General features: G+C 45.5%; 1 protein-coding gene across 1 annotated transcript; it reads right to left on the minus strand.

Moving 5' to 3' along the window:
- Nucleotides 1-21,919: 21,919 nt before the first annotated feature.
- Nucleotides 21,920-119,955, minus strand: LOC144820228 (uncharacterized). The gene is made up of 5 exons (XM_078677830.1): nt 119,824-119,955; nt 119,654-119,723; nt 119,490-119,553; nt 22,056-22,203; nt 21,920-21,981 (listed from the first exon to the last, which is right to left on the minus strand). The coding sequence occupies exons 1-5, from the start codon at nt 119,876-119,878 to the stop codon at nt 21,920-21,922; spliced, it is 399 nt and encodes a 132-aa protein (XP_078533956.1). The 5' UTR covers nt 119,879-119,955.
- Nucleotides 119,956-144,179: the final 24,224 nt, after the last annotated feature.

A 144,179-nucleotide genomic window follows, 5' to 3' on the forward strand; every position in this document is an offset into this window, starting at 1 on the left:
TTATTTTTGGTTTGAGCTCCTTCAGATGTTTAACTGCGGTGGCCCTCTCTGATACCCATGTGCCCAGATAGTTGTAAGATGGAGTCGTGGTGATTCGGTGCTCCCCCAGTGACCAAGAAGTTTTTGTTTTAAGATGGTATTTGCCAAAGATTACTATCTTGGTCTTGTTCACGTTGATACATAGCTCATTGTTCTTGTTGTAGGTGGCAAGACTATTTAAGGCTCTTTGAAGCCCTATCCTGGTGTGGTCCATGATTACTGTGTCATCTGCATACTGCAGCGTTCCCAGGACCAGCTTCCCTAATCTAGGGGGTGCTAGGTGCGCATCTTTCAGGGCTTGCCCCATGTCCGCTGTGTACAGATTAAAAAGTAGAGGGGCCAAGACGCACCCCTGCTTTAGACCAGAGTTGGTGGCAATTCTTGTGGTTGTAGTTGAGGAGCTTAGTTTCACCTGGACCCAGGTCCCCTCATAAAGTGCTTGTATGGCTTTTAGCAGGACTTTGGGGATCCCCCAGGTCACTAGTTTCGCCCATAGCCAGCTTCTGTTCACTCGGTCAAAGGCCGTTGAATAATCTATAAAGCAACAGAACAAAGGTAATTTGTTCCTCGAGTTAGCCTTCTTCGCGAGGTACTTGAGCGCTATGATGTTATCCAGCGTGGAGCTGTTAGCCCTAAAGCCAGTCTGTGTGGGCGGAAGAATGCTGTTCTTATCCACCCAGGTCTCCAGATCCTTTAGGAGAAGGCGGGCATATACCTTAGCTTCTATGTGAAGAAGGGCTATGAGTCTGTAGTTAGCCGGGTTTGAATGCTCGCCTTTTTTATGAATTGGAAATAGAATTGAGCCTTTCCAGGAGATTGGCAAGATTGCGGTTGCGAATGAGTGGTTAAATAGGGAAGTAAGTTTGGTTGCAAAGAAGGCTGGGGCAGTCTTAAATACATGAGCGGGAATCCCGTTTGGGCCAGGGGCGCCATCACTTCTGATCGCCTTGATGTGCTTTGCTATCTCCGCCTCCGAGAATTTTCCAGGTCCGGTCGATCTTGGTTCTTCGGTCGGGGCGCTTTCAGTAATGATGGTTGTGGGTGCCACCTTAGACCACGCGATGTTACAAAAAGTTGGCCGATTTGGTTCACAGGTGTACAGCCCCTTTGCATACTGTTCCCACACTTTTCCTGCAAAGCTGTTTTCCTTATATACACCTCCAGATGACAGGCTGTTAATATAACGCCAAAGCTTGCTGTTATCTTTTTCTTTGATTAGGGAAAACACTGTCAGCCAGTTTTGTTCGGTCCGCTTTCTTTTCAGTTCCCAGATTTTCTTTTTGCAATTGGCTCGCAGAATGGCAATGGGGGGCCACCCTGGCAGGTGGATGCCTTTCTTTTTTGCCCTCACTGCCTTGTTGAGTGCATGCTTAGTCTGATTCAGGCTCTGTGTTATTAGGCGGCATGGCCTGGTGGTTTTTTGACAGCTTCTTGGTTGATGGGTATTGCCCAGGCACTTCAATATATCTTTGATCAGTGTTTCCCATCTGTATATGGTGTTCTCACTGTCTTGTGGCCTTGGTACTTCCACCCTTTTGGCTACAAATGCCGAGAGTCTATGGCTGAGATTGGTCGACCATTTTATTCTTTTGAGGACTAGATGATGTTCATCACCTGTGGGCGTGCCAATTACTTCGTAGGAGTTCGTCTGTTCTCGTATCAGGTTGAATGTGGCACGGAGAGGCCTATGGTCGCTTTCGAGCTGGACATAGTTCGGAGGCAGCTTTGATGGAAGTGACTGATATTATCAGAATGTCCCTAGATAAAGGGACTCCCACTATGCTGGTATTGTTAGATCTGTCAGCTGCCTTCGACAACATCTCCCATTCCATACTGCTTTGCAGATTACAGGAGATTGGTGTCGAGGGCCAAGCTCTGGCATGGTTGGAAAGAATTCTGTCAAGGAGATCTCAGCAGGTCAAACTAGAGCCATTTCTGCCAGCAACCACCCTAGTGTATAAGGGGGTTCCTGAGGGCTCAATCCTAATCCCTACTTTGTTCAACATATACGTGGCCCCATTCTCTGCTATTATAAGGTTGTGTGGCTTTGAGACGATCTCATATGCAGACGACACACAGGTGATTATTCCATTTGAATCGGATCCTGTGGTCACTAGAACAAAGTTTAAGACCTGTATGTTGTGCATAGCGGCTTGGATGAGGGACAATTTCCTCCAGCTCAACTCCAACAAGACGGAGATTCTCCTCTTTGGGAAGGCGGAAGAACTATGGACACCAGATGTGTGGCCTTCGGAACTGGGGGACTCTCCTTCCCCCACAAAGCAGACCAGGGACCTGGAAGTCCTACTGGACAGCAAACTATCCTCCGAAGATCATGTAAAGACACTGACTTGTTCCTGCTTTGGTATCCTGAAAATGTTAAGGAAAGTTTTTCCTTGGATCCCTCTGGATGCAAGTAAGACTTTCATCCAGGCGTTGATTGTGAGTAGGCTGGACTATAGGAATGCCCTATTGGTCGGTCCAGAGAAGAAGTCTTCTCTAGGCTCCAGGTACTGCAGAACACAGCAGCAAGAATGGCTTTGAATAAGCCTAGACTTACCCCGTCTCATCCCCTGCTGCAATCCCTACATTGGCTGCCCGTTAAGAAGAGAGCAGTCTTTAAACGTTTGATCCTGGTGTTTAAGGCAAGGCAAGGCCTGGGCCCGGTATACCTAAGAAAGAAGGTAAAAGCGTATGTGCTGGGGCACTAATTAAGATCCAGCAACCAAAACCTTCTAGCCCCTTGCAAGATTAACAAAGCCAGAATGGGAGGGCCGACTTTTTCATATCTGGTCCCCTTCCATTGGAACAGGCTACCGGAGGAAATGCAGGGCTGTACATCTTTGGTGCATTTAAAAAAGAGTCCAAAGACCTGGCTGTTTTAGGATCCTAGGCCGGCCGAGGGGCCTTTTTTTTCTCTACTGCCGGGCGCCGAGAGATCCCCCTGGGGATGATTCGCTGCGCCATACAAATGTCAAATAAATAAATTGGTGGTGGATGTATTGGTGGTGGTGGTTGTGGGGGTATTGGCATTGGTGGTATTGGTGGTGGTGGTGGTACTGGTATTGGTTTTGGCAGTATTGTTGGTGGTGGTATTGGTGGTGGTATTGGTGGTGGTGGTATTAGTGTTGTTGGTGGTATTGGTGGTGGGGTATTGGTGGCAGTGGTGGTATTGGTGGTGGTGGTATTGGTATTGGTGGTGATGGTACTGGTATTGGTTTTGGCGGTATTGTTGGTGGTGGTATTGGTGGTGGTATTGGTGGTGGTGGTATTAGTGTTGTTGGTGGTATTGGTGGTGGGGTATTGGTGGCAGTGGTGGTATTGGTGGTGGTGGTATTGGTATTGGTGGTGGTGGTATTGGTGGTGGTATTGGTATTGATGGTGGTATTGGTGGTGGTGGTGGTGGTATTGGTGGTGGTAGTGGTGGTATTGGTGGTGGTATTAGTGGTGGTATTGGTGGTGGTACAGGTGGTGGTATTGGTGGTGGTGGTATTGGTGCTAGTGGCGGCATTGGTGGTGGTGGTATTGGTGGTGGTATTGGTGGTGGTATTAGTGGTGGTGGTAGTATTTCTGGTGGTGGTATTGTGGCAGTCTCAGTGGTATTGGTATTGGCAGTGGTATTGGTGGTGGTGGTGGTATTGGTGGTGGTGGTGGTTGTATAAGTGGTGGTAGTATTGGTGGTGATATTGGTGGTGGTAGTATTGTTGGTGGTGGTTGTGGTATTGGTGGTGGTGTTGGTCGTATTGGTGGTGGTGGTATTGGTGGTGGTATTAGTGGTGGTGGTATTGGTGGTGGTGGTGGTTTTGATGTGGTTGTATTGGTGGTGGTACTGGTAGTGGTATTGGTGGTGGTAGTGGTATTGGTGGTGGTATTGGTGGTGTTGATGGTGGTGATGTTGATGGTGGTAGTGGTGATGGATTTGGTATTGGTGGTGTTGGTGGTGGTGGTATTGGTGGTGGTGGTGGTATTGGTGGTGGTAAGGGTGGTGCTAGTATTTTTGGTGGTGTTGTGGTGGTGTTGGTGGTATTGGTGGTGGTGGAATTGGTTTTGGTTTTAGTGGTGGTGGTATTGGTGGTGGTGGTGGTATTGGTGGTGCTGATATTGGTGGCGGTATTGGTGTTGGTGGTGGTAGTGGTATTTGTGGTGGTCGTATTATTGGTGGTGGTATTGGTGGTATTGATTGTGGTGATGTTGTGGATGGTGGTGGTATTGGCAGTGGTGGTATTGGTGGTTGTGGTATTGGTGGTGGTATTGGTGGTGGTATTGCTGGTGGTATTGACCGTGGTGGTGGTAGTGGTGGTGGTAGTATTGGTGATAGTATTGGTGGTAGTGGGGGTATTGGTGGTGGATTTGGTATTGGTGGTGGTGGTATTGATGGTGGTATTGGTGGTGTTGGTGGTCGTGGTATTGATGTTGGTGGTGGTATTGATGGTGGTGGTGGTATTGGTAGTGGTGGTCTTGTGGTGGTATTGGTGGTGGAATTAGTGGTGGCATTGCCAGTGGGGGTATTTGTATTTGTGGTGGTATGGGTGGTGGTATTGGTGGTGGTGAAGGTGGTGGTATTGGTGGTGGTGGCATTGATGGTGGTGGCATTGGTGGTGGTGGTATTCGTGATGGTGCTATTGGTGGTGGTATTGGTGTTATTGGTGGTGGAGGTTGTATTGGTGGTGGTTGTGGTATTGGTTGTGGTTGTGGTGATGTTGGTGGTATTGGTGGCGGTGGTATTGGTAGTGGTAATAGTGGTAGTGGTATTGGTGGTGGTGTTGGTGGTATTGGTGGTTGTAGTGGTGGTGGTGGTATTGGTGGTGGTTGCATTGGTGGTGGTGGTAGTAGTATTGGTGGTGGTAGTGGTATTGGTGGTGGTATTGGTGGTGTTGATGGTGGTGGTGGCATTGGTATTGGTGGTGGTATTGGTGGTGGTATTGGTGGTGGTGGTGGTATTGGTGGTGGTGGTGGTATTGGTGGTGGAATTGGTATTGGTGGTGGTATTGGCGGTGGTGGTGGTATTGATGGAAGTGGTGGTGGATTTGGTATTGGTGGTGGTGGTATTGGTGGTGATGGTGGTAGTGGTACTAATGGTGGTAGTAGTATTGGTGGTGGTATTGGTGTTGTTGATTGTAATGATGTTGGGGGTGGTGGTGGTATTGGCGGTAGTGGTATTGGTGGTTGTGGAATTGGTATTGGTGGTGGTATTGGCGGTGGTGGTGGTATTGGTGGTGATAGTATTGGTGGTGGTATTGGTGGTGGATTTGGTGTTGGTGGTGGTGGTATTGGTGGTGTTATTGATGGTGGTATTGGTGGTGGTGGTATTGATGGTGGTGGTGGTTTTGATGGTGGTGGTGGTATTGGTGGTCTTGTGGTGGTATTGGTGGTGGTGGTGGTGGAATTGGTGGTGGCATTGGCAGTGGGGCTATTGGTATTGGTGGTGGTATGGGTGTTTGTATTGGTGGTGGTGGAGGTGGTGGCATTGGCGGTGGTTGTATTGGTGATGGTGGTGGTGCTATTGGTGGTGGTGATATTGATGGTGGTATTGGTGGTATTGGTGGTGGTGGTTGTATTGGTGGTGGTGGTGGTATTGGTGGTGGTGTTAAGAAAAGAGGCTTTTGAAAACAACCGGTCAGGTGGCTTTAGTTCAAATTACATGTTCTGTTGTCAGCTTCGGCCCATTAGCACAAGACTATGTGTTAACTGAAATTGACACGACTTAATTTTCTAATCATTTGTGAATCCATTTTACTTGGGGGGGGGGGAGGTTGAAACAGACACAAGATAATGCCGGGTTAAAGTGATTGAAAGCAGCTGCCAGTGTTACAGGGGCCGCCATGCTGCTTAAAAAACCACAAGCGATTTCAACTGAAGCAGGGAATGTCTAGCCGACAGTACGAGAAACTGAATAAAGTACCGTAAAGTGCTTAAAGACGAAATAACAGGTCCCGTGTAACAACTGAAGTAAAAGGGCCAGTCACATTGGGAGGGTACAAATGAAGACAAGGCCATACTAAGGAGGGACTAAAAGCCTCTTAACAAATCAGAAGGTGGCATTTAGGAAAGACAATGGCACAAGCCGATAAAAAATATGGGAGTAGAGGGGGCACAGCTTCTCTCCCATACTCTACTCCAGCAGTCTCGCAGAGCGAGAAGTGCATGTGTGCTGCCGCTAGGCTCGACCTAAAAATAGGGATGTGTGTGTATGCTTATAAATGCATTTTGTGCACAGAAAGAATTTTTATGTAGACATACCAAGAAAATTCATGGGGTTGTTAAGGTACTTGCCATTGCTGTTCCACGGAACGAATGCATGTATTATGTTATCTCACAATAATGGGCAGTTTGCATACCCACACATGAAAGTCCCTCACCTGAACTTAGGGTCACAACTTAAATATGACTCCTAAACAAGCCTGGGCATAGTTTGCGGAGTTTTGCTACATGGAACTCCTCAAGTGACACAAAAACTCTGCGGAGTACCGCAAGTGGCAGAGTGCAGTGCAAACTACCGTTCACACTGGTCTTCCTTACCGTTCACGAGCAGGGAAAAAACTCCGCTGCACAACGTGGTGCGGAGTTTTCTGCACTCCTCGAGCTACGTGGAGCGTAGAGTGCAGAAAACTCTGCATACTCCACAAACAGGGCGGAGTTGACAGCCCAGACCTACCTAAATAAGAATGACTTCAAATAAAAATATTTGATTTACAAATGATTTTGAGTGAGTGGATACTTTTGGCCTCCCCTTGCTGACTCCTTCACTCTAGCATAATCTAGGTCACACACTTGACGCTATTTTGTCTTTGAACAAACAAATAACATTTACTGCCCTAGTGAATTCCCTTGGACTGACCACATCGGTGTTTCATTTAAGATTCACACTACTCTCCCCACTAAAAAAGAGTTTAATTCAAGGAGGGGCTAATAATGGTGCGTGTTGATGGAAAGGATTTTTGCTGCAAAGCTTGACCATGTTTTCCAAAGCCTCCCACCACTGTGCTATCTGATCGTAATAGGGATAAGAAGGCCACACATTTCAACAGTTGGGTTACATGATCTGCGTTTCCTATTATTGTGCCGTGGATCAGACACTCATCTAGAAAGAATCGCCTTTGTCCTGATAGTCTAAGAACCTAGCCATTGCTAGGCAGAGCTGAAAAGTATTGCAAAGACGATGGAGACATAAACATGACCCAATAAAGAAAACAGCAAAATCTCAGGAGCACACATGATACATGGTTCTTCTTATGAAGGACAGATCGATATACCATACTTCTGCCAAAGTCTCTGCAGACAATTCTTCCAGAGTCGTTGATAAGATTGGGAGAGATCTTTCATCGCCTGCATCTGCCACCCTGGCCACTTCTCTTTCCCCATACTTTTGTAAATCCATCTCAGCTTAATTTGAGGATAAATACTCAAATGTAATGATCTTTACATCATGAAGACACAGTATCCGAAGTGGTGAAGAAACACATATCCATGATCCCTAATCCTCAATCTGTTCTCTCATAGTGCCTTTCTGTGGAAAATCTAGTGATCAAGACACTTGAGCTTGCAATTAATGTTGCTCTTTTACTAATCTGTGCCCTGTTCATATCTTTCATGTAGCATTTGAGGCATTACCACCATTGTTACGTTCTTTATGCAATGCCTCTCTACCCTTACCTGTGGGTCTCACCTCTGAAAAGAAGCTATGGTTGTGCCACTCCAGATAAAGCCACATGAAACACCTAAGATCTCTAACCCCTTCGCAGCGGGGGTAATTCCCCTGCTGTGCTGGGGGGCGGGGGGCGACACAGCGCCCCCGAGCTCATGAGGAGCTCAGCTCGTCATGAGGCACAGTGCTCGTGTGCTCATGACGAGCTGAGCTCGTCACGGCCACACCCGTTTCCGTGGATTGCTCAGCACAGCAGGGGAATTATCCCCGTGTGTGAGTGTTCCATGGATCATGACGAGCTCAGTTCATCATGAGCACACGGGCACCGTGCCTCATGACGAGCTCAGCTCGTCATGAGCACGGAAGGAGTTAATATCAACCTCCTATGTTCCTTCTTCCCTTGCTTTCCATGATCACTGAAAGGGAGGTTAAATCCTAACTCTTCATATCCATAGAAAATAACAATATAGTGGACTCCATTCTGATTGTCACACAATGCTAGATAAAGGTGTTAGTGCCATGCTGATGCTTCTAGATCTCAGCACTGAATTTGACACTGTCTCCCGTTCCACATTACTTCTGTATACTGTCTGCACAGCATAGCCAATCGAGGACAAAGCATTTGCTTGGCAATACATCCATCTGGAGCACTATTTTGCATTCAGTGCTACCATTCCTATTGTGTTCTTGCCTTTAGATCCTCGTTTGCAGTGTGCCACAGGGCTCCTCATGAAGCCTAACTCGTTTCAATATGTATCTCTCTCCTCTGGTTGACCTCATCCTCAGATATGATTTTCGCTCAGGTTCTACTTGTATTGTTGTTTTCTGATCAGGCGTCTGCTCATGCCTGTTAGCTTGAAACCTGACTTTTTGAATGGTAAATAACTCCTTCACCTACATGGAAATGAAACTGAAGTGCTCCTATTTAGTAGCACCTATCTCATTTGACCTCACGCTTTTTGACCGATTGAGCTCAGTGCAGCTCCTGTTCCCACTGACTCTGAAAATAATGTTAGTTGTTTCAGTGACTTTTGTGAAGCAAATAAATGTTTCCACTTCATCCTGCTTTTACTATCTTCGTAGTGACGACTGTATTTCACTATGCATTGGTCTCCCCAAGAAATCTATACAACGGATAAAATATATATAGAGTCTAGCAGCCAGGCCCCTCTTAAACCTTCCCTCATGCTTCCATATCGCTCAATATCTTAGATCACTTCACTGGCTGTTTGTAGAAAAGTGTGCGATCTTCAAGTTCCTGTGTATATGTCACAGAGCTGTACATCATCTTTGTCCAGCTTTCATTCAATTCAGAAGCTAGCACTCTACTCCCAAGAACATGCTATATTTAGCTGACGCTTCCCCAAATCTATCGCACCGGGCTTGGAGGAAGAACTTTCTCCAATTTACCTCCAAATTTTCGAATATTAAGCGTTTTAGAGTCTGACTACAAGTGGTCCTTTAAATTGTGATCCCTTCGTAACACCTGCTTGTGGTAGGATTGCAGCTAAAAGTAGTGTGATGTTTAGCGCAACTGGTAATTTAACAGGTGCGATATGGATTGCATCCTTTGTTAAATCGTGGCAGATCAAACCTATCAGAATTTAAAAAAGGGAAAAGGACCAGTATTTACTTGAACATGTGGATTTTAGTACAGTAGGCACTAAAATATGTATGTTAATTTCCAAAAGTTGAAATATGTGATAATTACCACACTGAATGAATTCCAAATACCTCTGTGTCAGATTTATATCAAATGCGATAATGATTGTCCTAGTCGTGATTAGAACGCATCTATCTGTATTTTTGCAGAGCCTCAACATCCGACTATTCTACGGTATCCCTGCTGTCTATTCCATTTCTAGGGCCAGGACACCTATTGCCAGGTAGATGATGCATTGCAAATAAGAATCATCATAGCCCTCAGTAGTCGTTTCTTACCCCTGACTAAAATGTGACCTACTCTTCAATTTCAAGGAATATGACACACACACAAAAAAATTGCTTGTTAAACGATGTCAATTGTGATTATACATTGATAGGTAATTCTTTTAGGGTGTAGCACTGGCTTTGTGATCAAGTTAGGCTGTAAGAGCAGTGTGGTTGAATAACCTGTTTCTGTTGACCACGCAAAAATATCTAGCATTCCTAGAAATACTGCTAGCTACTTGAAGTACCTTTACCATTTAAAAGAATAAATACATCATTTTTATTCAGGACTGTAAATTTCCTCATAGAGTGTCCCAAAGTACCCATCTAGACCGCAGTAGAAACCTCAAGCCACCTCAGACTCCTGCTCAATTAAATCCTGATCTGTAAACAAGTCAGGTCTCGTCATCCCACATTGAATGCCATGTGCCTATTTTTTGATAATAACCTACTATGTTGCTAACTCAAAGATACAATACTCTGTTCCACAAGTAAATGTTAAATGGCTATCCGGGGACCTAGGGCCAGATGTAGGAGCCCAAATACCGGTCGGTAACGACCGATTTCGGCCGTTACCGACCGGTATTTAGGAATTGGCATGTAGGGGCCATCATTTTACAGAATCGGTAAATTTACCGAATCGGTAAATTTACAGATTCTGTAAAATACCGAATCGGTAATTTTACCGATTCGGTAAATCCAAATGTAGGTGACACTCCTGAGAGTGTCACAGGCCCTTAAGAGTCGGTATTTTACCACACAATCCTATTGTGTGGTAAAATACCGAATCCAGGTGTGCATGCACATCTGTGCATGCACACTGTGCAATGTGACACACAGACATGCCCTAAGGGCATGTATGTGTGCCACATGTCACACGTGCCTTTACTTCGGGTGCTAGAGGGTGTCAAAGTGACACCCCCTGCACCCTTGCAACATTCGGTAATTACCGATTCGGTAAATACCGAATCGGTATTTCCAATTGATTCCTATGGGCTTCACAGCCCATGGGAATCAATAGGAAATACCGATTCGGTATTTACCGAATCGGTAAATACCGAATGTTACCGATTCGGCATTTCTATTCTGAAAAATACCTACATCTCCCAGCTTCATATTTACCGATTCATAAATACCAAATCGTTAAAATTCGGTATTTATGAGTCGGTAAATGTCCCTTACCTACATCTGGCCCAAAGAGTCAAGCAGTCACGACTCATCATGCTGTATGCATAAATTATACAATTACTAAAGCTGTGGAGGGGCAGGGAACTAAAAGGATAGCGGAAGTAGTATTTTGTCATTTTTACACTTTTTAATCACTGTCTGGGCATTGGTCGCATCTCATTCGTACCAATTTCATATTCAAATACACAAATAAGCAACAGAAAAGTGACCAGTCAACTTTTGCAACGGTCCTTTTGCTGCGCAGCAACACCTGTCACTGCACTTTTTGTCACTTTTGAACCGTTTGAGCTAGAAGCACAATTTGTTTTGTTAAAATTTGTAGATTATGAAGCAGATAATGGATTATGTGGCAAACGCGGCAAGTCAATAATAATGCAAATATTCCCGCAGCCGCACAATCACATAATACCAATGGCCATGAATCTTCTAGTGTATACCCCAAGTATAAAATATACTGATAAATAAAAGGAAGACACATAAAAAAACAATAGTGTTTTAACTCCATCTGAATTAATTCACAAAGACCATATTTTGAATGTCAGCTACGCTGTTATCTTATTCCTTACCATAGTTAATGCATTTTCATTATGATCTCTTGTAAGGGATTAGCCACCCATGCAAACCACAGGGGTCACTTTATTATTCAAACATATAATTTTACATATTTTACAATAACAAAACTGGGCAACTTGATGTTTGAACCGTATTTATGTTGTTTTATTTATTCAGTAAAGTGCACATTGCACTGCTGAATGTGGTTGTTTAACTGAATTAAAGTTTAATGACCCAAGTCACAGTGGAAGACGAAAAAATGTAATTGTGCTCATCAGGAGACTGTTTGCCTTCTGTTCCCTTCATTGGGGTCGATTCCGATCCGTTAAAATCACCGTCCGTACGACTCGCATCCGGAGCCGTTTCCGTACGACTCGTACGGATGCCGTACGATCGGACGATTACGATCCCGACCGGGCTACCCGGATGCGATTCGTACGGTCCACGTCAGGTAAGGGCGATTCGTACGGAAAAGCGCACGATCACCTACACACCGTACGGCGCGTACACCCCATGATCGCAGGGGTACGCGCTGTACCCCTGCGATCATGGGGAGTACCCGCCGTACCCCTGCGATCATGGGGGGTACGTGCCATACACCCAGCGTACATGGGGTACGGCACGTACCCCATGTACGCTGGGTGTACGGCACGTACCCCCATGATCGCAGGGGTATGCACCATACCCCTGCGATCATGGGGTGTACGCGCCGTACCCGGGGGGGGGCGTTCCGTACCTGTTTCGGGGCGAACTCTGACTGTACGACAGTTTCCAGCTCCCGTAGAAAAAGGGTCGTACGGAGCGTACACAACACGGATCGTACTTGCCGGGTCGTAAAAAGCAGCCGCGAACCGTATAAACGTCGTGTACAGCGGCTTCCGAGGGCGATTCGTACGGGAATTTCATTTGTACGGTCCCTGGTACGATTCGTACGGATAGCTGCATCGGGTGTGGATCGTACTACGTCGTTCATACGAGGACGGTTAAGGGTACAATTCGTACGGAAAAAAATGCTCCGTACGACGATTCGGAGCGCTTTTTACGGGATCAGAATCGACCCCATTGTCTTTGCCATTGCTGTGGTCAGGGGACACAAAGGCAGTGGCAGGGGTCACATGGGGCAAGCCAGTGGTCACAGTTCAAATCCTGCGATCCCTAAATGGCGTCCAAGGAGACAATCTGATTTAAATAGGGCAGTCGGTCTGATGTCCTTGATGGCCTCAGCTCCGTCAGGCAATTAATGTTGGGTTTTCTATGGCAGATCTAGTAAGAGCACCGCCATCAGAAACAAACTAACCGCCTGACTCAAAATGGAGCAGGAGGACAGCCATTTTGGAGACAGCATATATCACCACTTTTGTGGTGGACTCCACTGTCCATCAAACTCTGCATCAGGCCCTTGGTTGGTTCAAAGCGTTAGGACAATGCATCAATTGTTGCACATTAACACCATTGTATCTGGTATTTAAATGAAATAGTGGCACAGTCCTCTTCTATCCATTGCTATTTTTACAATGGAGTTGTAAGAGATGACGGTGATAACAAAAGCAAAAGACATGGGCCCACAGCACCATGGATGGCTAGGTAGAAAGAGACAGAACTGACAGGGATGCAGTGGGTCTCTCTCACTTCTGATTCCCAGTGCCACTGCACCTGCTGCACTATGAATAACTAGGCCCATGTAGTCAAATAAGTTGCTGGAGTCCAGTGGTGGCCAGCACAGGTAAGAGCGGTGAGGCGGGGCGGGATAGGGTGGGGTGAGGGAAAGTCGATAGACAGCGGGTTACTTAAAATAAATATATATATATATATATATATATATATATATATATATATATATATATATATATATATATATATATATATATATATATTTAAACCACTTACCTTGCGCTTGCCCCATTGTCGAGTCAGCGATGCAACAGGCTCAAGGTAAGTGGCTTTATTTGTTTTTTTAAAATTTCATTTTAACTAACACCACGTCGGTCGGCTTCCCCCCACCACGCCCGCCTCAACTCACCGCCTACCACTCTTACCTGTGCCGGCCGCCACTGCTGGTGTCTTTCTTTCTCCAAAGGAGCTCACACCTAGCCATTATATTTTCTCCTTGCAAACATGCATCATAACATTGCGGATCAAATGTTGCAACAGGAAGACAACAAGCAAGAGAAACACCACGGAGGAGAAGCTCTGCGCATATTTCATCTGACCTGGTCCAAATAAGATTTTCCGGAGAGCACTCATGCATGAAAAGCGCTTTCATTGATGTAAATGCATGACAAAATCTCTCACCTCATAAATATGCGCCTGCTCGCGTGGGGGACCCGAGGGGCACAACGCAGTGATAGCCAGGCACCTTTATCGACAGCGAGCTGACAAACTCAGTCTGCTGTTCACATGAAAGTAACGCAGCGTGAGCTCCGCTGGTCACAGTAAAAGACATGTCTAGCCCTTGTTCCCCGGAAGCTTCTCACACTTCAGTGGTTTGTTGTGCTTGTAAAAATCAGCACGATCACAAGTTGCATTTGACAAGTGCCAAGAAACTCCCTCTGCAGCGCTTGAGCAAGAGGAGCTTTTTGTAAAACTGTGACGTAAGTAGAACATCAGTGAGCAAAAAAGTTGGCAATTCAGAGTGACTAAACTTCTGTTATAAAAGTCACATGTACACTTGTAAATATTCAACTTATTAGCCACATTGCCCTGTTTTTTTAAAGCACACTTTTTTGTTTTTTGGCTTACTATGGAGTGACAATAGCAAAAACACAACACATAAAACAAAATTCACTCCAACCATGCAATTTATGGTTAAGTAACTGGAAAAAAACATTTAAACCGCTACACATTTCTTGTTGATTAACTTTGCTTCTGATACATTGCATAAAAACAAAATATTAACAACAAAGGGAGATCGTCCTCAGAAGTCATTTATTTACTTATTTACTATCTTTTGACATATATTTTATTTGGAATATCCTATGCAGGTTAATTCTGCTTAATGCGGGGCAGGAGGCAGCAGTTTAAAATGTACTGCAATGTAATTCAAATGTACTGAGCACCTGACAGATAGTTATGAAATGACCTTAGGATGTCCTCTGTCCACGTTGCTTGCTCTTGCACAATGCTCACTACTGCCCAGCCCAACCACCACAAAAGGAAAGCTGTGACAAAGCACGATTACATTGTCTCTCTCTAGATGTCTCTAAAATGAACTCAACAACTTCCTGGTATAGCTGAGATCTAAAAGATCACAAATAAATCAATACAAATAGAAATCCTCCAGTTACTAGAAATAGCACTTCTGTTGAAATATGCTCACCACTTCAATCACTTTAGGAAATTGTTCTTCATATCCAGCATACACATGTTCTTCCAGTTTATGTGCATAGATGTGTGACCATACCCTTAAAGGAAATGTGGATTTAAATCATTATGTAGTATATTTATGAACTGCCTCAAATCTGTTTTTATCCTTCTAGATATGTGTTCTGCAGCACCACTGTTTCTTCTGAATCTCTAACCTTTTTTAAATATAGTTTGCATATGTCTGATGGCACTCATTTCCCAGGTAATATTCATGTGGCAAAAGCATAGAGACAGGCCATTTTGTGCATAGGGCCCTTGCTCGTGAAAGGCTCTCAACCGAACCCTGAACAGGTCTGGAGTAGAAACCTAAATCGCCTCTGGCAAAAATGTTCAAACCAACCCCAGCTGCAGGAGGCCATGACCAGAACTGGGCCAGGTGACCTTACTGTCATTGTCACAGCAGCACATCCAGCCCCAACAGCAGCCCTCTAGCCTGCAGCACACTGGGAAAACTCCAGAACTGAAGCTTAAAAAGCAAGCACAACAAGATGGTGGATGGAGTGCTGAAACTTTTCAACCACTCATCCCCAGTCACAGATTGGGTTTAACCCATCATTGTTCTTAAGCTCACTTTGCCACCCTAGTTTGGACCCAGCCATCTGCAAATCAGTCTTGACCCTGTTTCTCATGGAAACAGTCCAGCCTGAACTGCCAGGCCAGGTCCTCCCTGGACTGGAAACAAGCATCCTGGGACCAGTTTCAGGGATTCACCTCTCATCAGCCAGGCTAGCTTGAATCCAGTGGCACAGCGAGCAAGTAACCCATGCCTGGGCATACCCTGCCAACTTAGGGCAAACAAAGCAAACACAAGTAGATGATGGAGAGAGCGCTGAAACCTTTCAACCACTCACCACCAGTCACAGATCTGAGTTGAATCCATCCTCCTTTTGCTCACTATGCCCAGTCACATGCAGATTATTCAGTGCAGAACTGAGTCTAAGAGATGAATGGAGTAATCCGCTCTTCAGATTCTTTTGAAAGCAAACACTAACCAGGCATGCCTTTAACTTCCCTGGTAACTCACTCTGTAAACAGTGACAAAAGAACATAAAATGATGAACCCAATTCATATCAATGCATGTTCTAACTTCCTAAGAAGTATAGCTTTCAGTTCACCTAACAAGCACTTCTACTCACTAATCAAGTTCTCCTTTCGCTCCATCACTCAGGAGTTGAACCAAGACATCTAGGTATGTACTACAAATTCGGACATAAAGAAGTAGGGGGCGATCTGTCTTAAATTGTAAAAACCCAAGTGACTTACATAAGAAACAAATATTCATGCACTGCACCTCATCCTGATATGCTCACTGACCTAACACGTCACAGTTATATTGCCAAGGTCTATGAAACGACAAGAAAGTTCCATCACTTGTGACACCTAAAGTCAAAAGAGACAAATTCTTAGAGTAAGCCCTAAATCTGAGTCTGGTGGTCTACAACTTTGCATGGATGCAAGTATACCATTTTTAGTAATTTATAAAGTATTTCGAAGTGAACATAACATTTTTCGCGGAGTACCTCTGGAAAACGTTTTTGAACCCCATTTTGAACTTGGCAGCTGAGCTTTCCTGGTGTACGGCTGGAAAATGTTTTTGAATCCAATTTTATCAGGAGAAATTATACATGTATAGTTTTGAGTGAGATATGACAATGAGTAAATTCAAAAAATTCCAAATTATTTATTGCTTTTCCTCCAGTGAAAAATACATGTTTAGCTATGGAGATATATCTAAACTCGCAACCCACAATGTTGTTGTAGTTTCCTATAATTCAACCCTAGGAAGGGGATTTACTCTTGGAAATAATAGGGGTAAAACTCTATTGTTTTTCTAGCATGGTAATGGTGAGAAAATAGTTCATGAATTCCCACACATTTGTATGTTAGTATGCAAAACTGACTTTGGTCAAATACAAATGTGTTTTTTAGTATAATAAGCTATTACATATGAAATGTATATGTGCAAATAGCTTTGTGGATCAGTCCATAATTTGTAATTGAGAAAGAAAAGGTATCTCCTGCCTGAAAAATAAATCACATGGCATACCTAACTAACCATCTACTTTCTTAATCGTACCAATTGAATGCTTGCTTGTTCTTTTGGCATGCATTCTAGGCCATAACACACAGCTTTTTGATTCTCACTGGCAGTAACTTTACACAAGAATACATGGATAGAACTTACTTGGTGCATGTAACTTTTCCAAAGCTTTCTTGAAAGTTATGCCCAGCCCTTGGACTGAGCTCCAGTCTATAGATGGAATAAAGAGGGATTGTATGATTCCTGCGAGTCCCCCTTGAATGTAAGTTGCATCATATTCAAGAAATACAAATAGCTTACAAAAGTAAAACATTTAAAATATCCCTGGTAATTAATTCATTCATGTCCTCTAAAAGATTGTGGTCACCGCTCCTTTTATCAAGATTTGCACAGTCATCAGTTTGGCCATTAGTTGCACTATAAATAATATATTTGTTAGTTTACTGTTTTGTGATTTTGGTGGACCAGGCCATCCAATCAAAGCTTTACAGTAAAGTTTTCCAAATGGCAGATTTAAATGCCTGGCAGGTGATGAACTTCATGTATGTATGTATGTATGCGTGTATATGGACTTTCTATAGCATGAAACTAGGCAAAAAGCAACAGAGTTCTGTATATGGTCAAAGGCAAGCTCAAAATTGTCCAGTATTAGAAGAGAAAGCTGAGTTTTGGATGATCACTGCATTGTGATATAGTGTTCTCTAAAGAAGGTGAGTTGTCAACGTGTTCCTATATTGAGGCAGCATTTGACGATCCTGATGGATACGGGGATGTTATTCTATATGGAAATCTTTTTTCACTTCTTAGTCTGCAGTCTGAATGTGTCCTGGCTGCGGGTGTGCCTAGAACCACTAGAGATAGTGAGCTTGCCTTCAAGATAAGCAGTGATGCTGCTTAAGATGACATCATCAGTGATGCACACCCTCTTTAAGCACCTTCTTGAAGCACCAATAATATGTGTAAGCCTGTGCAGGTATCAATTTTTTAGGGGAGATTTTACAAAAGATTAAACGATTCTCAATTATATCACACTTAGTAAATCGCCTGCAAAAAAAAACAACTATTCAATGCCCTTTTAGTGATTGCTCAGTTGTCCTGACATATCGTAAAAAATGATTACTTTTTACAGGAACTACGTTTCTTCTTCGCACAATATCTGATCAAATTGAAATTTGATCATTTTAAATAATGTTTTCAATTTGCTTGAATTCAAAATCAGTGATTTTAAAAAGCATGTAAACATCAGAGCCAGGTTCAGTGTCTTTTTAATTTATTCAATGTCGAAAATGCAATAACAACATTGTAGCACTTATTGCAGAAACAAACCCTTGACACATAGACAGGCATCAGTTTTTAGTCTGAAGGTAGCTTGACTACCTTTTAAATAGGCCACACATCACATAGACATATAAAACACAAAACCAAACCATTATGCTAAAAGGGAATTCGAAATATTCTTAACAAATTCAATATGTGCAAACATGGGTACATTTTCTCTATAATCAGCCTCTTAGGATTTGGTGCTCTATTGATTTCTAGAAGTGTAAAGCTCATACAATGCAGAAAAAAGGGCTGTATGCAGATGCAAGCCTTTGCTGCAACATTATTGGGCCTTTGTTGTATCTGATTCTCAGAGCCCTAGCCTCTCTGCCTGAGGCCACTGTTTTTTGCTACCATAGTAATTAAGTGAGTCTTATAGCAGTATTTGAAGTTTGCTCATAATTTACTTGCAAGGTGTCCAAGCGCAAAGATTATCACTTGGAATCTTTGTTAGAGCTATACATTTAACTCAGAATTGAGTCTTCCATTTTACAGGGTGCAAAAGGACCAGGATAGACAGATTAACACTCCGACTCCCTGTCAATGACTTTGGGTTGTAGCATTTGGGTTTTATGAAATTTGCAATGTACATGTTATATGTTTTGATGATTTATTCTGAGAAATGGGAAACTATGAAGATGTTAGAGACACAAAGGACAAGGGCCTTGATGTGTCCATATCTCATATATACACAAAATTAGTAAAACCATTTGACAATTTAGGCCCATGATTCTAAAAAACAAAAATATTCTCATAAAAGTAGGATTATGCTTGGAGTATATTTCAATTTAAGCATTCACAGAGGGTTCCAGGAGTACTACCTGGAAAAGAGTGACAGCTGCAGTGTCCCAAGAGTAGCTGTGGATTTTCTTGTTACTCTCATGCACATTTGTGGAAGTGTAAATGTATCAGTTGTACATTTCGTATATGCTTAAATGATGTTCTCCCATAGACAGCATTTTTTCTTCTGGTGGGTAAAGCCTTCTACACCCAGCCAATACTAGTGGTATTTATTTCACATTAACACCCCGGAGAAGCATTTTCTACCAATTAGAGGAGTTCTCTGAGCATATCTAGTGTGAGAAAGCACCTGCTAAATGTTTTTGAATTCCCATTATCTTGTAAATTTGTGGTTGTTTAACAATTTAGGCAGGGAGAACTATTCATTGAATACTCGCAATGCACCCTTGGTCCCAAATTTGTCAGCTCACAAAACTGACCCATTCTGGTCTTTTAATCCTAAGGTACAAGCTTAGCATTACAATTGAAACTTGGCATGTATGAAACATGAACCAAGGAAGCCTGCACATGAAGAGGGATTACATATATCGATTGCAAATTGACATTTTGTTAATTATTGAATTACTGGAATTGGACAATCTCATGCAGAGGATCACACAGTTTATTACTCAGGTCTTGAAAAGTAGAGCATATATTATTGACAGAACATGCCAACAGTATGGTGCATATTCTCAAGCCCCTATCGCAACGGGAATGTCACTTTTTTTTAACTTTCCCGTGCGTATTGGGCCAGCGCCCTCCTCTCAAGGCAGCGTTAACCCACTTAACTTGGCTTAAAGCCATGTTAAGTGGCTTAATGCTGCCTTGAGAATAGGGCCCCTTTCACGCTAACTAAACTTAGCGTGAAAGGGGGACGTTCAGTGGATGTTGTGCTGGGCGTACCACAGCAACACCCATTGAATTCGATGCTGCCACCTATTATCAAGGGTGGTGGTAATAGGTGGCAGCGCTGAACTTAAGACCAGAAGTCTTAAGATGGCAAACAAGGAGAAATGCTTAATTTCTCCTTGTTGTAGTTATTTCCATGTGTCCTGCCTGGTGCCGCACACATGGAAATAGCAAAATGCCATGGTTTGTTTATGTACAGGAAGGTGTCCCTTACAAACCTTTTTTTTTAAAAATGCTGTTTTGTAACTTACGTGTGCTGCATGAAGCAGCACACATGTAGGTTTGCTTATGTGCAGGAAGGGACACCTTCCTGTACATAAACAAACCTCCCTGCTCGCAGACACCCTTGCAGTCTGGTGCAAGGGTGCCTGCTTTGACGTTAAGTCATGAGACTTAGCGCTGTCGCAGGGGGAAACACCAGACTGCACCACATTCTTGTGAATAGGGTGTAGCCTGGCGTTTCCAAAGTGGCGGTGAGAGGCGTTAAGCCAGGGAGGCTAACGCCTCTCACGGCCACTTCATTGTGAATATGCCTCTATGTTCGTCTAGTGATTGGAGACTGAAATACCAAAGTAGGCAATGAAAAAAAGGAACATAGATAGAGCACCAAACCTTTCTAAAAGAAATGATGCAGCAGAACTACTTAACAGTTTCAGTCAGATCAACAACGTCAACATTGCTAATACATTTTTCACAACTTTAGTGACACCTATATTCATTGACTCACACGATGGAGTGCACAGGAATCAAAACAATTACATTCTCTGTGCCAGAACGTAGAAAAGCTTGATTCTACTGACAAAGACCTGGCCTGTAACATACTATGGAAAAACCATGACTTGCTAAATTGTGTAATTCATGTCAAGCTGAAGAAGAATAACAAGCTCATTTCGCTTGCAAGATATGAACTGAGAAATATACCTGTAACATTCAAGGAAACTGTCAAAAACATTCTGAAATTCTACATATGATAGGTATCCTGAAGAACTATGGTCAGAAATTAAAGAAAACATTGAGGATATATATTTCAGGAAGGGTTATTGATGAAAAAACACAGAAGAAATCCAAGTCGTTATCAGAAGAAATTGCACGGAAAAGGACAGAAGCCAAGATTACAAGACATCAGATGCCTATGAAAGAATTGAAGGTTCAATTTCGGACAGCAGCTTGAAAGATTAATATTGCAGCAATGTTGGCAAGGATATTGAAGTTGTAAGCAAATATGAAAAATCAAGGAGTGTTTTTGGAAAGATGAATGAATGAAATCAAAGAGAAGTTCCAACTGCACATTTATATGCTGAAAGAAAACAAAGGGTGCATAATAGCAGCTGCTACAAAGATCAAATAGAGGGTGAAAGAATACACTGAAGCACTCCACAACAGGGATGACAACATCTGAGATAGCATAAAGGAAATTAGCTTCATAAAAGAACGTTTCAGAATTAAAAAAGTCAAATCAGCTCTAAAGTCACAGCTTTTAGGGATAACTGTAGGAATTGATAGCGTTGCAATAAAAGTACTACAAACCACAGAAGACGATTCATGCATTTAGCTTACCAAAGTGTTCCAACACATTCAAAAAACAACAAAATGGCCACAACAGAGTGGAAGGGATATGTTTACATTCCAATACCAAAGACACAAGACCACATAGACTATGCATACTTCCATACAATTTACCTAATTTCACATGCAAACAAGAAAATGCTCAGGATAACTAAATGCCAATAAGAGTCTTATGTGTTCTTACTTAGAAATATAATTACTAGATATCCATGCTGGGTTTAGGAAAGACTGGAGAACATGAGCCAATATTGCTGACAACCACTGTATAATTGAAAAAGCCAAGGAATATAAAAAAGAAATCAACATGTGCTTTATTGACTACATCAAGGCATTAGATTGTGTAGACATTGTTAAATTGTGGACAATTCTCAGGAAATGGGAATCCCAGACCATCTCATTATTCTCATGCCCAACTAAAATACTTGACAAAAATTCACAGTTAAGACCGAAAAAGGGTGAAGCAGACTGGTTTCAAAATAAAAAAAGGCGTTAGACGAGTCTTAATTCTTTCAATATACTTTTTCACCTTGAATATAGAATGCATAATGAGATAAGCAGGTCTGAAAGATAAGTGTGGGTTTAAAAATTAAACATCAACACCCTTTGATATGCTGATGACACAACTTTTGAAGCCAACTTCAGGGAGACCTGAAAAACAACATAATAAAAATCAAGGAGCATTATGAAACAATGGGAATACACATTAATGTAAAAACACCAACATGGTGACAACAGATGCATCCACAAGGCCGGACTGGGCACCGAGCGTTTCCTCCGTGGGCCGCCAGGTTGAGGGCCAGTTTTGGACCTCTGGGAGGCCATTTTAGTTACTGGTGGCCGGGATTTCAGCATAGCTGCAATATTTGCCCCCTGAAACAAAAGTGGGAGCAGTGAGACAGGAGTGGTGCTTTCAACTAGTACCCTTCCCCCGGGGGCTGGCCAAGCAGTTTGCCAGGACTGATTTCGGTTCAATCTGGTGGTGCTCATCCATCTTTAAAGTTGATGGTGAAGACCCAGAAGTGACGGACTGTTATCAACCACAAATATAAATATTCCAGCAATAAAGATATATACTGCAGATTAGCAGTGGACAAAGTTCAGATGAAAGACTTGGAGAAGATTTTTCAAATGCACCACGTAGCTACAAGAACAACGGTCAGAGCTGTGCATGCAATGTTATTTCCTGTGAGACTGTAAGGAATCAAGTGCCCATAAAACAAAGACACAGGACAAGAAGAGCATATGTGTCTTTGAACTGGGTGTGTTGGAGAATACTTTTAAGAATACCATTGACAGCCAATAAACCAAGACGTAGTCTTGACCACATCAAGACAGTCACAGCACAGATGATCTGATTTATGCTATCACTATTTGGGAACATAATGCGAAGACTGACTTCCCTGGAGAAAGTGTGATGCCCGAAAAAGTCAAAGGGTAAAATTAATGAGGACGATTCGCAGCAAGGTCTAGGGACTCAGCCATGATAGCCCTGAAAATGCTATTGAAAAGTCTGAAGATCAAATGGAACAAGGACATTCTGTAGACAGTCTCTCTAAGTGGTGGCTAGGAGTCATCATTAACTGGATGACACCTTAGAAGACAGTAACCAACTAATGAAAGTATGTCCTCTGCACATATTTTGTTTTTTTTAACAGTTTTATGTGGTTCTTGTAATGTTATTTTATATTCTCTACTTTTATTATCCTGCGTTTTTACATATTGTGCATAACGGTATATGTGGTTACAATAAAGGTAAACCCAAACACATTTTGAAAAAGTTGTCCCTTCAGAAAGCAAGGTAGGATGATATGAATCAAAAGAACGCAAAGAGACGACTCAGGTGTTTTGAGCAGTATAAACTGGCCTGAGCCGAAACTAAGCCCTTATTAGTATTTGACACTGACTGTGATGGATGTTTTCAGTGATAACCAGGGCCAGACGGGCTTTTTATTCCACTGGGTGTTTACCTCGTGGGCTGGAGCCCTTAAAGGCCGGTTTTGAGAGTCAAGGACAGTTCTTAATTCCTCCCTTTTCCTTAGGTTAATTGCAGCAGGCTGGGAGAGAGAGGGAGGGGTAAGGTTAAAAGAACGCATTGAGATAGAGTGAAGAGTTATAGGAGAGAGAATGGTTGGATGAATGGATGGAAGGAAGAGCGAGATTGCATGAGAAGATGACGGACAGCGCGGATGGTTGGAGCATTTTTGTCAGGGCTACTTTTGGTTCCTAATCCATCCCTGGTGATAACTGTGTTAATATAACCTTACGTACTATATATTATTGCCCTATTTATGAATGTTGTACTGTGGAAAGATGAATTGGGTCTTTTCCAGGTGTGTGTGTATGCCTGTAGACATATTACAGTAATAAACAAGACTGTTAATAATATTAACAATACTAATAGGCCAATTACTTTTTCATTTCTGGCAGTCACCACAGTCATCACAGTCAGGGAGTGTCTGCTTAGTCTTGTTTCCCTGAACTTGAGGTGTTTTACCAGACAAGCATGCTGGGATCTAAGTGCCCAAAAGGGCTGATACCAAATGAGCTACAAAGCCTCATAGCTTTTCTGACCAAACTTGCAAAGTGTCTAATGGTAGCAGCACAGTGTTTTGACAAAGCATGTTTCTATAAATGGGAACCAGTGCAGTTTAGTGAGCTCTTTTGGAGATGGGTGACAAATTCTTTAAACCCAAGACCGACATCACTGTAAAGATTTGTAACAGCCATACTCTGTATAGACAGAATTTAGGCAGTGCTACATTTGTCAAAGAATGAGGGCCAATGCCCAGTGCTCTAATGAGAAGACTGCAGACGGTGCTGTTAAAGGTTGACATGCCGAATACAAATGCTGCGTAGTCTTTAATCTACCTGATCGGGTTTGTCGAAGTTAAGCACTAATGTGTTTGAACTCATCCAATCTGAAACCTCATGGGGACATTTCCTGAGATTTCAAGTCACATAACTTGGGTTGTCGTCTAGTCTAACAATATGTTGTGTGATATTGGCTTAAATATGGAATGTAATGTTAAAAGACTAAATCAGGCAAACCAGAGGTGCCACATACAGTGAAAAGAATGGGATTCAAAGTCAAGCCCCGTGGAACCCCCTTAGAAGTGGATTTAGGGGCTTATCTAAAGTTGGGTAGGGCAACAATTTGCGTCTGCTTTGCAATAAAGTTGAAAGCCACAAATGGACTTTGTCACTTAGCGCCTCAGACACCAGCCTCTTGTGCAGGGTGGAGTGGGGCATGGTGTCAAAGGCCACTGACAAGTCAAATACAATCAAGGCTGCCACTGTTTCTCCAGCCATGATACCTCTGATTTCCTCCGTAGCTTTGGCCAGGACAGTCTAAGCAGAGAGACTCTTGTGGAAGCCTGATTGTTGCGTGCTGAGGAGACCCTAAATGTCAGCTGATTATTAACAACAGTTTCCATTAAGTTGGCAACACATGGAGGTGAGAGATGGGCCATAAATTAGCCATGACCTTGGAATCAAGTTACGTTTTTTTTAATAAAGGTATGACTATAGCACCCTTCCTTTTTTATGTATGGTATCGAACATCAGGGAAGAGTTGCACAGGGCACTAGCCAAGGTAAGATGGTGGAGCTGATCATCTTTAGTTGATGTACAGAACAGATATTCAAAGGGGGAGAGTGGTAGTAGCACCAATATTTGAAGTCTGAACTTCTGTACCAATAAATTGCTATAAATGCAACCACGTAAATGCCAGCACTAATGGGAATCATTGATCCCAGTCATTCACATAGGTTTTTGGAATGAGGGTTCCTGATTGCGTGAGAAATCGCATGGGGAATTGTCCAAGTCAACTCAGTTTGAGACTTTGTAAATATTTTTAAGGAAAAATTTGTAATTGAATCAACTAGACTGGAAGAGCACATAAATTGAACAGTGCTGTGCTCAAAGAAGAGCGATGTGGAATGCCACGTGAAAGAGTCTGAGACATAGATCAGAAAGTGGCAAGTTAGGCATCTTGTGTTCTTGATGTAATAAAAAGGTATGAGCCAAGTCAGTGCTTTGCTTTATCTACAAACTAAATGTAATTGAAATAGAAGAGTACGATGCGACATTGTGTCAAAGGCAGTTCTAAGATCTAACACAATTACAATTACTCTGTCTCCCTTATCTAGTGTTGCTCAAAGTATTTGAGAGACCTAAAATAATGCAAATTCAGTTCTATGAAAGGGTCTGAACCCAATTGAGAAGGATCAAGTATTGTGGTAGGCAATATGTATTAAGACAGTTGTCTATTGACCCTTTCTTTTAAAACGTTAAAGAAAGGAGCATTAGTGATATGTGATGGGAATTGCTCAAAAATGTTGGGTCTGCTCCAACCTTTTCCAAAAGCGGGATTAGCAGAGCATGCTTCCAACTCTTTGGTTGACTACTGCTGAAGATAGAGACAGGTTATAAATCTGTAAGACGGCCATAGTCATTTCTTTAGAAAATAAATGTGCTATATAAGGCGTGCAAGGATCTAACAGTAACCCAAATATTTTTGGAGGTGGATTTCTGTTGATACAGGTGAGCTGTGGGTGAAAGAATCAGGTTTATTTTGGATTCCTGAATGAAGATAGACATATACAGGTGAAATGGATGATTTAGAGAAGGTAGGTGTAAGTTTTACTATCTCATCTTAAAAAAAAAACAGGGAATGTTCATGAAAAAAAGATTTGCAAGAAAGTGAAAGCAGCAGTAAAACAAAGGAGAGTGGGTAGATTTGGTGGTGAGGGTGATGATTAATTGCATCTGTCTCTTTTCTTTCTTCCATGGGTCATGGGCACTTAGTTACGTTTGTTACATGAGGTAACACTTTTGTTTAAGCCTTTGGAGCCCTATTTATCAAGGGGTTTGCATCGCTTTTGCACCACACAATGTGGTGCATTCATGACGGAACCCCAACATGCAATTGATCAAGCCATGCAAGGCCAATTGGCATTGCTATGACTGGCCTGATAAATCAGGAGTAACACAGCACAAATCACTGCATTGCCTCACTCTTCCCCAGGGAGGTGTTACATGGGAGTTGCGAAGGTGTTCCCACACAACTCCCATGGATTTTGTGGCATTCTAGATTTACAATTTCTGGTAGACCTGGGAATTCCCCAAAAAGCAACACCTTCCGAGGGAGGAGTGGCGAGAAGAAATATCTTTATTTCTCCTCTGTACTTCCTCTTTCTATGCGTGCTGCGTGCAGCATTCTGCAACACTCATTAATAGAGGAGAATGCCGCAGGGGATTGCTTTTGTGCAATCTTGCATGCAATGGAGGCACCCTTGCACCATGGCGCAAGAATGCCTGTGTTGGCGCTAGTCAGCCCATTGTGCTGGGAAAAGGACAGGAATTGCACTGCATTGTGATAAATACAGCGCATTCCTGTCCTTTCCTTGTAACACAGAGCAGTGCAGCAAGGTGATTTGCCATGCTGCATTACTTTTTCATACATACACCCCTTAGGGGTGTGAGAAAGTAAACAGTTCCTAAAAATGAATCATTACTAATGAACAATCTGCCTTGGGCTTCAAACATGATACGTAAACGTTTGGTGTTAAAAACAGGAAAATACAACACTTTGATAATCAAAGGCCTTTAACCAGACGATTTGCCCTTTAATCAATCATGTTCTTTAGAATGCAAAATTAAACCAAATGAGGAGGTTCTATGGGCTACAAAAGACCCAGCATACATGTCCCAGCCAATAACTTTATCAAAAAGAAGTATGCGGTTCCTATGAAAAGATGAAGGTTTACCAGGAGGAAATGGGGAGGAGTGCTCCTTTTAGGAGCAAGGACCCTCACACACTCCACTGGGTGTCATTCTTCCTCATCGGGCATCTCCTCATTGGGTTGGCACTGCAATACCAAACGGGCCCCACAGGGGGCTCTTTGCTGGAGTTCTTTTCTTTTTGCCGATGTGGAGCATGGAGTGTGATGGAAAAGGTGTATGAATGGCATGAGTATATTGGAGGAAATGTGTAGTAAAACAACTATAGTAGCCCAAATGACCAATTTAATCGCTGGGTTCCTATGTTATGATTAAAAACATAGATTCAAGGAAGAAATGGATATAATGATCCACTCTAGCACGTTATAAGTAAGGAAATAATAGGTCAACATGTTTTATGCCTCTTATTGTCTAAGAGATCATAGCATTTCTTCAGGACCAGTTATCCTTATCTACTCAAATAGGGGTGGTCGGTGCAAGTGTCTAGTACCATACTCTAAAACATTCATACAGATATAAAGTATACCTTTTGGGAAAAAGGCGATCCTTGACCTGTTCTCAGGCCAAGACGTTCCCCCGCCGCCTCAGCGCTCCCTGCTGGTGCTCTGCCCCTAGGCTGCTGCTGCCCGTGAGTTCGAGGCCCTCCTCCACCCGCAGGCTCCCGCCTGCGCCTCATCCCTGGGGGCCCAGTGGTGGGCAGTAAGTATTGGTCTGTTGTTGTGTGCCTTGTAACCGTTTTTTTCTTCCCCCTGTGCCTATATTTTTGCTGCCTTTCTCTCCGTGTTTTTTCCTCTCCTCTGTTCCCTCTGTTTTTCTCCAGTTTTTCACTACTGTATATGGCTGCCTGCTTTTTTCGTAACTTCGCCTCTGTTTACCCGCTTTTTTTCCCCGACTCGCCCCCCTCCCTCTTCCCGCTCGCCGCTTCTGTGCCTGTTTCCTGCCGCTGCGTCCCTGCGTCCCCGCCCCCCATTAGTTCACTGCCACCCGCCTCCCAGCTGCTCCTCCCTCCCTCCACCCCTTCTTATTGCAGGTCGCTGCGCGATGAGGGTGCGATCCTTGACCTGTTCTCAGGCCAAGACGCTCTCCCGCCGCCCCAGCGCTCCCTGCTGGTGCTCTGCCCCTAGGCTGCTGCCGCCCGTGAGTTTGAGGCCCTCCTCCACCCGCAGACTCCCGCCTGCGCCTCATCCCTGGGGGCCCAGTGGTGGGCAGTAAGTATTGGTCTGTTGTTGTGTGCCTTGTAACCGTTTTTTCTTCCCCCTGTGCCTGTATTTTTGTTGCCTTTCTCTCCGTGTTTTTTCCATTCCTCTGTTCCTTCTGTGTTTCTCCAGTTTTTCACTACTGTATATCGCTGCCTGCTTTTTTCGTGACTTTGCCACAGTTTCCTCTGATTTTGCACCTCTTTCCTTTTCGCCGCTGTTTCCCCGCTTTTTATCCCCGCCTCGCCCCCTCCCTCTCCCCGCTCGGCGCTTCGGTGCCCATTTCCTGCCGCTGTGTCCCTGCGGCCCCGCCCCCCTCCCTCCAATTAGCTCACTACCACCCGCCTCCCAGCTGCTCCTCCCTCCACCCCTTCTTAATGCAGATCGCCAGAGGCAAGCCCGTCTGCACCCGTCCGCGCCTGGACCGCACCCAGCGCCAGAACTCCTGGACCCCGCGCACCCCACCGCATCAAACCCAGCCTCAGCTACGACGCCGACTCCATCCACGCACTCAACACCGGCCGAAACCAACACTGCAATCAAGCCGCCCCGAAGCACACCCAGGGACCCTTCTCCTGCCGTAACTGCCACTTCACCTGCGACCGAACCACCAAACCTACAAAGGCCAGACCCAACAACCTCCGCTGCATACTCCTCAACGCCCGCTCTGCACGCAAACACGCCATCGAGCTCTGGGACCTGCTTGACACCATCGCCCCCAACGTAGCCTTCCTGACCGAGATATGGTGGAACGACTCCTCCACGCCAGACATCGCCATCGCCATCCCAGACGGCTACAAGATCTCCCGCAGGGACCGCACCAACGGCATCGGAGGAGGAATCCCCATCATCCACAAGTCCACCCCCAAGGTCACCGCCCACGCAGACGACCACCTCAACGCCGCCGAGCACCTGCACTTCCGGATCCACACCGACCCCAACACCAACCTCAGAGGAACGCTCGTCTACAGACCCCCGGACCACGGGCCCAGTTCAGCGACGCCATCGCCGACCTCGCCAGCACCCATGCACTCGCATCCACGGACTACATCCTCCTCGGGGACCTGAACTTTCACCTCGAGAACAACAAAGACGCTACCTCCACCACACTGATCGGCAACCTCGCGAACCTCGGCCTCAGACAACTCGTCACCACACCGACCCACACCGCCGGCCACACGCTGGACACCATCTTCTCCACAAGCAACCATGTCACCTTCAACTACAACACCGAACCCTACTGGACCGACCACCGCTGCATCCACTTCACCTACAGAAAAAACACCTTACACCACCCCCTCCCTCCAGCTCCCCCGCCGCGGATGGAGCAGTCACCGAAGACCAGCTACTCACCACCCTTTCCCAGAACCCTCCAACCGGACCCACTGATCCAGACTCCGCAGCCTGCAACCTCAGACAGTGGATCAACGACTGCGCCAACATCCTCGCCCCACTGAAGAAACCCTCCAACAACCACTCCAGCAAGAAAACCACTTGGTTCACCGACGAGCTCCTGGCCTCCAAACACGCTTGCCGGAAGCTGGAAAAGAAATGGCTCCACGAACGCACATCGCACAACCACGCAGCCCTCAAGGACGCCACCCGCAGACACCACCACCTCATGAGGTCAGCCAAGAGGTCCTCCTTCAAAGACCACCTGGACAACAACGCACACAACAGCAAAGAGCTCTTCCGCATCGTGAAAAAATTATCCAGCCCCAGTGCCAACATCAAAGACATCCCGCCCTCACAGGAACTATGCAACTCACTGGCCACCTTCTTCCACCGCAAGATCGCTGACATGCACGACAGCTTCGACACCACGACCACGCCAGTCCCCACCGCCCCAGCGAACACAAGCAACATCAACCACCTCACCTCCTGGTCCAACGTCAATGACAACGAGACGCGCAAGGTCATGAACTCCATCCACTCAGGATCTCCGACAGACCCCTGCCCCCACCACATTTTCAACAAAGCAGACACACTCATCGCCCCCCAACTACGCAAGATCATCAACATCTCCTTCAAAACAGCTACATTCCCGGAAAGCTGGAAACACGCAGAAATCAACGCCCTTCTCAAGAAACCCAAGGCCGACCCCAAGGACCTCAAAAACTTCCGACCGATCTCCCTCCTCCCGTTCCCGGCAAAGGTCGCAGAGAAAATCGTCAACATGCAACTGACACGCCACCTCGAAGACAACAACATCCTGGATCCATCCCAATCCGGATTTAGATGAAACCACAGCACCAAGACCGCCCTCATCGCCGCCACAGACGACATCAGGCGCCAACTCGACAACGGCGAAACCTCCGCCCTCATCCTCCTGGACCTGTCAGCAGCCTTTGACATGGTATGCCACCGCACCCTAATGACACGCCTCCAAGAAGCCGGAATTCAAGATAAAGCCCCAGACGGGACCACATCCTTCCTCTCCGGCAGAACCCAGAGCGTCCGCCTCCCTCCATTCCGCTCAGAAGCCACCGACATCATCTGCGGCGTCCCCCAGGGCTCCTCCCTCAGCCCGACGCTATTCAACATCTACATGGCCCCCCTCGCACAAGTGGCCCGCCGTCATGACCTCAACATCATCTCCTACGCCGACGACACCCAGCTCATCCTCTCCCTTACCAAGGACCCCATCACCGCCAAATCCAATCTCCACGAGGGAATGAAGGCCGTCGCCGACTGGATGAGGAACAGCTGCCTGAAACTGAACTCCGACAAGACGGAAGTCCTCATCCTCGGACCTTCCCCCTCAGCCTGGGACGACACCTGGTGGCCTACCACCCTAGCAGCGGCACCAACCCCCACCGACCACGCTCGCAACCTGGGATTCATCCTCGACTCTTCTCTCTCCTTGGCCAAACAAGTCAAGGCCGTCTCCTCCTCCTGCTACAACACCGTCCGCACTCTCCGCAGGATCTACAAGTGGATCCTGACTGAAACCAGAAAACCTGTGACACAGGCCCTCGTCAGCAGTAGACTGGACTACGGCAATGCACTCTACGCAGGAATCCCAGCCAAACAACTACAATGACTACAACGCATCCAAAACGCCTCCGCCCGACTCATCGCAAACATCCCCTGCTGCAGCCACATCACCCCCCATCTGAGAGAGCTCCACTGGCTCCCCGTCAACAAGAGGATCACCTTCAAACTCCTCACCCACGCACACAAAGCACTCCACAATGCCGGACCCAGCCTACCTGAACAGCAGACTCAACTTCTACACTCCCACCCGCCAGCTCCGCTCCGCCAGCCTCGCTCTCGCCACCGTTCCCCGCATCCAACGAACCACCTCCAGCGGCAGATCCTTCTCCTACCCACCTACCTGCGACAGACCCAAGACCTACTCGCCTTCAGAAGACTCCTCAAGACCTGGCTCTTCGAGCAGTAGCAGCCCCCCCCCCACGCCTTGAAACCCTTACGGGTAAGTAGCGCACTATACAAATTTGGCTGATTGATTGATCGAACAAGAAAGAAGGGATAAACAGAATAACAGAACATTGACATATGTCAGATTGTACCTTTTTGTCCAAAAATCCGGTATTGAAAATATTCCCAAAATTTACTCTTTAGTATATTTTCTAAGGATTTAACTCCTCTTCAATGTTTTTTATCCTCTACTGTAATGGTATAATACATTCATTCAATATAAAGGTAAATAATTTTACTACAAATACTGGAAGGAAAAGGAGATTTTTTTGTTTATCAATTTCTTCATAAGTATTCTGTTATCTCATTTCAGGAATTACAAACGCGTTACCAATTACCTGATTCCTTTTTCTAAAGAATATACTATTATTATTAATGCCATACAATCCCATTTAGCTACCTTTTCTCTCCCACCTGAACCACCTTCTCTAATGCCTTCCACTCCTCTGTATCCCTATTCTCTACCCACAGACCTAAAGCTGCCTTTGTATATAAGTTATTGTTATCTAATGTTACTGACCGTTCTAAAACCATCATTGAGACTGCATGGGAAAATGACTTGTCCGTTTCTTTTCCTGTTATGACCTGGGACAAACTGTGGTCTAAATTATTTAAAGTTTCTGCTGCGGCACGAATAACTCAATCTTTGTATTTTCTTTATCATAGAGCTATTGTTACTCCCGTTAGCATTTGTACATTTTCTCCAACTTCTTCTCCACTATGTTGGTCATGTTCTAGCGAAACGGCACGTTAAAACATCAATTGTATGAATGTGCTTCTGTTCTATCTTTTTGGAATTCAGTTTTGGAATGTTTGCATGTCGATTTTTAAATTTAATGCTACTTTATCACTTGTGCATGTTTTTTTAGGATCTCTAGCACCGGATGTAGTTATTGCATCCTCGGTATCTAGATTGTTTGACCTTTTCATTGCTCTAGCTTTTAAAGTTATTTTATCATCCTGGAAAGATAATTCTAACATATCGCTACTCACATGGTGGAATTTCATTTGTGATGAACACAGGATTGCTACTGTTTCCTCTTCTTCTGTCTCTCAAAAAATCAAATCTGATCTTCTTAGGCTCCCCTTTACTATTTATCTTTCGTCTATCCTCCTTACGATAATTCCTTTTCTTCTTTTACTGTATATCATTCTCCTTCTCTCTTAGTCTTTTTATTTTTTTTCTCTTTCTACATCTTTCCTCTCTTTCTTTTCTCTCTCTTTCCTCTCTGCTTCTTTTTTTTCTTTTTTTTCCGGTTTCTAATCCTCTTATTGTTACTTTATTATTTGCTCTTTGCTGATTGTTTTACCCCATTCTTGTTTATCATCTATTTTATGGCATTGTATTGTTTCTATGCCTTTTATGGTATCATATGTAGTGAACAAAATCCATAAAAATGTCTTAAACAAAAAAAAAGAACTTTAAAATACACTATCATCATGCTCTGTCGTAAGCAGATATAAGCAGGTCTTCAACCCCATCAGTGCATATTGTGTAAAGTTCCCTGCTAGAGTTAAAACCACAAAAGGAGCAGCCAAACACACACATGCAATCTATGTCACCATTGTAACATAATCGGTGTGGGAAGTTCTCCCCAGTCATTCACACACACAAATGTGTTGTCCAGTCACACATCACCTGTAGTGTATGCCCTGCTGATAGAGGGCAAGACTTACCCAATTACAAGTATAATGAGGACCCAATCAAGTGTGCCTGAACGGATCCTCACTGTCATACCAATAATCCTATAGAAAAGGGTTGAAAATGGAAAGGAGCTTAGGAAGACATGACATCAATAGTCCAAGTTTGTACAGGGCAGAGGGGGAGTGGCCGTACTAGAAGGAGGAGTAATGATTTACTCATAGTCGTCGGTGATCGCATCTAGCAGTCAACCTACTCTGATTTCTGTCGATGCGAAGTGTTGTCCCTGAGGCGTGCAAGTATTACAACGGACCGTGGCTTATGAGTATTTTCCGGTTCATAGGTAGGCGTGCTGTGTAAAGATTATAGCGGGTAAATGATAAAACATGCACAAAAATAATTTATAGTTTGACCTTAATGTGACTAGTTTAGGTTCTCTATTTACTATAGAATGTATTTTTTAACTTACAATAATTATTAAACATGTGTGCAGCATTAACATACAATTTGTATTAAATTAACATAACATTTAAAAGTGTAGAAAACAGTGACAGCTAACTATAAATAATGGTTTGTAAAAATGCAGCTTTCTCAAAAAGCTGACTTAATCTTGATCTTCAAGATAACAATAGATTGGGTCTTTCGTTTGTGAAATAAAGACCCCTTGCATAAATTACAGCATATAACCTTGGATTTCACTGATATCGTATTTGTTACTGGTAAAATGTTATCATTTAAACAGAGCCCCATTCATAACTGACTTAAAGTTTATCTTGCCATAGTGAAAATAAAACACATGTTTTGCAAAACACATTCAGCCTGATTCATGTACGGGCCGTTTTGCGTGTCCCTAATAGCGATCAATAGCGACTCGCTATTGAGAAAACGCAAAACGGCATTCATGTACTTTTCGGAGAAAAAATAGCGACTCGCATGCGGGCGCTAAAGCCGTTAGCGACCCACAAAAAACGCAGAATAATCGCTATTTCCGGCTACCTGCGATCGGGATTGCGACTCGCAATCCCGATCGCACGAGATTGCGCTCGCAATCCCGATTTCACGGGATTGCGAGTCGCATTCTCGCGGGATCTGGAAAACGGGAAGACGCATTCCGAGCACCGTGATGACATCACAACCAGGAAGCAGCCAAATCCCACCCCCAAACACCACAGTGACGCTATCAGTCGACTGTCCACGACGGAAAGCTGCCACCAACCCGCCGTTTGCGCATCCCGACCCCGCCGAAATAGCGACCGCTATGTCAGACGACCCGCAGCCCGGACCCAGCAACAGCGCTGGCCGAAAGCGCAAATTGAAATTTTCAGAACAGGAGCTGGAGAACCTCATAGAGGGTGTGGTGGCCAACCACGACCAGCTGTTTGGTGCAAACTCCCGGAGGGTCCCAGAGCAGGAGAAGAGGAGGATCTGGGTGGGGATTGCCGCAAGCGTGAACTCTGTGGGAGTTGCGGACAGGTCCCTGGAGGAATTAAAAAAGCGGTGGTACGACCTCCGAGGGCGTGCCAAGGAGAGGGTTGCGGAGCGCCTTGGTGAGGCATCAGGCACCGGAGGTGGTGGCCCGACTGTCCCACCCAACACCCCCCTGGAGGACCGGGTAGAGGACACGTTGGAGAGGGAGGCGTGTGTTGGCGTCACCCCTCTGGACTCCTCCCGCCCCACCCAAGACACCCAAGGTAAGTGGCATGCGACTGCGACCCTGTCCCCTATGACCGCCCATGACCAAATAGGCTCACTCATTGGCCCTTAGTCATGCCGTGCATCAGGAAATGCCCTGAAGCATTGTGGGAGACGTAGTATGTCCACAATGTAGTACTACCACAATGCGGCCCGAAAGGTTCCAAAGTGCGCAAATACACAGCCACCCAGGGAATGACACCCAGCATGCATGTAACATCTGCACGTCTGACAGTCACATGCACCTAATGAGTATCCACTTACCCTCACAGGTGCAGGAGATAGCAGCGACAGTGAGAGGCTGCTGATCGACGAGGAGGCCCAGGAGGAGGAATCCCTACCTGCTACCCAGCCACCAGCCCCTGCGCCAGCGCCAACACCAGCAGCCAGGCCACCCACCTTGCCTGCTGCATCCGCCTCAGGTCCACCGATTGCCAAGGCCAGGCCACCCACCTTGCCTGCTGCATCCGCCTCAGGCCCACCGGCTGCCAAGGCCAGGCCACCCACCTTGCCTGCTGCATCCGCCTCAGGCCCACCGGCTGCCAAGGCCAGGCCACCCACCTTGCCTGCTGCATCCGCCTCAGGCCCACCGGCTGCCAAGGCCAGGCCACCCACCACACCTGCCGCACCTGCAACACCAGCTGCTGCAAGACCTGCAGCTCGTCCACCACCATCTGGGCCAGCCACATCCGCTACACAGCGGCCAACCACCAGGAGGGGCAATGGCCACTTCCACGCATGCATGAGTGTGGAGCGGCGCATGCTGCGTTTACACCAGCGCCAGTCGCAGCAGCAAGGAGCCATCCAGCTCCAGCTGCAGAAGATCGGCCGCAATGTGGCGGGAGTGGGCGAGAGGGTGGACCGCATGACGGCGGCCATTGACCGCATGACGACGGCTATGGAACACAACACTGCAGCGCTGGTGAAGCACCGAAGTGTTGCTAGCAGGCGCCACCACCAGTTGCTGAGCCGGCTGTCCACCTACAGCCGCTCCAATTATGCCTCGGCAAATGCCACCACCCTGCTTGCGCGCCGCTCCTTAACCCAGCAGCACCAACTCGTCCAGTGCTGCGAGGATATTACCCGGGTGCTGGAGCATTTGACAACCGCGGTCACCGCACTGCACGCACCTGTGATTCCGGCAATTGTGGGGGGTGATGATGCTAGTGAGGGTGCCTCTAGTGTCAGCAGCCACTCTGCCACGCAGGCCCCCCCACCTAGGCGCAGCGCAAGGGCTGCCCCACCTCCAGCTGCCCAGGAAGAGGAAGAGGCTCCCAGGCGCCTGGGAATTGTGCGCCGGAGGCGCCAATGACATTGTGTCAGGGACACAGGCGCAGGCTGAACTTAAGCCTGCCATGGAGCGTCTCATGCAGTATGCATGAATACTGCTTTTTGTATATAGTTGTTACGAAGACCCATTTATTTTTTTGTGATTCAAACAAATACATTTATTTTGGTGCACACATACGCCTTGTGTAATCATTACAGTTTGCATGCAATTGTGATATGTGGGGTGGGGGAAGGGGGTGGGCTAGAAATTGTTAGCTGTGATGTGGTTGCGACGTCTGTGGCCTTCAGCTGGGTTCTCCCCGCGTGCATGGTGCGCATGTGCTGGTGGCCGGTCGTCCCCCTCAGATTCACTGCCTGAGATGTCAACTGGTATCCGGCGCTTGGTTGCAATGTTATGAAGCATTGCACAGACAGCCACAATGCGGCAGCACGCTGCAGGACTGTAATACATGGCCCCACCTGTCTTGTGCAGTATACGGAACCTGCTCTTGAGCAGGCCAAATGTCCTTTCAATACAGTTCCTTGTCCGGATGTGCGCAACATTGTAGCGGCGTTGCTGAGGTGTGGCAGGGTTGAGGTAAGGGGTCAGGAGGTATTCCCGTAGGGCGTAGCCACTGTCACCTGAATGAGAGGAGCAGATGTTGATTGCCTGTGCAGCGCAGTTACTTCATAGCAATGTGACATTGTCGACAAAGTGTACTTACCAAGTAGGTGTCCTTCCCCAAACTCTCCCCTGATCAGTCGTGTGTGGAGTCCGCTGTGCCTGAAGATAAAGGAGTCATGGGTACTCCCTGGGTACTGGGCCACAATGTCAGTGATGATGGTCTTGGCATTGCAGACCATCTGTATGTTGAGGGAGTGGTACGACTTCCTGTTGCGGTACATATACTCCGTGGCAGCTGGTGGGCAGATGGCGACGTGGGTACAGTCTATGCAGCCAAGGACATGGGGAAAATGGGCAACATTATAAAATTGTAGTTTTGTGAGGTCCAAATCCTGTTGGCTCGTGGGAAATGTGATGTGCCGGTGGAGCTGGGTGAGCATGGCGTCAACAAAAGTGTGGAGGCAGCGTGACATGGTGGGCTGGGAAATCCCCCCAGCAGCGGCTACTATGCCCTGGAAACTGCCGGATGCCAGGAGGTGCAGGCTGCACAATACCTGCACATGTGTGGGCACAGAATTGTTTCACCTTGTTGGGTGCTGCATGATGGGGTCGAGTTCTTGTATCAGCCAGGTGATCATTTCCCCATTCAGCCTGTATTTAGCATAAATCTGTTCTCTGGTTTGCCCCAGCAAGGTGACCCGCTGCCGGTAAATCCGTGCCTGCCTCATGCGTCTCCTCCGTGCTGCTCGCTGTAGCCTTCGCCGCCTCACCACCATGTACATCCCAGGCATTGTGGAACGCCTATTGCTGCTGCTGAATGTCCTTATGTGTGATTGGTCAGGCCTGGACCTGTTGGTGATTGGCTAACAGTTTTTCAAATTTTGGTTAATCATGGCTTTTATGGTTACCACCTGCTTTGAGTTGTCCTTAAATTGCGCCGCGCTAATCTGCGATTTAGCGATTTTTCGCTAATGTATTTCTTTCATGAATGCCGATTGAGACAATATTGCGTTTCGCTATTCAATTCGCAGATTCCGTGGTTGGTCGCTATTTCATTATCGCTAATGCTCGACTTCCCGGAGTCTGCGACTTTTACAGCGTAATCGCTATTCCGCTCGCTATTATTTTTTAGCGATTTCGCTATTTCGTACTTGAATGCCGATTCCGTGTTTTGCACCCGCAATTGCGTTTTCGCAGCCATTGCGGGCGCTATTTCGCTTCATGAATCAGGCTGATTATGTTTCTAATTATTTCCTTCTTAAATAAGGTTTTCCTTGCAGCTTACAGACCATGTCTTTGGTTAAAATAAACAGTTGCTTTCTTAGAAGGTTAGGAAATTAAGTCATTTTAAATAAGAACCAAACTGTGCCGTGGTGTAGATTTATTTGTTGCCCCAAAGAAGATAGTCAGCTTGCATATTGGATGACATGGGAGAATTGCTGGATTTCCATTTGATGGGGACAAGACAAGGCCATTTGAATCTTTGAATTATTGCCTTTTTAAATGGGTTCCTTGTTTAGGAGCTTGAGATCCATTTTAGTGAGCTCAGATTCATCTGGAGAGATGAGCTGCAGATGACAGGAGAGCAGAGTAAAGTGAGAGGTGAGGCAGATCAGCTGGGACGAGGGCAGATCAGACAGAGCTGATGAGTTTTAGTGCAAGAGGTGATGGGAGGCAGATCAGCTGAGATTCAGAGCAGAAATGACAGGCTCTGTTCTTTTGACATATATTAAAACCCAAGATATATGGTTTGACTAATTGGCTTTACCAAGGATTATTTTTTCCATGCTTCATTTCTCTTTATGGAAAATTCTGCAATTAATAATTATTGATTTTTAGGTTCTCGCTAATCTCACTCTTGCCTTTATTTTTTAGCTCTTCATGGGTTCTAACTGACATAATTTGCGCCCCATTTCTTAGAATAGGGATTCTTTCCCTTATGGAATGCACTGTATGCACATTATAATATGATCTGCACTAACTATATTCTTCTATTATCAATTTTGTAACCTAATTGATATTTGACTAATGAATATGTTTTAAGTTTTTTTAAATCTGCTTTCAAGCTTAGGGCGAGTTGTGACTAGATGGCTCGTCCCTTATTACTAATTTTGCTTTCATGTACTTGTTTAGCTAACAGGTGGTGGATCTAGCTATCAACTTTTATGTACTGTTTTTAGTATTTTTATTTTAATATGATTGGTGTCTGGCATTTTAGAAGCAATTTGTACTTATAAGATGAATTATGAATTTACACAGGCTTGCTCTTGTGATTGTACATATTGTATTACACCATGTCTATCCTGGTTTTCACATTGTGCTTTTATAGTTTTATGTAACTTGAAACCGAATAAAGACATTTGATTGATTGATTGACTAATGAATAAAGAATCAGAGACCCCTAAATTTAATTAGAAAATAAAACCTTTTAAAACTACTCAGACCTCTCATCATTGACTTAACATTAAATATTTGACAGTTGATGACATGCATGGCCTGTACATTCTGTTTTAGCTCCATTGAGAAAATGGTTGCCAAGGTCCATTTGATCTGTCAAGCCCCCAGGATTTCGAGGGTCCAGCTGTCACGTTAGGGTAATTGGTTTAAGACCCTATTTTTACTATTTTTTGGCCACTAGCACTTTCTTTGTCATTCTCCTCACTGTCCACTACCTCGCTCAGCTTCTTTGTGTTCTACCCTAGAAGAAAAGCCATTTTATGCACTTCCAAGCACATATTCCACATTATCTTTTTCCAAATTTTGTGATGGTTGTGAAGTTATTGATCATCACAAAAGGGTGCACATGACTGAGAAACTATTGAGATCTATATGCTATGACACACATCTTCAGCTAGTCCAAGAAGACCTACTGCTGCTGTTAATACATAATGATTGTGAGCTAGGGTTATCTTTTTCTCCCCCACTTTTCTCGTCACTGTCATTGCGCAGTGACTCTTGTAAATCCTGAACTCACTCTTGTCATCATCTCAGCTTCCTTGAATTTCTCTACTGATTTATCATAGCTCACGGACCAAAAATTCAAATATTCTGTTTGATATCGCACCCAGCACTTGTTGGGTACAGTGTCAGTGGCCTCTTTCTTAATTCTTTGACAGCAGTCGTAAATAGCTCATAATGTAGCTCCTCTCACTCCCTTCCTTACGTTAAGTGAGTGAGGTGAAATTGCTACCTCTAGGTTTATTTTATTATTATCATCATCACTATATTATTTAGCAACAGGCTTAAGCTTTAATAGAGAAGCTGTATGCTCCCCCCCCACGTTCGTCACATTTTAGCAGAAGTACACAGTGGTCCCCCCCTCAATCTCAGAAAGCCTTTCAGACTTAAGACATCCTGTCAAAGTGGTGTCCCCTTACATCACAGGGGAGGCAGAGACCTCTGTCATGCCACTAACTCCAAGGACTGTACCATGAAGGGCTTTTCCTTTTCTGGTTGAGGGCAAAGCTGTGGTCCTGTTTTACGTGCTTGCAGGGCATAAAGTGAAATCATGTAACCTGATATTTCTCTAAGTTAGTGCTTTTCAGAGAGTACAGCTTAAAAACAGTGAACACGGTTTGCCTCCTTCTGATTTAAAACCGGCGTTTGGTTCTGCACTGTGCTATAAAAACAATCATGATAAAGCCCCAAGGGTTTATTCTGGCTTAACAAACAGAATCGTCAAATATATGCCAAAAATGTTGTAGTCATTTTCTTCAAAGTCAACTTATCCTTTTACAGGTCTGAAAGACAGCAATCACTGTAGGGTCCTATGCTTCCTGTGAATATCCCCCAAATAACTACTTATAATGACAAAATGCATTTGTAAATAACTCGGAATCTTGGCTCATTGGGGAAGTGGATGAGAAAAATAGAATGTACCTCATTATTGAATTCCAGAAAAGTGTGTTAGCTATATGATTAGTTTCCTGATTTGCCACGTTCCCTCAGTTATAATACTCAGTGGCGGCTCCTCCACTAAGGCAGAGGAGCTTCACCCCACTGCTGCAAAGCAGTGAAATAAAGAGAAAACACAATGATAATAACTCAAGGTTATTATTATTGTATTTGTTCCTGCTACACAAATTTGCAGGGAGGGCGGGTGGAGCTGCTCTGCTCTCAGAGCAAGGGAGGAGTGGTTTCAGGCAGGGCAGGAGTGGTTTGCCCACTCCTAAGTACACATTAGTGTTTGGATGGCACTCTCAGCCCGATCAAACAGTTATGCACACTTCACATGTTCTCCATGCAGGCTGCATTACAACCTGTTTAGATAACATGCCCAGGCCCCCATTCACTAGCTGAGCGTCGATCCATTGCGCTCAGACCAATCACAACACTGCATTGCAGCATTGTGATTGGCTTCGGGGAAGGAGCCTGGCTGCTTCCTCATCCGGCCCCGGAGAGGAGAGACTGAGGTGATGCAGGAGACAGCGGGAAATCCGCAAGCAGGTACGTTTATTTTTTTTCTACTTCTTTTTTACCATCACCACCGACAACCCCCTGCCACTCTTGATCCGTGTCGGCCGCTACTGATAATACTTGTATGAAAGCATTGGAAAGCAGCCCCTAAATGCAAATTATCACAATTATTGCACATTTTTCCCTTTCTTGGAAATAAGACAAAATAGACCAGCCCTGTCAATTGCACAAAAAACAATGGGGCATATTCTCAAGGATGTATCGCCGAGTTAACAGCACTTCATTGCAGCCAAAGTCAATATAAATGTATCGCCCCTTTCACCAGCTGGTGCTAACAGCCCATGTCGCCAGTTTACCTGCGATAGCAGCTGCAAAAAACATTGCCACAGAGGACCCCAGCAACTATCGCTAATGAGATGCAGAGTAGGCGTCCTGTGCAAAAAGCTGCAACAACACCACTCTGCAACATTCTCAACGCCCAGCCAGATCGGCGTTGAGAACCCAAAACAGATGATAAGGCGCGTTAGCAGCAGGAAATTAACACCTGCTCTGACCTGGTGTAAAGTCGGACGACAGCCTGCACCAGAAAAGGGAGCCCAGGCCAGAGCCACCCCTGAAGGGCAACAGATGCCATGGAGCCACTGACCATGCAACTGGGAGCCCCTACAGGGCCACAACACCCACCGCCACCGCCCGAGGACCCCCGGCAAAGATATGTCACATCAACTTCATGAAATCATGTACAAAATAATTTGCCTAATGTTGCACAATCACAACAGGTAACATGCATGAGTCAACATAAAAAGGAGCATCACACATTCACCTTTGAATTACCAAACAAAACATTTTATTAAAAAAAACTCAAAACAACAATTTTGAAGACTTATGGAGGGTCTCCTCAGGATAATCTGTAGGTCACAGCCTACAAAACAAAATTCCAGATAAGAAGGTGTGTCATGCACACATCAAAGTTTTGAGAAAACACACCCAGGCAGACTTAGGCTAACACAGAACTGGCTAAATCGCAGAATATTTGGAAACAAAATATTCGTATGAACACATTAGGATGAATATATAAAAAGAATAATAGATACAACAGACTGTTATGATATCAAAAATATATTTTTAATTTCTAATTCATTTAAAACATGATAAAAAGATGAGTTGATAAGTATGACTTGAATCTACATGGAGTATGGTGTTATAAATTTGATGCATCGATATTGAATAACAATTCCATAGTAAAAATGATAAAATCAGAATCAAAATCAAAAAAGACAAAAACAGTTAAGATTCAGTTTTTAGAGATGTTTTTCTAAAGTTGTGTTGAACTTGGGCTGTGTCAACGCGTTTCGACAATCACTTATCTTCATCAGGACTTTATACAATATGCAGCCACTTTTTTTCTTCTAGATAAAATAAAACAGTATTTAGATAGATATTTGGCCACACTTTCTAGGTTACAGTAAACAATTCTTCTTATTAATAACCAAGAATGACCACTACATTACAACAATACATAACAGTCCATTTATAATTATGAAATCAAAATTCATTTCCTTAGCCAGACTTGTGTTTACATATATATGATACTGCAGAATCGTAGAAACCAACTGAGCGTATTTATTTTGTAACCGGTGACTGTATTCCTTTATATCCCCCTATGTCAAAGTACTGGAATGACTAGATGGGATAGCCTATTGCTTCAAGATTCTAGAAGAGAAAGGGGGAGTTTCGGGTATATGGCGAGGTAGGAGTATCGTTATTTACATATGTTTATCTAAACATTTGGGGTTTGTACTTCATAGTCAGGATCAAAGAACATTGTGGAACTTGTCTTCCTAGTCTGTTCAAAATGCATTAATTAAATAATCAAGCAATTCACAGTATATATTCACCATCAATTTAGTTGCAGCTATTCAGGAAAACTGGAGTAGGGAGTGAGGCACCTTCTCTTCGTTAGATGAAGACGGTATGTGATATCTGTTTAGTAAAGATGTACATCATTTTAGGATTTGGATGGTTTTTGATACATATTTAAGTTTTCTTAAGCTAAACCGTTTCTCAAACTTAACCCTTATTTTCTTTGACAGATATATCTTTGTTGTTAGTTTTACCTGGTATAGCAGTATTCACTGCAGACTTCTTACTCCCTCCTCTGTACAGTTTTGAAATTTAATGAGTCTTCAGCGTAAAATGATGCCGCGACTCAGGTTCTGTAGCCGTAGGCAGATCCGTTACTTATACATTCGTTCACAAAAGGAAAGGTTCCTGTATAGATACGATAAGCATAGACTTAATCTATTTATTTTGTTATTCATGTTATTTATTAGTCTCAAACCATGTTTACTCCTAACATTTCCTATTCTTTCATAAATTACCTTAAACGACCGCCTTGGGTGATGTAAATAACACAGAACGAATAAACGCCTCTGTGTCCGTCGGGAGCTGCGGTGCGTAAGGACGTGGTTCAACTCCGTCCTACCCCGCGTCTCACTCGAAGATTCGGTCGGAGTTTAGAAATATTAATTATTTCACTTATCTAGAGTAGGGAAAAGGGAAGAGTAGAAGTTATTTATTATTTATCCCGTTGTGGTTGGTCAACGATCAATCCAGGTACTTCTAAAACTTTCACCCTATTCCCTTGGCGTTTTTGTTTACCTTGCTGATTTAGTCCGGACTGATAAGCGGAAACGGAGACGTCCGTGTGTTTACTCCCGGTTCAGAGTCCTATCGTCGCACGTTGTACCCGTGCAGGTGTCAATTACGTAGGCTCGGTACCGGTTACAATGTAGAAATGGTCCAAAACTCTGGGGATGATATAACAAAGGAGAGAATATTGTCTTGCGTAAATATTATCTCGTTAACAAAACGCTAGAACAACCCAGAGGTGTTGCCTTGATACAACGGCTTCTAGTTAAGAATAGATCCCGCTGACTTGCAAGGAAGCATGTCTAACACAGAGTCGGGTCGGCTCTTACCGTGTACGAGGTAGCGGGATTCGGCACGTCTCCTTCCGTCAGGGCTTCAAGCGATTAAGTGAACGAGAATAAGAAGTCCTTCTTCTATTCCCTTAAATATGATCCCAAGATAGGGGGCGGTCTTAAAAATTTAAAAGAACATTGCCTAATCCGCAGTTCAGTTTCAAGATTGGAGAGGGCGGGTCTCAGACTTTAAGGCGTAAATATCCCGAACCCTTGACCAACAGTTAAATGTTCAGTTATAATCATTTGAAATGAGGTTATGGGCAAACTATTTGAAAACAATTTAAATTATAGCGTTCTCCCAGGGTAAATCTTGGTTCAAACCCCGGTTAAACGTCCCAAGGGTAAAGATCCAGAAGACCTCACGTTTCTTTCGAATCTGAATGCCACCTTGGTTATCTGGTAAATTTATTTTCTCTAAGACGCGCCATTTAATATCCTCCGGTTTATGTTTGTACTCAACAAAGTGACTGACAAGCGGGGCTGCCAGTCGTTTTGTCTTTACTGCAGACCTATGTTCTGTAAGTCTTGTTTTGATCATTCGTGATGTTTCACCGACATAGCCCAAATTACAGGGGCATACGATCAGGTATATCACGTTTTTCGTATTACATGTCCATAGTTCCTTAGCCTGAATGGTTATTCCATTGAACTGCATGCTGTCACCAGTTATAATGCTGTCACATGAGTGACAAGATACGCACCGTGAGGTACCTCTCACTGCATTAGTTCCATTTATTGATTTCTGGACAAAGGTGGTGCTCTGTGTCTCAAATTTATGACGGGAATGAACTATCTGATCCTTCAGATTCCGATTGCGTCTATGTGCATACATAGGTTTCTGGATTGTCACTTGGTCGTCTGAGGAATTTAATAGATGCCAATTGGAATTAAATATATGTCTAATTGTAGAGTCCATCGTAGAGTGTTTCGTTACGCACACTAATTTGGGATAACTTTTTTGTTTCTGGGAGTTCAACAGAGTGTCTCGGTCATAAAAGCGAGCTCTTTTATAGGCTGTCCTTACTAAGCGATGCGGATAGCCTCTTTGTATGAATTTCTCTTTCATTTTTACTGCTTGGATGTCAAAATCTTTAATATTTGTGCAGTTCCGTCTGACTCTCAAAAATTGAGAGAACGGTATACTGTCTTTCTGACACCGCGGGTGGTAACTGCTAAAGTGCAAAAGTGTGTTTCGAGCAGTGGGTTTAGAATATAGATTGACCTCGAGGGAGCCACCGTTGTTCTGTATATAGATGTCCAGAAATTCAACTTTTGACTCATCTATATGTGCAGTAAAGTGTAAGTTATTATCAGTGAGGTTCAGCCAGAGGAGGAATTCCTTCAGAGTCTGTTCCCCATCGGTCCATACAAAAAAGATGTCATCTATGTACCGGGACCAATGGGAAACAGACTCGAAGAAAGGTGCTATTTCATTTTGAATGAATTTGCTCTCGAAATAAATCATGTAGATATTGGCTATCGAGGGCGCCATTGAAGCGCCCATGCTTACACCTTTGGTTTGCAAGAAAAGGTCACTTCCAAATTCAAAGAAGTTTTCCTTTAAAACCATCGTTAGGCATTCTTCAATGAATGTCTTGCAGCAAGGGATTTGATGTAAGTCAATAAACCATAAGGTAGCTTCAATGGCTTCTTTCTGAGGTATGTTGCTATACAAGGACTCTATGTCTAGGGTCACAAGTAGATCTCTACCTTCATTGAATGGCAAATTCTCCACTTTTTTAATGATGTCGCCTGTATCTCTCACGTATGATGGTGCCAAAGAGATATATGGTCGTAGAACTTGGTCTAAGTACTTAGAGATTGCTTCCAGTGGAGTTCCAATTGTAGAAACAATTGGCCTGTAGGGTGGATTTGTTTGATCCTTATGGATCTTGGGTAGTCCATATATGCAAGAAGTTTTTCTTTCTGAATTATTTAAATACTCGAATTCCTTTTTATTTATAATACCTTCTTTAAAAGCTTTTGTCGTTAGTTTATTAATAGTCCTGACTATTCTTTCCGTCGGATTCGAGTGAATCCTTTTGTAGAAATTAGTGTCATTAAGCATCTTCCGCATATTTTCTTCATATATGGTACAGTCCAAAAGGACTATCCCTCCACCCTTGTCGCTGCTCTTTACTACGATCGTGTTGTCATTTTTTAATCTTTCCAGGGAGTTATGCTCATCTTTAGACATATTGTATTTTGGTTTAGGTATAAATTTGAGAGCTTGTTCTAATCTTTTTAGGATAACCTTTTCGAAAACAGCTACTTCAGGGCCTAGTTGTTGTAAAGTCGGGGTGAAGGTGGAGGGTAAAGATACAATATTGGAGCTTATATTATCCAATTCTATTGAGTCATTCATCATAAAAAACTTTTTAAGTCTGATTTTCCGTAAGAATGAATGAATATCGCGATAAAGTTCAAAAATATTAACTTGAGCATGAGGGACAAAAGTTAGGCCTTTAGTAAGAAGAGATACATCCGAGGGACCAAGGACATGGGAGGATAAATTGAAGATCGGGATCACATCCCGTTCCGCCAGTATTGTTTGTTCCTTGTTTCCAGGTATCTCTGAGGTTCCGGGGTGTATTGAGCTGGCTGATAGTTGCCTCTCGAGTGGTTTTGGAACCTGACTCTTTGGCGGTTCCCCCTCCCCCCTCGGTGACCTAAAAAAGGTCGACGATTATTTCTCTGTCCATTCCTGGGATCAAATGGTCTGTCATCTTGATAACCCATAGACCCTTCTTCCTCTGAGTCTATATCCGACCCTGATGAATTTGAGAAATTTTGGACCTTATGTTGGTAGGTATGTGTCTGGGCACCTGAGGTAGGATCACAGTTGAAAAAACCTTCCACAATATAGGGATAAGTTTTCTCCACCGAATAAAATCTTTTATCTTTTATAAACTTGTCTTCCTTTCTCTTCTTTAGGTAGTCAGAGAATGATACTATATCCTTTTTGATAGAGTCCAAATGTTTATCTGCTTCATCCAGAGTAGTAGACTTTTTTAGTTTATCCTCAAGTATCTCTATTTCCTTTCTAATATCTGCTGCTAGTTCTTTTGAGGTGGAGATGATTAGAATCATCAGATCCCTTGAGCAGCGGCTCGCTATCATACTCCACTTTATTAGAAAGGATTTGATGTCTACAAAGAGTCCTGGGATAATTCGAATCCTTAAGCCCATGGGGATTACGCCGTTCTTAAGGTAGTTCAGCATAAATTCCCCATGGGCTTCTATTCTGACTAGTTTTTTCCGAAGGTCCAGAAGTTTATTATATTCGCTATGGTTATGTTGATTACCTGTTTGGTTCTCACCAAAATTGACAATCGTGCCTACTAAGGTGGCAAAATCCTCGTCCGAGAACCCGAAGGTCTGGAGATTTGCCATTCTATAATTATTATTACTTGCGATGTAATTTAACCTATTTTCGAGATGGAATCACTAAATCGGTATTAATCCTAGTAGGGATGGAATGATTTTATATACATTTAGCGAAACGATCTATCAGTGGTCTCTTCGATTCTCTGTGTGAGGAAACAAGGATAAACAAAAAAAGCAACAGCCCCACACGGATCAACCGTGGGTAATTTTGGGTAAATATCAGGGACCCCCTGTTAAGGATCAACTCCTGGGTCAGGGAAACAACAATTTTGAGAAAACACACCCAGGCAGACTTAGGCTAACACAGAACTGGCTAAATCGCAGAATATTTGGAAACAAAATATTCGTATGAACACATTAGGATGAATATATAAAAAGAACAATAGATACAACAGACTGTTATGATATCAAAAATATATTTTTAATTTCTAATTCATTTAAAACATGATAAAAAGATGAGTTGATAAGTATGACTTGAATCTACATGGAGTATGGTGTTATAAATTTGATGCATCGATATTGAATAAAAATTCCATAGTAAAAATGATAAAATCAGAATCAAAATCAAAAAAGACAAAAACAGTTAAGATTCAGTTTTTAGAGATGTTTTTCTAAAGTTGTGTTGAACTTGGGCTGTGTCAACGCGTTTCGACAATCACTTGTCTTCATCAGGACTTTATACAATATGCAGCCACTTTTTTTCTTCTAGATAAAATAAAACAGTATTTAGATAGATATTTGGCCACACTTTCTAGGTTACAGTAAACAATTCTTCTTATTAATAACCAAGAATGACCACTACATTACAACAATACATAACAGTCCATTTATAATTATGAAATCAAAATTCATTTCCTTAGCCAGACTTGTGTTTACATATATATGATACTGCAGAATCGTAGAAACCAACTGAGCGTATTTATTTTGTAACCAGTGACTGTATTCCTTTATATCCCCCTATGTCAAAGTACTGGAATGACTAGATGGGATAGCCTATTGCTTCAAGATTCTAGAAGAGAAAGGGGGAGTTTCGGGTATATGGCGAGGTAGGAGTATCGTTATTTACATATGTTTATCTAAACATTTGGGGTTTGTACTTCATAGTCAGGATCAAAGAACATTGTGGAACTTGTCTTCCTAGTCTGTTCAAAATGCATTAATTAAATAATCAAGCAATTCACAGTATATATTCACCATCAATTTAGTTGCAGCTATTCAGGAAAACTGGAGTAGGGAGTGAGGCACCTTCTCTTCGTTAGATGAAGACGGTATGTGATATCTGTTTAGTAAAGATGTACATCATTTTAGGATTTGGATGGTTTTTGATACATATTTAAGTTTTCTTAAGCTAAACCGTTTCTCAAACTTAACCCTTATTTTCTTTGACAGATATATCTTTGTTGTTAGTTTTACCTGGTATAGCAGTATTCACTGCAGACTTCTTACTCCCTCCTCTGTACAGTTTTGAAATTTAATGAGTCTTCAGCGTAAAATGATGCCGCGACTCAGGTTCTGTAGCCGTAGGCAAATCCGTTACTTATACATTCCTTCACAAAAGGAAAGGTTCCTGTATAGATACGATAAGCATAGACTTAATCTATTTATTTTGTTATTCATGTTATTTATTAGTCTCAAACCATGTTTACTCCTAACATTTCCTATTCTTTCATAAATTACCTTAAACGACCGCCTTGGGTGATGTAAATAACACAGAACGAATAAACGCCTCTGTGTCCGTCGGGAGCTGCGGTGCGTAGGGACGTGGTTCAACTCCGTCCTACCCCGCGTCTCACTCGAAGATTCGGTCGGAGTTTAGAAATATTAATTAATTCACTTATCTAGAGTAGGGAAAAGGGAAGAGTAGAAGTTATTTATTATTTATCCCGTTGTGGTTGGTCAACGATCAATCCAGGTACTTCTAAAACTTTCACCCTATTCCCTTGGCGTTTTTGTTTACCTTGCTGATTTAGTCCGGACTGATAAGCGGAAACGGAGACGTCCGTGTGTTTACTCCCGGTTCAGAGTCCTATCGTCGCACGTTGTACCCGTGCAGGTGTCAATTACGTAGGCTCGGTACCGGTTACAATGTAGAAATGGTCCAAAACTCTGGGGATGATATAACAAAGGAGAGAATATTGTCTAGCGTAAATATTATCTCGTTAACAAAACGCTAGAACAACCCAGAGGTGTTGCCTTGATACAACGGCTTCTAGTTAAGAATAGATCCCGCTGACTTGCAAGAAAGCATGTCTAACACAGAGTCGGGTCGGCTCTTACCGTGTACGAGGTAGCGGGATTCGGCACGTCTCCTTCCGTCAGGGCTTCAAGCGATTAAGTGAACGAGAATAAGAAGTCCTTCTTCTATTCCCTTAAATATGATCCCAAGATAGGGGGCGGTCTTAAAAATTTAAAAGAACATTGCCTAATCCGCAGTTCAGTTTCAAGATTGGAGAGGGCGGGTCTCAGACTTTAAGGCGTAAATATCCCGAACCCTTGACCAACAGTTAAATGTTCAGTTATAATCATTTGAAATGAGGTTATGGGCAAACTATTTGAAAACAATTTAAATTATAGCGTTCTCCCAGGGTAAATCTTGGTTCAAACCCCGGTTAAACGTCCCAAGGGTAAAGATCCAGAAGACCTCACGTTTCTTTCGAATCTGAATGCCACCTTGGTTATCTGGTAAATTTATTTTCTCTAAGACGCGCCATTTAATATCCTCCGGTTTATGTTTGTACTCAACAAAGTGACTGACAAGCGGGGCTGCCAGTCGTTTTGTCTTTACTGCAGACCTATGTTCTGTAAGTCTTGTTTTGATCATTCGTGATGTTTCACCGACATAGCCCAAATTACAGGGGCATACGATCAGGTATATCACGTTTTTCGTATTACATGTCCATAGTTCCTTAGCCTGAATGGTTATTCCATTGAACTGCATGCTGTCACCAGTTATAATGCTGTCACATGAGTGACAAGATCCGCACCGTGAGGTACCTCTCACTGCATTAGTTCCATTTATTGATTTCTGGACAAAGGTGGTGCTCTGTGTCTCAAATTTATGACGGGAATGAACTATCTGATCCTTCAGATTCCGATTGCGTCTATGTGCATACATAGGTTTCTGGATTGTCACTTGGTCGTCTGAGGAATTTAATAGATGCCAATTGGAATTAAATATATGTCTAATTGTAGAGTCCATCGTAGAGTGTTTCGTTACGCACACTAATTTGGGATCACTTTTTTGTTTCTGGGAGTTCAACAGAGTGTCTCGGTCATAAAAGCGAGCTCTTTTATAGGCTGTCCTTACTAAGCGATGCGGATAGCCTCTTTGTATGAATTTCTCTTTCATTTTTACTGCTTGGATGTCAAAATCTTTAATATTTGTGCAGTTCCGTCTGACTCTCAAAAATTGAGAGAACGGTATACTGTCTTTCTGACACCGCGGGTGGTAACTGCTAAAGTGCAAAAGTGTGTTTCGAGCAGTGGGTTTAGAATATAGATTGACCTCGAGGGAGCCACCGTTGTTCTGTATATAGATGTCCAGAAATTCAACTTTTGACTCATCTATATGTGCAGTAAAGTGTAAGTTATTATCAGTGAGGTTCAGCCAGAGGAGGAATTCCTTCAGAGTCTGTTCCCCATCGGTCCATACAAAAAAGATGTCATCTATGTACCGGGACCAATGGGAAACAGACTCAAAGAAAGGTGCTATTTCATTTTGAATGAATTTGCTCTCGAAATAAATCATGTAGATATTGGCTATCGAGGGCGCCATTGAAGCGCCCATGCTTACACCTTTGGTTTGCAAGAAAAGGTCACTTCCAAATTCAAAGAAGTTTTCCTTTAAAACCATCGTTAGGCATTCTTCAATGAATGTCTTGCAGCAAGGGATTTGATGTAAGTCAATAAACCATAAGGTAGCTTCAATGGCTTCTTTCTGAGGTATGTTGCTATACAAGGACTCTATGTCTAGGGTCACAAGTAGATCTCTACCTTCATTGAATGGCAAATTCTCCACTTTTTTAATGATGTCGCCTGTATCTCTCACGTATGATGGTGCCAAAGAGATATATGGTCGTAGAACTTGGTCTAAGTACTTAGAGATTGCTTCCAGTGGAGTTCCAATTGTAGAAACAATTGGCCTGTAGGGTGGATTTGTTTGATCCTTATGGATCTTGGGTAGTCCATATATGCAAGAAGTTTTTCTTTCTGAATTATTTAAATACTCGAATTCCTTTTTATTTATAATACCTTCTTTAAAAGCTTTTGTCGTTAGTTTATTAATAGTCCTGACTATTCTTTCCGTCGGATTCGAGTGAATCCTTTTGTAGAAATTAGTGTCATTAAGCATCTTCAAAGGACAGAGAGAGAGCAAAAGAGAAAAAGAGGGAGGAAAAGAAAGAGAAAGAGAAGGAGAGAGAAAGACAGAAAGAGAGGGAGAGAGAGAAAGACGGAAAGAGGGGGAGAGGGAGAAAGACAGAAAGAGCGGGAGAGAGAGGGAGAAAGATGGAAAGAGAGGGAGGGAGAGAAATACAGAAAGAGAGGGAGAGAGAGAAAGACGGAAAGAGAGGGAGGGAGAGAAAAATGGAAAGAGAGGAAGAGAGAGACACAGTGAAAAGAAGAGAGGGATAGGAAGAGAGAGTGCCGACACTGAGCACCCAGGCCTCACTGCTCACCTGCTGGCACCGGTGTGTCTCCAACCACGTGCCTGTATGCACTGCAGTTCACCGGGTCCCTCATCTGAAACATATCCCTCATCTGAAACAGAGTTCAGATACATGAATGGCAGAGTACATACAATTGCACACGCCATCATCACCTGTCCGTTCCTGCGCACCCAGGCAGCTGCACCCCAGCCCCTCCCGCCGCCCAGTGGTGCCTGCCCGCCCCTGCATACCCAGGCCTCACTGCTCACCTTCCACTACCGGTGTGTCTCTAAGAGGGCCCACCACGTGCCGGTGCAAGCACCAAGCCCGGGGCCTACGAACATGGCACCCTCCACATCATGCAGACCCGCTCCGCTGGCCACCAGGTCTCCCACTTGATTCTGGGTCTTGATTTTGCTACGGCAGAGGACATATCAGTGCACACGGCATCATCGCAGGCTGCACACCCGCTCAGCCCTTGAGGTGCCACTAACTCTGTGACCCGCGAGGCAATGCCACGTGGTGGTAGGCCCGCACTGCCCGCTGGCTCAGGCCTACACTGCGGTCGAGCAGGGCTCACAACAAGCGACACCAGTCTGAAATGACAGGATGAGGCATCATCGCAGTCTGCACACCCACTAAGCACTTAAGGTGCCCCTACCTCAGTGCACAGAAAGTCACCGTCCAGTGGCGGTGTCAGCCACAGTGTATCCGGTGCCACCAAGTTTGTGCCCAGAAAGTCATGGACCCTCTATGACTTTATAAATAAAATAAATAAATACATTGAGTATCATATTGTGGACGCCATCATGTCCCCTCCGGGCCTGGGGAATGTGATATTGCAGGGCCCTAGGCCCTCATGCAGAAATAATAATCACATGGATACACCCAGATAGACAGTGGAAACGGCATTGAGCACGTGCACCCGACCATTTTCATTGGCAGGGTCACATGTCCTGTGACGCGTGTGCTGGATGGGTGTGGTGTGGGTGTACACCAGCCGTGAGGGAGCGGCTGTGGTATGCTGACCTGTGATCAGCAGATCAATACAGGGAAGACCTAGGATATGTAGTGTTGTTGTCTCCGCCTGTGAGCGTAAGTGGAGTGGGCTGGCCTGGCATATGCCAGCCCAGCGTAAGGGTTTGAACAATGACCCTGGGGCTGTCAGTATGGTTCCGCCCTGGGCTGAACAAGGAAGTAACTAATGCATGTGTCCCTGTTGTTGTGTCGACTCCAACCGGACCGCAGTCGGCAATGTGTCACCCTGTGATCCAAGTCCAAGGACATGAGCAATATGGACGTAATGGGGATTCAATGACCCTACATTCATCCATAATTCTACACTTGAAAGACCATAGACATGACACATCTGTGTGATTATGAATGTTTAATGCACATTCAGTGGTGTGTTGCAGCTAGAGCAGTATATGGCCATGCAAACCCCACTTTCCAATGTTGGCCTGTGGAGGGCCAGCCAGAGTCCTTTAAGGAATGACTAGCCCAAAGGAAAATGAATAGTTCAGTCCCCAGTCTGATTGCTGTGTCACTGGCGATCAAATAGGATATGGCAGTCCATTTCGAGATCCAATGTGAGTGTTGCAGCGTGTAACGGGGGACAGTGGAAGGTGATGATGCAGAGGGCAGAACCAAGCAGAAACCGGCCATACGGCAGAAAAGAATGCTACTGTGTCCTTCGTACCACGAAGGCAGATTCATCTTGATCTTCTTCCTCTGCTGTTACATGTGCCTCACGTGTGGGTGGTGGTGTTCTGTCTCCAGCACTGTGTGGCAGTGATACATCAGAGGCTGGAGGTGGAATGTCTGCCGTACTGTGTGGCACTGACACTTCAGGGGGTAGAGATGTGGTGGCAGCAGCATGCATCAGCGCCAGGCCTTGTGGCAGCAATGCCATGAGGATGATCTTGAGGTCATTGAGGAACCCATCTACCTCTCGTTGGTGTGCAGCCATGGCAGCCGCTCTTTCCGCCTCCGCCCGCTCCATAGTCTCCATTAACCTACACATGTGTCCCAACTCCTGTGTGACATCGCTAGAGCCACTCTGACTGGACAACTGTTCTAGTCTCTGAGTCAGGGCTCCAGTGATGTCAGCCATGGATCGTTAGAGAGCATGGAGCGGACTGGGGGTGTCTATTAGGGACTGTGAGTGGTCCCTGATGGGACTTAGACACCCACGTATGACATCTAGTTTGGCTGCCATGCGGTCAAACCCCACCCGCACCAGTTCAGCCAGATTCTCCTGGCACCCCCAACACACGGCGTTGGAAGGCCATGTGTTCTTCATGGGAGTCCGGGGTGGCAGCCGTGGTGGTGGGTGCTGCCTGCTGTGTGGTCTGTGCAGGGGGTGGGGTCTCCTCATAGCAGCTGGGCTGCCCTGCTCCTGGAGTTGGGCTGTGGAGGCTCTCCACAAGCTTTTCGGAGGGCGTCGGAGGTGTGGTGGTCCTCTCCATAATCACTGAAGAGAGGTTCGGGCTGCTCTGCAGGAGGTGTTGGACTTCCCTCTGCAATGTGAAGGGGAGATGCAGTTCGACTCTGGGTTCACATGTATGTTGTCACATTGTACATGTTTACATACAGACAGCATGACAGTGTACATTGTTTGGGAAGAGCTGCTTATTTGATGCGCAACAGTGGACATTTCGACATCACGGATGTTTGTTTGTACTTGTACATTATCAACTCACATTACCCTGCAATGCCAAATATGATTGGCCAGTTTCTACACACATGCGGCACCAGTTGTGACCTGTGTTCTGTTGTGTACGTGTTGCGGTTTGTACCACATCGTTTTCAATGTTGATGTGCACCCCACTGCCTCTGTTCATCAGATACTGCCCCAGGACTGTATATAATACTTAGGCTCTGCACACTATGGCATGTGGATGCTGCACTATACACTCTGCCCCCATGCTGTCGCTATGCATTTTATCGCCCCTTCTTCCACACACTTGTCATCCCTAATGCACTTTTGACCCATCGGGCCCAAGTACAACCCCACCATCACCTTGTTCCCATCTCACTTCACTTGCCCCTTTATTCCTTCTGTACACATACTCATTCATCCACCCATGCATTCGGCACCCATTCATCCTTCCAGTTGTGCATTCGATCATTGATCTACCCATGCAATCAGTTACTTGCTTATTCATTCCAACATTCACTCACTTATCCATTCACAAAACCACACATAGAAACACGTTAATCAACGATGAAACACGTTTGCTTATAAAGAAAACTCAGCCCTATTGCTTTGCCAATGCTTATTTAGTATTGGACTTTTCCGAAGAGTGTTGTATTGTGTCCAGCATTGATTTGATGATCACCGAATAAACGTCCTTAGTGTATTTTCTATGGTACAGCAGTGCCTTGTGTTTTGGTATGTTTTCATCGGTAAAGTTTGTCCGGAGTGGTAATTTGATGGAAATAGAAAGTTATCAAACAATAATACTATTTTCCAACTGTAATATAGTGGTGATTAAAGCCATGAGTGTGCTTGCTCGTCGAAGCCAAATTCAAGTGTCCACCGCAGCCATACACAAAATGAAGAGTCTCGCTTACAGTAAAAACGAGCGCGAAATATAAAACGATTTACGGGCAATTTTACGAATGTGCGAATTGACATCCGAAATTACAATCTTTGCTCACTTCTATTTCTTTCTTTCTCCTCCATTTTGGAACAGTGCAAAATGGCATCCGATGTGAGTACAAAAGGGCAGGAGAGATGCCTTTGAGCAGCTGTGAATGAGATGATACCTCCTCTGTTGGGAGCAATAAGAAATACAGATTTCATTTTCCATATACTGTGATATTATGTTGTAATAATATTTTGCCATGCTGCCCTGCTATGCTAGACGAGTCAATTTCATGTTAGATTTTCATACCATCCTGGTCGTTTCATGTTCTGTTACACCAAGCTGCTCATTAAGGTATGGAAGGAAATGTGTAATGTTATGCTATTTATTGCTAAGTTATGTGATTTAATGTTATGTTATGTGCTTTTCTCAACTGCTTGGTCTCTTGGTTTTCAAACATTTTAATATAGTATGTTATCTTAAATAGTATTGTCAAAAATCCCTGCTACATTTTTGCAGAACAGGGCTGTTCCATGACTGGAATATATTTTGAGGCACTAAACACAAAAACAAGTTGACCCATAAACGTTAGTTAAGTGAAAATGAATATTTTCCTCTGAGTTAACCTCCTGCCTTCTACCATACATAGCTGCCCATTTTCAGATTCAAGGACTCTGTATGCTAGGTTAGAATAAATGCCACAATAAGAATAAAAACAAACGGTACTTTGTCTTCACCCACCTCAAATATTCTCGTATTTTGAGGCGCACCTGCTCACATCAATAAAAATGTTCCAGTCACTTCCCTGGGGTGCATTAATGCCTTTACACAATTGATAGACCTTCCTGCTATCTGAAAGAAAATTAGGTCATTTTGAGTGGTCCCCGAGGATCATACAGTAGATTGAGAATCAAGGCATATGCACCGAGAAAAACAAATGTTACAGTCCTGGGATTTAAACATTGATTTTTCAACCCGGGTTGGTAGCACTGAACGATTCCCTGATGAGAGCAGTCACATTTCTTCTCAAATATTACTCCACGAATCTGGCACCTCGGGAATCGCAAGAATCGGGGTTATTATTAACTGGCACTTGTATAGCGTCTCGTTTGCCAATAGCATGGTATTTTAGCGCTTTTTGGAATACTTCATCCCCTAGAATAGATCTATTCCTAGTAAGACGACAAACAGGAAAAGAACAGACACAAATATGTCAAGGGCCTTATTTATGAAGGACTTGCGCCGCCGGTGCGTCACTTTTAACATGGGAAAAAGTGACGCACCGGTGGCGCAAGTCCTTCATAAATAAGGCCCCAAGTATTTAGGACAACGTTTTGCCAAGAAAATCATCCAAGGGAGTTATTTGCACAACTTTTTTAACTTAATAAATTGACAACTTTTCTAGCACTCAAGATGAACTCCTTTGAACACGGAGTATCCCTTTTTGTAGCCTTATTATAGTAAAACATTTAATCCGATGACCATTTGAATGTGTGCGTTGTTTCACATTGTTGTTAAGGAATTAACATTTTATTATAATTATATTATTTTGTAAAACGATGTAAGACCACTGTTTACTCGCAGATCAATGTTCAGGCTTAGCCATAAAACCTCATATTATCATCACCTAAGCACGGCATCATGGCCACCTAAGGTGGCAGGCGGCATCTTGACAAGGCATGTCCCAGAGGGACAGGCTGTGCCTCGTTGGGCATATGCTTTATACTGCTTTACCAGAGCTGATGGGAAAATAGACAATACCGTACAATGTATCCTGCTTCCCCAGATTCTTTCTGAAAAGCATTCCAGTAAATGTGGAATCCATTCACCAAGGACGGGAGGTGCATCAACCTGACGTGTTGTGGCATCAACACAATGCTCACTCCTTGGATCATGTCAGTATTTTGTTTTCATTCAGGACTGGACAAGTCTTTTTTGGTCTCTTTGAAACAAAAGATAGTGAACATTGCTTTATAGATTTGGAGAAAGTGCCCTGGCATTTCCCTTCCGCTTTAACACCGTAGCCACACCTAAATGTGCCAAACATGGGCTGGTTTCAACAAAGAATACCAAAAAATGTGCTGGCATATCCACCAACAACACAATTATGTTCTGAAGCTATTCAAAAAGAGCTTTGACATTTGACATACAGCTTAAGCCCAACAAAGTATTTGGAAGATTACGCTTTCCTACATTGGTAATCCTCTAACTTTGTTTTGTTAGCGCCTAATCCAATGTCATGTCTAGACTTTTTCTTCTGTACCTCCAACAAAGCAATGGGAAAAGTAAAACCGCATCTTCACATGTATTTCTTCTACCTTTTTGCTGATATCCAAAGCCAGCACATATAAACAATGCATTGTTTTTTTCTCTGAGAGGTTGGGTTTTCTCTATTTCTACGATAGGAAGCGCTACATCTTCAAAAGCAGAAATCCTCGAGTCAAGACTGGCACACCTGCATTCATATTTATACTAAACATAGGAAGAGTGCTTAGGTGTATCTTTTTTCGTGTTTCAACTTCAGTCTGTAAAAAAAATAGGTCTATTTACCTACAAAAATGTAAAAGTACTGATGGAGATTTAGAAAGCTTCACTATGGCACTTTTATCTTTTTTTGTTTTGGGAATTTGATAAACTTCTCAGTGGAAAGATTGGAAGGCGGTGCCATACTAAGGTTTTCAGGTGTACTACTGGGGGGGAACATCCTTTACAACAAAACTTTTTCCACGTAGTACCTTTACAACGCAGGAATTACAACGTAAGTCATTACAAATACTTGCTCTGGAGGGCGCTGTAGGATAAGGAATAGTTTAATTTACTATCCAAAACCTTCTCTACTATCCACGGGGACTGGAGTTGGAATAGTAAATTGAACTATTCACTATCCTGCGCCCCCCAACGCAAGTCATTGTAACGACTTGCGTTGTAAAACATGCTTTGTAAAGGCATGCGTGGAAAAAGCATGCGTTGTTACGACATACATCCACTACTGGGAGCGTCATGTGATTATACCTTTGGGCACCTATTACCAATGTGTGAATGTGTACATAGCACAGAATTCAGCAGATGCGGAAATAGGTCCCCTGCAAATGCATTTTTTTCCTCTACTGGGAAAACATTTTTTTCAATGGACAAAGTGCTTCATACACACCCCTAGCAAATTGAGGGGTGATCTTTTTCCCTTCCGTTCTCCTCCTGGAGGGGGATTTACTTCAGCCCTTGGCTACAGTAAAATGTAACCATCTTCAGAGCAGAAAGAGGTCAGATTGGAGATTGTAAATGCAGATGTGCATATGTGTGTATTCTTAAACTCGCTAAGAAAACTACACCTATTTATGCCCTCGTCCCACCCCTTAATGTTATTATGACTGCAGATTGCTACACATTTGAAAATGTATTTACAACCAAGAATCCCTTTGTGAATTCCTGACAGTGCTACATTAAGAAATACAGGAACCCTATGTCAAGGGTCCAGAGACCTGGTAGGTGTTTGTATGGTCACTGCTTACTAAGTCAGTGTGTACCAAAAATGTGTAAGAAAGAAAAATTTCTTTCTAGAGTCCCCTCACTCACCGGGGTTGCCCCACGGTGACATGCTTCATCATTGGGGCCATCCCAGTTCTCTACGAAAAGGGGCGTGCTGCGACAAGGCGACTACGCTGGAGCACTGGTTTTGTGAGATGACTATGTGTGGTGCAAGTGTGGTGATGGTGGAGTGGGTGTGGAATTAAAAATACCGTGCTAGTGGGCCTCAACAATTTATTTCGCTCCTAGTGTGGTATAAAAAATTTAAAAAGGGGTAACACTGTATTCCAACTTTTACTGAGCTAGATCAGTGTCAAGGTCAACATGTTTGAAGCTCCCCCAAGCTTTTCTTCAGGACCATACAGGGTCCAGCCCTGTATTGCCACTCCTGTTTTCAAATGAAAAAGTGTTGCTAAAAACTACTTATTTATAATGAACGCTGTTGTTAATAAAACATGCGTGTTGTTGTACATACGTTTTGTATTTCACTTCGATTTCTGTAAAATAGAATAACAGTTGTTAAATGATGGACAACCCCTTCCAAGAAGGGGAACAACTCACATGCATCTCACTCCAACTAGGGTGTGAGTGTGCCCTTGGCATCATAATGATGCGTGCTGGTTTTCAAAACGGTGTAGGAAAATAAATCACTGTGAATAAAGTGGTTTAGTGGTTTCACACACAAAACATATAGACTTAATGTGACTATTGACAAGACACACAACACATACACACGAAATAATATGGCAGATGGTTATATTTACATAAAAGGGTGTATGATTACACACCATGGTCTTAGGCAAGGGCAGGAACGCCTCGTGGAAACATTGCTGAAAAAGGATTATCAAGGTTCAGAGTTAGAAGGCTCCTTTCCTGTTTGCCCGTTTAAAATTGCCGATTTCCTTGCAATCTAGCATAGTTCATACACTTACTTCCTATCGGCAGACCCGCTCGGTACTACCTGGTGCTTCCTCACCCGACCGCATACTGATCTGAACCCGGGCTCGCGGTGTATTTAGAACGCGCGAGCTTCCGGGTTGCCGGGACAACCTCTGTTAAGCTAGAGCGCTCACTTGGGGCGGCCATCTTGGTGGGATGTGATCGCGCTCGGTGCGAGTGTTAGCTAAAAATAGGGATTACTACCGAATGTTGCTGGGTTCAGGGATAAGAAGTATTTTAGAGTGATACTGTGAACTAGGGCATTTTTATACACTAATTTAGAACACAAGTTTTTTTCTCGGGTGGGCGAAGTTCTTTAGATTGATTAGGCTTATTCTTGAAAGAACGGGTATTTTAGCATTTGATAGATAGGAGGGCTAGTACCTATCTTTGCTGGGAAGGCTGTGCTGGGTCTTTTGATATTGTGGAAAAAGGTATTCATGGTGATAGGGTTTGTTTTTGGGGGGGAGTATTACCATGATATTTATTCAGTTGTGGTTCATACCATCCCAAGTCAATTCATTAGAAAAATTGTCTATGGGCGAAAGGCTCCCCACGGGATTTCATCATTAAGTCCTTGGGTATCTGTATGAAGACGAAACACCCATCTTTGTTCTTTTTCATGGAGGATTCGTTCCTGATTGTCTTTGTTTTTCACTGTTTCTATGACCACCCAGGTTAAATCATTAGGTGTATGGTTCTGTTCAATGAAGTGGGTGGTCATTCTTGTTGTGGCTCGCTTGCACCTGATGTTACTTCTGTGCTCTACTATGCGAGTACTGACCTTCCTAGTGGTCATTCCTACATAGTGAAGGTTGCACGTGCAGGTTATCAAGTACACAACCCCACTGGTATTGCAATTGGAAAAACCCTTTAGTTCCCATCTCGTAGTGTTGTTGAAAATTACGTTTTTGGTTGGGGAAGTCAAATGACAAACACTACAATTGTTGCATGGAAAATGACCATCAGGTAGTGGTTGGGATCTTACTGTCTGGTTATTGGGGTTATTGGTGTGGGACGGGTATGTACCAAATAATCCTTCAAATTTTTACCCCGCCTATGACTAAACATGGGAGTAGGTATGTGAAGGCCGCCGCTGTTAAGTATTGGCCAATGTTTTTTGATTATTTTGGACACACTGTCAGAGACTTGATTGTACGTGGTGATACAGATTGGTTTTTTGTCCTCAGGTTGTGTTCTCTCTTTGGGTTCTAAAAGTGCTTCCCTGTTGTTGTTAGCCGCCCGTTTTTTAGCCTCTTTGATCAGTTTATTTGGGTATTTTCTGTATCTCAGCTTGTTGCTTAAGTCTTCCGCTTGGGTTAGGTAGTCGGATTTTTTGCTACAGTTCCTGCGCAAACGGAGGAATTGTCCAAATGGCAGGTTTTGTTTGAGATGGCGAGGGTGAAAACTATCAAAGGTCAAGAGGCAGTTTCTTGCTGTCTCTTTAAAATGGGTTGTTGTCACCAGTCTGCCTGACTCAGCATGGATGTTTAGATCAAGGAAAACTAGATCGGTCTTGCTCATTGAGCAGGTGAACTTGAGGAAGGGATCCTGTGTGTTGAGCCAGGTGAGAAAGGTCTGTGCTTCTTCTTCTGTGCCTTGCCATATCAACAAAATATCGTCGATATAGCGTTTCCAATGTAGGATTTGATGTCTGTGTGGATTCCTCTCATTCAGTATTTTGTTTTTCTCCAGTTGATGGACGTACAACCCGGCTATGCTCGGCGCAAATGTACTGCCCATACTGGTCCCATGTTGTTGTTTATATAGGGTAGATTCAAAGCGGAAGAAGTTCTCACACAGTGCTAGTTGGCAGCATTCGAGTACTACATGGCGAGGAGTCTGGAATTCCCACTCGTTTTCGTACAGTACTTCCTCTAGAATCTGTAAAGTCTCTCTGTGTGGCAAGCTGGTATACAGACTTTCGACGTCCAGACTTATCAAAAGGCTGGATGTCGCGTCAAAGGTTAGGTCTTGTAACAGGCACAGTACGTCCTTGGTATCCTTCAGATAGGTGTCTGTTTTTTGCACAAGGGGTCTGAGAAAGGCATCTGCGAATTGTGAAAGGGGCTCTAGAATTGAGCCTATCCCCGAGACTATGGGCCTCCCTGGTGGGTTCTCCAGTCTCTTGTGTATTTTGGGGATAGTATAGAAGTATGGTATTGTTGGTTTTTTGTTTGTTAAGAACTCAATTTCTTTTTTACTAAGCCAATCGTTGGCTTGACATTCCTCTGTTAGGTATGCAATTGAGATTCTTAGACGTTCTGTCGGGTCTTCATCCAGTTTGGCGTAGTTTCTTGTGTCCCCTAGTAGACGGAGACATTCATTCCTGTAATCCGTGGTGTTTTGTAATACAATTGCCCCGCCTTTGTCGGCTGGTTTTATGGTAATTTGATTGTTTTTTGACAGTTCCTGTAACGCGGATTGTTCAGCTTTGCTGGTGTTATGAAATACTTTGATAGTTCGTGGGTCTAACTCCTGAACCTCTCGCATGACCGCTTTTTCAAAGGTTAATACTTCCACTGGTAGGCTGTGTGATGGAGGGACAAAGTTTGATTTTTTATGTAGTCCTGTGTCACTCCTTGTTCGTTCTGTGGGATCTTTGTCTTGAAAGAATACCTGCAGTTTGATTTTTCTCAGGAATTCTTTTAATTCACAGCATAGTTTGAACTTGTCTGTGGTTGGGGTGGGTACAAAACCTAAGCCTTTGTTAAGCACTTGGATCTGTATAGCTGTGAGGCATAATGATGATAGATTTACTACTAAATCGAGCTGGTGCTCGCGGTCGATTCCGGCGGGCCTTTGCTCCGTGTGTGACGTGTAGTTGTCACCACTGGTTCTGCCCATTGTACTCCCTGGCTGGGTTTGTTTTTTGCTCTTTGTGCCTGGCGGCCTCTCCCTAAAAAAGGTTTCCTTTGGTTTCCTTGGTTTCCTTGATCATTTCCCCAGTTCTGATAGTTGGGTTGGTTGTACATGGGTGGGCCATAGAAGAAAGGCGGGGGCGGAGGGCAATAATTATATGGGTCTTGGTACATGGGCCACATTGGTGCTTGGTTGCCTCTAAAACCCCTTGTATTGCCTCTTCCTCTTCTGGGTCTTCTGTTGGGGGTAGTGCTGTAATTGCTTGATCCCCCAGAGCTATTAGATCCTGTGTCAGAACCATCACTATCAGTGTTGTATCCAGGGTTCTTATTGCTGGTTCTGTAATCGTCCCTAATATAAGGATACACTTTTTCGTGAGCAAATGCTTTTTTATCCTTAGATAGTTTGATGTATTTTGAATCCCTCAGGCTGATTTCGAATTCAGACATCGTTTTATTTAGCTCATTCAGTCTTTTTGTTAGTTCTGCTGGAGTTTGAAAAGACTTGAGGCGTATCTCCATGGAATTTATCTCTTCCTTCAGGGAATCTACTAATCTGGTCGCGGTTTTAATGATCAAGACCAGCCAGTCTCTGGTACAATGCCAGGATATTTTGGACCAGTCCAGCTTGAATTGTTTGTCGTGCTGGAATATAAATGGTTCATTCCTGACTATGAGGCCCCTTGGTGCTGCATTAGCTTGTAAGTATTTCGCCATCATGACGCCATGAATCAATGTTTTTATCTGTGTTCTCTTTAATTCAGTCAATTCGTCCCAACACTGGCTCGCATCACTGTTTTCTCCTGTGGGTGCTCCTGCGTGTGGTAACATGGAGGCAATGGCTCTATCAACTTCATCCTCCGAGAAGGATAGTCCTGTGTTCTGTGCCATAATTTTTTCTGTGAGTGTTTCTTTGTGTGTGTTGTCTTAGTCCCTAGATCAACCTGGTATGTACCAGTCAGGTGACCTATGTCTGAGCGAAAGAAAAACTCCCGCAGCCCGTGGCTGCTTAATGCATAAACAAAAAAGGGGGGAGAAGGAGGTTAAACCAGACCAGGTCGGCCTCCAGTCTGTGTACGAAATACAGGAACCCTATGTCAAGGGTCCAGAGACCTGGTAGGTGTTTGTATGGTCACTGCTTACTAAGTCAGTGTGTACCAAAAATGTGTAAGAAAGAAAAATTTCTTTCTAGAGTCCCCTCACTCACCGGGGTTGCCCCACGGTGACATGCTTCATCATTGGGGCCATCCCAGTTCTCTACGAAAAGGGGCGTGCTGCGACAAGGCGACTACGCTGGAGCACTGGTTTTGTGAGATGACTATGTGTGGTGCAAGTGTGGTGATGGTGGAGTGGGTGTGGAATTAAAAATACCGTGCTAGTGGGCCTCAACAATTTATTTCGCTCCTAGTGTGGTATAAAAAATTTAAAAAGGGGTAACACTGTATTCCAACTTTTACTGAGCTAGATCAGTGTCAAGGTCAACATGTTTCAAGCTCCCCCAAGCTTTTCTTCAGGACCATACAGGGTCCAGCCCTGTATTGCCACTCCTGTTTTCAAATGAAAAAGTGTTGCTAAAAACTACTTATTTATAATGAACGCTGTTGTTAATAAAACATGCGTGTTGTTGTACATACGTTTTGTATTTCACTTCGATTTCTGTAAAATAGAATAACAGTTGTTAAATGATGGACAACCCCTTCCAAGAAGGGGAACAACTCACATGCATCTCACTCCAACTAGGGCGTGAGTGTGCCCTTGGCATCATAATGATGCGTGCTGGTTTTCAAAACGGTGTAGGAAAATAAATCACTGTGAATAAAGTGGTTTAGTGGTTTCACACACAAAACATATAGACTTAATGTGACTATTGACAAGACACACAACACATACACACGAAATAATATGGCAGATGGTTATATTTACATAAAAGAGTGTATGATTACACCCCATGGTCTTAGGCAAGGGCAGGAACGCCTCGTGGAAACATTGCTGAAAAAGGATTATCAAGGTTCAGAGTTAGAAGGCTCCTTTCCTGTTTGCCCGTTTAAAATTGCCGATTTCCTTGCAATCTAGCATAGTTCATACACTTACTTCCTACATTGCTACATTAAGAGCATGATTTAGATCTTGGCGGATTTGGTACTGCCGTCGCTTTTCCGTCGGATTCACCACCCGCCTAGTTGGCGGTCCACCTGCTCTATTTAGATTAGATGCTGGTGGGTCAATGGATGAAAGACGATTGGAGTGCCGCCATTTCAGCCAGAGTTTTTCACCTGTGTCGACGGTGTCATAGGCAAAAGCGGCTGTTGGAGGGAATACAGCCAGTTTGTCTGCCAGGCCAACGTGCCTTCCCACCAACATAACTGTGGTGGGGAAACCTCTACATCTGTGTTGGCAGATTGGAATGGATATAAGGACTTCTTTCTGTTTCACACTTCCTTTTCCGTCATGAGCCGATCATCCAAGTCCTGCCTTTGCTGTTGCTACTTGACCACGAAGCAAATCAACCCAGTCATTGCCAGAATCAAAGTTAAGCTTCTATTTTTACTTGTTACCTCTTAACTTGTCTGTTTACATTTGATCTGGATTTATGCATCTTGAAATCCCTCTTACAAGCAATAACATACCAATGTGCAATGCATATGTGTGTAATGTTGTTGTTTAAGAAATTTAAAGTAACACACCTGTACAATTTAATGGTAATTTTAAATTTGGTGCAAGTTGCCCTCATGATAATGGACTCTTACACAAAAATGGACATCATTCAAAACCTCAAAAACTGCCCATACAGATTTATTACCTTAATTTTCCTAAACTGTAAAATCATAAACATATGCATTACACATCGTTGGGATAATTGATATGAAATATTATGTAGAAATTGCATGACAAGGTGAAACGTTTGTTTTAAAATAACTGTAAAATCAATGTTAGTTCCACACTTTAATCAATTAAAATATTTATCAATTTAACATTTCCCCTTGTCTAGTACATTTCCTATATTTTATTAAATATTATTTGAGTCATTATTATTTTAACCGGTTTACCGCGGTGATAATTTTGCCGCAGTGCGGGGGGGTTGTATTATGTGGGCGGGGCCGTGTCGGGCAACGGACGTGCGCAGCACTACCAAGGTAGTGCTCGCGACGGCCGTTGCCCGGCAGCAGCAAGGAAAGGGTTAAGGTGCAATACAGAAGTGTTTATTTTCATCACTTCTCAAGTACAAGTAAACACATCTGTATTAACACCAGAAAAATGACAAATCCATTTGTTGGTGTAAGTGTCCATCATCATGATGAAAGCTTGCACCAAAATGTAAATGTCCATCCCATACTTTTTTACTAGTGTATGGGCTTTACAAATTAGGCTTTAGATCATTCAAACCCTCTAAGTATGTTTAGAATCTTAGGGATTTAGAGACTCATTTAAGAACCATAGTTCTGTAGTTCAAGGAAGAAATAATACACTATCTGCCACGTTCCCTTCCTTACAGAACTCTCTTAAAGGACTGTCCATCCAGCCACTCCTGCAAGTAATAGCCACTAGACATGCCCCTTCTCTGTTGTGTGGATTGATGTACTGAGAGGTAAGGTGGATACAATTATAGAAAATGCAATTGTAGGGACCTACCATTGCCTGTTTAATCAACATCAGCAGGCCTTGCCTGCCCAAATCCGTTTAGAATTTGGCCTTAGGAGACAGGTGAAAAGTAGCTTTGGAGTGAATTTGAAATTCTCTACACGCTAAAAAATTATCCAAGATGTACGTTAAACACTATAGTGTGGGAAGCGATAAGTGACCCAAGAAATACCTTTTAAGGCAGGGAATCACTGGGGCTTACCCCTTTCTCAATCTGCATTCAATAGAGTTCTAAAGGGGTCACAAAAAAAGATTTCACCCCTAATGGAAAAAGCAGTTCTGTCTAAAAGAGCCCATACATGGATGGTTATAGATTCACATGGCTTCCTAAAATGTTACCAAAAAATCAGGAGAGGTAGAGGTTTAGGCTAGGTTTACCTTCCTTACTGTATATAGTTTCACACAATTCGAGTATATTGAAAAAAAACTAAACTATGGGGGAACTAGGATTCAATGAAAGTTCGTTGAAATCACCTTACTAGAAAAAAGATTATTTTAGGTGGCATGCTTCATCATTGGGTTTCCTCTCAATCCTCTACGGATTCAGGCATACTGCAACTTGCGAACTACATAGGAGCACTTACTTATGGACTATGTGAGGTTCCAATACGTCTGGAGCACTGGGCACTCCCATATGATATGGAAGTAAGTCCCTACCTCCCCGCACCCCCTCCTACAGAGCCCATCCTCACTAAGGCCCATACGCTGCAGTCTAGTCCGAGAGACGTATACTCGTGGAGAATTTTGAGCTGGATCAGCGTAAGTCTGGCCGATATAGCTACCTCCTTAAGGGAGACGAGCGCACTCCTCCACTCCTCCTCATCTATCTCTAATCCATCAGTCTCCCATTTCCCTTTGATATTTAGTAAAAGATCTGGAGAGTTGTTAATGATTTTTTTGTATGTGAGTGAAATGGCATGCTCAGGGACCCACCAGCATCTAATCCTGGCATTGGCGTAGATTTGAAGAGTGGTACCTTGCCTGTTCGATTGTGGCCATCCAGCAGTCTGTCCTCCAGGGGGAGGACTCTGGGGGCTGGGTCTCTGAGGGGATGTGTGCCTGAAGGGAGTGCCTGACCTACAGGTATCGGAAGTGTCGGGCAGCAGTCGTTTTTAATGTATCTCTTTGCTTCATCTTTTTACAGATACGGAGGATCATTAAGTAACCATATGTATTTTGTGTATGCACAGTAGGTGTGCACTTCACTGTATCCTAATTATAGAATTTATTAGGAGTGGTACGCACGGGGCTGGATCCTGTGAAATGCTGATGAAGAGCTCGGAGGGGACAGCTCGAAACATGTTCACACATACGCAATACTAGGGGAACCAAAGTCATTAAGGTCAGGTTTCTCCCTGGTATTAACCCCTGATTTTAACCATACCAGCTAGAGGCAAGAATAAAATAGTAGCGTACTAGTCAGGTATTTTTAAGACTTATCTTTCTTCCACTCCACATCACTGCACCTCACATAGTCCTTAACTAAGTGCTCCTACGTAGTTTGCAAGTTGCAGCACGCCTCAATCCGTAGAGGATTGAGAGAAACCCCATTGATGAAGCATGCCACCTAGGGGAAACCCTGGTGGATGAGGGTCTCTAGAAAAGAGTCTTTTTTCTAGTAAGGTGATTACAGCAAACTTTCGTAGAATCCTACTTCCCGCATAGGTTAGTTTTTTTCGATATACTCGAATTTTGTGAAACTATATACAGTAAGGAGGGTAAACCTAGCCTTAGCATCTACCTCCCCCGATTTTTGGGTAGAATTTTAGGGAGCCATGCGAATTAATAACCATCCATGCATGGGCTCTTTTAGACAGCACAGCTTTATCGATTAGGGATTAAATCCTTTTTTCGGGATTGAATGCAGATTGAGAAAGGGGTAATCCCCAAAGATTCTCTGCCTTAATAGGTATTTCATGGTTCACTTATAGCTTTCTACACTATTGTGCTTAACATAGATCTTGGATCATTTTTTAGCATGTAGAGAATTTCAAATTCACTCTAAAACTATTTATAAACGTCTCCTTATGTCAAATTCTAAGCGGATTTGGGCAGTCAAGGCCTGCTGAGGTAGATTAAACAAGCCACGCTAGGTCCCTACAATTGCATTATCTAATATTTTATCCACTTTACCTTTCCGTACATCAAATTCATACATCAGAGAAGGGACATGTCAAGCGGCTAGTACTTGCAGGAGTGGCTGGAGGGACAGTCCTTTAAGATAGTTCTGTAATGAAGAGAAAGCGGCAGATAGTGTATTTTTTGTTCCTTGAATTGCAGAACTATTATTCTTGAATGAGTCTCTAGAGTAAAAAATCAACCCCAAATATTTATATTCGGACACATTTTCCAATGTCAACCCCTCTATATAGAATGTTGATGGTGTAGATCTTCCCAATGATAAAAGCATGGTTTTTGTTTCATTAAGATTAACTCTTAACCCATGATCTGCAGTGTACTGAGCGGGTATGTTAATTGAATGCTGAAGACCAACCTTTGTATAACTAATCAAAACAACTTAATCAGCATACAACAGTGTGTATTGAAATCAGCCACCATAGGCGAATGGGACTTGACCCTATTTAAGGTGGGAGACATTTCGGCAGGATACAAATTAAAGAAAAGCGGAGACAGTACACATCCTTGTTTTAGGCCATTTCTCAGAATTTTTGGGGAAATCGTTTTACCATTACCCAGCCTGACTCTGTCCAGGTATCTGTGTACAGCAATTGGATAGTTCTGAGGAGACGAGGAGCAATTCCCAAAACAGCTTAGACTATAAGATATTTCTCTGTACTGCATCAAAAGCTGGATGAAATTCCACGTAGCATTGGCGTAGATTTGAAGAGTGGTACCTTGCCTGTTCGATTGTTAAGGCCAGAATCTGGATGTTGGTAGTGTTGCCAAATCCCTAAGAAACCCTGTCTGGTTTTTTGGCACAAATGTTTGTTCACAGAGCAGACATTTTGCTAAATAATTTGCCTCACCATCCATTAAAGCAATCAACCTGTAGACAGAAGGTAAAGTGGTTTGACCAGTTTTATCATTTGGGGCCAATATAGACCCACACCAGCAATCAGGAATTTCTTGATAGGTGAGGACATACTCAAATAAGGTGACCAGTTTATCTGCCCAAAATTGTGGATTATGCTAAAAAATCACCCGTGGTAGTTCGTTTGGCCAGTGGCACATCAGACAGCTTCTGGACATTATTTTCTCCACTCCTCCTAATGAGATCACTTTGAATAAGGGTGCCCTCTCCTAGTTAAAAAAACTGCTTTTCGAGCACCCTTTGTTGATTCTACACCCCCATACATTTTCTCTAAATAAGCTGACCAGGAGAGTTCCAAAATGATCATGGTAGACGGAGATGTCCTTGGACCTACTGGTGGATTCACCAAACAACAACAGTCTCTGGCATCATTTCATCTAGAATCAGAGAGGATTTTAAACAAAAATAGGTTTACCTCAGATTTGTCTCAAACAATTTCTTTGTATAATGATCTTAGTTTACGAAGGATCTCGCTCTGTGTGCTTAAGTTTGGATTATTTATCAGCACCCGTAAGGCATGGTTGAGCTTTTTTCTTGCTGTTATGAGTTGGGCAGACACTCTTCTGGGCCCAGAACACGTCAGAGCTGAAGCATTTCCTGCCTTATGGGTACCAACTTGATTCTCCAGTCGTAGCTTGGGAAGTTGAACGCATTGTACCAGAGGGTTTGAGATTGTTTCACATATTTTTTCCCATTGAAGTCTAGCTTGATGCTCTACTTTATCAATGGAATCTATAGACAACTGCAGCTTCTTATAATTGGTCGAAGAGAGATAAGCAATATCTGGTTGGACTTTTACATGCAGGGAGACTTGCAGATTTAGTTGGATCATCTGCGGTTGATGGTCACTTTAAAGACCAACATAGTCCCTTCAAATATTCTACTTTTGTTCAGCATTGATTTATCATCTAGATATAACAAAGGACTTTAACAAAAAAAGTGGATATGTGTTACTCCGTCACCAATGTGCACACCTTCCTGTCAGTTTTATCAAAAAATATATGCCTATCATAAAATCTTTTCAAAGAACAGACAGGTTTACATTCACATTTGTGAAGGAGTAAAATATCATGCAAATCTGTCACTTTTAACAAAAATTAAGTAGTCTTTTTGATTCAAAACATATTTGAGGATTATTTTAATATGAAATGTAGGAATTTAATCGAATTTTTCCAGTTATTCTGGCTCACATATTCACTTTTATTTGTTTATCATGCCAATTCACGAATGTGACATTTGGAATATCCACTGTACCATAAGTGCATTTAATGCTATGTCACCTGTAATGAGTAAACTGTCCATAGAGCCAGATATTATGGTTTGACCAACATACTATGAATAAGGGCATTGTGAAAGAACAGTAATGTGTGTCAGTGAGAGCGCAGGCTTTGGGGGAAATATGACCAGGTGTGCTTATGAATGGGACATATTTGTACGGGTGACTGAGAACCTGTGTTGTATGTACTTGCAGCACAAAATGTTCATAATATGGAACATTTTTCTTCAATTTAATTTTCTCTCTTTTAAAAAAATGGCTCAATTTTCTTGTTTATGACACAGTATCTACTGGCCACTGGGAGTAAGGGGCCTGCCGTTTGTAAATGCGACACATTGAAATGGGAGATAATTGAAATGCAGAGTTAACTCACTCATTAAGATAACTTTCCATTTCAATTTTCTCCCATTTAAAAGCATTCAGAAACAAACATCATTTTGTTTGCAGCTCCAATATTGAGGTGACCAGGGCTTTAATTTGAGAGTTACATACCTCAGTGCCTCAGTTGTTCACCTCTGTGACCCAGCCTCAGACCGGGTCATGCATCTGACTGCACACTGCTCATTATCAGGCCCTGCCATCTACAGCCTGATGATAATAATGTAAAACAAACACAGCATTCCCTTAATTTTGGAAGGAAAATATGACCTTGTGCTATTTTAACAATTAACTCAAGGCTGTGAGCTACTCTGAAGGTGTCTGGGAGCTACTGGTAGCTCAAAATCGACTGGTGGGGGACACCTGATCTAAGCAGGGTGATTTGTGGGATAATACAAATATTTTATTTGTGATTAAAAAAATATATATGTTTATTTGTATAGAAAACATAACATATTTTCTAAAATAACATGATTTTAATTTTGTTGAATTCACATGAAATTATCAAATCTACATATATATACATAGCAATACACACCAAATAAAAAATAGTGCATCTAACACACAACACATACTAATGTTGTGGTGTTCTGTAATTATAAAGTGTTTAAAAAAACACACCATCATAGTTGTTCTAGGTAATTTAAAAGTAACTGAAACTTCACTTCAATCACTACACTTCACTCTGGAACTAAAAGAGGCATTCTAGACTGTGTGTAAAAAAAATAAAGGTTAATAGCTTTACATATTAATTTTCAACATGTACCTGCCCCTCTGGTGAGCAATACAGCTGGCTGTACAGGGGCAGGACCTCCATAGCCAGTAACTCCATCGTCTCTGGTGAAAAGGCTGGGGTCCTGTCACATGCTTTCCCAGGCATTGTTGCTTTCAGAGGTCGAAAAAGCAGCAAATACTGAGGAGGTGTTGTTGGCAGCAGTGTTAGGAGGCAAGTGAAATGTTGCATACATGTACATGATGTACGCAATCGTCAATGAAGAGGGACACATCCATTGGCTTTCTTACATTGCTATCACACTTGTTAGCCTATGACTGTGTCCGTCTTGGAGTATCATACCCATTACCCGATTAACTTACACCCCGGCTGCCTGATAGCAAATGTCCTGACTGGGAGGTCAGGCGCACACCATTTTAAATTGTGAAATAGTGTGTTTGTGAGTGTTAAGTACATCTCTGCCACTCAAAATGGTGATTACTTTGTTACATATACTAAAAGCTAATGTTCATTTTTTTCTCAAAAAAGTGTTATGTAGTGCGTTAATGTTTTTAGATGCAATGTTTGCGCTGTGTTGTTTATACCGTCATTGACAGACTTCTCTGAGACAAAAAAAGAAAGTGTAAATAATGTATTTAAAATGTATTAATTAGGGGGGCGCTAGAGGGTGCACAGCAAGATGGCCGAACCCTTGTGAGGCTCTGCCCGGCCGAGCGTCCATCCGCTAATTATCCGCCTTATATCTGCTGCATCGCTGTCTCTTTTGGGTCTGATGGGTGTCGTGGGTATCTTAGGCACGATTTAAGGGCGGATGGAGCCTCCTCGCCTCGCTGCTTGAGTAATCTTGCACCTTGGTTCGTCTAGGCGACTCGCAGGGGAAAATGGCGGCTGCAGCGTGGCTCCGATCCTGAGCTTCGCCTACTGAGAGGGTACCTGAAATGAGGGAATCCCGAGCTCGTCGTGTCACTGTAACAGGGAATCCTGGCTTCACCTTTTCCTGGAAAGCGGACCACGACCCGGTAGAAGACTTTTGGTGATTCCAGAGGCTGTGAACTGCCTGCATCGCTGGGTCCTGATAGAGCGCGTGACTGCCACCTGTGAACGGCGGACTCGGCTAGCCGTGATCTCCCTGCGGCTCTTGAACTGGTACTGCCTTCGATCGCTGATGCCCGCCGGCTGCGGTGAGTGAGGCGTGGCTCAGCTCAGGCTGCAGTTGCAGAAGGGAGTGTATGCCTGGGGAGGGCTTCGGCCTGTGAGCTGTAGTGGGCTGCTGGTTGATGCGAGGCGCGTACACTGCTCGAGCGGCTAAACAGGAGCAGCTGGAGGGGACGATACATGCCACCGTGGAGCTCTTGCATTTACCTGTTGAAGCCACAGACTTCCTGGTAGCCTGGTGCTCCCAATAGTTGTGATTGAATTCAGTAATTACCTCGGCGATTGGCTGGTCCACCAAAGAGCTGTCTGTGCATTATGCTCTTGACTGCAATGTGACACGCTTAAGTAAAACTCTTGCTGTCCACTGTGGTGTCTACAGCCCATATGCTGACTTTCCTGATGAACGAAGTTTTGGTGGCATGACTAGTTTCTGAGGTGTTGTGGCTGGGGATAACCGGACATTTCTGCTGAGGGGCCCTCCAGGGGCTTTCTATTCCTATTGTACAGAACTGTGCTCAGGTGCCAGGAGCTCTGTGTTTACCGCAAGCTCTTCGAGACCGTACTCTCTCCCCACTACTCAAATCACACACCACTGTCATTTCCTGAAACATATACAGGTGGAGGGCTCTGAGGGATAGACATTGGGCGCACAGATAAGTCGCAGCCTCGGCTAACATTTGAGGCACGCAAATCATCACAAAATGCACGGAAGGCAGCATCTGACTCTGAGGCTGATGCCCAACACGATCACCCTCCCACTTTGGAATCCACGCTGCTAGCAATGCAACGTAGCCTACAGTCAATAGGAGGTACGATAGCGGCAGTAAATCAATGCCTTGACCACATGTCGACGCAGCTGGAAAAAACAAAATGCTCGGATGGCGGAGGTGGAGTGAAGGGTGTCCAAAGCGGAGGATGGCCTTAATGATATCGCTGAAAAGACACCTAATATGGAAAAGGTGCTCTCCCTCATCCAAGCTAAAAATGAAGATTTAGAAGCGCGGTCCAGGCGCAATAATATTAGACTTACTGGACTGCTGGAATCCACCAATGTGGGCAAGATGGAGACCTTCATAGAAACTGTCATCAAGGACATATTCAGATTGGAACAACTCTCCGATATGTTTATTGTTGAACGTGCCCACCATTCTCTTGCTCCTAAACCTGTTCCCGGAGCCCCTCCTCGCCCTATTATAGCTTGCCTTTTGTACTATAGGGATCGAGACGCCATTTTGAGGATGGCAAAAGACAAGGGCAGTATTGTTCACCAGGGTAATTCACTGGCCTTCTTCCCTGATTTTACAGTGACTGTAAAGGCAGCTAGAAGAGAATTTGGGAATGTGAATTTTTTTTTACAAGCAGAAGGTGTTCCATACACAATGCATTACCCTGTCAGACTTCGTATCGGCCCAGATGGAGACTGTAAAATCTTTTCTAACCCAAAGGCCGCTCTTGAACATGCGAAACAACTAAAACGTAGGAGACGAGAGGGTAGTGCTGTACCAGATGATGAGGAACAGTACAGTGATGTGTGTACTTATGGGAATATGCACTCTCAAGTAATATTTTATTATGCTCCTGGTTGAATCTTAGGTGGGCGTTCGCGGGCATGGTCACCTCATGTGTTGGTGTTGTACTGGACACACTGACTTTCACACTAAGCCATCGCCCTGTGATATTAGACGTATTGCATTATTTGTGACATCTGTACTATATATGCTAAGCTTAGCCTCAATAGTTTAATTTTCCGATCTAGATTGCTTCATATACAGGCTTTGTCTGGCCTTTGCTGGGAAGGGTTGTAGCGGAAGCGCTTGCAGCCCCAGGAGATATTGAAGGGTGTTATCATTTATGGTGTGTGACTACCTACGAATATCCTGGCAAAGTTTTCATATTGCTTGGCCACCTCCTACTAAGTGGGAGGTTAGTAGCAATCTGCGCCCCCAACTTGGGTGTGCCCCAAATGAGTATGGCTTGTTTATGGGCATGTTGTGGAGTGGGGTATGTTTTTTGGGGATGGCTTTGGCGAGTTATGGTTGCTGAAGTGGGTGAGGGGAAATTGGATTTCTTTTGAGGATGGCAGAATTGTATTGTGGTTATCTTTAGTATTCATTGGTTTGGGAAATTTGGATTCCTCAGACTCACACTGTGTATACCAGGATACTGGCATTTAGTTGATGACGGCTTGCCGACATGAATAGTCACATTAAGTTCCTCACCTGGAATGTGCGGGGGCTCAACACTCCCAAAAAGATAAGATCAGTTTTTGCGTATTTGGATCGTATGGGAGTGCATGTGGCCTTATTGCAGGAGACTCATCTCACCACTGACTCAGCGAAAAAGGTGGGAGCGTGCTGGGCGAGTGCTAAAGCTGCGTCCTCTTAATCTTCCTATTCTAGAGGAGTGCTAATTCTTGTAAAGAAACGTGTCCCGTTTACTGTGATTAGATTGGATACGGGTGAACATGGACGAGTGGTTCTTATGCATGGACGTTTGGGCGGCATGAGTGTATTGTTGGTGAATGTGTATGGTCCAAACACGAACAATCCCTCCTTCTACTCCGATGTGTGGTGCAGAATCTCTACATTTCCCCCAGCCGCACTCATTTGGGGTGGTGATTTTATTGTTTGTCTGGACTTGACCCTAGATAAAACTGGCAGTAATGAGGCGAGACCTAAACAAGCTTCGGCTGTGCTGCAAGGGATACTTGAGGCAGGAAACTTGCAGGATATATGGCGCCATCGGCATCTTGCTGGTCGAGAGAGTACATGTATTTCCTCGGTCCATGGATCGTGGTCCCGGATAGACTTCTGGCTGGTTTCAGAGGAGGTTTGTACATGGGTAATAGAGGTGAAACATGAGGCGCGAACGCTATCAGACCACTCTCCTGTAGCCCTTGATTTGCAGTTCCCCACTTGCGAGAGGCCACCTTTTACATCACGATTACAACCAACTGAATTGACGGATACAGTATTTAAACAGACAATGGCTGAGCATTTAAAGTCACCATCAGGGGGGCTTGTATTGGACACAGTTGGGAGTGTTACGTGATATCCGGCGGTGAATTAAAAAGCTGCTCTCGCCTGAAGACGGTGCGCTACTATGGTGAGGGTGGCCGTCCTGGTCGTTCCCTAGCGCAAAATCTGGCAGCGCCACGCTCTCAGGAGCATATAACAGAATTACTAGACATGGATGGGGTTGCCCACTACTTCACTCCGGCCATTGTGCAGTTTTACACCCGACTGTACACTGCTAAGTATGCCATGTCGCCCGAGGAGATCGATGCATATCTAGATGATGTTGCATTGGAGTGGCTCTTTAATACACATCGAGAATATCTAGTACAGCCGTTTGACAAAGAGGATGTTAAATTGGCTATAATGCCATTGCCCACCTGCAAAGCAGCGGGGACGGACGGACGGCCCTGCAAATTTATAAGGCGTATGCGTCGGACTTTGCCCCTCGATTATGCTAATGACTCTGCTGAAGCCGGACAAGCCTCCGAATCAGTGCGACTCCTATAGGCCCCTCTCGATTATTAATATTGACGCAAAGATTCTTGCAAAAATGATCGCCACTAGGATACAACCGTTGGTTCCTCTTCTGGTTCTACCCCATCAGTCCGGGTTTGTTACTGCGCGTTCCACCACACATAATCTCCGCACTATTTTCTCTAGTTTGCATTATTTTGACCCCGATTTCCAAGCAGTTGCAGTTGCAGTCCTGCTTGAAGCAACAAAAGCCTTTGACTCATTACAATGGCCGTAAATGTTCACGGTTTTGACTGGGATGGGCTTTCCTCCGTATTTTTTACAATGGAACAGGGTGCTTTATGAAAATCCAGTTGCTCGGGTGCGAGTTAATGGATGGGTGTCGTCTCGGATCCCTATTGAAAGTGGCACACGGTAAAGGTGGCCGCTGTCACCAATGCTCTTCTTGCCCGCACTTGAACCTCCAGCTTGCAAACTCCGGCAACAGCATGGAGCAGCTGCCTTGAGATTTCGGCAGAGACCTCTAGTTGTCTCTCTCTATGCGGACGACATGTTATTATATGTTCGGGAGCCGGAGGTTTATTTTCCAGAGCTGCTCCGGGAACATGTTAAATTTGAACGTTTTTCCGGTCTCTAGATCAATTGTTCAAAGTCGGTGGTGTTTCCACTGATGGCGCGCACTAAGGAGGTTGAGCTGGACTATCCACTAACTTTGACATCGGACCCCGCGAAATATCTAGGGGTTTGACTGCACAGAGATCCAGAGGTGGTGATCTCAGAGAACTATGGCCGTGCAGTCACTGACCAGGCTGAGAGATGGGCACATCGGCCTCTCTCCTTGGCAGATAGAATAGCGTTTGTACAGATGGCCTTTCTACCCAAACTGCTTTATTTCTTTGTCAATATCCCTATCAAATTGAATGTGGCTCTATTCAAAACACTTCAGTCCTCTTTGTTAACATTTGTGTGGGGCAATAGGAAACCCAGATGTAGGTGGGATATTTTGGTGCAGCCATTTGAACGGGGAGGGTTCGAGGCTCCAGATCTCAGACTGTACCACCTTTGTGGCAAGGCACAGTTTGCGCATTATTGGCACTTCCCACAGCGGTTTCAGCCTCATGTGGCAGTAGAATCAGATGCTGTCCTTCCTATGCCTGTACAGGTGGCAACCCTGACGGGTGGAACAGGTGGCCCGCAAATGGAGATAAACCCTGTACGATGCACGGCGTGGGCCTGGCGTATGCTGGTGGAACGCGCTCAGCTATCCTACCTTTATGCTCCTCTGTTGCCTCTGGCATCGCACCCTGATATATCTGCGGCACGTGAGAAGCCGGCTCTCTGTGAGTTGGCCCAAGTAGGTATCTCGCGACTGGGGGATCTATATACGAATGGTCAATGTAAGACCCTGCAAGATGCGCTGAAAGGTACGGACCGTGGCTTTCTGTTTGACGTCACATACATCAGAGTGTAGCAAGCCGTCAAGGCTGTCTATCCGGAATATCCGGCTGAACCCATTACTCTACGGGCATTGCAGGCGATGCTGGCGGGAGAAGAGCATTAAGGCTTAACGACTAAACTTTACAAAGCACCTTGCAAGAGTGGGAGCAGAATGATCACCCCTCCTGTGCTAAATGGCAAGCAGCCCTGGGGACTACCCTCACTCCGGATGTTTGGACGGTATGTTGTGCCCTCACCGGTCGACTCAAGGCTAATTGCAACCTCAGAATAATTCACTTCAAATTCTTACACAAATTATAGTATACCCCTGTACAACTGTGTAGATATGGCCTGCTAATTGTGTGCGGTGTGGAATGGCAGATGTGGACTTCCTACATGTGGCATGGTTGTGTGCGGATTTCTTTGCCTTTTGGTCTGAGGTGGCGAAAATGCTTACTGATATAATATTGGAGTCTGTACATTGCACTCCCGAACTTTGCCTACTAGGATATGTAAAACGCCTCAAGCCCTGTAGCAGACGCATAGTTGCAGTGCCCACCTTGTTCGCTAAGAGGGCTGTGGCGCAATGTTGGGGTGCAAAAATCACTCTGACGGTGCAAAAATGGCTTTGTGATTTGCTTACTGTAAGACTCAGCTATTGACCTACGAGGAGGAGTTACCTGAGCCTTCTCCCTCAAGGATTTCTGGGCCCCGCTAACTGCATATCTGTTGTCCAGACCGGACTTGCTGTAAACCTGTATAAATCATGCACTCTTCCAATATGTATACTGGCCGTTTTTAGGTTCAGACTCGCACACTATCCTAATTGCTGTTACACTGTTGGTGTCCCCTTGCGCTCCGCGAGCTGTCATTGTCCACTCATATTAGTAGCTTTATTGAAGGACCTCATACATTGCCGTAATTGATATCATTTTGCATATGTGTGACTGTTGAACCACATGTATTTCTTCAATACACTAGCCCTCTGTTGGTCTGCCTAAGGAAAGGGTGGGGGAGGGATGGGGTGGGGCCTCTTTCCTATTGCTCTATTATACAGAATTCTGGTTATTTGATGTAATCGTTTTAACTGAAATTAATAGGCAAATTAAAAATAATAATAATAATTAATTACAACAAAAATTATTTAACCGTAAAAAAACTTAATTAAAAAAAGTATTATACCAAACATATTAATGTTCTGTACACTTATGTAAAAAAAATATGTTTATGGAAAACTAGATGAATGTGTGTTTTAAGTAAGAAAATGTTGGAAAACATTAACAACATTTTTATTATTTTAAATACAGACATATCAACCCAGTCAGAGTGAGGAGATTACAGCCTCAAATGTTCAGACCATTTCCAGCCCTTGCCACCATGAAAGAATTGGATATTTATCAAAAAATTCTGATTGAATAGGCTAACAAATCTTGATTTAATTCATCAGCGTGAGGCAAATCTTCTGCCTCATAATAGGAATACCACAGCAATAACATCAAAAGTCAAAATCATAGCAGTACTACATTTTGTGGCCACAGGATCATTCCAATACACTGTGGCAGTATCTGGTGGAATATCACAAACAACTTTCAGTGCTGTGCTACGAGACCTTTTTTCTTCAATGATGAGACACATCAACAGCTTCATCAAGTTTCCATGAAATGAGGATTTTGCCAATGTGAAGGGAAATTTGTATGCATTCAGTCATCTACCACATGTGGTTGGAGCAATTGATGGCACACACATTGCTTTAGTGCCACCAAACGCCAGAGAAAAAGTCTACCTCAATTGAAAGAACTTGCATGTAATCCACGTGCAAGTTGTCTGCTTACCAGAGTTGTACATCACTAGCATGTGTGCCAATTTCCCAGGATCAACCCTTTATTCCTTTGTACTATGAAACAGCAGCATACCCCTGCCAATGCCACAACTTGGGACTGAGAGGGCCTGGTTTGTTGGTAAGTGAAATCTGTCAATATATTATTTGGTAAATTTCAGGTTCATGGTCTAAAATATTGTTACATGTTCCAAATATTTATAACTTCTTCATCTGTCTGAGGCCCTCCCCACAACCATTTAAGAGAGTAGTCCTATTTACAGTTTGGTTATGCATGAGACAGGGCTGTTTTTGTTTTTTCATGCTACCGGGTCCCGAGGTTGGGGGGATGGAAGTTACGGGGATGTCACACATTCTAATGCTACCTGACATGATGCCTTTCAGACCCTGAATCACTAATGTGTTATGTTTAGAAACTAATAATGAAATTTAAACCATAAAATATTATTCAGTTTTTTGGCAAATGTTCTTTTTCCTACAGGAGACGCATCTTATCCTACCCAACCATGGTTGTTTCCACCGCTGAGGAATCCAACAACACCAGGGAAAGTCTGATTCAATGAAGCCATGGAATAACTCAAAGGCTATTGAAACAGGCTTCTGGGGTCCTAAAGGCCAAATTTTGTATGTCTGGATAAGACTCCTCTACTCATCCGATAAGGTGTGCCACATCACCAAGGCCTGCTGCATGTTGTACAACATAGTCCTTCGACGGAACATCCCATACATTGCAGAGGACGGAGACCATGAAGAGCCACCAGTTAAGGATATTAAAAAGGCAAATGAAGATGATAGTGGTGAAGAGGAAGGAAATGACTTATGTCAAGATCTCATTGACAACTTCTTCACATGAGTGTGAATATATATTTATAGTTAATTACATTACATGTCAAACCAACTTTTAATCTAATGAGGATGACAGTCTGTGCTGGAAATGTTTAGAAAAGGCAAGTTGAGGAAAATACAGTGCAAAGATATCTGCCAGTGAAGGTTGTAAAAAAAGGCCATGAATCAGCAACTGCCACTGTTCTTACAAGACAGTTAACTGCTAGACACCACCCAATTCAGGTTTAGGAGCAGTCATAGTACCAACATAGCTCTCCTTAAGACAACCTAAGAGGTGAGAATGCTTTTCGATTGAGGCGGCAGTGCTGCGCCTGTACTCCTCGATTTATCCTCAGCCTTTGATATAGTTGATCATAAGATCTTGATAGACCATCTCCAGGCTTTAGGTATAGAAGGGTCAGGTTTTGCTCTTTTAAAATCCTTTATCTCAGAGAGACACCAATCAGTAGCATGGGATGAATTTTTATCTGATCCTTTTTTCCTGCCTCAAGGGGTTCTGCAGGAATACTCACTCAGTCCCACTTTGTTAATGTGTATGTGAAGTCAGGTCATTTGGATTTGATCTCACTTCCTACGCAGACGACCCTCAAATTGTTATAGCTATGCCATCTTCTGACAACAGCACAGGTTTGATCTTTCACGACTGTATGACGACTATTGGAAACTGAATTAATACAAATTGTTTGAAGTTGAACTCTGGTAAAACAGAGGTTATCATCTTTGCGAATAATCCCTCTTTACGGTCTCCTTCATGGTGGCCGGAGAAACTGAGAACTCTGCCCTCCCCAATCAATCAAGCCATTTGTATAGCGCACTACTCACCCGGGAGGGTCTCAAGGCGCTTGGGGGGAGGGGTATGCTACTGCTCGAACAGCCAGGTCTTGAGTTGTTTCCTGAAGGCGAGATGGTCCTGGGTCAGCCGAAGGTGGATGGGGAGGGAGTTCCAAGTCTTGGCAGCCAGGTAAGAGAAGGATCTTCCTCCGGCGGTGGCTCTTCGGATGCGTGGTACGGCTGCGAGGGCGAGGCTGGTGGACCGTAGCTGGCAGGTGGGCGTGTAGAAGGTCAGGCGGTCGTTGAGGTACTTGGGGCCCAGGTCGTGGAGAGACTTGTGTGCGTGGGTGAGGAGCCGGAACGTGATCCTCTTGTCGACGGGGAGCCAGTGCAGGTTCCTCAGGTGGCTGGAGATGTGGCTGCATCGGGGGACATCCAGGATGAGTCGGGCGGAGGCGTTCTGGATGCGCTGGAGTCTTTTCTGTAGCTTGGCTGTGGTTCCGGCGTAGAGGGCGTTTCCGTAGTCCAGTCGGCTGGTGACGAGTGCCTGGGTGACAGTCTTCCTGGTCTCGGTCGGGATCCAGCGGAAGATCTTGCGAAGCATATGCAGGGTGTTGAAGCACGATGAGGAGACGGCGTTGACTTGTCTGGTCATCGAGAGGGAGGGGTCCAGGATGAAGCCCAGGTTGCGTACATGGTCGGTTGGCTTGGGTGCGGTGCCCAGGGCTGGGGGCCAACAGGAGTCCTCCCAGGCGGAGGGCGAAGATCCCAGGATGAGGACTTCCGTCTTGTCCGAGTTCAGTTTCAGGCGGCTGTCCTTCATCCACTCGGCGACGTCTTTCATCCCTTCGTGTAGGCAGGTTCTGGTGGTGTCGGGGTCTCTGGTGAGGGAGAGGATCAGCTGGGTGTCGTCGGCGTAAGAGATGATGTTGAGGTTGTGCTGGCGGGCGATGGCTGCGAGAGGTTTCATGTAGATGTTGAAGAGGGTGGGGCTGAGTGAAGATCCTTGCGGGACGCCGCAGATGACTTCCGTGGCCTCGGAGCGAAACGGGGGGAGGCGGACTCTTTGTGTTCTTCCGGCGAGGAACGAGATGATCCACTCCAGTGCCTTCTCTTGGATACCGATGTTGCTGAGGCGCTGGACTAGGGTGCGGTGGCAGACCGTGTCGAACGCAGCGGAGAGGTCCAGGAGGATGAGGGCCACTGTTTCCCCCTTGCCGAGCAGGGTCCGGATGTCGTCGGTGGCTGCGATGACGGCGTTCTCGGTGCTGTGGTTGGCTCTGAAGCCGGACTGCGAGGGGTCGAGGGATCCGTTCATCTCGAGGAAGGCGGTCAGCTGTCTGTTGACGATCTTCTCGATGACTTCTTCTCGATGACTTTAGCAGGAAAAGGGAGGAGCGAGATGGGGCGGAAGTTTTTGAGATCGGTGGGGTCCGCTGTAGGTTTCTTCAGGAGGGCGCTGATCTCGGCGTGCTTCCAGCTCTCCGGGAAGGTGGCGGTGTTGAAGGAGGCGTTGATGATGTTCCGGATTTGGGGTGCGATGGTGGAGTCGACCTTGTTGAAGACGTGGTGTGGGCAGGGGTCGGTCGGTGATCCGGAGTGGATGGTGTTTATCGTGCGGGCTGTGTCTTCGGTGGTCACCGTGGTCCAGGTGCGAAGGGTGGCGGTGGGGGGCGTTGGTTCGACGGTTGGGTGCGTGGGTGGGGCGCCGAAGCTGTTGTGGATGTCGGCGATCTTGCGGTGGAAGAACGAGGCGAGGGAGTCGCAGAGGTCTTGTGACGGAGTGATGTCGTTGGTGCCGGTGCTGGGGTTGGAGAACTCCTTGACGATAGTGAAGAGCTTTTTGCTGTCGTGGGCGTTGTTGTCCAGTCGTTCCTTTAGGGATTTCTTCTTGGTGGTGCGGATGAGCTGGTGGTGCTTGCGGGTAGCGTGTTTGAGGGCGGTTATGTTGTCGGTGGTCCGGTCGAGGAGCCAGGCTTTCTCGAGGGTGCGGCAGGTCTTCTTGGAGTCCTTGAGGTCGTCGGTGAACCAGGATGCCTTCTTGCTTCTGGGTCTGCTGGGAGGGTTCTTTAGTGGCGCAAGGTCGTCGGCGCAGGCGGTCAGCCACTGTGTGAAGTTGCGGGCTGCTTCGTTGGGGTCCGTTGTGTTGGCGGGTGGGCTCTGGCTGAGGGAGGTGGTGAGCTGGTCTGCGGTGATCTTGCTCCAATTCCTGTGAGGTACCTGTTGCGGGTGGTGGTGGGTCGTGGATCTTTTGAAGCTGAAGTGGACGCAGCTGTGGTCGGTCCAGTGGAGTCCGGTGGCGTGGCTGAAGGTGATGTACTTGCTGGAAGAGAAGACGGGATCAAGCGTGTGGCCGGCGTAGTTGGTGGGGGTGTTGACCAGTTGCTTGAGTCCGAGGTTGGCGAGGTTTTCCAGCAGGGCAGTGGTGTTGCGGTCCTTGTTGTTCTCCAGGTGGAAGTTGAGGTCCCCGAGGAGGATGTAGTCGGTGGAGGGGAGGGCGTGCGGGCTGATGAAGTCTGTGATGTCTTCGCTGAATTGTGTGCGTGGTCCCGGGGGTCTGTAGACGAGGGTGCCTCTGAGGGTCGTCTTAGGGTCGGTGTGAATCTGGAAGTGGAGATGTTCGGCTGCGGCGAAGGAGTCGGCGTCGGTCGTGATGCGGATGGTGTTCCTGTGGACGATGGCGATTCCACCTCCGGTCTGGTTGATGCGGTCCCTCCTGATGATCTTGTACCCGTCCGGGATGGCGATGGCGATGTCGGGTGCAGAGAAGGCGTTTATCCAGGTTTCCGTGAGGAAGGCGACGTCCGGTGATGTAGCGTCGAGGAGGTTCCAGAGTTCCACGGCGTGTCTGTGGACGGAGCGGGTGTTGATCAGGATGCACTTGAGGTGGTTGCTGCTGGTGTTTGTCTTGGCGGGTGCGGGGCAGGTTCGGAGGCAGGTGAACTTGCAGGTGCAGCAGGTGAAGGGTCCGTGGGTGCGTCTCGGGGTGGCTCAGCAGCAGGCGTAGGTCCGGCCGGCATTGAGTGCGTTGAGAGTGGCGGCGTCGTAGGTCAGTCGGGTCGTCTTGCCTCGACGGGGAGGGCCAGGGGTCCTGGCACTGGGCGCGGGCCAGGCGCGGACGGGCGCAGACGGGCTTACCTTTGGCGCACCTTCGGCGCTCAATCGGCGCTCCCGCTGCGCGCGTCCGCTGCGCGGTCGCTCTGGGGGCGTCATAAGTAAGGAGCCGGGAGGGAGGAGCAGCTGGGTGGCGGGAGCGGGGCGGCGAATGGAATCACAGGGGGGCGGGGCCGCAGGGAGGCAGCGGCGGGAAATTCCAAGAAGCAGCGGGCAGCGGGAAATTCCCAGGAGCAGCGGGAAATTCCCAGGAGCAGCGGGCAGCGAGCGAAGGAATCTGCAGGCAGGAATGCCGCAAAGGTAGGCAGGACTGATGGAGGGATCCCAAGACTTGATTGATGGTGCTGATGGTGGCCTGGGTGGCAGTGAACCCAGTAGCCTCACTTTGCTGGCCCACAGATTCCCTCTCATGACACCCACCCCACTACCCTGTGCCCTTGACCTAGTGTGCTTCATCCCACTGGTTCCAAGCTGAACTGGAGGTAGTGGTGGTGATGTATCAACAGTAGCCAGGACTTGCACAAGATTGGTGTGATGTAGATTAAGTTGCAGGAAGTGGAGGTATCCATAGGCTGAGATGTTCTAATAGCTGGGGTGGCAGGTGAAAGTGTGGGCCAAGTGAGACTCACTTTTGCTGTCTGCCCAGACGCACCGGATGGACCAGGCTGCTCCTTTTCAACAGGACTTGCAGGAGTTTAGTCCTTACTGAATTATCCTGATCTGATGCTTGATCCTGATCTGGATTATATATCTAATTTTTTTGAAGCAAAAATCTAAAGTAACCTAAAAGTAAAAAGTTAAAGATTATAATGATCATACCTTTCAGTGGTATTATAATAGATTACAGAAACACAAAACTACTTTAAAAAAGCAGGTGGAAAGATGCCCTGAAGTGCAATGAGATGATTAGAAAGTATACATAAAATATACCAAACATTTCACACAACACAGTAGAGAGGTGAAATGTGAATTCAACCATTCAAAAGCCTAGAGGCTAATTCTCTGATCCATGTCTAAGAGCAACTCTTATAGAGCTCTTAATATATCACGTAAAGTCATCAAGTGAGTAGCCTATAGAAACGCAAAACAAACATAACTTGTATAGAGTATTTTTATGATTATTTCCTCTATTATATGTTGCCTGGGAATTTCCTTGTGATTCTAATCATCTTATACTAGTTTATTAACAACGTAATAGGTCATACTTCCCCCTGTACTATGTTTAACCAATATCATGACTGCTGTATGAACCTCTATGCCTAGTCTTTCCCTACTGTTAACTTAAATTTGCATTTTTGAATTTCTAAGGAATAAATTAAAAATCATAGCAACTATAAGTAGGAAAAACATGAGCAAGTTCTTCCTACTCTCAACCTCATCATCATAATTTCTGATGTAGTGCTAAAACCCTAGGGCCTCCAAGACCTCATAAGTAACTATGCCTTGGCGGAGCTCACAGAGTTTTCCTCCACGGAATTAGTGGAGTCACTAAAAAACTCTGCGAAATTATGCAACGTTCAGAGGGCGGGCAGCGTATTGCTCAGCCACCCTTACAATTGACAAACCAACTCTTTTTCCCAGCAGCATTCTGATCAAAGGCCTGTTAAAAACAAACTGTAATAAAAACAACCCCTCTGAATATGATCCCAGCAACATGGTACTGGATAGTTACGACACCATTAGCCATAAAAATACAGAAAAAATATGATGTCTTTGCCGATTACCGCTGCCAGCCTGCATTACAGTTATGGTGCACATCTCTATGTACCGTAATGAGTGTGCCTCTATTTATGATACATAATGTTCATGTGTCATTAACGGAAGTAGCAGACTGTTGGAGCAGTAAAGTGGCAGACGTGTTTTCACTGATAATGCATCCGACTTGCCAACCGTGATCACTGCATTCTCCCGCTGAAATGCCATGAGCGTACTTGCTTGATGTAGGGTTGGATGCACTAACTGTGCGGGCAAGCACCTCAGCGTCCACATAGTAAGTTCTATATGAATAATACAATACAACAAAAAAGGGCCTTATGTACAAGAACAGTCAATGGCATTCGTAATATCGAATATCCATCCACTGCATGGGATTAGAGGACGACTTACCTGTAGTGTAGATGTTTGTCGTCTTTATATTGAGGGCTCTCTCTGTCTATACCCCCACCCAGACACTGCTGCTGGAGATCTGGTATCAGGGCAGGCAGGGCCAGAAACTTCTATTGTGTCCAGTCTGGAGAGGGTAACTGGGCTGCGGTTCCTTGTATCGGGCAGCATGGATTACACTAGAGTTGGCTGGGCGATAGCTGCAGTAGGTGTTGCTCCACCCAGGACTGGTGGACTGCTGCTGCACAATATATTTGCTGGATATGAGGGAAAGAGCATTTATTTTTCTTAAGAGAATGGAATGTGCCTTCCAGACCGATTATGGTAGTGGTTACAAAGCGTCCTGGTTTGTACAGGGCTAGGGGTGCTGTGCTGTGCTGGGGTTCTCCTTCTGGATCTTATTCTATACTGTGCTGAGAGTCCTGTACAGTCTTGTGTCTTCTGCACAGTGTAGCTTGCAGAGGGATACTCTGTCCTCCTGTGGAGGTGGGCTGCGCACCCCCCTCCCTTTTTATTTTATTTAAAAAAAAAATGTATCAGGCCCTAGGGGAGGGGCCCCGTGGACCCTAAATGGTCTAGGGAAGGGGGGCCATGCAGCCCTCCTTCCTAAAAAAAAATAAGGAAGCTGGCGACTCACCAGAGGCCCGCCCCCTTCGTCAACTACACTGCAAATGCATCTTGTTGCACGCTCTTGGTTGGGGGATGAACTCCCCTACTATGCTGAGAGTTCTTATGGGCCAACTAGCCCACCTGTGACCTCCAGTAAGCCCCAGATGGTGAGACTGCTGAGAGGTGGTCGGAGGCCATGCCCCTTTGTATACCACTCTTCAAACGTGCCTCTTGGTACACTGCTGGTAAGGTGATGAGGTCCCCTTGTGTCCTGAGGACCTCAGGACCAAAGTGAACTTCATCCCCTAAGCAGTAGTGCGCCAGGAGGCACGTTTGCAGAGTGGTGGAGAAAGGGGGCATATCCTTCGACCATCTCTCAGCAATCCAGCAGTGTGGGACTTACTGGAGGTACCAGGAGGGCTAGGTGGCCCCCAGGGACCCTCAAGAGGCAAGGGGACCACATCCCCCAGCCAAGAGTGCAGCAGGAGGTGCGTATGCAGAGTGGTGGAGAAAGGGGGCATGGCCTGCGACCACCTCTCAGTAATCCCACTGTATGGGGCTTGCTGGAGGTAACAGGTAGGATGGTTGGCCTCCAAGGACATCCTAGGGGGTCAACTACCCCTCCTGTTACCTCCAGTAAGTCCCACACACTGGGATTGTTAAGAGGTCTTCGGAGGCCACTCGCCCCTTTTTCCACCACTCTGCAAATATGCCCCCTGGTGCACTATTGGTGGGTAATGAAGTCCACTTTACTCCTGAGGGACAAGAAGCCCTCCTAGTACCTCCTTTAAATCTCAACCAATGGAATTCCTGAGTGTTCGTTGGAGGTCCAGCACCCAGGGTTCAGGGATGTTATAGTTAGAAAATATCATTTAAAAAAACTTAAAAATTCACTGAAAAAAACACTGATTTCAGGGTCATTATAGTTAGAAATTAGCATTTAAAAACCCTTAGAAATTCACGAAAAAAAACAAAGTTTACAGAGACGTTACAGTCAGGCTGACATTTCACTTGTACAAAACCAGAGAGATTCAACAGTTATAGTTAGCTGAGCTAACTATAACTTGCGCCCCCGTAATGCACTTCTTATGACGTCACATATTACATCACCTATTACATGGTCAGTGACATCACTTATGACATTTCAAATTATATCACTAACAACATCTGAAATGACAGCACTGATGGCCTCTATACTGGGTGCCCTGGTCCCACCCAGGGCACCCAGTTAAATCTGTTGGGGACTATGGGGGCTACTGAATGCCTCCACGGTCCCTGCCAGCTCCCCACATCCTGTGGGAGTCACCATTGCTTTTAGACAAAGGGAACATACACTCAATCTGCAGCTGCAGCTCACTCTATCTAAACGCAATTCTGCTCTGCTTCCAACAAGCTAGAGCATTTTTAATGCTCTGGCTTGCTAGAGGCAGAATGTTTGCTGTGGCTTGGTGGGAGTGGTAAAGCTCCTGCCAAACCACAGCAAACAGCTATGTCGTGGGGTTGGGCAACGGGGGACATAGTAGGAGCCAGATCTGGGTGGTGGTGGTCCCCAGGGCCATCTGTGGCTCAAGGAGGGGCCTGTGCAGCCCCCCTCATTTCTTATATTTGGCCCCAGAAAGGTGGTGGTCCCAGGGCACAGGCAGGCCAAGGGGGTCCATCCACATATATATCTTAAAATGCCACAGGGAGGTGGCAGTCCAGGGGCTGCAAGGGCGACCACACAGCTACCATGCATTCAATTTAAGTAAAGCCCTGGGAAGGTGGTGGTTCACAGGACTGCAGGGGTCCACACAGCCCACAGCATTTAATTTCAACAAAGTCCCGGGGAGGAGGTGGTCCCCGGTGCTGCAGAAGGGGGGCTGCATGGTCTTCCCGCATTCAATTTAAATAAAGCCCCTTGGGAGGTGGCAGTACCGGGGCTGCGGGGGGATCCCCTGTGGCCCTGCATTCAATTTTAATAAAGCCCCAGGAAGGTGGTGATCCCCAGGGCTTCAATATCATCTCAATTCAGCGATGACATCACTGACTTCGTCAGCCCGCACGCCCTCGCCTCCGAGAACTACATTCTTCTAGGAGACCTCAACTACCACCTTGACAACATTCTCGACAACAACACCACCACCCTTCTGGACAACCTGTCCAATCTCGGACTCAAACAACTTGTTAACACCCCCACTCACATAGCCGGACACACGCTCGACCCTATCTTCACCTCCAGCAAGCACATCTCCTTCGATCATACTACAGCCCTCCACTGGACGGATCATAGCTGTGTTCACTTCAGCTACAAAACAACCCTGACCCACAACCGTCTACAACCCATTCCCCGAAGAAAATGGAACAAAATCACCACCGAACAACTCCTCACATCACTCAGCCAAAACACTCCCACCCTGACAACGGACCCAGACCTAGCGGCCACCAACCTCAGGCAATGGATTACCCACAGTGCGGACGAACTAGCACCCCTGAAAAAACACCAGCCGAAATCATCCAGCAAAAAAGCTCCCTGGTTCAATGATGACCTTAAAAAATCCAAGAAGACATGCCGCACCCTGGAGAAGAATTGGAGAAAAGAACCAACTTCAGACAACATGGCCTCCCTCAAGACAGCCACCCGCAAACACCACCAACTGATCCGATCCGCCAAGAAATCAGCACTTAAGGACCGTCTCGACAACAATTCTCATAACAGCAAGGAACTCTTCAACATCGTCAAAGAATTCACCAACCCTCCCGCAGCATCCAACGACATCACTAACTCCCAAGACCTCTGCGATGCGCTATCCTCCTTCTTCTACAACAAAATTGCCGACATCCACAACAGCTTCAATAACACTCCCAATGACCAACTCACCCCACCCACTTCAGATCCCACCCCTCCAACTAACTACCTCAACTCCTGGAACCCAATCACCATCGAAGACACCATTCGCCTCATGAACTCAATCCACTCTGGCTCACCTTCTGACCCCTTCCCCCACTTCATCTTCAACAAAGCTGACTCCATCATCGCTCCCCAACTCCGCGATGTCATCAACTGCTCCTTCGACTCCGCCACCTTTCCAGAAATATGGAAACACGCCGAACTCAGCGCCCTTCTGAAAAAACCAACAGCAGACCCCTCAGATCTGAAAAACTACCGACCCATTTCCCTCCTCCCTTTCCCGGCCAAAGTCATCGAGAAAGCCGTCAATAGCCAACTAGCAGCCTTCCTTGAATCCAACAACTCCCTGGATCCCTCACAGAACGGCTTTCGAGCCAAACACAGCACCGAAACCGCCCTCATTGCGGCGACCGACGACATCCGAGCACTCCTGGACAACGGTGAAACAGTGGCCCTCATTCTACTCGACCTCTCCGCCGCCTTCGACACTGTCTGTCACAACACCCTCATACAACGCCTCAACAACATCGGCATACAAGGAAAAGCCTTGGACTGGATCATCTCATTCCTAGCCGGGAGAACACAGAGAGTCCGACTCCCCCCATTCTACTCAGAGCCCACCTAAGTCATCTGCGGCGTACCTCAAGGCTCCTCACTCAGTCCCACCCTCTTCAACATCTACATGAGTCCCCTCGCCTCCATCGCACGTCAACACAACCTCAACATCATCTCCTACGCCGACGACACCCAGCTAATCCTTTCCCCTCACCAAAGACCCCAACACCGCCAAAAACAACCTTCACGAAGGTATGAAAGAAGTAGCCGAATGGATGAAACAGAGCCGCTTAAAACTCAACTCAGACAAGACGGAGGTGCTCATCCTAGGATCCTCCCCCTCAGCTTGGGACGACTCCTGGTGGCCTTCCGCTTTGGGATCTGCGCCCACACCCACAGACCATGCACGTAACCTTGGCTTCATTCTAGACTCCTCCCTCTCAATGTCCAGACAAGTCAACGCCGTATCGTCCTCCTGCTTCAACGTCCTTCGCATTCTCAAAAAGATCTTCCGCTGGATCCCCCTCGAAACAAGAAAGACTGTCACCCATGCACTGGTCACGAGTCGACTGGACTATGGCAACACACTCTACGCCGGAATTACAACAAAATTGCAGAAAAAACTCCAGCGCATCCAAAACGCATCAGCGAGACTCATATTAGACATCCCGCGCCAAGAGCACATCACCGGTCACTTAAAAAACCTCCACTGGCTTCCCGTCAACAAAAGAATTACTTTCCGCCTTCTTACCCACGCACACAAGGCCCTTTATAATCTAGGACCCGAATGCCTCAACACCCGACTGTCTTTCTACTATCCCACCCGCCAACTAAGATCATCCAATCAAGCCCTCGCCGCAGTCCCGCGCATCCGAAAAACCACCATGGGTGGCAGATCCTTCTCCTTCCTGGCTGCCAAGACCTGGAACTCACTCCCCACCCACCTCCACCTTACTCAGAATCACATCTCCTTCAGAAAAGAACTGAAAACATGGCTATTCGATAAAAAGTAAACCCCTCCCTCCAGCGCCTTGAGACCCTCTGGGTGAGTAGTGCGCTTTATAAATACATGAACTTGAACTTGAATAAGCCCTAGGAGGAGAGTCCGTGCACCCTCTTCTATTTTTATCACATGCCCCTGGGACCTGACCCCATCCTGGGGCTTAATGTAATGTAAAACAAGCTTAGGAGCCTGCACTAGTTTTTTTACGAAAATTCACAAATGCTTTATGCCATGGCAGGGTTCCAGGGGGACCCTAATACTATGTGTTGGGGGCCAGGGTATTTCTATCCTGCCACTATTCTTTTTTTTACACTTTGTTTTATTGGCTCTCGTGTGAAGAGAGTCCCAAGGTGGCTGACAATGCTTCCTGGTTGAAGTGTTGTCAGCTGATGAGAGCCTTGCATTTACATTCAAAAGCTCATCTTTTTTTGCGAAATATCCACAAACACAGATATCTTTATCTTTTTTCTTTACATTTCTCAACAACTACTGAAAGGATTTACCCAAAATAACAAAAAGCACAGCCTGTTTAAGCAAATCTAGATTTCTTCCAAATTTGGTGTAATTTCATTCAGTGGTTCGGGTTGTATATATAATCACTAAAAAAACTAAGTTTACAGGTACATTATAGTAAGGTTCAGATTTTGCATACATAAAACCATACAAAATGCATTAGTTATAGTTATAGCTAGCTCAAGAAAATATAACTTGTGTCCTAAGGTAACTATAACTCGCGCCCTGCCATGCGCAGTTGTCTCATCAATAATTTCACAGCAAATATTGCAGTGATATTATCAATAATGTCATAGAAGATGTCATGACTTATGTAATATCTGAGGTAATTAGCAGTGAATGTGTGTAAAATCGGAACCTTACTATAACATCCCTATATTAACCTTTGTTTTTTTAGTGATTACCATACATTAATCAACCACCGCTGTACACGATGGCGGGTTGGCCACAGGGCCTTTGGCTACCCCACGCATGCAGCCAACTCCATGACGTACACGGCCTTTGGCCATGTTTCAGAAGGGGGTTGGTCACAAAGCCTGGCCTGTGGCCCTACCCTGCGGCCAACCACCTGCATGCATCAGCCCCACGCTGCGCATGACCTTTGGCTATGCACAGTGGGGGGTTTGGCCATAGGGCCTGCCCTGCGGCCAGGTCCAGTGGTAACCACCAAAGGCTGTCAACTCGCAGGCACCCTGGTGCCTGGCGCATTTTTTAGAGGGAGTGGGTATAGGGCCCCCTTTCACGGGGTGCTTTTGGCCCTAGAGACACCCTCCGCTGGAGCCTGGCAATGTATTTTAGCATGAGGGAGGCATTCAGCCCCCCTCCCCAGGCTAATTTTGGCCCCAAGGATGCCAACCCCTGGGGACCGGCACCATATTTAATGGTGAGGGGGCACACAGACCCCCTCCCTGGGTCGATCTTGGGCGGTGGAACCAAATCTCCAAGCCACAGGCAAGCGCTACTACTGTCTTAACTATGTCTCTAAAGGTACTGTTTTAACTTTCTGCTAGCTGCCCAGGGGTTCTTGCCTGCGGTGCCTCGCTTCCTGGTCCACCGCTGCTTGTGCCGCTTGTGTGGAGGAAGCCGTTTATCCTTCATTTCCTGTTTGCCCTGTCAGCATCAAGCAGCTGTCTAGCTGCTCCAGTCACGTCTCTTCCGGGCAGCTATAGCAAGTTGATGCCGGCAAAGAAGTGCAGTGTGCGCACCGATGGCATGCTGAAGGCGCACCACAGGCAAGCCCGTCTGTGTCAGTCCACGTCCAGCCATCGCCAGGAGGAACTAGGACTCCTGCTACTCTACCATCAGATCTCATGTATTTCTTCACATCTTAGTTGTAATATTATCTTTCCAGTTCAACTACAGGGTCCTGGGGCCTGCTTAAAATGTAGATTACATTGCTCCTCTATGTCCTCTATAGAAACCAACAACTCTTCAGGGCTAAGAAGTGACAATAAAAATCTGAATGTTGCCACTCCAATTGACTCACAAATGATTCCCTCCCTAAAGAACACATCTGCTCCCAATAGCTTTAAGAGTTCAATGTTAGGTCTTTGCCTAAACATACAGTAGAACTTTGTGACCTATTCTCCTCTTTATCACTGGAGGTTGGCTTCCTACTTTACCAGCCATTACACGTGCAATACATGAGAATTACAAAATGCTCAGACTGGATAGGGAAGGCAAGATTGGTGGTGGCATTGCTTTAAAGACAATAGTAAAATTTCAATAATTGATACTGTCTCGAGAGATTGGGTGGAAATATGCATATTTAAGCTTGTACATCTCTCCCAAAATAAGCTGGAAAGGCGCTTTAATATACGGTCTGGACCTAAAAAAGAGTTTTGTCAACTCTTATTCGAATATATTGGGCCCCATGTGCTAGCAGCGCAACAGTTCTTTAGACTTCAATTACCATGGGGAAGATTCCTTTAACTTAGTGTCCAGCCAATTATATTCTGATTTAGCAACACTTGGCCTATACCAACAAGTTATTGGATCAACTCATGCAGCAGGTCATACTCTGGACCTAATTTTTTCTAACATCTTAAAAATTGACTTGCGAACCGCCCGAACCTTTACTCTGGACAGACCACTTACTCATCTGCTTTCAGAATCCTACTCTCAATGGAACTGAATTAGAACTGAAAGCTCCTGAGGCGTTCAAGCCGGGAGTTAGGTCACACACGTACTCACTAGCCTGCCTGTTTTAATCTCGCCGTAATTTTAAATCTTTTTGTATTTTGTGGTGCTTTTCTAAATAATTTGGAATTTACTGACCTAGCGCATTGATTGAAGCGGGACTGCTCCAGTTCCCCTTACTGCTCCGATTACAGCGAAGGCCGATTTCGGGCTCTTACAGTTTGCAGCTTCCCCACAGAATTCGGGCGCCATCTTAGGGCAGCAACTGCAGGTCAGCGCACTAGTGTCCGGGCGATTGGCGGCCCAGACACTACAAAATGAACGTCACTTCCTGTACGCGCAGCGGGCGGGCGCGCGTCCGCGCCAGACCGGGCCATGGGCCAGATACCCTGTCATTTACCACTTCCAAAGAGTGTAGAACTTATACTAGGGGCGAACTCATACAGCTAAACCAGAAGGTAGGCCCTCAGCACGGTCAACGCGACTCTCACGACAGACAATCGAGTCAAGGTCAGTTCTGTCCTAAAATCACACAGGCCAATAGAATGGGTGACAAAACCGGTAATCAGCTCAATATGGCACTTCTCAACTTTAGGTCATTACCTAAGCACGCTATCGAGATAAACCTTTTACTTCAAGAGGGGAATTTAGATATACTATTTCTATCCGAGACTTGGCTATCTTCCAATTCAGAGTTTGACATTCTCAGCGCCCTTCCGACCGGCTTTCTCATTCAGTGCCAACACAGGGCGCATGGGAAGGGAGGTGGCCTGGCCATAGTTTATAAAAATACGTTCTCATGTAGAATTAACGACAGTTGTATTGCTGACTCAGAAAGTTGTCACTTTAGTCTTCAAATCACCCCCAACAACTCCCTATCAGGTCTCCTAATCTACCGCCCTCCCGGCAGTATAAAACAATTTAAGGAATCTCTTCTGGACACTACTATAGCCGCAGTGTCTTCCTCATCCAACTTTATGATATTAGGAGACCTCAAATTACACTTTGATGATCCTGACGATAAGGTGGCAGCGGATCTGAGGCTCGATTTTAAATCTTTTGAACTCAACCTTATAAATAGGGAGCCCACTCATATTCAAGGTCATCTATTGGACCCTATATTTTCGAATATCACTCATCTTGATTCCAGCTCCCCTATTCCTTGGTCGGACCATTTTTTGGTCCCTTTTACATGGAAAACGAGCACTCACTCACAAAATGTCACACCCTCCCGCACTCTAGAGAGAGCCTGGTCTAAATTACCCTTGGAGAATTTTATTCGGACACTGGAACAAACAACTCCCAGGCCTGATCTGGACCCACTTGTGGCCGACTCCAACTTTCATAGTTGGCTGACTAATTGTCTAGATGTGGTACTGCCCAGGAAAAAAATAACGAAGAAGAGCAGTCCCTTCAAAACACCATGGAACACTCCGGAACTCAGAACTATGAGGAAAAAGTGTAAGCTATTAGAACTTATTTGGCAAAAAGACTGGTCTGCCAACAATAAGGCAGCATATCGTGCCGCCATGAGGCTTTATAAAACTGCCCGTAAAATAGCCCTGTCAGCTTACCTGGAGGAGAGAATTAAAACTGCCTCCAACTCTTCCAGGGAAACTTTTAAAATAGTAAAAGAACTGCTGAATGTCCCCTTACCCTAATTAGTCAAGAGAACTCAGAAGTCAGATGCAACCAATTAGCCGACTTTTTTGATATGAAAATACAAAATATTTTAGACAGTCTTCCGGATAGTGGCCCTGCCCCCTCTCTATCGACCATTGCTCTCGCACATCTGGCCCATTATTGGATTCCTTTTCCCCTTGTACCTTGGATGACTTTAGTAAAACCCTGTCCCTTCTCAAAAGCGGCTCTCCTACTGACCCTGCGCCCATCCATATTCTTAAACTCATCTCTGATACCATCGCCCCGGTAGTTACTGAGCATATAAACCTCTCACTTACATGTGGTGTTGTTCCACCCAGCTGGAAGCAAGCCAGGGTGAAGGCGCTTCTTAAAAAGCCATGTCTGGATCCCGCAGACCTGGGAAACTATCGCCCAATATTACTCCTACCGGGGCTTAGCAAAATTGCGGAGAGATTGGTCAACAAGCAGCTTTCCTCTTTCTTGGAAAACAATCTGCTGCTGCGCAATTCACAAACTGGCTTTCGCCCGGGTCAGGGGACCGAATCCGCCCTGATAGCAGTGGCGGAGGAGGCAAGATGCATTTTAGATTCAGGGGGATCCGCAGTTGCGATCCTCCTGGATCTAAGTGCAGCTTTTGACACGGTGGACCATGCCACCCTCATTCAGCGGCTTGCGGGACTGGGAATCTCGGGCATGGCGCTACAATGGCTGTCATCTTTCTTGAGCTGTCCCTCTTTCCAGATCTGCGAAAACAGTGCAACCTCGAAATCGATCCCCCTCCAATGTGGAGTGCCCCAGGGCTCTTCATTGAGCCCTACCCTTTTTAACGTTTAAATGTCTCCATTGGAGGAGGTGGTCAACCCTTTCGGGATAAAAATAGTCACCTACGCTGACGGCACCCAACTAGTCGTCTCGCTATCCCAACAAGAGAGTTGCCTGGAGAATCTGACCGCCTGTCTCTCGGGAATCCATGCTTGGATGACAAGATCTCGGCTCAAATTAAACGGAGCCAAAACAGAGATCTTGTTCCTGGGTCACCAACTAACAGCGCTCCCCAAGTCCACCTGGCCCCCTTGCCTGGGTGATGTTCCCGCCCCTAAAGATGAAATCAAAAGTTTAGGGGTCTGGTTTGAGCGGGACCTCACCTTTAAGACCCAGGCAAAGAAAACAGCAGGTATATGCTATGGGCTGCTTGGGCTGTTCGAAAGGTTCTTCCCCTTCTGCCTTTTCAGTCCAGGAAGCTGTTAGTCCAAGGTCTAATACTATCCAGACTTGACTACAGCAATGCCCTGTTCTTGGCGGCACCTGAAGCAACCATCAACACCCTCCAGCGTGTCCAGAATTCTGCAGCTAGATTGCTTACGGGCTCCTCAGTAAGAACTTCGGCCAAGCCAGCCTTAAGATCTCTTCACTGGCTCCCGATTCGGGAAAGAATAAAATTTAAATCTCTGTGTATAACACACAAGTCCCTCCAGGATAAGGGACCTCCTATCTTGAGGTCCCTGATCCGTCCTTACAAGCCCTCGCGGTCTTTACGATCTGACCAGGGAAACCTCGCCATTGTCCCCAGAGTGAGGAGGGCACGTTCGGGGGGGCGTCACTTTTCAGTCAACGCGGCATTACTGTGGAATTCTCTTCCAGTGACGATCCGAACGGAACCCAATCATGGGAAGTTTCGGAAACTTCTCAAAACTTTTCTTTTTCCACTGACCCCTAACTAACGTTGTTCTCTTTAGGCTGCTTTTTGTTCTGCTGCGCTGGGACGCTTTCGGGCAGCCATGCGCATTACAAATCTAATTTCATTCATTCATTCATTTCATTCAATGGGACAGGGAAAACTAACACACATTATAAAAATATGTCTCGACAGTGGCGGACAATTACTCTGAACTTGGTAGCTAAGGAGCTGAAGTTCACTGTCCCTGCAGATGATCTAGACCATGGGTACTCATAGTACGGCCTGCGGGCCGCCAGCGGCCCGGCAAGCCTTCCCTGGCGGCCCGCGGACATTGCAGACAATTTACCCGTGTTTAAAAAAAATAAATGAAAGAGTGTCTGCAAACACTGCGCACCCAGACTCTGCTGCTCTGTGGGGGCGAGGGCAAGGGAGAGATGAAGAGGGTGACAGAGTGAGGTAGAGGGAGGGAGACAGAGGGAGGGAGGGAGACAGAAGGAGAGCGAGGGAGGGAGTCAAAGGGAGGACGAGGGAGGGAGAGCGAGGGAGGGAGTAAAAGGGAGTGGGAGCAAGGGAGAGCGAGGGAGGGAGGGAAAGGGAGAAATACAGAGGGAGAGCAAGGGAGGGAGGGAAAGGGACGCAGACACGGACAGAGGGAGAGCGAGGGAGGGAGGGAAAGGGAGGGAGAGCGAGGGAGGGAGGGAGGGAGGGAAAGGGAGGCAGAGAGAGGGAGAGCTAGGAAGGGAAAGGGAGGGAGAGGAAGGGAGAGCGAGGGAGGGAGGGAAAAGGGAGGCAGACACAGGGAAAGCGAGGGAGGGAGGGAAAGGGAGGCAGGGAGTGGGGGAGGGAAAGGGAGGAAGAGGGAGGGAGAGCGAGGGAGGGAGGGAAAGGGAGGCAGAGAGAGGGAGAGCGAGGGAGGGAGGGAAAGGGAGGGAGAAGGAGGGAGAACGAGGGAGGGAGGGAAAGGGAGGCAGAGAGAGGGAGAGCGAGGGAGGGAGGGAAAGGGAGGGAGAGGAAGGGAGAGCGAGGGAGGGAGGGAAAGGGAGGCAGACAGAGGGAGAGCGAGGGAGGGAGGGAAAGGGAAGCAGAGTGAGGGGGGAGGGAAAGGGAGGGAGGGAGAGGGGGCGAGCGAGGGAGGGAGGGAAAGGTAGGCAGAGAGAGGGAGTGGGAGGGAGGGAAAGGGAGGGAGAGGGAGGGAGAGCGAGGGCGGGAGGGAAAGGGAGGCAGAGAGAGGGAGAGCGAGGGAGGGAGGGAGGGAAAGGGAGGCAGACAGAGGGACAGAGAGGGAGGGAGGGAGAGGAAGGGAGAGCGAGGGAGGGAGGGAAAGGGAGGCAGACAGAGGGAGAGTGAGGGAGGGATGGAAAGGGAGGTAGAGGGAGGGAGAGCGAGGGAGGGAGGGAAAGGGAGAGAGAGAGAGGGAGAGCGAGGGAGGGAGGGAAAGGGAGGGGGAGGGAAAGGGAGGGAGAGCGAGGGAGGGAGGGAAAGGGAAGCAGACAGAGGGAGAGCGAGGGAGGGAGGGAAAGGGAGGGAGAGCGAGGGAGGGAGGGAAAGGGAGGCAGAGAGAGGGAGAGCGAGGGAAGGAGGGGAAGGGAGGGAGGGCGAGGGAGGGAGGGAGGGAAAGGGAGGGAGAGCGAGGGAGGGAGGGAAAGGGAGGCAGACAGAGGGAGAGCGAGGGAGGGAAAGGGAGGCAGAGAGAGGGAGAGCGAGGGAGGGAGGGAAAGGGAGGCAGAGAGAGGGAGAGCGAGGGAGGGACGGAAAGGGAGAGAGAGAGGGAGAGCGAGGGAGGGAGGGTAAGGGAGGGAGACCGAGGGGGGAGGGAAAGGGAGGGAGAGCGAGGGAAAGGGAAGCAGACAGAGGGAGATTGAGGGAGGGAGGGAAAGGGAGGCAGACAGAGGGAGAGCGAGGGAGGGAGGGAAAGGGAGGCAGACAGAGGGAGAGCGAGGGAGGGAGGGAAAGGGAGGGAGAGGAAGGGAGAGCGAGGGAGGGAAAGGGAGGCAGACAGAGGGAGAGCGAAGGAGGGAGGGAAAGGGAAGCAGAGTGAGGGGGAGGGAAAGGCAGGGAGGGAGAGGGGGAGAGCGAGGGAGGGAGGGAGGGAAAGGTAGGCAGAGAGAGGGAGAGGGAGGGAGGGAAAGGGAGGGAGAGGGAGGGAGAGCGAGGGAGGGAGGGAAAAGGGAGGCAGACACAGGGAAAGCGAGGGAGGGAGGGAAAGGGAGGCAGGGAGTGGGGGAGGGAAAGGGAGGAAGAGGGAGGGAGAGCGAGGGAGGGAGGGAAAGGGAGGCAGAGAGAGGGAGAGCGAGGGAGGGAGGGAAAGGGAGGGAGAGCGAGGGAGGGTGGGAAAGGGAGGCAGAGAGAGGGAGAGCGAGAGAGAGGGAAAGGGAGGCAGACGGAGGGAGAGCGAGGGAGGGAGGGAAGGGGAGGGAGAGGAAGGGAGAGCGAGGGAGGGAGGGAAAGGGAGGCAGACAGAGGGAGAGCGAGGGAGGGAGGGAAAGGGAAGCAGAGTGATGGGGGAGGGAAAGGGAGGGAGGGAGAGGGGGGCGAGCGAGGGAGGGAGGGAAAGGTAGGCAGAGAGAGGGAGTGGGAGGGAGGGAAAGGGAGGGAGAGGGAGGGAGAGCGAGGGCGGGAGGGAAAGGGAGGCAGAGAGAGGGAGAGCGAGGGTGGGAGGGAGGGAAAGGGAGGCAGACAGAGGGACAGAGAGGGAGGGAGGGAGAGGAAGGGAGAGCGAGGGAGGGAGGGAAAGGGAGGCAGACAGAGGGAGAGTGAGGGAGGGATGGAAAGGGAGGTAGAGGGAGGGAGAGCGAGGGAGGGAGGGAAAGGGAGAGAGAGAGAGGGAGAGCGAGGGAGGGAGGGAAAGGCAGGGGGAGGGAAAGGGAGGGAGAGCGAGGGAGGGAGGGAAAGGGAAGCAGACAGAGGGAGAGCGAGGGAGGGAGGGAAAGGGAGGGAGAGCGAGGGAGGGAGGGAAAGGGAGGCAGAGAGAGGGAGAGCGAGGGAAGGAGGGGAAGGGAGGGAGGGCGAGGGAGGGAAAGGGAGGGAGAGCGAGGGAGGGACGGAAAGGGAGGCAGACAGAGGGAGAGCGAGGGAGGGAAAGGGAGGCAGACAGAGGGAGAGCGAGGGAGGGAGGGAAAGGGAGGCAGAGAGAGGGAGAGCGAGGGAGGGACGGAAAAGGAGAGAGAGAGGGAGAGCGAGGGAGGGAGGGTAAGGGAGGGAGAGCGAGGGGGGAGGGAAAGGGAGGGAGAGCGAGGGAAAGGGAAGCAGACAGAGGGAGATTGAGGGAGGGAGGGAAAGGGAGGCAGACAGAGGGAGAGCGAGGGAGGGAGGGAAAGGGAGGCAGACAGAGGGAGAGCGAGGGAGGGAGGAAAAGGGAGGGAGAGGAAGGGAGAGCGAGGGAGGGAAAGGGAGGCAGACAGAGGGAGAGCGAAGGAGGGAGGGAAAGGGAGGGAGAGGGAGGGAGAGCGAGGGAGGGAGGGAAAGGTAGGCAGAGAGAGGGAGCGCGAGGGAGGGAGGGAGGGAACGGGAGGCAGACAGAGGGACAGCGAGGGAGGGAGGGAGAGCGAGGGAGGGTGGGAAAGGGAGGCAGACAGAGGGAGAGCGAGGGAGGGAGGGAAAGGGAGGTAGAGGGAGGGAGAGCGAGGGAGGGAGGGAAAGGGAAGCAGACAGAGGGAGAGCGAGGGAGGGAGGGAAAGGGAGGGAGAGCGAGGGAGGGAGGGATAGGGAGGCAGAGAGAGGAAGAGCGAGGGATGGGGGAAGGGAGGGAGGGCGAGGGAGGGAGGGAAAGGGAGGGAGAGCGAGAGAGGGAGGGAAAGGGAGGCAGACAGAGGGAGAGCAAGGGAGGGAAAGGGAGGCAGACAGATGGAGAGCGAGGGAGGGAGGGAAAGGGAGGCAGAGAGAGGGACAGCGAGGGAGGGACGGAAAGGGAGAGAGAGGGAGAGGGAGAGCGAGGGAGGGAGGGTAAGGGAGGGAGAGCGACGGGGAGGGAAAGGGAGGGAGAGCGAGGGAGGGAGGGAAAGGGACGCAGACAGAGGGAGATCGAGGGAGGGAGGGAAAGGGAGGCAGAGAGAGGGAGAGCGAGGGAGGGAGGGAAAGGGAGGCTTACAGAGGGAGAGCGAGGGAGGGAGGGAAAGGAAGGGAGAGCGAGGGAGGGAGGGAAAGGGAGGCAGACAGAGGGAGAGCAAGGGAGGGAAAGGGAGGCAGACAGAGGGAGAGCGAGGGAGGGAGGGAGAGCGAGGGAGAGACGGGAAGGGAGGGAGAGTGAGGGAAGGAGGGAGGGAAAGGGAGGGAGAGCAAGGAGAGGGAGGGAGGGAGGGAAAGGGAGGCAGAGAAAGGGAGAGCGAGGGAGGGAGGGAAAGGGAGGGAGAGGGAGGGAGAGCGAGGGAGGGAGGGAAAGAGAGGCAGGGAGAGGGAGAGCGAGGGAGGGATAGAACGGGAGGCAGAACGAGGGGGTGAGGGAAACGGAGGGAGGGAAAGGGAGGGAGAACAATGGAGGGAGGGAGGGAAAGGGAGGCAGAGAGAGGGAGAGCGAGGGAGGGAGGGAAAGGGAGGGAGACAGAGGGAGAGCGAGGGAGGGAGGGAAAGGGAAGGGGAGGGAGAGCAAGGGAGAGAAAAGGAGGGAGACGGAGGGAGAGCGAGGGAGGGAGGGAGGGAAAGGGAGGCAGACAGAGGGAGAACGAGGGAGGGAGGGAAAGGGAGGCAGACAGAGGGAGAGCGATGGAGGGAGGGAGGGAAAGGGGGAGAGAGTGAAGGAAAGGGAGGGAGAGCAAGCGAGAGCGAGGGAGGGAGGGAAAGGGAGGCAGAGAGAGGGGAGAGCGAGGGAGGGAGGGAGGGAGGGAGAGGGAGGCAGACGGAGGGAGAGCGAGGGAGGGTGGGAAAGGAAGGGAGAAAGAGTGAGGCAAAGAGAGGGAGAGGGAGGGAGACAGAAAAAGGGAGAGGGAGGGAGACAAAGAGAGGGAGAGGGAGGGAAACAGAGAAAGGGAGAGGGAGGGAGACAGATGGTGACAGACAGAGGGAGAGAGGAGGGAGGGGGAGGGTGACAGACAGAGGGAGGGAGGAGGCAGGGGGAGGGCAACAGAGTGAGGAGGGCGACAGAGTGAGGAGGGTGACAGAGTGAGGAGGGAGACAGAGTGAGGGAGACAGAGTGAGGGAGACAGAGAGGGAGAGGGAAGGAGAGAGAGGGAGACAGAGAGACAGAGAGAGAGAGGGAGTGGGACAGTCAGAGTGAGTCAGACAGAGGGAGTCAGGGAGAGAGGGAGAGGGAGGGAGAGAGAGGGAGTGAGACAGTCTGAGTGAGACAGAGGGAGACATCGGGAGAGATGGAGGGAGAGAGGGAGAGAGAGGGAGATAGAGGGAGAGAGAGAGGGATGTGTGTATGCCGGGTCTGGTGGCTCAGTGGACGAAGGAGACCGCTGCAGGGACCTCTGTTCAACCTCATGGTCACAGTTTGTTTTGTTGCTCTAGCCCCACCCCCTGCCCCACTGACCCCACCCCCACTGGTGCGGCCCTCGGACACAAACCACACTGTAAATTTGGGCCCCGAGAGAAAGTTTGTGAGTACCCATGATCTAGACATAGAACAAGCACTTTCTGACTACAATAGAGCTCTGAATTCTGCTTTTGATCAAATAGCCCCACTCAAACCTTATGACAATCTGCTACATAGATCCACGTGCCTCTGCACTCGACAGAGCTAAAAATAGAGAAAGCCATCTTGTAAGAAATTAGAAATATGGTGGAATCAGATTCTCTTCTAACAGACAAGGACACTTATAGACTATCCTTAAACATGTACCATCCAAACAACTAGAAAGCCTGTAAACTGCTTATAACAAACCAAATCGCGGAGGCTAAAAAATCCCCCAAAGCCCTCTTTACAGTGCTTAATACTTTTATAAATCTGGATGCATGCTTTAAAGAAATAATTGCTTCACTTTGTAATGCCTTAGCTAACTACTTTGAAGACAGAATCAAAATGATTTCTCAGAATTTCTCCAGCCCTCTTGGTCATGCCTGTGAGGAGCTCGATTTTTGTGCACTTCCACCAAACTGTGCTACCAGCCTCGGCAAATTTGGATTATTTGCATCACAGATACTTCAGAAATGTCTTGTCTCAGTTAAGTCAAGCTCTCCCTTAGATGTCATACCCCTAGAACCATGGCAGACCTCTCATATGAGCTTGCCCCCTCAAGCTGTTCCCCAGAGAGAGGGAGAGGGAGGGAGGGAAAGGGAGGGAGAGGGAGGGAGAGCGAGGGAGGGAGGGAAAAGGGAGGCAGACACAGGGAAAGCGAGGGAGGGAGGGAAAGGGAGGCAGGGAGTGGGGGAGGGAAAGGGAGGAAGAGGGAGGGAGAGCGAGGGAGGGAGGGAAAGGGAGGCAGAGAGAGGGAGAGCGAGGGAGAGGGAAAGGGAGGCAGACGGAGGGAGAGCGAGGGAGGGAGGGAAGGGGAGGGAGAGGAAGGGAGAGCGAGGGAGGGAGGGAAAGGGAGGCAGACAGAGGGAGAGCGAGGGAGGGAGGGAAAGGGAAGCAGAGTGATGGGGGAGGGAAAGGGAGGGAGGGAGAGGGGGGTGAGCGAGGGAGGGAGGGAAAGGTAGGCAGAGAGAGGGAGTGGGAGGGAGGGAAAGGGAGGGAGAGGGAGGGAGAGCGAGGGCGGGAGGGAAAGGGAGGCAGAGAGAGGGAGAGCGAGGGTGGGAGGGAGGGAAAGGGAGGCAGACAGAGGGACAGAGAGGGAGGGAGGGAGAGGAAGGGAGAGCGAGGGAGGGAGGGAAAGGGAGGCAGACAGAGGGAGAGTGAGGGAGGGATGGAAAGGGAGGTAGAGGGAGGGAGAGCGAGGGAGGGAGGGAAAGGGAGAGAGAGAGAGGGAGAGCGAGGGAGGGAGGGAAAGGCAGGGGGAGGGAAAGGGAGGGAGAGCGAGGGAGGGAGGGAAAGGGAAGCAGACAGAGGGAGAGCGAGGGAGGGAGGGAAAGGGAGGGAGAGCGAGGGAGGGAGGGAAAGGGAGGCAGAGAGAGGGAGAGCGAGGGAAGGAGGGGAAGGGAGGGAGGGCGAGGGAGGGAAAGGGAGGGAGAGCGAGGGAGGGACGGAAAGGGAGGCAGACAGAGGGAGAGCGAGGGAGGGAAAGGGAGGCAGACAGAGGGAGAGCGAGGGAGGGAGGGAAAGGGAGGCAGAGAGAGGGAGAGCGAGGGAGGGACGGAAAAGGAGAGAGAGAGGGAGAGCGAGGGAGGGAGGGTAAGGGAGGGAGAGCGAGGGGGGAGGGAAAGGGAGGGAGAGCGAGGGAAAGGGAAGCAGACAGAGGGAGATTGAGGGAGGGAGGGAAAGGGAGGCAGACAGAGGGAGAGCGAGGGAGGGAGGGAAAGGGAGGCAGACAGAGGGAGAGCGAGGGAGGGAGGGAAAGGGAGGGAGAGGAAGGGAGAGCGAGGGAGGGAAAGGGAGGCAGACAGAGGGAGAGCGAAGGAGGGAGGGAAAGGGAAGCAGAGTGAGGGGGAGTGAAAGGCAGGGAGGGAGAGGGGGAGAGCGAGGGAGGGAGGGAGGGAAAGGTAGGCAGAGAGAGGGAGAGGGAGGGAGGGAAAGGGAGGGAGAGGGAGGGAGAGCGAGGGAGGGAGGGAAAGGTAGGCAGAGAGAGGGAGCGCGAGGGAGGGAGGGAGGGAACGGGAGGCAGACAGAGGGACAGCGAGGGAGGGAGGGAGAGCGAGGGAGGGTGGGAAAGGGAGGCAGACAGAGGGAGAGCGAGGGAGGGAGGGAAAGGGAGGTAGAGGGAGGGAGAGCGAGGGAGGGAGGGAAAGGGAAGCAGACAGAGGGAGAGCGAGGGAGGGAGGGAAAGGGAGGGAGAGCGAGGGAGGGAGGGATAGGGAGGCAGAGAGAGGAAGAGCGAGGGATGGGGGAAGGGAGGGAGGGCGAGGGAGGGAGGGAAAGGGAGGGAGAGCGAGAGAGGGAGGGAAAGGGAGGCAGACAGAGGGAGAGCAAGGGAGGGAAAGGGAGGCAGACAGAGGGAGAGCGAGGGAGGGAGGGAAAGGGAGGCAGAGAGAGGGACAGCGAGGGAGGGACGGAAAGGGAGAGAGAGAGAGAGGGAGAGCGAGGGAGGGAGGGTAAGGGAGGGAGAGCGACGGGGAGGGAAAGGGAGGGAGAGCGAGGGAGGGAGGGAAAGGGACGCAGACAGAGGGAGATCGAGGGAGGGAGGGAAAGGGAGGCAGAGAGAGGGAGAGCGAGGGAGGGAGGGAAAGGGAGGCTTACAGAGGGAGAGCGAGGGAGGGAGGGAAAGGAAGGGAGAGCGAGGGAGGGAGGGAAAGGGAGGCAGACAGAGGGAGAGCAAGGGAGGGAAAGGGAGGCAGACAGAGGGAGAGCGAGGGAGGGAGGGAGAGCGAGGGAGAGACGGGAAGGGAGGGAGAGTGAGGGAAGGAGGGAGGGAAAGGGAGGGAGAGCAAGGAGAGGGAGGGAGGGAGGGAAAGGGAGGCAGAGAAAGGGAGAGCGAGGGAGGGAGGGAAAGGGAGGGAGAGGGAGGGAGAGCGAGGGAGGGAGGGAAAGAGAGGCAGGGAGAGGGAGAGCGAGGGAGGGATAGAACGGGAGGCAGAACGAGGGGGTGAGGGAAACAGAGGGAGGGAAAGGGAGGGAGAACAATGGAGGGAGGGAGGGAAAGGGAGGCAGAGAGAGGGAGAGCGAGGGAGGGAGGGAAAGGGAGGGAGACAGAGGGAGAGCGAGGGAGGGAGGGAAAGGGAAGGGGAGGGAGAGCAAGGGAGAGAAAAGGAGGGAGACGGAGGGAGAGCGAGGGAGGGAGGGAGGGAAAGGGAGGCAGACAGAGGGAGAACGAGGGAGGGAGGGAAAGGGAGGCAGACAGAGGGAGAGCGAGGGAGGGAGGGAGGGAAAGGGGGAGAGAGTGAAGGAAAGGGAGGGAGAGCAAGCGAGAGCGAGGGAGGGAGGGAAAGGGAGGCAGAGAGAGGGGAGAGCGAGGGAGGGAGGGAGGGAGGGAGGGAGAGGGAGGCAGACAGAGGGAGAACGAGGGAGGGAGGGAAAGGGAGGCAGACAGAGGGAGAGCGAGGGAGGGAGGGAGGGAAAGGGGGAGAGAGTGAAGGAAAGGGAGGGAGAGCAAGCGAGAGCGAGGGAGGTAGGGAAAGGGAGGCAGAGAGAGGGGAGAGCGAGGGAGGGAGGGAGGGAGGGAGGGAGAGGGAGGCAGACGGAGGGAGAGCGAGGGAGGGTGGGAAAGGAAGGGAGAAAGAGTGAGGCAAAGAGAGGGAGAGGGAGGGAGACAGAAAAAGGGAGAGGGAGGGAGACAAAGAGAGGGAGAGGGAGGGAAACAGAGAAAGGGAGAGGGAGGGAGACAGATGGTGACAGACAGAGGGAGAGAGGAGGGAGGGGGAGGGTGACAGACAGAGGGAGGGAGGAGGCAGGGGGGAGGGCAACAGAGTGAGGAGGGCGACAGAGTGAGGAGGGTGACAGAGTGAGGAGGGAGACAGAGTGAGGGAGACAGAGTGAGGGAGACAGAGAGGGAGAGGGAAGGAGAGAGAGGGAGACAGAGAGACAGAGAGAGAGAGGGAGTGGGACAGTCAGAGTGAGTCAGACAGAGGGAGTCAGGGAGAGAGGGAGAGGGAGGGAGAGAGAGGGAGTGAGACAGTCTGAGTGAGACAGAGGGAGACATCGGGAGAGATGGAGGGAGAGAGGGAGAGAGAGGGAGATAGAGGGAGAGAGAGAGGGATGTGTGTATGCCGGGTCTGGTGGCTCAGTGGACGAAGGAGACCGCTGCAGGGACCTCTGTTCAACCTCATGGTCACAGTTTGTTTTGTTGCTCTAGCCCCACCCCCTGCCCCACTGACCCCACCCCCACTGGTGCGGCCCTCGGACACAAACCACACTGTAAATTTGGGCCCCGAGAGAAAGTTTGTGAGTACCCATGATCTAGACATAGAACAAGCACTTTCTGACTACAATAGAGCTCTGAATTCTGCTTTTGATCAAATAGCCCCACTCAAACCTTATGACAATCTGCTACATAGATCCACGTGCCTCTGCACTCGACAGAGCTAAAAATAGAGAAAGCCATCTTGTAAGAAATTAGAAATATGGTGGAATCAGATTCTCTTCTAACAGACAAGGACACTTATAGACTATCCTTAAACATGTACCATCCAAACAACTAGAAAGCCTGTAAACTGCTTATAACAAACCAAATCGCGGAGGCTAAAAAATCCCCCAAAGCCCTCTTTACAGTGCTTAATACTTTTATAAATCTGGATGCATGCTTTAAAGAAATAATTGCTTCACTTTGTAATGCCTTAGCTAACTACTTTGAAGACAGAATCAAAATGATTTCTCAGAATTTCTCCAGCCCTCTTGGTCATGCCTGTGAGGAGCTCGATTTTTGTGCACTTCCACCAAACTGTGCTACCAGCCTCGGCAAATTTGGATTATTTGCATCACAGATACTTCAGAAATGTCTTGTCTCAGTTAAGTCAAGCTCTCCCTTAGATGTCATACCCCTAGAACCATGGCAGACCTCTCATATGAGCTTGCCCCCTCAAGCTGTTCCCCATGTAATTTATCTATCTATACAGGTAAAATTCCAATGGCCTGGAAGGTGGCTCAGGTCAGACCCATTACAAAAAAGGTCAACTTGGCACTGAACAATCTTGCCAACTGTCGACCCATCTCACTGCTCCCTTTACTGGGGAAGATATTTGAGAAAGATATAACTAAACAACTTATAGAATATCTGGAGGCCAATATATTCTTGGATTCATCACAGTCCGGCTTCAGACCATCACACAGCACAGAGACACCCCTGGTAGCGGTCACTGAACACATCAGAAGCTCTCTCAATGCTAATATACCATAAATGCTGGAGCTGCTGGACTTGTCCGCAGCATTTGATATTGTATCCCATCCCAGAATACTTTTTTTTACGGAGTTTTATTTAGCACGAACTTGACCAGAAGGTATCGGGTATCAGAGCGCTTTACATAGCACCAGTTGCGTTACATGAGGACACATTCATTTTTGTTAGGCATGGGGAGATTAAGTGATTCGCCCAGAATCACAGGCTGTTCAGTGTTATTGCCGAAACTCAAACCAGGTTTCCCAGATTTGATGTCTACCACCCTAGCCATTAGGCCAACTCCTCTCTACTTGGTAGGCTGAAAGAGATTGGTATTCATGGAACAGCATTCCAATGGCTTTCTGATTTCCTTTCCAACAGGATCCAAATGGTTATTCTGGGTCCTTATAAGTCTCGTACCATAACTCTGGACAGAGGGGTACCACAGGGCTCATCCCTCAGCCCTACACTTTCTAACATTTGTGTTGTCCCCTTTCCAAAATTGTCATAACCTTTGATATTATATCATACAAGGACGATACACAGCTACTATTCTTCCTAGACAAAAATCTGGTTAAAACTAAATAATCTTTTTCGGCATGGATGAAGGCAATTGCTACCTGGATGACGGATTATGCTGTTTGGGAACACCAACAACTTTAGAAGCCTAATTGGTGGCCCTCAGAACTTCGTATGGCCCCTTCAGCTAAACTAGTATTTAAAAATGTGGGAGTCCGGATGGATCGATCTCTTACAACGAAAGAACAAGTTCTGCCCATCACAGCCTTGTGCTTCCACATAATGCATTTGTTGAGAAGAGCCTTTCCTTTGCTACAATCTACAGCACGGAAAAATTTAGTCCCGACGTTGGTTATCAGTCTTCTGGAATATGGTAATGCACTCTTGGCCTCAGCTAATGAGATGTTGCTATCTAAACTTCAGGTGGAACAGAACACCACTGCCCATCTCATCTGCAACCTCCCTTCTGGAGCTGCATTCTCCCCTCTATTACATGCTTTACATTGATTACAGGTGAGAGACCGAATTATCTTTAAGATTTGCTGTTTAACTCACAAAGCTCTATTTAGTAAAGGACCTACTTATTTATCTTCAAAGCTTACTTGCTACTCCCCACAAGACTTTGAAGATCTTGCGACAAAGCTCTGCTTGCTATCCCTAGGTTCAGAAAGTCACGGTCATGGGGCAGGTCATTTTCTTTCTTTGCCCCTTTTTATTGGAATAAGTTGGATCTTCAAATGCAAATCTGTGAGGATCATCTCCAGTTCAAGAAATTGTTTAAGACTAAGGTATTCTAACAGTATTACTTTGTGCCTGGCGGTAAGGGACGACGGTGGCAGAGTCTCCCCGACTCCGCTTGGCGCCAGTAAGCACTTTCAGAGCGCAAGACTCTGCACTGAATTGTTTTAATTGTTTGCAAGCTGAAATTTTTATCCGCTGAAACTTAAAATTGATTACTAATTTTAAAAGTCACTCACTTATTGTCTACCCACGCTCATTCCCGGTGCTGCTAGGGGCATTGGGGCTCACTCAAACTCCTGAAGGTCTGTGCTCGGTATTCCAGCCTGCCCGCCCCGGTCCGACTCGGTAGCCAATACCGTAGAGCGGAGGGCGGGACAGGAAGAGCCAGACACTCCCAGCAACTTGAGCGGTTAGCGCTCTAGCTCTCCAGCTCAAAGGGCTATTTAGGCAGTGAGGAGCTACCGAATGATTGCGGTAAGGGACGACGGTGGCAGAGTCTCCCCGACTCCGCTTGGCGCCAGTAAGCACTTTTAGAGCGCAAGACTCTGCACTGAATTGTTTTAATTGTTTGCAAGCTGAAATTTTTATCTGCTGAAACTTAAAATTGATTACTAATTTTAAAAGTCACTCACTTATTGTCTACCCACGCTTATTCCCGGGGCTGCTAGAGGCATTGGGGCTCACTCGAACTCCTGAAGGTCTGTGCTCGGTATTCCAGCCTGCCCGCCCCGGTCCGACTCGGTAGCCAACACCGTAAAGCGGAGGGCGGGACAGGAAGAGCCAGACACTCCCAGCAACTCGAGCGGTTAGCGCTCTAGCTCTCCAGCTCAAAGAGCTTTTTAGGCAGCGAGGAGCTACCGGCTGATTGCGTTAAGGCAAGGCGGCGGCAGAGTCTCCCCGACTCCGCTTGGCGCCAGTAAGCACTTTCAGAGCGCAAGACTCTGCGCTGAATTGTTTTAATTGTTTGCAAGCTGAAATTTTTATCTGCTGAAACTTAAAATTGATTACTAATTTGAAAAGTCACTCACTTAGTGTCTAACCACGCTCATTCCCGGTGCTGCTAGGGGCATTGGGGCTCACTCGAACTCCTGAAGGTCTGTGCTCGGTATTCCAGCCTGCCCGCCCCGGTCCGACTCAATAGCCAATACCGTAGAGCGGAGGGCGGGACAGGAAGAGCCAGACACTCCCAGCAACTCGAGCGGTTAGCGCTCTAGCTCTCCAGCTCAAAGGTATATTTAGCCCCCTCGTCGCTTTAAGCGCGCAGCGGTTGCGCGCAGGGGAGCGCCTAAGGACGCGCCTAAGACAAGCCAAAGAGAAGCCCGTTTGCGCCCGTCCGCGACCGGACGGGGCCAGGGGCCATGGCACTTACATCTGCTGACCTAGGATGTCGTCCCATCACCCGGTTGAATTATACCTCACAGGTACTTTTAGGATTACTAACTACCCCTCAGTTGGGATGCATAAGGGTGGCGGATACTAGTCTGGAGGCCCTTTCTCCTGCCGCCATTGCCAGACCCAGTTTCGGACTCAATTTGATGACATTGATCTTGCTGGCCGTCATCAAATACCAACAATAGGGGTGGGCGCTAATGTGATACTGAGGAGCAAGAACCTGCTTTGTAACATTAGATCGCTATCAAAGCACTCTACTGAGGTATGGGAACTCATTTCATCTGCAGAACCTGATCTATATTTTCTAACAGAAACATGTCTGAAACCCCATTCGGTCCCTGCCATAACTTTGGGAATTCCGATTGGGTACAAAATAGTCAGACTAGATCGCCCCACCAAGACAGGGGGAGGGATAGCAATTGTGCACAAACAGGAAATAGATATCTCTATCTTAGACGAATTCTGTACCCCAGAACTAGAACTACTGATCTTTAAAATGAACGTGGCACCCAAAGGTAGACGGAAAGGGACATTGGTATATCGCCCTCCTGGGCCTTGTGCCAACTTTTCCATCTCACTAGTGGAAGCATTGGCCCCCTATGTGAATAAAGACAGCGATTTCTACTTTTGGGGGATTTCAATGTTCATAGTGAACTAAAAGAGTGCAAAGAGGCACAGTCCTTACTGACGGATCTGTCCTTATTGGGCCTAAAACAAGCGAATAGTGGTCCGACACATCAGGCAGGACATACATTGGACCTAATCTTGTCTAATTCCCCCTTGATTAACTGCCTACCTCCAACACAAGTAAACTCGACCGATCATTTTATTGTGGAATTCTATACTCCTAACATCAGCACACCTCCCTCATGCCCAATGGCCCTGCCTAGTAAACGGAGACAATGGCATAAAATGACCCAAGAAGCTTTCAATAAGAGGTTTGTGGAACCCACCTTCACTCCCACAGAGGGTATTGAGGTGGCTCTGACCAAATTTGAAGGGGCAGTTGTAACAGCAGTGGATGCTATTGCCCCCTTGAAGTTGTTCAAACCTCGCCCAGCACACAAGCAGGAAGTCTGGTTCTCAGAACATTTAAGGTCCCTAAAACAAGTCGCCAGAAAACTTGAAAAGAAATGGAGATCCTCCCACTTGGGCGATGACAAGAACCATTACTGGGAAGCCCTCACATATACCATAAAGCCATTTGCACGGTGCGCAAGAATCATATTGCGTCCCAACTCACAGCTGCTGGAAATGCTCCAAGGGCCTTATACCAAATCCTGCAGTCTTTTGTTAAACCTGTGGCTTGCGAGAGCTCTGAGTTAGCTTCACAGCAATTGTGTGATGAAATCTCACAGTTCTTTACTAAGAAAATAGATGGGATTTATGAAGAAATCATTAGCTCCAATCTGTCCTTTAGTGGAGATAAATTACGACCGCAAGTCGAGGAAGAACCTTACCCTACCACCCATACCCTCAGCATATTTCCCCCTATCTCTTTAGAAGAGGTAGCATCTTTAACTATTCAGATCAAGAGTGGGTGTCCAGCTGATACCATCCCAGCGAGAATAATGCCTATGCTTGGCAAAGAACTAGGTCCTGGGATACAGAGACTTGTAAATCTCTCCTCGACTGAAGGTGAGGTCCCCAGGGGGTGGAAAAAGGCTCTGGTAAGACCAATTAGGAAAAACTCTACAATTCCGTGGACAGACTTGTCCAATCTCAGACCAATTTCGCTGCTACCATTCCTGGGTAAACTCACAGAAAAACATGTGAATCGACATCTATCTAATTACATCGAACAAGCAGGAGGCCTGGATTATTCTCAATCCGGCTTTAGGCCGAAGCACAGTACAGAGTCAACCCTACAGTCAGTTACGGACGATCTGCATATGTTTCAGGACAGGGGTTACTCCATTGTCCTGATATTGCTAGACCTGTTGGCAGCTTTCGATACTGTGTCACATAACATCTTGATAGGTCGGCTGGCAAACATCGGTCTTGAGAATAAGGCACTGGCCTGGCTAAGAAGCTTTTTATCCAACCGCACCCAATGTGTCACCATGGGTACATATCGCTCGGAGGAGGTAGAGATTTCTAAGGGGGTGCCACAGGGCTCCTGTCTGAGCCCGACTCTTTATAACATCTATGTGGCACCCCTGGCCAGAATTATGCGAGCTTTTGGTTTCATCCCAGTGTCATATGCGGATGAAACACAGCTCCTTTTTCCCTTCAAATCTCTCACCACTGAGGTTAAAACCTCCTTCTCCCAGGGCATGAAGGCTGTGGCTCAGTGGATGTCATCAAACTGCTTACAGTGTAATGTAGGGAAGACCGAAGTCATGCTGTTCGGGGAGGCCAAAATCCTATGGACTCCGGACTGGTGGCCACAAGATCTCGAGCCAGTCCCTGGCCCCAAACCTGTCGTGAAGAACTTAGGAGTTCGACTAGACCAGGAGCTATCACTGAAGCAGCATAGTAACTACATTGTGGGCTCATGTTTCCACGTGATAGGCCTTCTACGCAAAGTGTTTCCCTTACTCCCCGACTTCTTCAGGAAAACATTGGTACAGGCTCTTGTCCTTAGCCGCATCGATTACTGTAATGGCCTGCTGTTATCTGCAAATGAGGGAGTATTAGCCAAACTCCAAGTTGTACAGAATACTGCGGCCCGGTTGGTCTTGAACGCCCCTCCTAGATCTGCGTCCAAACCTCTTTTGGACAAACTACATTGGCTGTCGGTCCAGCAAAGGATTAAGTTTAAGACATGCTGCCTAATTCAAAAGAGCTTAAACGGATTAGGTCCCGCATATTTAAAAAACAAACTTACACCTTACTCTCCTAATCGCTCCCTTAGGTCCAGCAACCAGTTTTTACGGTGTGTGCCCCGTGCAAAGAAGGCCAGACACGGAGGCAAAGCTCTATCTGTGGTTGGGCCCTCATTATGGAACAAGCTCCCATTAGCTCTCAGACAATGTTCAGAACATCTGTTGTTTAGGAAGCAGCTTAAAACTTTTCTGTTTCAAAAATATATCCTTTCAAGTGTCCCCTCTGACTGTGCTTGTGGTGTTCTTAGGGCGCAGAGATACTCCTCCGGGAGTCGATTCAAGCGCGATATAAACTCGCAAATAAATTAAATAAATAAATAAATCCTGGTATTCGTGCCTAGATACCCCTCCCGGTGAGATTCATGCACATAATAAATTAAAATAACATAACATATCCAGAGCCAGGAACATTTCGTTGAGGAGGGGGGCATGTGACACCCTTAGTGGGCCAATTTCAACCCCGAAGACCAGAACACCCTGGGCCTGTGAAAGTACACGATGGGGAAGGGGAGCATCCAGCCCCCTTCCCCAGTCAATTTTTGACCCCAGGGACTCCATCCCCTGTGGCTCTGCGCCTATATACATGCGGAAGGGGGCTCCAAGCCCTCCTGTCTTAGCCCATATCGACCCCGGGGACCACTTCCCCCAGGGCCCAGCATTTTAAAAAAGGAGTTGGGGGGAGCATTCGGCTCCCCTCCTGGGCTGATTTTGGCCCCATGAACCCCATCTCCCTGAGCCTGCCAATGTCTAAAGGGGGAGGGGAACTATGCCGCCTCCCTCCACGGGCAGATTTTGGTCCCAGGGACCTCATCCCCCTGGGCCTGACCAACCAAGGGTAGTTGCCCTGGTTCCTAACCAGGGCTCCCACTGCACTATGGTTGGGCCTGCGGGGCAAGCACCAAGGCCACCATGGCCCCAATTGGCTGTCTGCCTCCAGCGGGAGCTGGCATTGCTTCCACCTGCAGGGAGCAGCTAAAAAAGCTGCTCCCTGTGGGAGGGACTAATTTATTCATCTGTTTTCCTTCCCGCTTCTGGGCAGACAGGGAAACAGAAGAAAAGTCCGTTCCCAGCAGGCAGGAGCATTTTCAACCTCTCTCTTCCACTATGATCGGACTTAGTGTTTGCTCCTGCTTAGCGGGAGTATTGAAATTGCTCCTACCAAGTGAGAGCAAGCACAGGTTTACCTGCCCGTGCCAGTGGGGCAGGGAAACTGCTATATCCTGTGAGTAGGCACCGCAGCATTTAGCATATGAGCTGCCCCGGGGGGATGGAGTCCCTAGGGTCATTAATGACTCAGGGAGGGGGGTTGCATGGCCTCCTACCCTTTGTAATTGGGGCCAGGCCCCAGCTGATTGGTCCAATATCAGAACAGAGAGGGGGCCTGCACAGGCCTCCTCCCCATTACTTTAATGGCAGCTGCGGTCGGTGGTGGGAGTACCTGCAGTGCGGTGACATGGGAAGGGGGTGGGGCATTGTGGGGGGTAGTAATCTATGGACTACAGAGCTTTACAGGTAAGTAAACATATAAATAAATATAACGAATTTCATTGCGCGCACTGCATTGCATTTGGGGATGCAGTGCGTGCAACGAAATTCGTTTTATTCATTTATAAGTTTACTTACCTGTAAAGCTCCGTAATCCATAGATTACTACCCTCGCCCTGCCCCTCCACCTCCCACGTCACCACCCTGTAGGTACTCCCACTACCGACCGCAGCTGTTTAATGGCCAGTCTCCAGGGGACGGGGTAACTGGGGCCAAATCTGCCCGGGGAGGGGGTATGCATGCTCCCTCTCCTTTTTGACTATGGCAGGGCCTTGAGGAATTGAGTTCCCGGGCTGAAAATCAGCCCAGGGAGGGATGCTCACATGCTCCTCTTCCCCCCAAATCTATATATTGTTCTACTGAGAACCTGGCCCTCCCAGGGGTCATAAAAAAAAATCAACAAGTGTAGGAGACATGCATGTTTTTTTTTGTATTTTGCCACAGATCCTCTGTTAAAATAAAAATTGGGCTCCAGGCCAGGTCCCTATAGGACCCCATCACCAGCCCTAGGGGTCAGGTTATTCCTACCGTGCCCCCTTGTGTTTTTTTTGTGTGCTTTTCTTGGAACTCGGCCCAGTCCCAAGTCCCAAGATGGCTGCCACCATTTCCTTGTTGAAGATGTGGTAACCAATTAGGGCATTGCTGTTTGGTCGTGGATTTGTTGATCCACCTTCCACTCTTTATATTGTCCTCAAATGTTGGTGTTCTTTTGAAAAAAGGGGTGTGCAGTTCCTCACGGCAAGCAAAGTGTAAAAGATTCAAGTTCCAGGGAATGGAGTGTGATCCAATAGGAGCATGGGCCCTCACACACCTGAATGGGTGTCATGCTTCGTCATTGGGCTGGCTCCACATCTGGCCAGCGCTGCAATGCCCGACCATACCTATTTTAAACAACCCTTTGCAACCACTCTACATTTTAAACTTGAGCCCACACCCCACTTCACCAGACGGCTAAGTAAAAGATCTCCTGCAAAGAGCCCCCCAGTGGGTGCCCGTCAGGCATTGCAGTGCTAGCCCGACAAGGAGCTAGCCCAATGATGAAGCATGACACCCATTTGGGTGTGTGAGGGACCGTGCTCCTGTTCAGAATACATTTCCTTCCCTGGAACTTGATTCTTTCGCACTTCGCTTGCCTTGAGGAACTGCATACCCCTATTTTCAAAAGATTACTGATATGTGGAGCATGTGTGCTGGACCTGAATTGCTCCAGATTCTCTTTGTTGCAGAGTCGGAATGCTGGAAGCCACATCCTGAGCAAAGGGTGAAGATTTAGAACCATGATCATGGTGCAACAATATACAACTATTAGGTATTACTGAGTTCACAGATTTTATGAGACCGGGATCTCTTTGGGGAAACTCTGCTGTTAGAAATCATATACACCTCTATGTGGCATGATTTTCTGTTATAGCTGGTTTGTCACTTTTCCTACACTTGCTATACTGCTGGTCCCATCTATTTAGCAAGTGCAGGGCCCTGCATATATATTTCTTAACTTCTTAATATTCTTGAATAAGACCTTATTTATGCATGTATAGACATTCATTTTTCTTACTATATCTTCATGACTATGGCCGTGAGTATGCCTTCATTTCTCAAATTCTTGAAAAATACTTTTTTACACTTGTTTAAATCATTTGGATCAACTCTGAAACTGGTTCATTTGGCTCATTGTATACTTGTGGCCATATGTATCATTCCAAATTGCGATCGCAAATGCCATAATTCACAGAATTTCGGCGTTTGAGATCGCAATTGGGCTTAGTGGTAAGTATTAATGAAAAATTGTCTCGCAAAATAAGGATTCGCAAAATTTGCGATTCTCTATTTTGTGATTGCATTGAAGGAATCGCAAATTGCGATTACTTAAATGCAATATAAGAAGCACAGAAAAAGTGCATTTTGGCCTTAAGGAATCGCAAATTACCACCAACTTCAAGTTGGTGGTAATTTGCGTTTTCTTTGAAAAATGCATTTATTTGCATTTTTTAAAGTGCAATGTGGTGCACATACATGCCCTTAGGGCATGTATGTGTGCCACATGTGCAACCATACTTATTTCAGGGGTGCAACAGGGTGTCCTTTTGACACCCTTGCAACCTTAAAATTGCATACTCAATTTGCGATTCTCTAATTGCTAATCCTCAAATTGAGAATGTCTTCCCATTCATTCCCCTGGGTCTGCCCATAGGAATGAATGGGAAGGGTTTTCTTAATTGCGAATCACACTTTGCGATACGCAATTAAGGAATATGTAGGATTCGCAAACTTTTTTGCAAATCCTACATACATCTCGTTTTGCGATTCTCAAATAGTGATTCTCTAAAATTCGCTATTTGAGAATCGCAAAACCAAACTTTCATACATATGCCCTTAGATTGTTTGCCCTTCACACATCTTATTTAAGCATGTATAAACGTTCCTGCTTTCTCACTATATCTTGATAATTATGGCCGTAATTATGCCTTAATTTCACAAAATCAATCTTAGAACATGTTTTTTTACACTTGTTTAAATCATTTGGATCAACTCCAAATATTGATCTACATGGCTCATTGTATACTGGGTTGCTTGCTCCACACTTTTAGTTTCATTGTAATTGTCCATTTTTGTAAATTCTCCAACTTTTAATTTTTCTCGAATAATTGTTAAATTAAACATTTGTGCTGATATTAGCCAACCTCCAATTACTGTAGCTGGAATCCAGCTTTGTTCTAATTCTCTTCTAACTGTCCTTCATTTCCTTGAGAGAAGGCCTCCTCTTTTCAGTCTTTCCTCGCTTTCATTTCCTCCTTGCGTTGACGTCACCACATCACGCACCGTCCATCTCCAGTCCACATTCAATCCCCTGAGCCAGGCATGGCACCCCCAGACTCACAAAATGAATTCTACGAAAGTTGGAGAAGCACTCCTATTTTAATTCTCCTATTAAACTGAACTAATTTACTTTGTTTTTAAACCAGGTGTGCTACGGAGGTAGCACGTTTGTCCCTACCATGCCTGCGTAGTAACCTCCTATCTTAAGTGAACAAGACACTTAACCTCCGTGCACCGTTGCCGGTGTGGTTCTAAAATTAGAACATCACATGCATTTATACAACATTAAGAAATAATAATAAATGAACACAATTTTCATATGTCTTCCACATATATTTTTCAATTTTCATGAAACTTATATTAACATATTTTTAGTTGAGGCATAAGACTGCCTTTTAAATTGTGGTTTCAAAAAACAACAACAACGTCTGAGAATTTACAGATTTACAAAATTGCTGAAACACTCAAAATCTTAAATGCTTCAAAGATGAATTCGCTCCGTGCCCGAATTCCTCCGTGCCCAATGCATTTCGAGCTGTAAAAGCTCTTCCTCAGGGGCCTGTGAAAAGAACATGCAAATGAGTTTATTTTAAACCTTTTCAGTCAGAAATTCACAATGTGCAAGATATTGTGCTGCCTTATGTCAGGTGTGTAATCTGGAATGTTCATTGTGTCAATTGTGCTTGACATGGCTTTTAGACACTCCTGCAATACTCACTCGCTGAGTGAAAGAGTCCTCCACACACCTCCTTGTTTCCAAAACAACCTTTTCCAACAGCAGTCTGTTCCAACACAAAGACAAGCACGTTGATTCACCATAACGGCTTTCCTACTTTGTTAACTTGTTGATACTATTGACTTGAACTTAATGAACAGCCTTACCTGTTCTTCCCTCGTTCAAGACCCCCAATCCCTACTCCATGCTGTCCGTCCCTCTCACTGGTCCTGTCTCCTACAAACGGTGGAATCACAAGTTTACCCAAAACGCTATCAAACTGCCATAGAGAGCACCCAGCGCTCCCATTTATTGCTCAAACAGCCCTTGGCCATACCTGCAGCTTGACTCTCTTCTGATTGATCTCTCAACCTCCTTCTTTCCACCAGCATCCACACATATCGTGTTCAGACTCCTCAGCTTCACTCGCGCTAAACAGCGGGTGTCAACACTAAAAACGGACTAACTTTCCTCATCTTGCACTCGCTTCCTGTTTGAGCGCAGCATGAATTCATGTGTCTTGCCTGACTCTTGTCATTATGACATCTCTGTCCCTTGATGGCTCATCCCCTCAATCTGTCATATCTGTTTCTATCTACTTAGAGCCCTCTCTGTCATCTATCATTGCATGTCCCGGTCTGCTTTTGACTGAGGTTATCTTTTTCAGCACAGCACCCACCTACAGGTAGCCTACACCAACTGTGTAAAAATAAGTAACCTGGTCGTGAAGATGGCCTTAAATCTGAACAGGTCGAAGGGCCGCTGACAATGCATCGCAATCTAGGGTGCCATCCTCATGGTTCCCACAAAAATGAATTATACTCATTAATGGATTCATGTGTGGGAACCAGTAAGAGTTATTTGTATATGGTATTGTTCTTTTTTGCGCCGTTTCCCGCTGTATATATACCCTTCTCTTGTCACTTTCGCCGTTCACCCTTTTCATGAGCACTTGTGCACAGTTTCGTTCAGGTGACATGACATTTAATGTAACAGAGTGCTGTTGTTTTGAACTTGTTTTGAGCTTTTTACCCAAAATATACAGAAAGGATTTTTACATGCATTCTTCTTTGGTTTCTTGTCTCCCTTCTTTCTTCCCCTTCCTTTGCAACATGTTATGTCCATGATTCTTTGTAACTGGCAACTAAATAATACCTGTTGAGACATTGTTGTATGTTACATACTATTCACTTGATACTGCAAAATTCTTTGTCATAAAAAATCTCTTGCAGTACTTTATAGTGCTGAGAGTGCACAGTGCTGTGGATCTGAGGCTTCTGCCAGGTGCTCCTTGCACGTTGGATAACAGCTTAATTTCACAGACTGACACTTCATTCTGCGACTGGTCAGTGAGAGAAACACAATTGGATATCAGCTGATATGATCTTCTTTTTCCCAGATTTTGCAGGGACACTGCAGGAAGCCCGAAGATCTTCTATTGCAACCATGAAAGCCCTTTGAGTAGTGAACATTCATTATTCTGTGCTATATTCTGCCAAGCTGTGTATGACGGCAGAGGGCTGCATGTTCTTCTTGCTAGGCTAGATGAGGAGCTTATGTTTTGTAAGAAATTTGATAGAAAAAAGAACTCTGCACAACCTCCTACCAGCATGGAGGACTCCAAGGAATCAATCAGTGATGTTGAATATGCCATTATTGCTAATGCTAACATGTATGTCTTAATATTTAAATAACTATGTGACCTGTGTTCCTCTTACTATTCGAGGTAATGATTGATGTTCCTTTCAGTCTATGATGGGAGGATTTGCTATAATATTGTTTCTCACTGAATAACTATGATGGGGTTACATGCGGATGATGGTCAGCGACTCATGCCTCTAAGTGCGTTCCACACAAAATATGGCAAGAGCTACATATGGTTTGACAGACCAGATAACGATCAAAATAGGAGTCCGTCAGGGCTGTGTGCTTGCACAAACCATATTCACCCTTTATATAAACTGGTTTATAATATGGCTGTAACATCGATTTCCCGAAAACTCCATGACAAAAACATCCCTGCACTCTTCCTTGCATATGACACACTATCAAAAATGTTAATGGGTATCCAAACTCTGCTTAGCATATTCCCCATCTCTTCTTAACAGTGCAGATTTGAAATCAATCTTAGTAAACCCAAAATTATGGTATTCAATCCACATAGGCCATTCTGGGAAAAGGGACCAGATCGCCTAGTGCACTGTCCCTAGGCCCACAGATTGCAAAGAGACACATAACTCTACAACATGGAGCATGGGTGGTATTGAAACAACAAAAGTCATTGTTTTATTGACCAGCATTCTCAGTAGTAGAAATATATCGAGTCAAATGCTTGGGCACCACCCTATACGGTGCAGAGATGTAGTGTGGCGGTAATCTAATCTGCTTTGTTAAAGCTGTATACAAGTTCGAGAGAGCACTACTTAAAATTTAAAAAGTGCACCCATGACTCATCTACGCCTGGACTTAGGGCTAAAGAATGTAGCAGGTGTTGCTAATCTGCCTCCACATTTGTACTGGGTGAGACTGTTGATAAACAATCAATTGGAGCCATATAAGTATTCATTTATTGAGCTGAAAATATGAGATTAAGTGCTCATATTACCATGGTTCAGTTAGTGAAAGCTTGGCTCTATCAATTACATTTGTAGAGGATCTAGGAAGCACCAGAATCCACCTCAAACGATTCATTGTCTCTGGTAAAATCTAGATGTTGGGTATTTGTAAATTAAAAGTGGTATGAAGAGTCAAGAAAGGATGGTTTGGTTGGAATGTTCCTTGAGGGCAAAAGCCTGATGCTGTTTGAACCTTACTCCAATAGATTTGAGCCAACAGAGACAAGAACCGTACATCTATAATTCAGTATTGGGATTCAACAAATCAAGTTTTCACAGTAAATTAGATGTTTTGCCGGCAGAATCCAATGTTTGCCCTGTCTGCCAGGCACAGCCCAGAAAGGCCCATTTATCAATACATGAGAAGGAAATAGCTAGTCCCAATCTGTCGGAAATTGGCTAAAAGACAACATAAAATTGCACTTAGGCATTTTAAAACAGATAATAATGAACCACTTGGCACTTAAGATATAGATAATGTGGGCAATTATAAGATGACTATGATGTATATTCATTTGCTCCATCGATCTTCGATTTCAATAGAATTCAATTTGCACTTGCACTTTACTAAGATGTATATCTTTTAATGTTTTTATGCAAATAAGATATTATTCTTGCATGTTTGATGGTGTTTCCCCCCTCCCGAAATAAAAGTTATCCTACTACTACATATTGTTTGGGTAGCTATGGGTATCTGCACTGCTAGTAGGGGAAGACAGTGTGGGTCGGTGGGGGGTGGGAATGGGGTTGAAGTGTAGGTTAGGTTGGTTATTCGACAAACAAGAATACATGGATGCTATATTGTAGTACAGTGTTTTTGCTGGTGCCGCATTGGACATGCGTATATGCCATACACATGCCAAACTCTCAGTACTGCATGGATTTAAATGTGCAATCTGGAACTTTCATGGGTTTAATACACCCAAGAAGGCAAGGCTTGTTCTTATCTTACCTTGCCAGACTCAAAATAGACATAATACTTCTACAGGAGACATTCCTAGACCAGTGGTGCCTTTTGGATTTTGCTCAGAAATGGGGCCATACATATATTTTTCATCATATAGCTCCTGTGCTAGGGGGTAGCTATTCACATTAAGAGGACAGTTCACTTCACCCTAGCGGATACACAAACTGATCCTGAGGGCAAAGTCCTTGTTGGTATTGGAGGTATTATGTGAACAAAGATGAACACCCTGAATGTAGAATAATCCCAGTTCTTTGAGAGTGTAGATGCCATTCTGCAAAATTATGAAAACTCCAAACTGTTATATGAAGGCAATTTTCATTTAGCTGGTGACCCTTCAGTTTACAGATAGAGTCCTCTCTCATGCTTGATATACCAGGCTTGTCATGCCATTTTCCCAGACCTTTAGGATCATAGCCTTCTAGATATCTGGCAAATTGATATGGGGCAGATAACTAGGGATGGGCATAATATTACACCTGGCCTCGGAATTGGTGGAATTTTGGCGTCTCTGTGTTACTATTGTAACGTGTTGTTTTAGCCAAATTCCGCCAATCTCCGATTGGCTGAATTTTTCCTCATGTGCGGCTCATGAATGGTAAGTTGGCAAGCGAGATTTGGTGTCCCCTAGCATGATTTAAGGTCGCTAGGAGGACACCTAGCGAGATTTTTCTAACACGGACAGTCGCAGGTAATGGCGACTGTTTGTGGTCAAGGGCTCCAGCTCGAGCAGAAAATTCACTTGAAGGGCATCAAAATCAACTCGAGTAGCTGCACACTCTGTTGCATCATGTGCTCTGTTCGTGCTGACTTTTCATCCTGGAAGACTTTGCCACTTACTTTCTCTGACCACTTCCCAATGGTGCTGGAGCTTAAAATTCTGGTGGCGATACCTTACAGGGTGGGTTTGAGATTTTCTTCCATTATATTGCATGAGTTTTTGTGAGGAGATGCGGACAGTGCTGGTTTTTTCAAGAGCAATCTGGGATACATTTTACAATATGCTATTGAGTGGGAGACATTTATGGGATGTCAAACGCTAAACACTCCAAGTGTTAAAATATATATGTCACCAGCTCCAGAGGTGTGAGGCAGATCTATGCCTTCTGGACAAACAAGATGCTGATAAACCCCAGTTCGACATACTTGTACGGATTCAGGGACTCCTGCTGGAGTGTAGCAAATAGAGGGGATAGGGAGGTAAAATTGCTCTGAAAATACACATCAGTTCTCGATTGCGGTGAAGGTGAAAGACTTAGCAGAACTTTGCTGTGGCTCTCTAAGAGCACAAACAGGCATGCCCCTGTAATTATGGCTTTCATACAAGAGTGGGGCTTTCAAAGAGAGAGAAGAGATACTGCAGGGATTTGCATCTATTATGCTGACCTATACAAGGCTATTTATAATTTAGGATATGGCAAATTAGCACCTATCAGGATGAGTTTGCTCTTTAAAAAAAAAAGTTTTCGGCAATGGGCAGCACCAGTTGACTGCAGGGATTGGCCAATGACCAGACCCTACGTTAAACCCACTACAGGTAGCCTACACCCACAGTGCAAGGTCTTTGCAAAGTTCGGCTGGTTTGATTGCAGGGACAGATCTTCACCTGGACTCTGTGCCTGACCTACCATGGGTAGCTAAATACTACTGCGAATAGCCTTTGATCATGTACAGTTTAAGTTGCCCACGGGTCCTGGAATATGTCCAGCATTGTAGTCAATCAACTGAAAGGACCCAACATCCTCTACACATAGCCTTTTGTCATGTACTGCATGGGTTGAGTGCCGGGCTTGGCCATTGGCTAGACCCTGAACCCTATTTGTTTTATAAGTGGTCTGCTCGCCCAGGCATGGGGTTTGCAAACCCTTGCAGATTTGTGAATCCATGTTGTTCCTCAACCTGGCTCATAGACCTTATTCCAGAAATCCAGCTGAAAGTTACACAAGTATGCAAACCCCCCTTGCTATTGCTTTGTGAACCTTTGACTAGGGTTTGCGGTCTTTCGGATTCACATCCAGAGGTCAGGAGCAGTTCCGTATTACCAAATAGGCAAAGTATGCCCCGGCCTATGGGCCACACTCCTTTTAGGGGGCCGGCGACAATGGATCAAAATAATATTGATTTGATCTTGATAGAAAATTACAATCAAGCTTTCTTAAATATTATTTCTAAAATATTTACTGTATTAATTTAATGTAACCATTAACAACTTACAGTACATAAACCAGAGACATCAGATTCACATAACATTTTGTCTCTTAATAGCTCATCTTCTGGCAGCTAGCATTTTGTAAACAAATCCGGAGCATTGGGTATTAGGAGATAATTTGCCTGGGGAGCCCTGTAATGTTGAATGTCTTAGGGCCTCCACAGGGTTTAATTCAGCACTGCTCAGGAGTCAGGGAATACTTCACCTGCCCCTTTACAATGCCATCATTTCCATTTTTCAGCACATTAGCACGCTATGGCCTATAATGGTGGCCACAAACATTTTCTTCAAGTTATTGTCAGCCAATCACATATCTTTGGGTCCAGAGATGCAGTTTTGTGTCTGCAGACCCAAACGGATTAATAGGAAAAACTCTTCCTTTTGAAACCCAATTTGTTTATATTTTGGATTTGGATTGTCGGATTGTCAGCAAACCCAGGTGTGTGGAACTCCACAGTCCAAAAGTCCAAAAAGTCCAGATGCATCTAACTTTAAACCCTTTCAAGCCCACCCCGAAATGTTTTATAAACAGTAATTGCACAAAATGGATTTACACAAAACCAACAAGTGCAGTTCTACTTTCATTCCAAGTTTGGGGGATTCCACTCGGTGTTTTTTCTCATGGGAGTTACAAAGAAAAAGTCACCTTTTCGATCCTCTCCCCTTTGAAGAAACAGCATGAAATTAGGCATGCCTAGTCCAAATCTGTTGGTCATTATTCTTTGTAAGATTTGATGTGCATTTATCAGACAGCACTGAAGTTATTAAGAAAAGAAGAAATGCCTTTTCAATGGAAACCCTGTATTAACAATAACTACAATGTAGCTATCACCAATTCCGAAAAATATATTTATATGTTTCTTGAGTACGGCGCTTGCATGATGATGATGACTCCCAGACAAGGTACAGGGTACAGGGTAGGTGCAACGCCCACTGGTAAAAGCTGATGTGTGTAAATAAACACCAGCAAAAACAAAACAAATCAGCAGGAGGGTTTGTGCTCCAGTGTTGTAATTATATTTATTGCAATATCAGCAGCAAGAAAGATGCTTTTCGGCTCTAACACAAGCCTTTTTCCAAACTATAAATCTACAGTCCATCGTATTTTTCAGTGTTTGTGCCTTATCCACTGTGAAGAAGAACTATCTTACAGTCATAAAGATAGAAGAAATACATATACATATGGCACCAAGATCAACGATAAATTCATTTATGCCACCTGAGATAATTATTCATCACAAATACAATACAGCCTACATGAATTCACTGGTAATCAAATCATAAGTTTCAAAAGAAGCAATGATTATAGAACGTAATATAGTGAAGAATGGGAAAGAACTTATAAGAATCCTAATCTTTATCTGTTATATGATTCTGAACACTGGAAAAGATTAAATCTCAAATACATTTGATCCCTCAAAGTCTAAAACAATACATGTGCACTGATTTTGTGTAATAGTGGCACAACCATAATTCACTAGTAATAATGCCCAAATGGGCATGTGTAGGTATAATCCATAATACACATATATTTAATGGTAGTCTTGGTGACCACTACCAGAGCTTATGTTGTATAGTATTATGTCAGTTGATTGTATCATATACATAGGAATAGGCACTCATAGCAAAACAGTGCGATAGGACCCTTTGATGGAACACTTTTCAGTTCATCTGTTCTCTGCAATGATGTCACCGTGCTCATGAATAAGACTCAAGTCAGCTATACCTTCACTAAGCATCAAAATTAAAATTTTGTGACATGAAGTCCATTAGTTAATACATTGTTCGTGAGGCCCGAGTGGGCAAAGTCTTCATAGGCTTTTATCCAATTCATAACGCTTCACATGGATGTCTTTTTCCCGGGGATAACTTTCATCATGAAAGAGGAAATAAAAATAACTGTGCTGTAACAAAGGATTACAAACTGTAAAAGGCATTTCACAGCCAATGTTAGCCAAATCAAACTAAATGAAGTAGTCTTCTTCATACTTTTTATATGAAGACTGCCAATTCCTCATCACTATTCAGTCCCACAGCGGTCCCAGCGGGAAGCTCAATGATATAGAGTGATTCTAGAAGCTTAAGTTCTTTAACTCTGTTATCGTCTCTCTGACTGTATTCTATTTTATCAAACCCAAAAAACTGTAACAAACTTCTACTGTTTTGGTGTTTCTCCCTGAAATGACTCGTCACGGGATATGTCTTGTTGTGATTGTGCATGGCATGCATCAGCTCTAAATTTCTCTCCCTTGCAGGAAGATGTTATCAGATATCAAATACATCAAAATGTCTGTTACTGAATCAATATGTTCTCCTCAATGCGTAAGGAAAAAGCAATCCCCAGTAGAATGGTTTCTAACATTGATCTCTCTCACCACCTTTATTTATATTGTAATTATTGTGCTTGGAGTTTTTGAAAAGCACCACAGCAAACCTTGTAGGAGACTTAAAGCGCTTCGAACCAGATTCCTTGAAGAAAGTTCTAGACCATTAGCAACAACGGATGTATGTCATTACCGTGCATACTTTTACAACGCATGCCTTTACCACGCAACTTTTACAACGCAAGTCGTTACAACGACTTGCGTTGGGGGCGCCGGATAGTGAATAGTTTAATTTACTATTCCAACTCCAGTCCCCGTGGATAGTAGGGAAGGTTTTGGATAGTAAATTAAACTATTACCTATCCTAGTACGCCCCCCAGTGCAAGTCGTTGTAACGATTTGCGTTGTAAAAGTTGCGTGGTAAAGGTAGTGTGTGGTAAAAGTTGCGTTGTAAACGCTGTTTACCAGCGACAACAGTTGGAAATTAATAAAATAAGTAACAGATATAATCCTACAGCCATTTATGCTGATACAAAAGTGAAAAGTTTTTTTACAATCAGCAGGCAAAAAGAGCTGTCGCTGGTTTTAGGTATCTAAATGACAGGCTCCCGTGCCCTCATGGGGAATTGAGGCTTGAGTCTGAAACAGCTAACTGAAATGGGTTTACCAACAGGGTGACTAAATTTTGAAAAACGAAGACCCTGGACATTTCCCAACCTAGGACTACAATTTTACATCAACTGAGGGGTACTTAATGACAGCACTCATCAACACAGAAACACAGACAACGAGGCACTATGGAGATAAATTAAATGTCATTTTTTAAACCTAGAATCATACTTAGTAATTACATTGTTTTCTTTTCTGATAAGAACCGTACACTAGTCCTGTCTTCGAACACATAAAAATGTGCCTTACACTGTTTTGAGTCTACCCTACCTGAAAACAGGGACACAAGCCACATTTGCATAAATCAACTAGGACAGCTGGTGAAAAAAGGGACTGTCTTGGAAAATACAGGACGCCTGATCACCCTACCATAAAAGGATCACATTTTGATTGCATGTGGTGCCTTTTTTGAAAGAGGTGACCTCTGTCTCGTGACCTATTTGGATAAATGCACACCACATGATACTGCACTGTAGGCGTTGCTAAATAGGTATAACACAGTACTCTTAAACAAAATGTGGTGTTGGACATCATACTGTGGATTATACTACCATTACTTTGTTTGGCAGTCCAAAGTCACATGTTGTTGTGCAAACCCCTAATTCAACAGGTTATATTTTTCACACCAATAGTATCCCAAAAGGACTGGGGTTTTATGCGGGTGTTTTCTTAAGGTGTCCTCTCTTTGTTAGAATGAGCCTAGCCTTTGAATGCTGAAGCAGGTTTGTTCTGCATATGACGCTGAAAAAAACATGAATATACTGAGACAAAAAAAATTACACCAGTGTTTTATTCTTGCAGTTTTTTTATAGCATGAACTCGGCCCAAGGGCATTGGAGGGCTTACATAAACTACAACTACATTATGGAAGGTTAGAATATTTTTTGAGGCACATGGGGGTAAGTGACTTACCCAGAGTAGACTCACAGAATATATAAGCTGACGCCGGGGCGCGAACTGGGTTCTTCTGTTTTTATGTAGGTAGGCCTGGCCATGACTTCACATCCGCTCCCGAACAAAACGAAATAAAAGAATAAAGCATTTTCATTACAAGTAGGTAAAGAAGTATTCTCTGATTAACAGAGCGATCTCGTCGCCTTCTAACTTACAATTTTGCTCGTGAGGGCTGCCTCTTTTGGACGGTTTCCCATTAGTCACGCTTGGGCAGTCACCTGAATTATTTCCCCATGCTACCAACTTAGTCGAAATGAACCAGTTCAGCAGCGATAATTAGAAATTCTGAACAAAGATAAGTCAATTAAGTTCATCTAATCAAAATATAGCCCAGATGCTGCTGTCCGGTCTCGGTACTACTTTGCAATGCATGTAAGTTTACTTCAAGGAGCAGGACCTATGTCAAAAGCTGAAATTAAAAATTAAAAAACGAAACCACTGAGAACCTCAGGAAGCAGCGGCCTTCCTCTCTCTCTCGCACGTTTTTAAAACGAGGAAAAACTCATCTTCCCTTTATTCATTGTGGCGATGTCTGTAATGGTTTGGTATTACTGTCTCCTAGTGTGCTTGGGAGCCCTTTGCAAAATAATTCACTGTAACAGACCTTGAAGAATACGGAGTGGGGCGCATTTCAGCGAGAACATGCTAATACAACTATACAACCTAAATCTTGAACCTAAAAGTCGTATCTAAGACTTGCAAGAGTTTTCAAAAGTTTAGTAGAGTGACATTACATCAGATTTATAAACTTTAAAAAATGCAAAAATACTATGAAAATCAAATATGCGTAGGAGGCCAGCCCAGAAAGAATACGAACATGTTTGTTTCTTCAGAGGCCTGGTCCTCAGAGTGCTAAATAATCAGGGCCTTTCATGCAGCATTAGTAGAAGAACCAACGGGCTCTATTCTTGCTTCCGGATTGGCCCTCCCCTAACACAAGTCTGCAATCTTAAATGCACAGAAGCACGAGACGTCATCACCCAGATGATTCCCGCTGAGAGGGAGACACGTCGATCAGCGCTCAATTAACCCCCAGAGGTCGCTTCTGATTGTTTACATTCGGCTACAGCTGTGCGTTGCCCACCCCGCTGGTTGGAAAACCTTAAATGTGATGGATTTATTTTCGCACTATCAGCCTCTCATAAGATGTGTTGTCCGAAAAGAACAGGTTCACACACCAAAAACATTGAAAGAATGTACTCTAACAGTATAGATATATTGTCCCCAAATACATGATGACATTGGATAACGTTTCTCTTACTAAAATATGACACGAGCGTAGAAACGTTCTGTTGTGTTAACAGAAGAAATGTATCCCTTCAATAAATACACAGCAATGCACCAGATTAAGGCAAAATAATTATTTTTACCAAATGCATTTGGAAATATGCATTTTCGTCATATATGTAAAGATTAAGTAATTTCGATATTTAGGTTCAGACATTTCCGAGTGTACTTCTATGTTCATAGCAGGCAGTAGAGAAGCGAAGTGATATTAAAATTCATATTTATTATTCTGTGGAAAATTAAATACATACATGCATATATAGAAATATTTATATTTCATATAAGCGAGAAATAAATGTCAAGAAACAATTTGTAATTCAATTTCTCAGAAATTTAACTATAACCCATCACTACGCTAATGGCACCTTTTAAAACGATATCGTTGAATAGCACAACCAACTCAAATCTGACCAATGACTTCTTACACTGATTACGGTTGAATATTGGTGCACAGGTGGACATGTACCAGTGAAGCATGCGGCTTGTTGACTTTTATGTCCCTCATGCTTGTTTCATGATGCGGCTTGCATTGCTGCTCTCGTGTGCTGCTTTTTTTTCTTCCTCCAGGTTGTTGAGTGTGTTGTCGGTTCCATTTTACAGCAGTTAAGCTGGCAGTTGGCCTTTGGGACTCATCAAGTGGTCTCAGAAGCTCGTCATTTGAACAAAATTCGAAAGACATGTGATTTCAAGAGAAGTTGTTGAGGGACAGGATTTCTCTGATCAGCTGTGTTGATGTGGTGGTGGAAAAAAAAGGGTGTTGCGGTACGACTCTGAGCACGACGACTCGCGATAGGACGATTAAAAGAATTCAAAATTGAACAAACCAGAGGAATAGGAAGAGAAAAAGAAAAAGGAAAAAATCGGAGGGGAGACAGCTCCACTGTGAAAGCTTTTTGGTGAGAAAATAGGACGCTAATCCATAAATACGTCAAGGCCTTCAAAACCTCCTTATATCACTCTAATGACCTTCTGATGAGATGACAAAGTCCTCGTGCTTACACTTTTAAAAGAAAAAAGAAAAAAAGAAACAGATCTATTAGCAGAGTCTATACTTGGAAAGCAAGACCCTGTACATTCTGATATAAGGATCCAAATTATTCTCCTTGACCGAATTGATATCTTCAAACAAATCCTACATCCCCGACTAATATCTATTCTCAGACGACATAGATACCCTGCCCACACAAGAATTAAAGGGAGAAGATCTGTTGGTCCTGAAGAAGGTGGTTACAATCCACCGAAACGCGTAGACCTGGCGTATTTAGTCATTGAAACCATCTGGACTACCTCAAACACAGAATATGTATGATTGGATTGTGTGTTGAATGGGAAAGATTATCAAGTATGCATGAATAGTGAGTGATTGTCGTTGTATGTGTGGAAAACAGGGCTTTTTTCTAAAATATTGGTTGTATATGTTTTTGATATTTGAATTATGTACAGTATTTATTAGATGTTTATATGATGAAAATATTCAACAAAAAAGGAAAAAAATGAAAGTAACCTATGTGTAAAAAGGTAAAAGAATAAAAGAAATTAATGAAAAAATAGTTCTTCCGTTATCTATGGTGCCTGATGGGATTGTGCCAATATGAACTATAGTTTGAACCATGTCGAACATGAAAATATAAGGCCATAGGGGAATCTCTCCTAATCTGGTGGAAAAAAAATCTCCATCAGGTCACTAAGAGGATTCTGTTTCAGAATATTGTCAGCCAGGACTTAATGTGTAAAAAAAAAAAAGTGATAGGGCTCTCGTCAGGCGACCACTGCCGCTTGCACCACCCATAGCCCCCACCAGCACTGCCAATGACACTATCAACACAACCAACCAACCACCACACTCTTACAATTGTTTCAATTCGGACTATTCCTGGCCCACAAAGCTTTAAAAATGGCTTGGGCGGTAGTTTTTAATGTATATTTATTTAATAATCAACTGTTGTGCTCATCCCTAAATTAGATAAACATTGCCACCATGTGACAGACTGTAATAAATGAAGGTGTTGACAATTGAGTGCTAATGCTGAGCACCAGAAACCACGGGCTCAAATTAAGCACTGTTATTAGCAGGACTATTCCTTGGCAGAAATATTGTTTCCAAAATATTGTTAAAAATATCTTCCCATTGGGCACTTTTGATAGAGCAATCACAGTAAACATATTGGTCCTGACTTTGCTTTTGAGCATGCAGATAAGTCTGAGTATGAAGTCGAGCTTTGGAGATGATCCATCTCATAAAGAGTGGGCTTTCACAGAAGTGGATTCTGGGAAACCAAGCAGTGCAACATAGGGTAGATTTGGATGGGTATACTTGCCAGATATTTGCTGTCATACTGGCCCCCTCTGCCTATATTTCCAGGAGATGGTAGACTTTTCACACAAGCTTGCTTCAACTTAATCTTTACAGTCTTGAGTATGGAGCCTTCTGCTTATGGATGGTGTTGATACAAATTTTACTCGCTAATAAAATGCTTTATTAAAAATGTGCAAAGCTTATGTTTATGTAACAAATATGCTAACTGCAAAATTTGTAGTAGGTAATGTTATAGGCCTGCAAATAAATAAAAGTGTTGATTCAAGTTAGCCTAACCATCAATGCCATGTTAACTGAAAAATAATGCATTGACACTGAAAGGTTTGTTTTCCACATTAAATAGTTGTTTGCGCACAATGTTTTTCTCTTTGTTTCAAATGTTGTATATTTTCCGGAAGCCTTCTGTTAGCTAGTGAATAGACACTTGTTTTGTATTATACAATTGATAGTGAGCTCTCAATGGGAGGAGAGGAGACAACTGGAAGGATGATTCATGGAAGAACTGTCGAAACCACAAAAAAACAAGGATAAACTTTTCAAGGTTTAATGTCTGAAAGTCTACTGTGCCTGTATGGGAACATGGGGAGTTTGCCCAGAAGTTTACTGAAATTTTATTGGAGGATGAAGAAGACAGAAGAAAAAATGTTGCAACATAGAATAGTGTGTGTTTAAATCAGTGTCTGTTCCTAGAGTAGCAGCTTGATTGCTAAATTCCAAGATTCCATCCCGACTCTCTGTCTAGAGTCTCTATTTTGAGTTTTTGATGCCTTTCTTCATGAGAGGTTGCCTTACTTAGATTTTGCTGAATTGTCTGCTGATAATTTTAGCTGAGAATATTTTCTAACTAATTATGCAAAAGCTTTATGCTTGCACATTGATTCTCTCATCAGAGCTCTTCATTTGGTTTCTGAACTGACACCTTTTCCTTTTTCTGTCATTGTTCCTTCCTAATCTAAAGATTAATATCTAATGAATAAAAGATAAAAGACCAAAAAATTGAAAATAAAACCCTTTAACTCACACTAATTCTCTTTATTGACTGAACTAAAATGATTGTAATGCTTTATTGCTATGAAGATGATAGCTCCTTACTTCTTGTCGATGAACAACAGTCGTGGGTGTTATCTAATGATTACGCCTGAAGATTGAGTTTTAGAAAACACTACTTCCTCAAGTTGTAGCGACAGGACAGTTTATGTCACAGGAGAAAGGAGTTTAAATAATTTGTCACAGTTTAGAATTTCCCATTAAGTCCAAAGCCTGAACTAGAAATCAGAAGGAGTTTGTGGTTTCAAAGGTGGTTGCAGTGGTGGAGTATTAGTATGAATAGGGTTATGCATCACAATTGTTTTGGTGATCACAATTGTCTTTGTGTTGAAGTTGTATTTTTGTGGTATGGTAAAGTGTTATAATAGTTGTGTTTATGCTTAGATTTTGAGCATTTGAAGTTGTTATTGGACTCAAAGTAGTATAAAATCCAGGGATAGATAAGTAAGTTGATAGTTGAAATTGTGGTAGTATTTGTTTGCTAAGGTTTTGTGCTGCGAATTTGTGAGGTCTCATCAACTGCGCAATTGAGATAGGAACTACAATTTTTTTTGTGATTGTACTAGTATTGATTGGTGTTAGTGCTCCTATTGTGCAAAGGGTAAATAATATCGGTGAGGATGATGCCCCGTTAGTTGTGATTTCATTCACATGTGCATGTGTGTAGGGAAGACAGAAATAATGTAAACTATTTCCAATTTGTTTCTTGTGTGAATGAACTACTTTGAATTCTTTAGCAGAGCAAACAAAAGTTATTTGTTTATTGTGTTTGCTTAGAGTTGTAGAATTTGTGTATGAGAAAATTGTAGAGGATGGTGACCCGCTGCAAGGAATAAACGATTATGCCAGAGTGTGCTACGCTGAGATAGGTTAGTTACTGTTAAGTGTCACTCTGAGATTGGTTGACGAGTCATCAAGTATTAAGCTGTGATAGGTTTGCAAGAGAAAATTGTGACAGGATTGGAGGAAAGTATTGATGTATACGGAATTGTAATCTGAACAAAACATTGACATTTTCAAAATTAATTTCTGTTCATTTATTTTTTAATTTTTGCAATCTTGAAACGTTTTGTAGCCCTTAGAGACTTGATGAGGGGTTATGTGTGAGTCCTAGTTCAGGAGGGTGAAAAAGCTCCATCGGAATGTACACCAGCTCATTATTGGCGATAGATTTGGGGCTCCATACATGTTTATGGCTTCGTTATTGGTGCAAGATCATTGAAAATGAAGGTGCATTCAAATTTCCACAATGATACTTTTGATTTAAAGAGTATTGAAAACTTTAGAAAAAAGTTATATGAAACATAGCTATCTCCTAGGTCTACACCATATGACGCACTAAATGTTTGGGAGCGAGTAACTCATGCCAAAGAGAAGGTAAAACATTGAATAGAGCAAAGAGAGCAGTGCAAAATTGCACTGATGCTCAATGGGAGGAAGGACAGCAATGGTGGAGAAAACGTGTAGTTGAGGAAACTAGAATGTACCCGGAGATAACAACAGATAAAGTTAAAGAGAATCGAAAGCAGGGAAAGGATGATGAGGAAACTGCAAGGCAAACAGACACTAACAGCGATTCAGAGGATGACATTTTAGATGCCTTTTTATCCTACGACATATGTGGCCCCCACATCTAACATGGAGAGTGCTACAACTGTTAGTTCTATAGTGGCTACAGCCTATGTTGATCCAAGTGCAATTCAGATTGAAAGACCGTTTCCAGCACTACCGATTGCACCTGCACCTGTTGAAGCAGTCCCTTCTATAACTGCTCTGGATGTTACTGCTTCTGTTGTGACTATTCCTACCCCAGTGTCACAAGTTGTTAAAGCTCAGACATTGGCAGTGCCTGTTGTTCCAACTGCACCAAAATATATTGTTCTGAATACTGTTGTTCAAGGTGCAGTATTAGTAATAGCTGCAACAGGATTCATCCTGACATTGCAGAATTCACAAATCGATGCCTGGACACCACCACATAATGTTCAACCATTGAAAGAAAGGAGAAGAATTGTCTTTACAACAGCAAATGCACAGAGAGCCAGGATCATTCGACAATAGGATTTTAGCCCATGGTTTGAAGAAACCCAAGAGCATAAAAGGGTGGGAGATACAGAGAGACCATCAATTGGTCAGGAAAGAGTGAGACCCTTAGATAAACCAAAACTAAAGGTGGAATTAAGGAAGATTATCAGAGAATGCCTGGACATTTCACATTTGACACAGTACCAGGAAATTAGTTGATATATTTAAGTAATGAGTTCACGAGACATGCAGCTGCCACCCATGGCAAATTTACTGAAGTGGTAAGAGTGTTAACTTACAGAAGAGAACAGCAAACACAAGATGAACTTCCTGGCCAGGACCTCCTTGGCTTAGAAACAAGAATCCAGGGAGTAGTTTCGGGGTATCACCCCTTATCAGCCAGGCTAGCTTGAATGCAGTGGCACAGCGGGCAAAGGATCCACATCTGGGCATACCCATGGCCACTTAGGGCGAACATAGCAAACACAACAAGATGATGGATGGAGTGCTGACATTTTTCAACCACTCACCCCATGCAAGAGATTTGGGTTTAATCCATTGTTCTTTTGCTCACTATGCCACCCAAGTTTGGACTCAGCCATATGCAGATCAGTCTTCACCTTGATCCTCATCGGAACAGCCCAGACCAAACTGTGAGGCCAGGTCCTCCTTGGACCAGAAACAAGCATCCGGGAACTGGTTTCAGGCTATCATCCCGCATCAGCCAGACTAGCTTGAATCCAGTGGTACAGCGAGCAAGGGACCCACGCCTGGGCATGCCCTTGGCCACTTAGGGCAAACATAGCACACACAACAAGATGATGGATAGAGTGCTGAAACGTTTCAACCACTTACCCCCTGTCAAATGATCTGGGTTTAATCCATCATTCTTTTGCTCACTAAGCCACCCAAGGAGCAGGGTCAAGTCTGATTTGAATATGGCTGAGTCCAAACTGGGGTGATGTGGTGAGCAAAATATTGATGGATTAAACCCAGATCTGTGACTGGGGGTGAGTGTTTGAAAAGTTTCAAAATTTCGCCCAGCATTTTATTTTGTGATGTTACTATTTGCATCCTAAGTGGCTAAGGGTATAGCCAGATGTGGGTCTCTTTCTCGCTGCCCCACTGGATTCAAGCTAGCTCGGGTGATTAGGGGTGATACCTCGAAACCTGTCCCAATATGCTTGTTTTCGGTCCAGGGAGGACCGGGCTTGGCAATTCAGGCTGGACTGTTACCATGGTGAACAGGGTCAATACACATTTGCATATGGCTGGGTCCAATCTGGGCTGATGTGGTGAGCAAAATAACAATGGATTAATTCCAGATCTGTTGCTGGGGGTGAGTGTTTGAAAAGTTTCAACACTCCATTCATCATTTTATTTTGGAATGTTGCAACTTACAGAAGAGCTTCGGGCACAGTTAGATGATGAGGACACTGTGACAATGCGGTCTTCAGGGATCAGATTACACATTTCAGAATTGGTAAAGGGTATCCGCAATAAAGCGATTTTGACAGATTGGCAGATGGCAAAGAAACATGGAAAAAAAGAAACAACCTAGAACCTGCAAAATGAATGATAACACACCGCCAGCACCCCCAGATGAATATGAGGCTTTAACTTTTTCTACGGGAGAAATAGCAGGAGGAGGGTATGCTCATGTGCCGTGGAGTAGAGGCGATCTCACAACATTTACGAGCCACTTTCTGAAGCCTAGAGTGTTTCCCACTCAGTGGTAGACACAAATTGACAGATCTGTAAAGATTTCAAAGGTTTTGTCGAAAGATTTGAATACCCTTTTTGATATTATGGTACTGAGTGATCTGTGGGCTGAATGCGAGATAGCTGTTCAATGGCATAACCTCCAAGAGACGTGCATACTCGTGCACCTTCACCTGTTGTAATGATAAAGTATAATGAGGGTATTACCTTTTTGAAAAGAAATGTTCCAGCAAAGGACTTCAATTGGTTAAAGATCAATAGAAGTACCCAAGAAGCTAAAGAATCAGTGTATGCTTACCACGAATGATTCTTGGAGGTGTTTAAACCACATAGAGGACATGAACATCCAGAAAATGGAGATATAGGAAGTTTTGTGTCACATTTTGCTCTTGGTTTGGATCAGTATGCAGATAAAAGAGAATGTTATTTGTTAGCAGAGAAAACCTTTAGACGAGATCCTGAAGTATGCAAAATACTATATTGATGAGCAAGAAGTGAAGCAGCAGAGTCTTAAAGAGAAGTTTAAGCTAGTTCAGACTTAGCTGGCTCAAAAGGGATTTCAGAATTAATCTCTTGCAGGAAATGTTGGTGGAATGAAAGATGTTGGTTTTCAGATTGGAAGTCAAATTGCGCAGGGCGAAGATGGTGTTTCATAGGGTAGAGGTCGAGGTGTTCTGTCAAACCAAATTCAGTAATAGACATTACAACATTGAAGAGAAACCAAACTCCTTGTCACTACTCTAACAGGCTTGGGTATTGGAAGAGGGAGTGTAGACAGAATCCAAATCAAGTGAATGGTAATGGACAAACACAAGGGGTAATCAAACGCAAATACAAAATATTGCATTTCAGGTTATAGCTCATTGACTACAGATGCAAACATTCACAAGTTCCAACTAGGCAGATCCCACAAGGTTCAATGGCTACCCGGAATATGGATAACCTCAGATTCAATATGAATCAAGTACTGGGAGGAAATTCAAATGCTTTCCAAAACCAGAGCCCATTTCAACAGGTTGGAGAATGAGTGTTTCGATTCTGATGATTCCTAATGAAGGTGCATGAGGTTGGAGGAAGATTGCGTACTTGGAGAAGCCTTAGAGGTAGACCAAAATGGACTGTTTTTAGAAGGAGATGTTAATGGTCACCAAGTATCATTTCTTCTCAACACAGAAGCTACCAGTTCCACTGTTAGATCAACAGAAGCCCCAGATCTACCCATCTCGGGAAAGATGATCCAAGTTCTGCAGCACACATAAAAGAGGAAAAAGTCTCTTGTGATTGTTTTTGTGCAGAAAGGTTTCCCTTCCAGCACAAAAAGAATCACCCCCACAATGCAGGCACCATTGCATCATGCCCGAAAGGTGCCTGCGTTCTGCGCCAGTGCAGGGGAAAAGGACAGGAATGTGTTGTATTTGATAGATATGGCGCCTTCCTGCATTTTACTTTTGCCATAGGGCAGCGCAGCTGGATGCCCTTGGCGCTGTCCTATGGCAAAATCTTGTAAATAAGGCCCTAAAGGATTACCTGTGCTCACCCCCTGGTAGCTTGGCACAGAGCATTCAGGCAATGTGGAAAGTATTTGAGCACCCCACACAGTAGCACAATGACAACACTACAAATGTACTCCATACCAGTTTAGACAAATAGCCAATATTGAGCTGAGTAAAACAAGACCAAAACAATAAAAATCTAACATACACAAGTCAAGATATGAATTTTGCAAGATTGAATCAAAATGCAGTGCTTAGAAGTCAATAGCTCCAAATGGGACTATCTGTGTTAGATTAGGCCCGTTAATGCTCACGCAAATGCCATGTTTTAGTTTGCATTCGCTACACCATACACCATTTTCTTTGAAAAAAGGAGAAAGGAAGCAGCTGGGTCACAGATGACTGCACCACCAAACTAGTCACAATGGTATCTATTGCCAACCTCAAGTGATCTGCTGCTTATAGATCACAAAAACATAACTAGGCTAAATTTGTTGGATATAGAGAACAAACATTTAGGCACATGCAAATATGTGGACACAGACAATTGTAGATGGTATCCAATTGCCCTGATATCAGTAGAAGCTTCTACCGACCAGACCGAGTGTGGCATTCACCGGACCAGACGCAGGGTTCCAAAATGCGGTAAATGCCGCTCCTAAATTATAATTTACTGATATCCAGTCACTAGCAACTACCAGGCCGGAAACACTTAACTTAGTATGATTGAACACTGGAGCAACAGCTACACTTTCTCTGGTCCCCTTTTCTGCTCTATCATAAGCTAATAGGAAACGCATTAGGCTTCATCTGAAATCGTCCTTCTTGGAGACACGCGCAATTGGATGCGCCTTCTTTTGTATACTATATTGCCCTGAAGAAGCCCATGTTTGGGCGAAACGTGTTGGCTGCTCATACTTTGTGAAGCACAACAGAGAATAAAGACATCACAAAAATTCATTCATCTACAATTGTCTGTGTCCACATAATTGCACGTGCCTAAATGTTTGTTCTCTATATATTGCCTCTCATCCAACCAAATTTATACCATTTTCTTTGCAGGTGCCATTTTAAGCTGTTCGAAACTGATCTTTTCCATTTCTGAGAAATGCCCTTTGCTAAGTTTCGTTTCAGTAATGTTTCGTTTTGTTAATGAGTAACTGTTCATGCCAGCGCATAGCTTTCTCACAAGATATAGGCCCTCTTCAACTTGTTTGGTAGAGGAGTTTGATCAAGGCCCAAGGTGAAAAGACCTTGGACTGTGCTAGGTTGTACAAGATATGAGAACAGAAACCCTATTTTTGTATTTCATTGTCCAGCCACACCTGCGTGCATTCCACTGTGGGTGTGTCTTTGCCCAACTATGAAATGTACATAATGTATCTCTATGCTTGCTATATATTACTTCCCTCTGTAGCTCTCTAGAGATTGTGCAGACGGGGCTCCACTCTAAGTGTATACCATAAACAGTTATTGGTGTGTATTCTCCACTGTCTTCATTTATTTTATACGGAAGGCTGAGAGGTGGACATTGGTGAGCAGGTCACTTCCTTCATCTGGTCACGCTTGATCGGGGCAAATCCAATAGTTCAGTCTGACTGCGATGGACCGTGGGCCAGATTCAGTCACACAGATCCTCTGACAGTACCTTGGATGCGTCGATGCTTGGGAACGATGCATTGAAATATGTAGATGATGTGTTGCTGTTGTAGGCGATGTGTCTGGCCCGAAGTTGGGCAAAGTCATTGAATGCGTTGATGTCAAAATGCTGTGCGTCAGTTCTGAGGCATCGATGTTGAAGTGCTGGGCTGAAGGAGATGGGTATGTTAGAAGTTATACTGGACTGTGAATGATTCAGAGTCAGGGACTGGGCATCTCAGACATTGGTGATGCGTTATTCGAGACCCACGCAGCAGCAGTGATTCCGAGGTGCTGTGTTGGCAAAGTTGGGTCTGTTTTGTAAGATGAAGTCATTGTGTCACCCATTCGGTGAGTGGTGGTCAAGGTTTCGGCACAGGCAGCAGCATTGTATCTATTTTGCAGGGAATGTGCTGGGTCCGAATGACACTTTGGTGTTGACGATTTGGTTTCTTGAGCTGCAGTACCATACACTCACTTCAAAGGACCCAGGCCTGGATTTGGTACCTCTTGGCAGGGCACAACTCACAGCAGTGGAGCCCAGGTGCTGGTAGCAAAACGCAGAGGAAGTCTTTGATATCCCTGAGACTCCAGTAACAGGAGGCAAGTCCAAACAAGCCCTGGAAGTACCTTTAGAGACGCAGGATGTAGACAATAAAGTCCAGTCTACTCACTCCCAGGCTAGAAGCAGCAGGCAGCAGGTTAACACAGCAAAGCAAGCAGCTAAATGAAAGTCCCTTCTGGCAGCACAACAGCTCTTCTTCCTGGAAGAATGTCCTCAGTCCAGAAGTGGTCTGAGTATATGGTGTCAGAGATCAAGTACTCATACCTATTTTAGCCTTTGAAGTAGGGAGACATCAAAGAAAAGGTCTTTGTAGTGTACAAGACCCTACCCTTCCTGCCCCTGGCTCCAGACACACTACAGGGGGTATACAACTCTTTGTGTGAGGATAGGCACAGCCCTATTCAGGTGCAAGTGTTAGCTCTTCTCTCTCACTCTAGCTCATCAAGATATGCAGGGAATGTGCAAAGACCATCTGTCATCCAACCCAGACTTGTATTCTAGTGAGAGGCAGAGACACGAAATGGTTAAAGTAATAAAATGGCAACTTTCTAAAAGTGGCCTTTACAAACCTGCAATTTAAAAACCAACTTCACTAAAATATGTGCTTTTACATTGTGAGTCCAGAGACACCAAACTCTAATTTTCTATCTGCTCCCATTTGGAAGTTGCACTTGCAAAGTGTAACAAGGCAGCTCCAATGCTAACCCATCAGAGAAGTAGGCGTTGCTGTAATGTAAAATGAATTTAGTAGTGTTTCACTACCAGCACATGTAAAACTCCAAAGTACATGTCCTATCCTTTAAATTTACTGCACCCTGCCCTTGGGCCACCTAGGGCCTATCTTAGGGGTGACTTACATGTAATAAAAGGGAAAGTTTGGGCAAGGCAAGTAGGTGAACTTGCCAGGTCCACATGGCAGTCTAAAACTAAACACACAGGCTCTGCAGTGGCAGGCCTGAGGCAGGTTTGAAGAGCTACTCATGTGGGTGGCGCAATCAGTATTTCAGGTTCACTAGTACTATTTGAATTTACAGACCCTACGTACATGTAGTGCACTGTCCTAGGGACGTATTAGTATTTCAAATATGCCACTCATGGAGAAACCAAGTTCCATTACATTTTAGACACAGAGCGCATTCACTTTAGCAGTCAGTAGTGAACAAGTGCCCAGAGTCTTAAAACCAGCAAAAACAAAGTTCAGCACACACTCAAAACAGGAGGTCAGCGGGCAAAAAGACCAGGGAAATAATGCCAAAAGATGGCAGGTCTAACACGTGTCCCCCCAGCTGAAATTGAGGAGAGCTACCCAACCTCCTGGCAGTTCTAATTACTAAGGCGGAAGAATCTGGAAAGACCATCAGCGTTGGCATGTTCTGTTCCAGGCCCGTGTTCCATCGTAAAGTTCATCCCCTGTAGAGAGGTGAACCACCTCAACCGTTTATGATTCTCGCCCCCCCATCTGCATTAACCATCTTAGGGGCTTGTCGTCTCTATGAACCTTGAAGTGAGTTCCAAACAAGTAGGGTCTTGGCTTCTTCAGTGCCCAGAGCACAGCAACATCTTCTCTTTCTATTGTGCTCCACCTCTGTTCTCTGGGAAGTAAACACCTATTGATGAAGCCTACAGGTCAATCTAGGTCCTCTTTGTTTAGCTGTAAAAGCACAGCCTCCATGCCATGCTCTGAGACATGAGTCTCCACCACAAATTCTTGGGAAAAGTCAGGAGCATTGAGCATGGCTGCCTTGCACATGGCCTCCTTCAGAGTGTCAAAAGCGGCCTATCACGCCTCTGTCCAGATCTCCCTTTGTAGCTCCTTCTTGGAAGTCAGCTCTTTCAAGGGGGCAACAATAGTGCTGCATCCCTTGCTGAATCCCCTGCAATATCCTGTAGACCTAAGAAGGCATTTCACTTCCGTCTGGTTCTTGGGGGTGGCCAAGCCAGAATGGTGTCAATTTGTGGTTGTAGGGGCTCCACATTGCTGCCCTCTACTTTGTGTCCCAATTAAACCACATAACCCTGGCATATCTAACACTTACTGTCCTTAATGGTGAGACTTGCACTCAGCAATTCCTTGCAAATGGTCCTCCCAACTAGAAACTACGACTGCAATGTTGTCAAGGTAGGCAGCACTGAAAATTTCGGACCCAGCCAGGACCCGATTGACCAACTGTTGGAAGGTGGCAGGGGTGTTCTTCTATCCAAAAGGCATGACACAAAACTGGTAGTGCCCTTCTGGTGTTGAGAATGCTGATCGCTCTTGTGCCACCTCGATCAAGGCAATCTGCCAGTACACAAACATTAGATCAAACGTGCTGATGAACTTGGCAGCTCCAAGCTAATCAATGAGCTCTTCAGCTCTGGAAATAGTGTGTGCGTCAGTCTTGGTGATCGCATTAAGCCTAAAGCAGCCTATTCAGAGTCGGAGTTTGGGTGTGATAATGGGTAGAGCAGCTGTGGGTACCAAGACTAAAGACTGTTGGAGGGCTCAATAACCCCCTAACTCCAGCATCTTAGAGACTTCCTCTTTAATGCTGGCCCTCACTCTGAGAGACAACCAGTAAGTTATTTGCTTACCTGGAAGGTTATCCCCATTGCCAATCTCATGAGTACACCCATGGGTGATTCCTGGGGTAAGTGAGAACAGAGATGCAAACTGGCCCAGCAACTGGGGACAGTCTCTCTGATGCTCTAGAGTCAAAGTAGGGGACAGGGTCACACCCCCCACTTACCCATCCTTATCTTTGGAAGATAGGGGTCATGGAGAGGTTCACTCTCCTCTTCCATCACATAATCTGTGACCAAGAGCATGGTCAGCTCAGACCTCTCGAAGTGTGGCTTGAGGCTGTTCACGTGCAGGACCCTCA

The sequence above is a fragment of the Lissotriton helveticus genome, chromosome 2_1 (genome assembly GCF_964261635.1).
Source record: "Lissotriton helveticus chromosome 2_1, aLisHel1.1, whole genome shotgun sequence".
Lineage (NCBI taxonomy): Eukaryota > Metazoa > Chordata > Amphibia > Caudata > Salamandridae > Lissotriton > Lissotriton helveticus.

Coding starts and splice junctions, on each gene's coding strand:
- LOC144820228 (XM_078677830.1), bottom strand. CDS start 119,878: ATGCTGGTGGAAAGAAGGAGGTTGAGAGATCAATCAGAAGAGAGTCAA. Junction 119,724..119,823: donor AGAAGAGAGTCAAGCTGCAG/GTATGGCCAAGG, acceptor CACCGTTTGTAG/GAGACAGGACCAGTGAGAGG. Junction 21,982..22,055: donor GATGCATCTGTTGTCACCAT/GTTGGTGTTTTT, acceptor GTTGTTTTTCAG/GTCTCCCTGAAGTTGGCTTC.